Source organism: Danio rerio, chromosome 18 (assembly GCF_049306965.1).
Source record: "Danio rerio strain Tuebingen ecotype United States chromosome 18, GRCz12tu, whole genome shotgun sequence".
In the NCBI taxonomy this organism is placed as follows: Eukaryota; Metazoa; Chordata; class Actinopteri; order Cypriniformes; family Danionidae; genus Danio; species Danio rerio.
The window spans coordinates 29,173,953-29,275,822 of record NC_133193.1 but is presented as its reverse complement, the minus strand read 5'-3'; the positions used below and the strand labels follow the sequence as shown (position 1 = coordinate 29,275,822).

The 101,870-nt window shown below is 37.1% G+C and overlaps 1 protein-coding gene across 3 annotated transcripts; it reads right to left on the bottom strand.

Annotated features, from left to right (window-relative positions):
- Nucleotides 1-19,294: 19,294 nt before the first annotated feature.
- tspan18b (tetraspanin 18b) lies at nt 19,295-100,564 on the bottom strand. Of its 3 annotated transcripts, XM_068214755.2 has the most exons (10): nt 100,165-100,556; nt 67,382-67,436; nt 62,958-63,037; nt 35,934-36,029; nt 29,634-29,828; nt 27,063-27,137; nt 26,874-26,972; nt 22,596-22,772; nt 21,458-21,541; nt 19,295-20,120 (listed from the first exon to the last, which is right to left on the bottom strand). In XM_068214755.2, exons 3-10 carry the CDS (start codon nt 62,958-62,960, stop codon nt 20,073-20,075), a joined length of 777 nt encoding a protein of 258 aa, XP_068070856.1. In that variant the 5' UTR covers nt 62,961-63,037; nt 67,382-67,436; nt 100,165-100,556; the 3' UTR covers nt 19,295-20,072. The 3 variants fall into 3 exon arrangements, with proteins under 3 accessions (XP_068070856.1, NP_001002439.2, XP_017207403.1); NM_001002439.2 differs by lacking the exon at nt 67,382-67,436 and having other exon boundaries at nt 100,165-100,564; XM_017351914.3 differs by lacking the exons at nt 62,958-63,037; nt 67,382-67,436.
- Nucleotides 100,565-101,870: the final 1,306 nt, after the last annotated feature.

Here is a 101,870-nt window from a genome sequence, read left to right as displayed (position 1 = left end):
GGGGTTTCCTGGCTCCGGATGATGGACACGATCACTGCATTACATGTTTGGGGGTCCAGCATGTTAATGTGGTGCTCTGGGGCGGTTCATGTCGTCACTGCGATGCCATGACCGTTGCGCAGTTGAGATCGCGGTTAGCTTTCGTAAGAGAGCGAGCCACCCCAGTTGCCTCCTGCTCTGCAGCGGGCGCTCGGGGCAGATCTGAGGGCTTCAGCGAGAGACAATCCGCCGCCCACGGGCTTGCGGACCTCTCGCTCCTCCAAGCGCTCCATACAAGCTTTGGGTACTGGGAGTGATCCATCTAATCAGATGGTAGCTCTCACGCTCGCTGACACCGGAGATCAGATGTCCTCCACGGCATCGGAGGGTGGGCTTTCATTGTCCGACGATGATCCGGACCCGCTCGCCCCCTCTGGGCAAGCGAGCGGCGTCAAAACGGATCCTGAAGCGCACATGTTGGCCGTGCTTTCTCGGGCTGCTTCGGCTGTCGGGTTGGAGATGGTTTATCCCCCAGCCCCGCGGCCGGACCGACTAGATGGGTGTTACGTAGAGGATCAGAAGGCGAAGCCTTCGAAGCCTCTCGTCCCCTTCTTCCCGGAAGTGCACAGTAGGCTCACGCAGTCCTGGAGGGCACCTTTCTCTGCCCGCGCTGCGTCTGCCTCCGCCCTCACCACCCTGGATGGTGGAGCTGCCAGGGGGTATGAGGCGATCCCGCAGGTGGAGCGCGCCATTGCGGTCAATCTTTGTCCGCGTGGCGCCCCCGCTTTGCGTGGTCCGCCCCATCTCCCGTCCAAAGCCTGTAAGTTTTCTGCCTCCCTCGGAGCTAGAGCTTACAAGGCTGCGGGCCAGGCAGCTTCCGCCTTGCATGCGATGGCCACCTACCAGCGCTACCAAGCGCAGGCGCTGGCCGAGCTGCACGAGGGTGGGTCTAACCCAGGCTTGTTACACGAGCTGCGTACGGCGACCGACTATGCTCTCCGGACCACTAAGTCCGCCGCCTGCGCACTGGGGAGGACGATGTCCACACTTGTGGTCCAGGAACGCCACCTCTGGCTAAACCTGGCAGATATGCGCAATGTCGACAAAGTTCGCTTTCTTGACGCGCCCATATCCCAGGCTGGCCTGTTCGGCGACACCGTCGGTGAATTCACCCAGGAGTTCAAGGCGATGAGCGAGCAGTCGGATGTGATGGGCAAAGTCATCTATCGGCGGGGCCGTAAGCCCGCTCCATCCCCGGCCGAGCCATCCACCTCCGCTGCTCCTCGCCGAGGGCGCCCGCCAACGGCCGATGCCCCGCCCCGCCTCCGGCAAAGCGAGCGCGTCGAGCACGCCGAAAGCCGGTAGCCCCTCCTGCCCAGGGCGCCGCTAAGTCCGGTAAACGGACCGCGAAGCGTCCCTGAGACAGGCCATCCGGAGAAGAGGAGACTTGCTCTTTCCCTGCTGGAGGACGGGGCCCAAAATCCAACGGTACTTTTCAGTGCCACCAAAGTTTCGATCAAAGAGCATTTTCTCCCTTCCCCGGATGTGACAGCTCAAGCCCCGCCAGTCTGGGACGCGCTGCCTCTCAGCTCGCAGGGCTTGCATGCTCCGCCAGCGGCTCTCGGGCGCTGGGGGGACGGTCTCCCTTCTCCCAGCCCCCAAGCCCCCTCTCAGGAGTCAGGGTACGGAGCCAGAGCGAAACGCTCTCCTCCAGCTCTTCTGTGGGACCCTCGCGCTCCCCGGATCAGCACACCCGTTCCTCGCTGCCCCTCCGCGGGTACGTCAACGATTGCTGCGATGACGTCATTAGCGAGGGCTCTGCCTGCCTGGTTAGCGCGGGCCAGCCCCTCGCGGTGGCTCATACGCACGATCAGACTCGGCTACGAACTACAGTTCTCCAAACGGCCTCCCAGGTTTACGGGCGTGTATTTCACCAGGGTCAATCCCCTGTCCGCCCCTGTCTTGCGAGAGGAGATTGCTGCCCTCCTGGCGAAGGGTGCAATCGAGCCGGTACCTCCAGCCGAGATGGAGAGCGGGTTTTACAGCCCGTACTTCATCGTACCCAAAAAGAGCGGTGGGTCACGGCCAATCCTAGATCTACGCGTTTTGAATCGCTGCCTTCACAAGTTGTCGTTCAGAATGCTTACGCAGAGGCGCATCCTCCTATGCGTTCGTCCTCAGGATTGGTTTGCAGCCATAGACCTGAAGGACGCGTATTTTCATGTCTCCATTCTTCCACGCCACCGTCAGTTTCTGCGGTTTGCGTTCGAAGGTCGAGCATGGCAGTACAAGGTCCTCCCCTTCGGGCTCTCTCTGTCTCCGCGGGTCTTCACCAAACTCGCGGAGGGTGCCCTAGCGCCTCTGCGGCTTGCGGGCATCCGCGTACTCAATTATCTCGACGACTGGCTGATTTTAGCCCACTCTCTGGAACAATTGACTACGCACAGAGACGAGGTGCTCCGGCATCTCCGCCTACTGGGGTTGCAGGTCAACTGGGAAAAGAGCAAACTCGCCCCAGTGCAGAGGATCTCTTTTCTCGGGATGGAGCTGGACTCGGTCACCATGGTAGCGTGCCTCTCCGGAGAGCGCGCTCGCCTGCTGCTGAACTGTCTAAGGGAGCTCGACAGCAAGTTAGTGGTCCCACTGAAATATTTTCTGAGGCTCCTGGGGCATATGGCTTCCGCTGCGGCTGTCACGCCGCTCGGATTGCTCCATATGAGACCACTTCAGCACTGGCTTCAAGATCGAGTTCCGAGACGCGCATGGCATGCGGGCACACACCGAGTCTCTGTTACTGCGCTGTGTCACCGCACCCTCAGCCCCTGGAACGACCCCTCGTTCCTGCAGGCCGGTGTGCCTTTGGGACATGCGTCCAGTCATGTTGTTGTTTCAACAGATGCTTCCAGCACAGGCTGGGGAGCCGTGTGTCGCGGGCATGCAGCTGCGGGCCTGTGGGTAGGTGCCCAGCTGCATTGGCACATCAATCGCCTAGAGCTGTTAGCAGTGTTCCTTGCTCTCCGCCGTTTTTCTCCGGCACTGGGGCAGCAACACGTGCTGGTCAGGACGGACAGTACGGCGGCGGCGGCGGCGTATATCAACCGCATGGGGGGTATGCGCTCTCGCCTTATGTCTCAGCTCGCCCGCTCCTCTGGAGTCACCCGTGGCTGAAGTCGCTGCGCGCCATTCACATCTCAGGTATGCTCAACCGTGCAGCCGATGTGCTCTCACGGCAGCAGATTCACTCTGGAGAATGGAGACTCCACCCCGAGTCTGTCCAGCTGATTTGGGCACAATTCAGGGAGGCCCAGATCGATCTGTTTGCTTCCCCCGAGAACGCTCATTGCCAGTTGTTTTATTCCCTGACCGAGGGCTCTCTCGGCACGGATGCACTGGCCCACAGCTGGCCTCGGGGCATACGCAAGTATGCGTTTCCCCCAGTGAGCCTGATCGCGCAGTTAATGTGCAAGGTCAGGGAGGACGAGGAGCAGGTTTTGTTAGTTGCGCCCCTCTGGCCCAATCGAACCTGGATATCAGAGCTCTCCCTCCTCACGACGGCCCTCCCTTGGCAGATCCCTTTGAGAGAGGACCTACTTTCTCAGGGACAAGGCACCGTCTGGCACCCTCGTCCCGATCTCTGGAACCTCCACGTGTGGTCCATAGACGCAAGGAAGACTTAGGTAACCTGCCGCCCGCGGTGGTTGATACCATCACTCAGGCTAGAGCCCCCTCCACGAGGCGCGCCTACACCCTGAAGTGGAGTCTATTCACTGAGTGGTGTGTCTCTCGCAGAGAAGACCCCCGATCCTGCCAGATCAGTGTTGTGCTCTCTTTCCTTCAAGAGAAGCTGGACAGTAGGCTGTCGCCCTCCACTCTTAAGGTTTACGTTGCTGCCATCTCCGCTCACCATGACGCGGTGGCTGGCGGCACCGTGGGAAAGCATAACCTCATCATCCGGTTCCTCAGAGGCGCTAGGCAAATTAATCCAACTCGCCCCCCTCTCACGCTCTCTTGGGATCTCGCCCTCGTTCTCACGAGCCTGCGATTTGATCCCTTCGAGCCACTCGATACAGTATCTTTAAGATTTCTGTCCCTGAAGACAGCTCTGCTGGTCGCGTTGGCCTCCATTAAGAGGGTCGGGGACCTGGAGGCATTTTCGGTCAGTGACTCGTGCCTGGAATTCGGGCCGGGATTTTCTCACGTTATCCTGAGACCCCGCCCGGGTTATGTGCCCAAAGTTCCTACCACTCCCTTTAGAGATCAGGTAGTAACCCTGCAAGCGCTGCCCCCGGAGGAGGCAGACCCAGCCCTGTCCTTACTTTGTCCAGTTCGCGCTCTGCGCATTTATGTGGACCGTACTCAGAACTTTAGATCTTCTGAGCAGCTCTTTGTCTGTTATGGCGGACGGCAGCAGGGAAGTGCCGTGTCTAAACAACGTTTATCCCACTGGATTGTGGAGGCCATTTCATGTGCTTATTTGAGCAGAGGTCAGCCGCGCCCCCCAGGAGTGCATGCGCACTCCACTCGGAGCATTGCATCCTCTTGGGCGTGTGCGCGTGGCGCTTCTTTAACAGACATTTGTAGAGCTGCGGGCTGGGCAACACCCAACACATTTGCAAGATTTTATAATCTGCGTGTGGAGCCGGTTTCCTCAAGGGTGTTAGGTACCTTTGGTGATTGAGGAAACAACTCGGTAGGTGTTGTACACGCTTGCGGTGCCTTTTTTCCCTAACACGGAGAGATGTGCACCCTCCTGTCTGTCAGTAAAGTTCCCCATTCGGTGAGCCCTGCAGATTCCTCCGAGGCCCCCAGCACTGACTCAGAGGAGGAGTCACTTGCTGGCCCATTACGTAGTAGGTCTGCCCGCTGGTCAGCCCGCGTTTTGGGTATAGGTGCCTGCTATGGCCGATCCCCGCTGGTGATCCCCATATGCTTTTCCGCCACGGTTAAGTTCCCCCCCCTGGGCGGACCCGTGCTTTCCCTATCCGCTAACCACCTTTTATGCGCACTCCCCCTTTTCAGGGTTAGTCCATATGTAATTCCATTTGTTTCCCCCCATTGGGTACGGATGGTCTCCGCAGCATCCTCCCTACTGGGATGTCACGCTTCCCAACGTACTGTCGTATTTCCTAGAATTATCTAGACGCTAGCGACTCCCAAAAAAAGATACCTATTCCGTAAAACTTCTTTTTGAAGTGGGATAAGTTAGGGCCAAGGGCACGTTGGAGGACCACGCCTCTCATGATCTGGGTGTGTCACGCTTGCCTGACCTCTCTCTCATAGTGGGTGTTGGTAAGGTGCAGTCATTATGGCGCTTTCAATGGGCTCCCATACGTGGATTTAACATCAATCCACTTATAGTGCTGGAGTTCCTCCCGAAGGGGAACGTTCGAGGTTACTAAAGTAACCCTTCGTTCCCCGAGGAGGGGAACGGAAGCACTATACTCCGTCGCCATAATGACTGTCCCTTAGCTGTTAAAAGTCTCTTCAGCTTAAAAAGGATAGCGTCTGCTGGCGCCAGGCGTGCTTATATACTCAGTTGATTGCATATGCCGCACACCTGCGCAGGCTTGCACTGCCAATTCATTCTTAATTGGCCCGTTCAATACTCTTTCAGACGAGTAGCTTCTGAACCGAACCTCCCATACGTGGATTTAACATCAATCCACTTATAGTGCTTCCGTTCCCCTCCTCGGGGAACGAAGGGTTACTTTAGTAACCTCGAACGTTTTTCCACTTACACTTACGTCATGTAAATAGCAAATGTGCTAAATGCGCAACTGACTCTTAAAGGGAATGGGAGATGAGACTCTGATTGGTTTATTCTCAAAATACACTTATAGCTCATTAAGAAAATAAACTCAACCCTTTTAGACAATGCGCATGTTTTACGTAGCGGATGCCCTTCCAACCACAACCCAACACTGTGAAACACCCATACACACTATTGCACACACTCACACTATGGCCAGTTTAGTTTAACTTAGTTGAATTTAGTTTATTCAATTCCCCTATAGCGAATGTCTTTGGTCTGTGGGGGAAACCGGAGCACCTGGAGGAAACCTTGCTGTGAGGCGATTGTGATACCCACTGTGCCACCGTGCTGCCCTAAAGTAAAAAGTTTAATTCTGCATGGTATCATCAAATATTTGGCAACTAACCATTAGCAGAAAAACACGACCACACCTTGACCCAGTAGTTTGTAGCGTCTCATAAATTGAACTCAATGTCCAGCCCTACTGGGTTTTTGTTCACAAACAAGCTCATGTCTTTGTAAAAAATTGCTGAAAGAAAAAGAGTCACTGTGCAGCACTACAGTAAGAGGACAACAATTTAGAATCACACACACGCACACACATACACACACACACACACACACGCACACACATGCACGCACGCACGCACGCACACACACACACACACACACACACACACACACACACACACACATAAGCCAACTACTCAAAAAAAGTATATAAACTGTACAATTATTTTACATAATAATTAAAAAAATAAAACTAATTTACTGCATACATGTCATGTGTTCACATCTGACAACAAATGAAGCAAGAAAGAGCTGCAAACTGTCTTAGGCTTGATTGAAAACCCAGATGCAGAACCAACATACACTACAAAATCTTGAACATAGTATAGCATATAATACATACCACCAATAGAAGAGGATTCCACGTTGCTTTGCTGTACTTTTAGGTGAATTAGGTAGAAAAACTTTATGCTCTGGAATGCTGAAAGCAACTTAGAACTGGTGACTGAACCTGCACACTGGTAGTAAAGCCCATTGAAAATCCTGAAATTGCACCTGCGCAAAAAAGATCTAGTTATATAAAAAAAGATTTGTATATCCAAAATGATTATAGAGGGAAAAGACAAAAAACAATAGTAATTATTTTCCTTACCATATATCAATGTTTTATGGTCTCTTTTCCTCCAAATCTGCCCACACTGAAAGACAAACACTTTAGTCTTGAGGCCAGGATGTGCAGATAAGGTCAATAAAAAAAACAAGGTCAATAGTTATTAAAGTACAATCAGTACACATTTTTATTCAGTATTAGATTATGAAATTATTAACTAAATTTTGAAGAAAAGGTAGCACAGATTAAAATCACCCAGTAGGTGGCGGTATGACACTAACTTACGGCATTAATCGATCAGTAAATAATGATGAAACTGATTGCATTTATAGATGACTTTCTTACCAGGTAACATGAAAAGATTTAATAAAGATTTTTTTTTTACTTATACTGGAACATTTACAAATAATAGATAATAAAAATGTATATGCATAGCAGCATCAAATTAATTAATAAATTCATTATTGAGGAAAAAAACTGAAATATTAAATGAAAAGGTTAAAAATAAATACTTTGATAAACAATAGTTTACTCATATTCCAAAAAACTTAAACCATACTTTTCAAACTCAGAAATCAGTTCGGTATTAAAAAAATATTTGAACACATGCCCAATAATTTAATAGTCTTAAAGTAACAATATGCATTGTCCATATTTTCAGTTATACATTTTCCCAAGCACCCCATTCATTCAAAGGTAAACTGGAACTAATACGCTGATACTTAACAGTATATTCTTCATTTTCAGAAAAACAATGAAACATCAACATCAGTTACTACCATTGGTAGATAAAAATATCATTTTAGTTTTTTCTTTAAATATACAACATATAAAAAGAGACGCAAGTTATATCTGACACTTATATGATCACTTTAAACTTGGTTTTATGAAATCTTTCATACTGTTCCTGTTTTAAATGTGTACAAATGCATAAATTTAGAGACACTCACTAAATATGTGAACCTCAAAACTCCAACCTCAAGCCAAATTTATGCACATTGATTGAAGTGTGTGTATAGAAAGAAAGAAAGAAAGAAAGAAAGAAAGAAAGAAAGAAAAAAAGAAAGAAAGAAAGAAAGAATGTATGTGCTGGTAAGTCAATGTTCAGGAGTCAGGACCAGCAAACTAGTTGCATTACCAGCCTGTGCTGTTTTTTCAAAGCAAAAATCAAAAGGTTATAAAGATGCAGCACATAATCGATTAAACTTATTATGAAATTAATTTCGCTCAAAAATCAGAGGGTGCCCAAAATAATTTGATTAGGAAGCGTATGGCAGCAGTAGAGATTGGAAAACGCACTTGAATAATCAATTTTACATTGCATACAATAGAGTTTGTAAGTAATACAGGTAGAACACATGGTGTTACATAAATAGCTTTTTTGATAGTATATCGCTGCAATATGCCAATTCAGTAATGCAAATCAAGATTCTTATCATCCCTAATATTAGCATGACATTAAAAATCATGACACGCCATTCTACATGAAGTAGAAATAACCAACTAAACACATAATAGCACTTGTAACATCCATGCCCTTTAAAAAACATATAACAGAACTATAAAAATGCAATTAAAGTTAAAAACAGAGCTTACTTGGAAGAAATTAGCAGGTTAATGCGTTCCTCCCATTCACTTCACCGCATCCATTGTTAGTGTAAATAGCCTCTGCCAACAAGGCGTGCTATTTACACAGTGCAAATAGCCACTCCGTTAATAGTATTAATAAAGTAGGATTTTTTTTCATTCACCCATTCATTTTCTTTTCAGCTTAGTCCCTTTATAAATCTGGGGTCGCCACAGCGGAATGAACCACCAATTTGTCCAGCAAATGTTTTATACAGTGGATGGCCTTCTAGCTTCAACCCATCACTGGGAAACATCTATACACACTCGCGCTCAAACTATGGACAATGTAGCCTACCCAATTCACCTGTACTGCACGTCTTTGGACTTGTGGGGGCAACCGGAGCCCCCGGAGGAAACCCATGCGAACATAGGGAGAACATGCAAACTCCACACAGAAACGCCAACTGACCCAGCCAAGGCTCAAACCAGCGACTTTCTTGCTGTGAGGTGAACATCCTACCCACTGCGCCACCGAGCGGCCCTAGAATTTTTCATTCCCTAATAAATATTAAATGTCATTTCTTAATAAATAGCCTCATTATTTATTTATTTTTAAGATTTATATATGATATTAGAATACGTGTTTGCTTTTGTAAGTGAGTTTATGTTTTAGAATAGAATTTCTAGAATAGAAATAATGTTCTCAATAACATTTGTGATGGAAATATTGGCCCTATATGTGCCATTGACATATATTTCATGTAATATGGAAAACGAGTGCATGTTTTTACCAAAACTAAAATTGGATTTTTTTTAAATGCAAGTGTGTGAAAAACAATATAATTTGCACAAAGAAATTATGGGGTTCTTCTCTAAAGTTGTTACTTCCCCCAGTTTAGAGCATCATTATGGGCGTTTTAGGTTTTAACTAACGTGCTTCAAACAATGAATCTGCGACAGAGAAATTAGGGGTTTTGGGAAACACTTGTTACTACATCGTTCTTTTTCCAAACGATGCATCATACTATGATAGTTTAGCCACAGTTTATGTCGTTGTCTGGGAAAAGCACCCCAGACTGGAGCAGGAAATACATCGGCACTGCAGTCAGACTAAGTTTTTATAACATTATATTACAATATTGCTTGGAACGAGTATAAATTGTTTTCCTTTTTTCTTTTTTTGTCAAAGAACTTTTTAAATGAATAGTTTTATTTAACAAGGATACTTTAAATCAAACAGAAGTGACGATAGTCATTTAAAATGTCTTAAATTTTTATTTCTAATAAATGCAGTTCTTCTGAAATCCTTCCTGTAAGTCTGTCCACTTTCCCCACCAGGATGTAGATGTCTATCTGATGGAATGAAATCCCACCTAAAAGAAACAGAAATGAATTATTGTGCAAAATATTGACTATTGTGACCTCAATTCAAATGAATAGAGTAATTTGCTTTTATTTTATTGTGCATATCATGCAAATGTGTTAACTCGACTGTCATGAACAAGCTAAAAGAATAATTTACCCAAAAATGAAAATCAGCCTGTGGGTGACTTGAGGGTGAGTACATTAATTTATTCAGGTATTTTTTATTTTTGGGTGAACTATTCCTTTAAGCTAATTTTGTCAAAATGGAAACTAAAGAAAAAAGCTATCAGAAAATGAGCAAATGTGATCAATGTAATGTGTTTTGTAACTGCTGTGTAGTCTGTTGTCCAGCGAAGGGCTCCAAAAACTGGAATGGTTTCTTAAGGTTATCTGTCGCTTTCAAGATGGCCGGCCGTTCTGCATCAAGTTTCTCGTAGGATTCACAATCTGCAATGACAAAACAACTGAACCTACTTCTGGATTTCACTACATACAAAAACATGCTGGATGACCGAGCAGCAGGATAATTAGCTGAAGGATTATTTATTAATCTTAGCCTGAAAACACAAACAGCTTATTGCTATTCATTTAAAACTGATATCTACATTTTATTTTTAGCCTTTTTCACACATTTAATGTCTGAAGCCTGTAACTGCAAACGATAGAAAATAAAACCTGAGTTTACCAACTTTACATTGTCATAAATGAAAAATAAACAGGCTTAATTCAAAGTTAACCAGCTTTTATTTGTCAAAAGCACAGAGTGACAGTGAATGAGGACGCACCAGGTGCAGCATCAATGTTGAGTTGAGTGCAGGTGAGCAGGGATCCAGTATCTGGACTGCAGGTGCTCTACAAGCTCAGCAGCAGCAGCAGCAGGGCTTCCCAAAGTACAGCTCTCCACTTCCTGTCTGAGGAACTTCTTCCTGTGCACAAAAGCATTGGTGTCGCTGTACTGATAAATGCCTCATGAACAATCATCCAGCAGGAAGATGTCTTTGGGTATCTACATCTGGAGAAACTCATTTATTCATTCATTTATTTTCTTTTTTGCTTAGTCCCTTTATTAATTAGGAGTCCCCACAGCGGAATGAACTGACAACTTATCCAGCATATTTTTTATGCAGCGAATGCCCTTCCAGCTGCAACCCATCACTGGGAAACATCCAAACACACTCATACAGAAACATACAATACAGACAATGTAGCCTCCCCAATTCACCTAAAGCACGTCTTTGAACTTATGGGGAAATCAGAGCACCCGGAAGAAACTCACGTGAACACGAGGAGAACATGCAAACTCCACACAGAAATGCCAACTGACCCAGTGACCTTCTTGCTGTGAGGCGATCGTGCTACCCACTGTACCACCGTGACGCCCCGGGAGAAACACAGTGAGAATGTTTTTTTGTGTTTGAGGGGAATCTGACGTGTCTTAAACACATTCTAATTCATTTCCAGTTTTTTTTTTTTTTCTAGCAAAACAGTTAATCTGACTGCTTAACATTGAAAACTTTATTTTTAAAATGTATTACATTAATTCTAAAAGACTTGGTGTCATTCACTCTAAAAACTAGGCCAATAGTACTATTTAGTAGTCAACAATAATTCTTAAATTAAAACTCTGAACTCTGATCTTCTGCTAATGGCCACTTGGAGATTTAAGATTCCACATGTTTTAAATTAGGTCAAATTCACTTTATTTAAATGAAAAAAGAACAGACGATTGCATAAAACATTATCTTTGACGACACAACGGATATTTAGTGAGTCTACTTTCTGAATTAATCTGTGTTTTAAACAGTCCAAACTGCAGTTTACTTCTTTGTTGAATGATTCAGTAGTCTGAATTCATCATCTCACTCATTAGACATCACCACCACCTACTGGAAGATTTAGATTCTTATTTTAAGGAGTCTTATTATTTTTTAATCATATTTTCATATTTAAGTGCAATAAAGAAAAATAAACTTAATTCTTTGAAATAAGGGATAATTCAAACACAAAATAAATTATGTCATCAGTTACACACTTCCTTTAAATCCATTTAAATGCAGTTTAAATCTGTATTAATTACTTTGTATTATAGATTATTTTTGTAAATGTTTACTTGCTTACTTTTCACATTTAACACAATAATGGACAGAAATCTTATTGAAAAAATTAAATTACGTTTGATTAAAACATATAACTGAAATTACATGTTTGATTAAATAATCCATTAATTTCATTCATGTGTTTTAGTGAAATTAGACTCACCCATTTAAATATATTTTTAAATTATGGTAATTACTACATATTTTACCAATAAATATTGAATTTATTTATTTTTTGTTTGTTTTGTGTGTGTGTCCAACTGTAATGGTGTCCAGAATCAGGTGGTTTGTCTTGGTCGGGCATCTCAGCTGAGACCTGTCCACTATGGGTGACCCTACCAGTAGCTGTGAAGTACCAGTGGCATAGCTCTCAGCATCACTGATGCACACAAGCCCTCACAGCACGTCAAGCTGCAAACCATGTGAGGGACCCTAACCTAACCTACCCTAACCCAACAGCCAACACTAACAACCCTAACAACCACTAATGTGCCAAAAACCACTCAGAAGAGACCAGCAACACACAAGAAACCGCCTAGAAGTAAGTCAACATACAGCAAACCATCCAAGAGAACCCAACAGCTCAAGAGCCGAATGTCAACAGTACTGACCATCACCAAAACATCCAGCAATGTGATAAAACTTTATTGAAAAGTCAAATTTGATGTATTATAAACTTATTCTATAACTATATACAATATATACAGTATGTACATACGTGCCCTGATCCTTCATCTGGCACTAGGATGTCTCAGTGCCTGGCCTTCTTTCTTCGGGGCTCTCTGGGCAGTGGCTCTTTGCTGATGTCCACCAAGATTTGAGGAGCGACGCTGGACCCGGATCTGATCTCTGTGATGAACACACGTCCATCAGGCTGCTCGGTCTCCAGCAGTGCAGGCCGGTCCAGCTTCTCCCACAGCCGCTGCTTGATCTCCAGGCCCTGCTCTAGGTTGTACCGACCACGCCTCTTCTTGGTGGAGCCCATCACACTGTGGTAGATTTGCTGATAGTCTTGCACGCTCCGGCCATGGATGGAGAGAGGCTCCTCCTTCGGACACTCACCCACTGATGAGACTGAGGCTGACAGACGGAGGTCAGGAATAGCTGCCGCGTTTCTCAGGTGTTTCTCCAGCAGAGAAGTGTCCGACAGGCTGCTGGAGGTGTCCGGCCTGACCGCCACTGCCCGCTCCTCAACGGTAGAGACGCTCTCCAACAGGAAGTCCTTCTTCAGGTGTGCTGGAAGAGTCCTGGTCCTGCTTGAGCGTCGCAGCTGCATCACGAACAACTTTAAAACAACTTCCCAAAGTCGACAAACTTATGAAGCTCAGCCAACAGGAGGTTTGTTCAGAGTAGCGATGATCAGGACTTTATAGACAGTTGTGTGGATTTTTAAACGATCTCAGGTTGCCATAGTGACAGAATGACGAGGGTCATTTAAATGTACACAACAATGGTTATCAGCGTTAAGTCAATTAGAGCAGCACGAGCTGTGTGTTTGTACAGTGCAGTTTTTGTTAAATGGTATTAAATAAAGAAAATATCTTTATAATTATCAGGTATAATAATAGAGCACCCATATACCTAAATAAATGAATATTGTCGCCATTATTCTTTATTATATTTTTTACTTGTGAACTTGAAAATCGTCATACGTTTCATATATAAAAACAAAACGTTTTATTAGACAGATACACCCACAAAATAAGTTTCACCAAACATCTTTAGGATTGATAATATATATAAAATAAATTCAGTTATTGCAAATAAACAAATAAATAAAATACAAACCACAATAATTCTACAAAATGTTTGTTTCTCTTTGTATTTCCTGTTTATTTAAGTTTCATTAAATTGTTTCCCACAACATATTAATTTGAGTGCAGTATTTTGAACTGTCATCTTCAGGGTTGTTTTTTGTTTAAATAGTTGGTTTTGTCTTTGATACAGACTAATCTAATGTATATGCACAAATATTAATATAAAGCATCCTGTAGAAAATATTAATTTAACATTTATGTTTTGTTAATGAAGAAAAGGCCTATTTAAATCATTTAAATATGTAATTTGTTTAGCTGTATGTCAGATTTCAGGCCAGCGTGATCAGCTAAATTTTGGCTCGACTGCACTTTGAAGAACGTTGTTTCTTTTTCAGCCTGTTAACATGCGTATCATGAATGTAATGTGGAGAACGAGTGATTAAGTGCATAAACACTGTTTGACAAATCTAGACGTGATTTATCAATTCATACGTGCGACTCATTTCTGTGATTTGGTGCATTTGTCTTCTGTCAGAGTTTTCATCAATCGAGCAGCCGAACAAGGCTGATTTATACATTCAGCTCCACAGCACGATCCTCCACCATCAGGCCTGCGCTGCGCTCGGTAAAGTTTGCTGGTGACTAGTACTCCATCCGTACACACACAACCTTACTTTTGCTCATGTATTAAGAATGCACATGTATAACTTATAATAATAAAACTGTTAAATAAATAATAATCAGTCAAGGGTTTAAAATGTATTTGTTATAAAAAAAAATGTAAGTTATATATATATATAGTAGTACCTACACATTTGTTTAATCTCTGGGCATTATTACATACACACCGTGGAGAACAAAGCAGTGAAAACTCATCCCATACAGTAAGCACTGAATTCAATTTAGTTGAAGTTTTATTGTCATTTTAACAACAATTATCATTCCAAATAGCTTTAAAAATGGTAAATGCAGGGCCTATCTGCTATGCCACTGACTGTGTGTCTCTCCTCTTCCAAAAGACTGTGGGATCCTGATTTCCAAAGAAAATGCAAAATCTACTTTCATCAGAGAACATACTTTGGAGCATTTAGTAGTAGTACAGTTTTTAGCCCAGGTGAGACTCTTTTGATGCTGTCTGTTGTTCAAGAGTGGCTTGACGGAAGGAATGCAACACCTGAAACCCATGTCTTTTGTACAACTGTCAAATCAGCCATCTTCCTCATGATTGTGTATCATACTAGACTGAGAGACCATTTAAAGGCATTTGCAGATGTTTGAGTTAATTAGCTGATTAGAGGGTGACATCTGGGGCCCGTTTCAGAAAGGAGGTTAAGACTCAGAGTATTTTAACCCTAATATGAGAGGAACTCTGGGCTCTCCGTTTCAAAATGGCAGGTTTGTTAAACTCGAGAAACTAACTCTGTAAACCTAACCTGGTCAGGAGCAGGTTTTATTCTCTAAACTCTGCCAGTCTCCTGCCCTTTTTTAAAGACGAATTGGTATTTCTCACCTAAGTCGTATTTCCACCCACCTATTTTAATGCTCATTTTGGATAAGCGCATAAAAACGATTGATGGAAATGTCATGATGCACATAACTTTTGAAAATATGCATAAAACTGAGTATGGTAAACTTTTATTCGATAGAAAAGATGCGCATAAACTACGATGGAAACACTTTTACTAAACAAATTCCAGTATTCATTCATTTGTTTTCTTGTCGGCTCAGTCCCTTTATTAATCCGGGGTCGCCACAGCAGAATGAACTGCCAACTTATCCAGCAGGTTTTTACGCATTGGATGCCTTTCCAGCCGCAACCCATCTCTGGAAAACATCCTTTGCCGCATGTCTTTGGACTGTGGTGGAAACCGGAGCACCCGGAGGAAACCCACACGAACGCAGGGAGAACATGCAAACTCCACACAGAAACGCCAACTGAGCCGAGGTTAACACACACACACACACACTCATACACTCATGTGATGATGAAATTGTGTGCGAATTGACAAACTCGCTGGCTGAGCACACTGTAAAACATCCTAAATGTTGTTTTGGTCATTTATTTTAAAAAGCCTTAATCGTTTCTGTATTAATGTTATTATTAATGACCTCCAGAGTGTCTGGAGCGTGTCAAGAGCATCTGCACGATGTGTCTCATGGCTTCATACGCCATTACGCGTTCATTGTGCTTCAGCATTGGCCTCTGAGGTGCAAGTACATTTATTAAATAAAGAAAAGATTGACACCTTCTTCTACCGCAGTAAATTCTGTTTTTACTGTTGATATAGTTTAATCAGGAAGTGATGATTTTGTTCACTTTGACTCGTTGGATGGAAACGCTGCTTTATTCCCACATCATTTATGAGTTATTCTAGTTTTGCACATAAATTTAATTAATATTTTTGGATGGAAACAGCTATTGCCTACATTTCAGTCACACAAGAACTAAGTCACATGTGACATGAGAATGTCTTGTCCTTTTTTAATAATTAATTAGCTTAAATTTACTGACCTTCGACAGGGACATGTACTGTAGATTATTGGGATTATTATTCTATCTAAAAACTTGTTTAGTTCTGCTTACATTATAAATGTCAAATCAACCTCTAATAATTGATTAATAAAAAGGCAGACACACGAGTGCATTTTTAAAACTATTAAAACTGATCAACGTGTATAAAAGCGGGAACGTGTGTAAAAAATGTATAAACATCACACATAACATTACTTATTTTATTATACTTTTAATATTTAAATACTTTAAATGTAAAATTCTGCATTAACTTGAGCTGTTTTCCCACGCTGTCTCTGTTTCACTGATGCAGTGGTGTTCCTTTTTAAAATATATGCTCATATTTGCTATAACTTTGCATGAGCACATCAAGTTGTCAAAATTGTCATGGTCACTCGTAATGTTTGCGCTCCATTGATAATGCCTTTTTATAGTCACGGTGTGCACGCTTAACTCTGAGTTGGTCTAATCAAAGTTGATTGACCTAGCTCAGATCAGCTATTCTGAAACTGAAAATTCTGAGTTTTTAATCTCTCAGTAAATCAACTCAGAGTTCAAGTTTAAACTCCGAGTTGGTTGAACCTCCTTAGTGAAACAGGCCCCTGGTGTCTACAATACCAAACCTTTTTACAATATTCTATTTTTCTGAGAAACTGAATTTGGGGTTTTCATTAGCTGTCATCAATCATCAAAATGAAAAGAAATAAACACCTGAAATCTATAATGATTTAATTTAATGATTTAAGATAATAGATAATAAACTATAATTAATGCACAATTGAAGTCAAAATTATTAGCCCCCCTTTTATTAGTATTATTTTAGTATTTCCTAAATGATGTTTAACAGAGCAAGGATATTTTCACAGATAATATATATTTTTTCTTCTAGTGAAAGTCTTATTTGTTTTATTTCATTCATTCATTTTCTTGTCAGCTTAGACCCTTTATTATTCCGGGGTCGCCATAGCGGAATGAACCGCCAACTAGTACGGACAATTTTAGTTTACCCAATTTACCTTTGCCGCATGTCTTTGGACTGTGGTGGAAACCGGAGCACCCGGAGGAAACCCACACGAACGCAGGGAGAACATGCAAACTCCACACAGAAACGCCAACTGAGCCGGGGTTCGAACCAGAGACCTTCTTGCTGTGAGGCGACAGCACTACCTACTGTGCCACTGCATCGCCTTGTTTTATATCAGCTAGCATAAAAGCATTTTTCATTTTTAAACACCATTTTAAGGACAATATTATTAGCCCCTTTAAGCTATATTTTTTGATAGTCTACAGAACAAACCATTGTTATACAATAACTTACCTAATTACGCTAACCTGCCTAATTAACCTAATAAAGCCTTTAAATGTCCCTTTAAGCTGTATTGAAGTGTCTAGCAGAATATTGTGTTCTGTCATCATGGAAAAGAGAAAATAAATCAGTTATTAGAGATGAGTTATTAAAACTATTGTTTAGAAATGTGTTGAAAAAATCTTATTTCTGTAAACAGAAATTGAGGAAAAAAAAACAGGGGGGAGCAATAATTCAGGGGGGCTAATAATTCTGACTTCAACTGTATACATTATACAAGTTTCACTTTATTAATGGAATTAGTGAAATTAATAAACTTTTTGAAGATATTCTAATTATTTTGACCAGCACCTTGATGTTTCTACTCACTTTCACAGATGCAGCAGAGGTTTTTATGTATTTAGTTTAGATTTTATTTTGATTATTTATGGTGGATTTTGTGCATCATTGTCAAAATGTGGCAAATTCTTTTTATAATTTGATTTATGAATTTTGATTTATGAACATCAACTTAAGCACATACAATGAAATGAAATCAAAACAAAAACACACCAAAAAAGGTAAATAATAATGTGGCTTAACAAAAACTACATTTGTACAATCGGCATCACACAATACACTCTACTTTGAACTTAGGAAAAGAAAAAAATCAATTAGCTGAAACAAAAACTTGCTTTATAAAACATGTTCTTTGATAAATTTCCTAAATGGGTCTTCTAATCTTCTTAAACTGATTAGATGGTTAGAATTTTTTCCAACTTTAGGAAGAAGAGGACATCACAGACCCACTGTGTTGTGGTTGGAGGTTTCTGATCCCTCCACCTGAGCAATATTAGTTGTTTGATCGGATTGTACAATCCCATTGTATCTGTAAGAAAAATGTGGCAAATTCTGTTGGAAAATAACATAAAAACAAACACATAGAATAAACTGTAGAATGTGAGTAAAGCACTAAACTAGGCTATAAACAAACAAAAAAAAAAACTCCCATTAATAAAAATCTTGACTGCACAAATCTTTCACACTGCGTCTTTGTTGTGTTTGATCATTTCGATCTTTAGAGTCTGAGATGTACAATTGGTGCTCTATGCCCAAAAAGTGCTTATACAGTTAAAGTCCAAATTATTAGATCTTTGATTTATTTTTTTTCCCAAATTACATTTAACAAAGCAAGAAAATTTCCTAAGTATGTCTGATAATATTTTTTTCTTCTGGAGAAAGTCTTATTTCTTTTTTTTCTACAATTAAAATCTATATAAACGCTATATTTTTTCGACAGTCTACAGAACAAACTATTGTTATACAATAACTTGTCTAATTGCCCTAACCTAAAATAACCAGTTAAGCATTCAAATGTCACTTTAAGCTGAATAGAAGTGCTTTGAAAATATCTAGTAAAATATTATTTACTGTCATCATGGCAAAGATAAAAGAAATGAGTTATTAAAACTATTATGCTTAGAAATGTGTTGAAAAAAAAAAACTTCTCTCTGTTAGAAATTGGGGGGGAAATAAACTGGGGGGCAAATAATTCTGACTGTTTAATTCTGAATTCTTCAACTGTATATACCTGCTCAGACCTTGACTTAGCAAATAGGCTACTTCTCCACAGTGTAAATAAATCTTATAAACAAATCTTAACTTTATAAAGAGACACTTGGAGTTGTGGCCTGTTTAAAAAAAAAAGAAAAAGAAAAAAAAACAATGAACAAAATCGCATAAATTTCAGTTTTTATGTTTACAATTCTATTTCTATTATTTCTCCAAAATATCAAGCATTAAAACATTGAACTTCCAAACGTCTGGTTTCTTTAGAGACAGAAAATCAGAACAAAAGGTTCATCAGATTCCTTTAATGTTAGTCTTCAATACAAATGCATACACATCAATTTCAGCTAAAATCACATAGAATTACTATTGCAATAAACATCACAATACCAAAAAAAAAAAAAGCTGGTCTTCAAGCAGGGAAGAGGAACATTCACCACACACAGAAACACACACACACACACACACACACACACACACACACACACACACACACACACACACACACACGCAAATATCTCCAGCATTCATACAGGAATAGATAAAAATGTCAATTCACATGACTATACAACACTAACATAATGTGCTTGTGAAAGCTTGCATTCGATGACTGTAGAAATGTGTTGGCGAGAAGAAAGTGGTTTGGTCTATGTTTATTTTGTTTTCTTTTTACTAAAAGCACAAATGCCTATACAAACAAGCCAGCATTACTCAGTATAAATATTCTTCATCCAAAATCAGTGCAGCACCTTTTTCATCTGTTTATCAGGCTTTAACTGGTCTGTTTTACACCTGGTCGAAATTATGCATAGGCTTTGTGACAAAAAGCCCATTAAATCTTTGCAGTGTTCAAAGAATGTTCTTTTTTCTTGTCAATGTTGCATTTTTGTTGCCTTGCACCTCAAAGGTCCAGCTGTGAAGTACAGGTCAAAGATTCGTTTTTTGTTGTTGCTGTTGTTCCTTAATACTTTTAGATATATAAAATTGAGTAAAACATTCTTTGACGAGTGGTTCAGTTTTCTTCTATGGTGTTGTCCTTTTTTGAAAAAACAAAAGTCTCTTGGTGAACTACTGAATTCCCCTGAACAGACACATGGCAAACACCATTGCAAAAAGCTGAAGAGAAAGAGAAACACAAAGTCATCAATCATTGATTAATCATTCAAACAAAATCATTTAAACATTTTAGCTAGTTTTAGTTGCGAGCTTTATTCTGTCTCTCTGAATCACTTACGCATTGGTTTTGTAGTTTAAAGTAATGGGTTGTTTTTCTGTACTTCCAGTACTTTACCACATGAGGGCAGCAGCGATTCATATTAAATGTATTAGTCTCCTCAGCTATTTCTCAGTCAGGATCTAGCATTTCATCTTCAGCAGTTTTAACCCTGTAAGACTTGACTAATCAAAAAATAGTCAGAAAATTCAAATTTGGGATGTTTATTAAACCATTGAGCAAAAAAAAAAATAAATAAATAAATAAAATAAATAAAAAAGCCATATACATTTTTATCATGATATTTATTTTGTATCACATTTGATACATCAGGCGTTTGTGCAACTTTTTGCTCAAAACAAAGATAATTTTAATTCCAAAAAAAAAATTGCTTAACTTTTGACAAAAGAAAACATTTCAGGCGGTTTATCCCTTTATTTTTTGTTACATTAAGCATTTGAAAGTGTTTTTTTATTTCACTTTGTGGTAGGCGTACTAGTAGTTTCAGTTCTTGTTCAGGCAATTCTCTGCAGGGTTTCTGCAGGTTTCATCAAGTCAAATTTAAGACTTTTTAAGATCCTTTAAAGACCACTGTAAATCAAATTTTAGATTTATAAAAAGCTAAACAGTTGCGTTTGGCTTGACAAACAAAAAATAAAACAAATAATAGAATCCAAATGTAGTTTACGACAAAGCCACATATTTTAATGTCAATATTTTTTCAACATTTTAACTGAATGCATTTCTGTTATAAAATAAAAAGATTAATGCCTATTCTTAAATATTGTTCACTCGCCCTTACTTCTGTAAATAGTTTGAGTTTAAATGGAAGATCACATAAAGGCATATATTGCCCTGTTATTGTTATGAGGAATTATGTAATTGTTTATAGTTTTCTTTCCCTGAATAGGGAATTTAATTTTGATAATTCTCTTTAAAAATGTCTAAAAACTGCTGTGATTATATCTCTTTGCAATAAAAAAGAAGTTTTATTTAGATGGATTGTTGATAATTGGATGTGTGTTGGCCGACTGGCTAGCTTTAGTTGGACAGAGGAAAATTAAGATCTTTTTTTTTAAAAATGATTTAAGATCTACAACACAATATTTTAGTGAATTTAAGACTTTTAGGGCCTAAAATTTAGTTTTTGAAAGTTAAGACATTTTAAGACTTTTTTAAACTCCATGGACACCCTTTCTGAGATAATAATGAAGAGAATTGATATAATGTAATAGCGTACCTCGATCGTGAGCACAACAATAGCCAGGGCACCAGCAACATAGATGTACATCTCAAAGTAGTCCACAACCGCTGAATAACAGCCCTGCAGATCAACAAAAACACAACATTATTAGTCTGTACAGTAATGTAAAATATACGAAGAGATCAGATGCAAAAACCTCAAAAAGTGCCATCTGAGGTTTGTGCATCTGAACTCTACATTAAATTGTTTTGAAATCTAGAAAAAAACAAGATATACATGTCTTAATTTAACACGATTTGAAGCTTAATTATGAATAACTTTTGAGCTTCAATTATTATTCAGTGAATATCGTTCATTGTATTCTAATTTGTAAACTAATTTGTTTTTGCAGCTTAATATTGTTTCTGTACTGTAATCATGTAGGATTCTTTGATGAATAGAAAGCGTGGTTCTTTTTTTTAATCTTTATAAAATTGTCGGTTTTAAACTGAATGCATCTAAAAGTGAAACAAAAAAGTATTTATTTGTCTTTGATGACTGGTGTGCTTGCTAGTCAACAGCATAAATACAACAAACTAACCGAAAATGAATCCTTGTTAAAGGACTATAGGCAATATAGACATACAGTTACAGCATGACTTTATTTACAGCTGCTTTGAAATGATGGGCAATGAAAAGAAAGAATTGATCTGGACTTAATAATGATCTGCTCTGTATGACAGAGACTTACACAGCTACCAAATACCTCCCGGACTTGGAATAAAGCACTTTTATTATAATCATTTTTGAGTCTAAGCAGCTGTGACCACATTGAACTTTCTAATGAGTCAAAACATCTCATTGTGTATTTTGTAGATGCTACTCATATGGGCTTAGAATTAAATGAGAGTGACGAAATGAACAAATCTAGATTTTTAATGACATGTTATGAGTCTAAATAACAAGAAATGTTTTTTTCAGTTCAGTCGTCCACTACAGGGCTGAAAACCAATGTGAGCCCTTACATAAAATGAACAAGCATCGCTCGCTTTCGCAGAAACACTCACATTCCCCAGACACTGAGAGCATGGAAAAGCACTAGTCAGCACTACTGAAGTTACCTCTTCCTGTTTTTCTGCTCTGCTTGAATCTGAGCTAGCTTTGGAGCAGGCTGAGGGGATGTGACGTACTCTACCTTGTTGTTCCGGTACAGCATGCTGCCCGACAGGCATTCCTCCCGGTTACTGAAGCCTGATTCTCCAACATGATTATTCCTCCGGCAGCAGGCCTCCGGCACCATTTCACTAGGGTTTATGATCCTGAAGATGCTTTCCTCAAAGTCTTCTGGACTGTTCACTCCACAGCAGTCAAACTAGAGAAACGCAAAGAAGGACAAATTTGACTTTAAATGAGACAGATTTCAGCTTGGCTGAATGTTGAAGCTGTGCTTAAAGCTTAGTTTACTCCGAAAAAAAAGTAATGGCATTATTTTTGCTCAAACTTGTGAAGTTCAAAACCTAAGACATCTATTTAGCTTCAGAACATTCAGATCTTCATGGTCTCTTTAAAGAATGTCTACTAAAACTACTTGTTACTACTACTCTTCGACTTACGTCTATGCAAAACAAAAATACATTGCTCCGGGTATGTTTTGTTGCACATTTCAGAAACAAATCCACTAGAGGGCACTGTGTTCATTTTTGTAAAAAAGGCAGGGCTTGATGTACAGATCCTTTAGTGAACAACTTATCTAAACCCTTACTTAAATGCAACCAATAGTGTTTTTAAAACAAATGTAAAAACGTGCTCCATATCCATGTAGCTTTACCTTGATTTTACATTGCTTTTATATGTTTTGGGGAAGCTTGCTTCTTCAGAAACAATCCTGAGTGCTCTGAATCACAAATACAACCCCGTACAAAGTGAGCTACAGGGCAAACTGACCACACCGTAAATGTTGGAAAATGTATTCGATTACAAATCATAAACACTGTTAAGTTGTTTTGTGGTATATATTTGGTGTTACGCCAAATAATCCTTTATTTGTTGATAACGTCCAAGTAACTATCATTAGTGTGAAATGAAACAACATTTGTTGGCATCATACTGGCCAATGGCATTCAATTTTCCTAGAAACTGAAGTCAAATGAATGTTTAAATCACTTTTATAAAAAATATATATGCTAACGTTTGTGAGTTTCTATTGAAAAAGTAAATCAAGGGCTTCAAAACAAGACCACTGTTTTAGAAAATGTAGCTTTTATTAGCATTTGAATATTGATCAGTAAACACAAACAGAAGCTCAATAATACATGTCTGATAGACAAGATCAAATCTGACTGATTGTTTTAGAAGCTCTAACCTGCTGTGTGACTCAGAGGAATGGACTTTGGTGGTTCTTGGCACATTAAATAAACATGCCTGAGCTTATTTGACCTAATTTTATAGCTGTGAACATTGGTAGCAGAAAAATGTTTTAATGCGAATAAAAGTATCATTTAAAACAGCACATTGTTTCTTTTCCGATGACTTGGATTAAATGCGCTATATGAAAGTTTTTAACTCTTCTAAAGCATAAAAATAACATAATGTGTGTGCAGATGTTTAAGAAACATGCTAAGTGATCATTCTTGTTTATCTGATAAACAATGCTGAAGTCAGATATTCTGCTTTGAAAATGTGAGCTGCGTGCCGAAATGTCTTTCTTTGTGTTGGTCCTTTCACCTGGCCCACTGCCAAATTAGCCAATTATATGTCAGCGTCTACATGTGGTGGTTATTAATTAGCAAATAAAATAAATATTACAAACATTGAGCAGGTTACATAGTGTAACCCTGTATCCTAACAACACGCTACGTGATGAGATTTGCAGTGATAAGCAATTTGGCTGTTTGCACCAGATGAAACAAGACAGTAATTTAAATATAGCCATTCAGAAGCATAGAATAGTGCACTTACTGCACTCCAACAAAATAGTAAGGTTTATAATCTAATCTTTAACATTATTAAATGTACGTGCTGAATCATTAATATTTGTTGGCTTTCATTGAGTCACAGTTCTAAAGATCAATTTCAAATGGTTCATTTTATTTCATATTATATATATCATATATTCATTTTAGTTCATATTATTTTTATTTAAGATCTGAGGTGAACTATCTGCTGCTGATATTTTTAGAAGTGTGGCAATAAATGGCATGTAAAATAAATTTATATTATTAGCATTTAACACTAAATAAAAGCACATAAGGTGTACCTAAGGAGATCAGTAGCTATGTTTACATCCAAACATGCTAATGAACTTTATGCACAAAACTAAATTATCGCATAAAAGATGTGCAAATAAAGCAGTGTTTCCATCCAATGAGTCAAAGCGAACAAAATCGTCACTTCCTGATTAACTGGCGCCAAATATCAAAGGTAAAAATGGAATTTTGCAGCAGTAGAAATAGCTGCATCAATCTTTTCTTCATCTAATAAATGACTTGCGCCTCAAAAGGCAATCGTGACACACAGTGAACGCGCAGTGGCCTTAGAAGGTGTCAGGCGCTCTTGATTCTGGAGGTCATTAATAATAAAAGAACACTAATACTGAAATGGTAAGGCGTTTTAGAATGACCAAAACAACCTTTCAGATGTTTTACAGTGTGCTCAGCCTGCTGGTTTGTCCATTCACACACATTTTTATCATCACATTAGGGCTGGGCGATTTTTTCTATTTTTTTCGATTAATTTGAATTTACGTTTTGATGATGATTTCATTCAATATTAAATCAAGAAATTGCGATTTTTAAAAAATATATTTGATACATTTTAATGGCACCAATGCGCTTTGGTTCACTCTCTGTATGAAGCAGGTCACACACTAGAAACGCCACTCGGCGACGCGCCGCGCAGCACCACACAGCATCATGGATTTTACAATTCTAAACAGATTTCTATAAACACATCGGCGCCGCCCAGCCACAATTCAGGACGCAGGTCATATTTCAGCCACGCCACATAGCGCTATCTGATTAGTTTCATGTTAAATATTATGCGAATGTGCGCATCTGGTGTGTGATAGTTTAAACTGTCAAGTGCACGCCGTGTCGCGGCGCTTCTGGTGTGCGACCTGCTTGACTGTCTGTTAAAGCTTGAAGTCATGTAGGATTTTACTTGTTGCATTAGTTTGAATCACGTCTGTTTGGTTTGTTAAGACATATTCCCTCATCAAGTCGATAAACTCGATCTCAACATGTATGAAGGACGTAAAAACCTGCCATGTTAAAAAACTCACTGATCTTAGTTCGAACCGCGCTGATCTTTTGGTTTGAACACGAGCAGAGGTGAGCAGCTGTAACAATGAAAAGTGAAAGTACCCGCCCCCATGACGTCATTTAGCAGACCTAGTTGAAAACGAGACAGATCAGGCAGCATAATACAGAGAGAGCTGCAAAGCGCATCAAATGATCAATATTTAAAAGTGGAAAAAAGAAAAATAGATTAAATATATTATTTTATATTAGACACACATCTGGTGCTTTTATTTGCTCCTGCTATACATCTACAACTTCACGCATTGGGTTAAATTAGGCTTTACAGTTTTCATGTTCAGTCCTTTTCTTCCCTTGTATCTTTTTAAGAAAAAGGCAGCAGCATTACAACCTGTCATTCAATCAGAAGAAGACAAAGTCAAAACCGAGCTGACAGCCAATCTTTCCTAGGCTCTGCAAAACTTGCAAAAAAATACCCCTGTATTCCTGCAACTGCAATATTTACTAATATTTTTTATTCTAATCTTCTGCATTGATATTTAACTCGTGAATTTGTTTATATTTATTTACACCTTGTTGACCAATCTATGTATGGCATTGCCATTAAAAATACAATGTTCATTAACCAGATGGTTTTTCAAGTTACTTATAAAGAGAATGTTACTTCAGTCATGAAGTTGTAATGTTTTAAGTTGACTAGTTACAAAAAAAAAAAAAAAAAAAAACATTTAATCGAAATGGTGAATCGGTCAAACTTTATAAAAAACCTAGATTTATTTTTTTGCCAAATCGCCATGACCTTTTTTAATGCGCACACTGGATTTTGTGGAGTAAAAGGGTTTCCATTGTAGTTTATGCGCATCTTTTCTTATCCAATAAAAGTTTATCCTACTCAGTTATGTGCATATGTTGTTTATGCGCATTTTCAAATTTTAAGCGCATCATGGCATTTCCATCAACCGTTTTTTTATGCGCATATGCAAAAGGTGCATAAAAATAGGTGGATGGAAACATAGCTAGTGTCAGTTTTTTGTTGTTCAGAAACTCATTGGCCAACCAGGTGAAAACGGCAGCAGGAACTGATCAACAGTTCAGCATTGAACAGTGTAAGGACCTCAATATAGCACAGTCTCTCAATATTGAGCGAAATTTAACTGATAGTTCCTCTGCAGTGACCAAACCTTTAATCAGAAGAAAGATGACAAAAAAAGACATACTGTGTTCATAATAGCGTTCCAAGTTGACGTGAAGACATCAGTGTTGTTGTAGCCTTGGTAGTGTTTCTTCAGCTCCTTAGTGAAGTATTCCCTGGTCAGCTACACAGACATCAAAATATTAGAAATATTAGCAGCAAACCAAAATGGAATACAAAAATCTGCCTCAACGTGTTGGAAATGGCCACTCACATGCTCCCGGAAGATGAAGGCGAGAATGGCGGCCGCCAGCTCTGCCAGGAAAATAATGAGGATCAGCATGAAGAACTGCAGAGAGAGAAAGAGGAAGATTGTGTCACACACTCAGTGTTTGGGTCTGACAAGGGTATTTACTAACAGGCCAATTCTGCTTGTCTGTATGAATAACTGCAGATAAATGTGTTCAGCACTACAAAATGGGAGTGAAAATAAGCTATAAATATACCAGCTTATGGGCAAACCAGCTCCATACAAGCTATACCAGCTTTAAGTCAAGGAAAACTTTTAGAAAACAGACAATTGACAGGATTCAACCCTCATCAAATAGGAATCATTTTCAAATAGTGTTAATAATAGCTCTAAAAATGTGTAAGTTCACTCGAACAATTCAGTTTGAGTTCAGTGTTGAATCAGTTCAGATTGTTTTGGTACATAACTGTAAGATTTGAGAGACACATTTTAAACATAAGGTTACTTATTGTTAACAATTATTATTTGTGTGTGTTTTAGATCCAGTGACTGTGAGCATTTCATGTTAGTTTTAAGCATTCAGGCATAATAAAATATATATGTATACAATGAAAACTATATAGTATTTTTTATGTTATTATTCAGTTGGTGTATTTAAATACTGCTAAACTCCTAAAATTATAAATGTGTTTTATTTGTATCATTTCTCTATTGCACTGATCAATGCTTGTTATTGATTTATTACATTTTATGCAGATACACACCATTACGAATGTATCTAAAATTACTATTTTTTTCTAAAAATTTAGAAATTGATTTCATCTGGTAAAATTATATGCAACATTGCAATATATATATATATATATATATATATATATATATATATATATATATATATATATAAATATAACATCCCAATGTCCCTAGTTCCAATATCCCTAATATAATAATATCCCTAATTGTTGCCATCTAAAGATGCTACGATAATAGTTTTTGTTTGTATAATTATAGTCTGAGGAATAATCACGGTTTCACGGTTACTGTGCGTTCACTGATTTTAAAACTACTAGTTTCTAAAATCACATGAAAGCTCCTTATATTTTAAAGTGTTATTTATTGCTGCTCATTAAACAAATAATACTGTACAACACAAAATAATAATGATGAAAAAACAATAGTCCATTTCTCCTGGGACTTAAAAATTGGTGAAAAAAGTTTCTGACATTTAAACAAGTAATAACTTTAAACTGAAAACAAAAAAATGAATAAATAAACAAACAAATAATAAATGAATAACTAAACAAATAAATACAAAAACAAATAACAAATATATAAATAAATAGATGTAGAAATAAACAAATAATAAATAAATAAACAAACAAACAGTATTTGTCTAATGTAAATCTATTATAAGTATTGTTTATGTAAATGTAAGTATTTCCCTTTTAAAGAGAACAAATGTAGTCAAAGACTACACTTTAGATCAACTATATTACAAAAATGTTTGGTATTATTTTGTATTATTTTCCTTTTTGGATGCGAGTAGAAATGTGTATAAAAAGCGCGAGTGTGTTGCAGTGCGCACATGTCGCTTCCAATAGAGGCGCACGGCTTGTGCTCGCATATTAGGAGCGACATGTGTGCGTTGCAACACACTCGTGCTTTTTATACACATTTCTACGCACATTTACATACACATCTACTCGAGTTTGCGCTTGCAAAAAATGCAAAATGTGAACAGCCCTCATCATGGCATCAGCCATCGTTAAACCTTGTGTGCGTGTGTGTTAACCTCGGTGTACAAGCTCAGAACCTTAAACTAGCGCACAGTTGGCATACTGTAACTTTGTTTATTTGCAGAAGTTTTGTTCTGTGCCACGGTATTGAGAAGCCTTTAATTAACCTTGACAAATTAAATAGTGGTTAATAGTGAAATCAGTTAATTGTTGCATCCCTATAGCCATCAGAACAGAAATGAAAGCTGCTGCTCTCTGGAATACTCATGTTTGTATCATAACAAATAATTAATTGGGTTTATAAATAACAGAATAATTAATCCATTAACTATTAATATATAGCCTTTTATGCATTTATCTTCATAGAGCAGCTCTCGTTGGTACATTTCTTTCATGAAATACAGGTTTATGAATGTTTTATTTAATGTATTAATGTGCTGTTAATTATTTGATATTATTGAAAGCAACATACAGAATCAGGATTTTAGTCACAAAAGTAAGTGTAGCATGATCAGACTGTATGAGTGATGAAAACAACTCATTACTAATAATCTACTTTCATTTTACAAATAGATCATACTGTTAAAATGATGTACATTTCTAAAATAAAGAAAAGACAAAATTAGCTGTAACATAAATTTTAAAAAAAAATGTAATCATAGTTATTAAATTGAAACATCAGAAAAAAAAGATATCATACACCAGCCTCATCAGGAATTTGGTTGAAAGTAGAAAAAAAAAAGAGATGGACTGAAACACATGGCACAAACAGTAGTGTATACTTTCAATGTGATCAACCAAATTGCATCTTAAAGCTAGGTGTGAACAGAGCTGAAAACCTCCTGTAAATGCTACTTACAAAGAGCAGCAAACACTTGTTTTCTCGTATGGCTCCACAGCAGCCGAGGAAACCCAGCAGGAACAGCATGCCTCCCATGGCCAGGATGATGTAGACGCCCGTGAAGAGAAGAGGGTTTGCTGCCACAATCTCCCTAAATCCTGTGGGGTCCACAACCACCCAAACCCCCACACCGAGGAGGAACGAGCCACCCAGCTGAGGAGATGGAAAGAGAAAAGTCATTAAATCTTGCTATTTTTGTGTCAGTTTCATTTTGGTACATAAAAACATTGAATCCTTTTCAGTTTTCATTCATTCATTCATTTTCCTTCAGCTTAGTCCCTTTATTAATAGAGGGGTTGCCACAGCGGAATGAACCACCAACTTATCCAGCATATGTTTTACACAGCAGATGCCCTTCCATACACACTCATTCATGCACATACACTAAGGCCAATTTAGTTTATTCAATTCACCTAAAGCTCATGTCTTTGGACTGTTGTGGAAACTGAAGCACCTGGAGGAAACCCACGTCAATGTGGAGAACATGCAAACTCCACACAGACATGTCAACTGAACCAGCCGGGACTTAAACCAGCGACCTTCTTGTTGTGAGGCGACAGTGCTAACTATTGAGCCACGTGTCTCCCTTCAAATATTTATCATTCATTAATGAGAGCAAGGACATTTTCACAGCATGTCAGATAATATTTTTTTCTTCTGGAGAAAGTCTAATTTGTTTTATTTCAGCTAGAATAAAGGCAGTTTTACATTTTTGTAAAAACAATTTTGGGACAAAATTATTAGCACCTATAAGGTCATTTTTCAATTGCTGAGTCAATAGCTCAAAACACTCTATGCGCGCCGCTTCATACAAAAATTTAGACAGTGCCCTCTAGTGGATCTAGTTGATTTCCTACTTGAAATGTGCAATGATGTGTACCCAGAGCAACGTATTTTACTTTTTGCAAAAATATAGGCTGAGACATGTATTTCATCTATTTATATACATGTATATAAACATTATGTACAACATTATGTACACATAATAAACATAAGTTCTGTCATGATAATTATTAGAGAGATTTAACATTGTTATGCATGTATGTATGACTATGTTGATGTGTTTGGTCTTGGCGGCATAAATCTACTAAGCTGCTGTTTTGATTATTGGCGCAGACTAAGTCCACAGACTTGCTAGTAACTCATAGACATGCTGTCTTGCGTACAACACACTGCTGCTGCAAACATAACACACATATAACCCCATAGCAGATCTTTATACAAGTGGAGCTGGGGTGGAGGAGGGATACAATAACACACTGCATATACAGATGTCACCACTTCAAAATGTTCCCTCTGCCGCCATTGTTAAAGCCGCCGCGAAGGTACCTACTTGCACCAGCAGCTTTTGGTGGCTTGGTGGCGCTTAACCATATCTTCAGCTTTGCCTTTTCACAATAGGATGGCACTGTATGAGTTCTGTACCTCATGTGATGTGATGTGTTCAATTAAAATATAATTTTGTTTGGTTGTTTCGGTTTTCTTAGTGATAACTATGTTTTTATACTATACTGTATGTTTTAGAAAAGATACAATAGATAGTGAGAAGTATAGCCTTAGGCTGCAAAAATTAAGCAAATATAAGAATGAAGTTGTTTAGCCTTTATAGTGCCCTAGTAAATTGTGTTGGGGTGAAAAGAATGTTTTGATTTCTTTGACCATCATGGCGCTGTTACTACTTCAAATCTTAAAGGTGCGCACACTGCAAGATATGAAAACCGCGGCACAGCACACACTACAAAATAATATTAAGGTTTCTGAAGCACATCACCTGATTGCAGTATAACTTGCTTTATCAATAATTATTATTGTTTATTATAGGCTAGGTTACACATTTTTGACAATCTGCCACTACATGCAAAACACTCTCATGCACTCAAAATAGGTTCCCTTTTACAAAGCTATTAGTGGCAGTTATGAATTAAATAAATGGGCATTTCCGCAAGCAAGGTGAGCCGCATATTATTTATCCTCTTTATAGCAAGCTCACTGGCTGCTGAAGTGACGGCAACCAATCACCTGTGCCATGTAGTAGGGCTGCATGAATAAACGAAAAAAAAATTATTTTCAATTATTTTCAGCCAATTATATTTTTAAGTTCGGAAAAGTTTAAGTTTCCAAAATATATCAAAATACCTTCTTTTTTTAACAAAAAGAAAATGATACATGTATTCAAAACAACATGACTGAAATGATGACAGAATTCTTTCTCTTCAGGTAAAAATGTACTAATTACTTGATGAGTGATGCTGCAGAAGTTAATGCGTGATGATTGGTGGCACAAAAATAAATACACACATTCAAAACATAATAGAAACCAAATAGGTTTTCCGTATAATAACATCCAAATAGTGTTCTTTAATTAAAAATAATAATAATTAAATCTAGAAAAAAAAAGAAATAACAATTACTGATTTATTTACACTGCACTATTAACGATCGTGATAAATATGAAAAGTGATTGTGCGCCACAAATTGCTGAGCTGTTCACACGTTACTTGCTAAAGTGAACACAAAGGTTAACATGCCACTGAGCCGAGAGAATACTAATGGGCTCTACTGTTGAAAATAAATCATTTCGGAGGTAACGGCTACCGAAAGTGAGAGGAAGGGGGAAGGTGAATGGATAGAAAAGCACAAGGAGTTTTAACAGTGGAGTGGGGGTTGGGAAACACTGCTGTTCCGTTGCAGCTTCCCCACAATCCTCTACCTGTCAAAGTGATACCCTTCCACCATCACACACACACACACACACACACACACAGACTGGTGATTAAGCAGCTCAAGAAGTGTGCGTGTGTATGTGCGTCTGTGTGTGTGGGTTTGTGTGGTGGGTTTTGAGATAAGAGCCTCACACAAAAACATGGTTCTCTCTCCTGTGAGCCAAACCTGGATTTCTTTTCATGGCAGGCATTAGCAATGTGTCTGTCAAGCCGAGTCCTGTCACAGCTGCTATTTTTGTCATAAACAGATTTGATAAACACCTTGACTGTATCACTAAACTGCGGCTTTTAATAGTTTTTAGGGTTGAATGAATGTAAGCAGCTGTTTTCGGCTTAATAAATGAATCCCAGAGAATCATATTAACATTTATTTGAAGGAAAACAAGCTTGTTTACTGTTAGCATCATGCTTACACATGTACATTGTATTGTTCTCGCTGTTGGGAGGTAATTAATTCAGTCAAATGAAATGAGTCCAAATCTTCCTCAGTCTATGCCAAGCCCACAGTGGGCATTTATGTTGTCAACCTAGATGGATGATCAAAGAAGCACTTTCTGTCTCCTCCCTCTTTCTCTGTCTCTTTTTTTTGTTGTTGAAATGTTTAAACGTGTACTTGAATTTGGAAATAAAGTAAGTTCCTTAAGAAATTAAAATATTTATTTATTTATACAACGGTTCTGTCTATTTCTTGATAGCCATGCAATATTCTGCAATAACAGCACTCTTAAAGCCATTTCGACCTTGTGTATTACTCCACCCACATAGAGTGACAGCAGTTAGAATCACTACAGTTTGACAAATATTGCAGCTGTTGGACAACAATGTACTTTTTTAGGCGAGAATGTAGTTGTTGAGATTGCAACCATGCAGTTTATTTATGAGGATAGCGCATATGTTAAAAAGTTCAGAGATTCAGCACGCTGGCGGCCATCAAATTGTCATACTGAGCAGAGCAAAAACAGTTGCACCACAAGATGGCGTCAAAGACCGCATAAGACATCCTTAGAGGTGAAAAAATCTGCCTTTGTATGTTGTAGTTCTGTATTTATTGTACAGACATATCAAGCTGAGAATATTCATTCCCGGGCGAGCGTGGCAGGAATTGCAGGATGTTGCTGGAGTATTGCTAAGTGATGTATGTGAAAGGCGTGTTTTGGGGGTGGTGGGGGGGTGTTTGTGTTTGACAGAGTGTGCGTGACGTGCCTAAACAGCAAGAAGGGATCAGGTGGGGAGGGGTGAGAAGGTAGCGTGACATATTTGAGGACCGGTAGGGACGCACACGATTTCCGGGAGATTATCACTTGTTTGCGAGCATCCGGGAGTCTCTATGCATTTGCGGGAAACTCCCGGAGCTTCCGGGAGACTTGAGATATCTGATAGTAATCTGCTAATGTTTGCTTTGTTTTGGCTTTTTCAGGGTTAACTATTGTGATCTCCCAATTGCAACAGATAAATACTGCGAAATCTTTGTAGACTGATGGCATTTCATGTTATTCAGCCTTATAATTTTAAAATGTGAGCAAAATCACCTGTTTTGTCATCACTTCAGATATTATGCTAGAAAATCATTCAAAGACTAGTTCTAAGGTGATGTTGGTAAAGTAGCAATGGATTCTTCTTTTCTGATGGTCAGCTGCAGATGTGAATGAATGGTGGAAGAAAGTACAAAAGAATTTTTAGACTCTGTTTGATTTTCATTTTTATATACATGATTATGCCATTTATGCATTCATCATCAACTTTTGTATAAATGCAACACTAAGGCACTTGGCCTGTGACCTTGAGCAACACATGCCTCCCACCATTGCTGATATATAGCCATATAGTATAAATGTTTTATGATTTACAATTATTTAAAATTAAGTTTTTAAAAATCTTAAATATTTCTATTGCCTTTTAAATATGTTGAAAGTTATAATGCTTAAATTAACACAATAATTTTAACAATCTACTTAGGCTTACAATTCTTAACTTTTCCTAACTATTGTGATAATCAGGTCACTTCATTGAATATGTATTATACACATAGACGCCACCTTTGTGAAAGTGCACTATATATTGTATAACTGCTGGTTATCTATATACTGTATATTAAACTTAAATATTTGCTTAATTTTAACCACTTTAAATCATTATATGAACCATAATCATAAATAAACAAACAAACAAACAAACAAACAAACAAACAAAAAAACAAACAAATAAATAAATAAATAAATAAATAAATAAATAAATAAATATTCTGGCATACGATCACATTAGGGAGGCTATCAACGCTGGGTTTTTATAAATGAGACTCTTGGTCCATGGTCCAAGCTTGCTTAGCATTTAAACTAATTTTTAAGAATAAATTTAAAAATGCTAAAGAAATTAAATTGCCTTTCATCATGTTTTATTTTAAATAATGTATACTCTGACAAACTAACAGAACATGTAAAACAATATCTCGTGCTTGTATTGGCTGATTGGAAAGTAGATGCTGCACACTGGTGTGGATAGACGCCCTACTCATGGCTGTGAAGTGCTTTGGTGTATGGCCATAGACAATAAATGCTCTACATAAATACAAATTACACTACATTATATCACATTGTATATGCTCATTGTACATGTGCATAACTATTTGCATTTTAGCATTTGAGACACATGATGAGGCGCGTCAGTGCGCTGATCATGTAACATCATTTTTGATCGAAAATGTAAGCCATACCTATTCCCTACCTCCAAACCCAACCATAACTGTAAATTATTATCAAAATCAGAAGGTAATAATAACTCATGAGGATAAGAGGGGATAATATTCATGTAGAGATGCAAAAACCTAACCATGAGCCTAAACTTAACATAAACTTATCCCTTAATTCTGATTGCCTGATTGAAATGTTGTTCCAGGATCGACATAGATGTTGATTCAGTCACATACCCTACTTGGTAAAATCAGTTTAAAGCATGAAGAACTTCTAATTCATGTCGAATCAAAACACAGACAAAGATTTGCTATTAGGAGACACACAGGGCAACATTTTGACTATGGCAAAAAAACAAAACAAATGAAAGAACAAAAAAAAAAACCGGCATGCTTAACTATTCTGTACTTTTATGGTAGCATCATATGACATCATGTCCTGTTTTGAGTTTGTTTAGATGTGCTGAATTCATATTTCATTTGAACTGCTTCAGAGTTCATCTGGAAGTTGTCTGAGACTACTTCAAAAAATAGGTCTTGGTCCACTTCCAGTTTTTTGGTGCACATTTTTGATTTCCATTTATTTAATTAAAAGAACAATCTCACTTGAGTCATTGTCCTTGTTGTGAATAAGCCTCAAGTTGATTCACATCATGGCCATCTTGGTAAAACCCCAGTTAGTGACCAGTCCACCTAATTCACATTCTATAGAGTAAACAAACTCTATCAAAAAGTAGTGTTGCAGAATCCCACAATAATCATTAACGCTTTGAAAATGAGTAGACTTGTCTACTTCTCTGCTAGATCAATCGTGGAATGGATATCAACACCAGACAAATTAATACTCACAAAGATAAGGAAGTTGAAGACAAACATGAGGTACTTGATGCAGCTGAGGCAGTCTCCTTCCATGCTCGTCCCCCTCGCTGAAGCCTCCCCGAGCCCCTTGGAGAAAAAACAAACATCACGTCATCTTTTTTTAATCAGAAACACTCACAATCCAGCCTTTCATCTACATATTGACACTCGCAACAGAAACATGCATACTAAAGCACTCTTTAAAAACTTCACACAGTTTCTCAATGAAGAAACGGCAGGATCAAAAAGCAAAATCTTGTATTCAAACAACGTGAATTCAGGGTTCCCGTGTGCATACTAAAATGCCCATACATTTTTTTAAAGGCACAGCCTCCCTTTTAGTGTAATTAATGATGAGAGGCTCTTGTGTTTTAGCAGACCATCCCTCTACCTGAAAAAGCACTCTCTGGGATGAAGGCCTATTATGGCGCCACTTTCCTTAAATGAAATGGCTCCTTTTTCATTAGTTCTGGGAGAGTGCTAACAGCAAGCACTAGCTCAGCTACCCTACCATTACTCAGACAGCACAGACAGGGTGTATTACATGAGGGTGTCATCCTTAAATACAGTGCTAGCTTATCTCGTTGCGCAGTGTTAATAGCACAAAGTCATGTTGCAACCAAACAATACATGATGGATCTCAAGATTATTAATAGATATAGTAATCATAGCAGTGAGAAGCCTGGCTGGAGAAAATCGCTTGTATGTTGACTTAGAGCCAGAAACAAAATGTGGCTTGATGACAAGTACACTAACCAAGACCTTTCTTTTTGTTACAACCCCCCAACACCCCCTCTCCCCTTCCTTCCTGTTTTCTTAGTATTATGCTATCTTGTCAAAGGCAATCCCATAATGTTCTAGAGGAACTTTCTCAAAAGACCTTTCTGGCTCGGCCAGTGTTGTTTTTTGGCTCACCCAGTACCACTGAGAGTGGTTTACTAGAGCGGATCTATATTGAGAAGATAATTCTAAAAAAAGGAGGTCATTCTCAGCAGGGGTTTCAAACTGAGGACTGGGAATGTTTGTGTGTGTATAAATATCCAGTGGTGTGAAAACATGTTTGCCCTCTTGCTGATATCAGAGTTTTTTTTTTTTTTTTTTTGCATATTTGTCAAACTTTAATGTTTCAGATCATCAAACCAATTTAAATATTAGTCAAAGATAGCACAAGTGAACACATTATGCTGTTTTGAAATTAACCGTTTTTATTACTACAAAACTACATAGCCCTGTGTGGAAAATGTGTCATAGAACTGACTACACTTACTAGGATGAGTCTGTGTTAGCATTTGACATTTTTAAATAAGGCTCCATTAATTAATTTATGTCAATGTATTTAATAACATGAATAAATAATGAACAATACATTTAGCATTAATAATACATGCAGAATTGATAATTTTTTGTCACTGTTAGATAATGAAAATAAAGTTGCTCATTGTCAAGGTTATTGCACACTGAAACCCAAAATTTTGGTGCGTAATTTTTGCACATAAAAAATTATAATAAAATTAAATTAAAATTAAAAATCGACCTCATGTTTTGTGAATCGTATTGACACACTACCTTTGAAACCTTCGTCTGTCATAAAAAATTCTAACCAGGTTAGATTTTTTTCATTTTTTCACATTCGAAAAATGCTTTGAGAGGTGTTTTGACAGTTCAGAGCCACCATACAATCCAAAGGCAAAATACAAAATGCCGTCACTTAAGCTAGAAATAACTTTATGACAAACAAAAGCATAATATAAGAGAGAACGTGGCGGACTGTTGAAATCCCATATGACGGATTCAGTAACTGGCACACTTCTCACCTGCTACTGTTTGGGATTGTGTGTGTGTCCATAAATTTTACATACTGCCCATAGACATTATAATAGAAAGACACCTCATGGACCGTTCCATTAAATTCCACTGATTTCCTGAAATAAACCTTGCATTTTGCAATAATCCAGCAGAGCTCTTAGATAAGGAGAAGAACTCTCCTTCCTCTCTATGCAGTATTGGATGAACACAATATGTAGCATAAACTTGTTTCTTTTTCTACATATACATATTTCTTAAATTGTCTCTGAAATGTTTTGCTTTTTTTCTGAATGGATTAATTAATACACATCGGACACAGAGTACAAGGTTTGTGTACCTCAGTGGTTCCCAACCTGGGGTCCGCGCCCCCCCAGAGTTCACAGGGGGGGGCGCGGGAGAGGATAAGTATTGAGGTAGAAAAAGGCATAAAAATGCTCCACTATTATAAAGGACATTGCAATTAATCGAAAATCCGATTTAGATTTCGGTTTCAAACGATTATAAAAAAGCATTAATCGAGATAAATGGTTATTGCATCATATTTTGCCACGTTCCAGTTGTACACGTGTTGCAAAGCTCGAAAGAGCTTATGTGTGTGTGCAGCACGATCACGCAGTCAGAAGCATGCGGCCGGTCAGCATTCACTCTAATTCACACACTGAGACGAGCAGAGGAGCGCAGACATCTAAAGTCATCTTAACGTGAGCGCTTTAATGGTCAAATAGGTGTCAAAACGCGGTGTTTAGTGATTATTTACATTAACCCTCATTTGTGTAATAAACAAACGAGTTGAGGATCAAAAGACGTGAAAGAGAAACCATTAAAGATACAGCGCGCTATAATCCTTTTGCCGGCTGTTTTTATCATTATTAAACAAACATAACAAGAAAACCCTCGCTGGTCTTGACTGAAGGACTGCTGTAGCTAAAGTGTTTTTGTTACAGTGAAGATGCTTAAAGCACAGTTTGTTTCATATTTTTATTTTATTCTATTGTATTTATTTCTCTTTCCTTTGCAGGGTGGAAAATAACTGTATGTATACAGTTGAAGTCAGAATTATTAGCCCTCTTGAATATTAGCAAACCTTTTCCTGCCCAATTTCTGTTTCATGGAAAGAACATTTTATTAACTTATTTCTGAACATAATAGTTTTGATATCTCATTTCTAATTACTGAGATTTCTTTTTGTCTTTGCTATAATGACAGCACATAATATTTTACTAGATATTTTTCAAAATACAAGCATTTAGATTAAAGTGCAGTTCAAAGGCTTAATTAGAGTAATAAGGCAAGTCATTATAACGGTAGTTTATTCTGCAGACAATCAAAAATATATATTGCTTAAGGGGGCTAATAATATTGACCTTAAATTGGTTTCAAAATATTTAAACCTTTCTTTATTCAAGCTAAAATAAAACAAATAGAAGAAAAAATATTATAGGAAATACTGTTAAATTTCCTTGCTCTGTTAAACATAATTTGGGAAATATTTATATATAAAAAATAAAAAAAAATCTCAGAGGCGCTAATAATTTTGACTTTAACTGGCAATGGTTTTGAATAATCGTGATTACAATTATGACCAAAATAATCGTGATTATGATTTTTCCCAAAATCGAGTAGCCCTACTATTGTATATGTATTTTTAAGTACCAAAAAAAAATATCTAAACACATACTTAAAATTCCAACATAATAGTGAAAATAATTAAAATAAATAACTTTAAATAAATAATTATTTAAATTTTGCTCACTCGCGCAATCTGCTTGTCAACGTGTCGTAAAGGCAAAATCAAAACAAAAATGGCAGACAAACGTAAATGCAGTGATTCTTCAGAGGCGAAGAAAAAGATTAGACAGTATGACAAAGCCTACCTAGATTTTAGTTTTATTGAAGGCCAAGACAAGTTAAAACTGATTAATTAATATTTTCTATACATATTACTATATATTAATATTACACAAACACACACACATACACACATATATATATATATATATATATATATATATATATATATATATATATATATATATATATATATATACACAGTACATATGTGTGTGCGTGCGTGCGTGTGTATTTATATGGTGGGGGGGCTCCAATGTTTGTATATGTTCATGGGGGGGGCCCCAAAGAAAAAGGTTGGGAACCACTGGTGTACCTGACAAATTTTCCAGTTATGAATACAAAAAAAAAAAACTTCAGTGTGCAAAGACCTTTACCCACAAACCCGATTTTAGATTTTAATAATGCATAAATAAATGTAGACCTATAATTCATAAAAGCTCTACAAGTATTGTTTGATCTTAGTTTATGTTAGCAAATACATGAACTAATGGAACTTTATTGTAAAGCAGTGGTTCTCAAACTGTGGTACGCGTACCACTAGTGGTACGCGGGCTTCCTCCTAGTGGTACGCGGAGGAATCGCTGAATAATGAAAGAAACAATTAACACTTTTAATCCTTTAATGCGTAATATAACATTGATGTGATCAGCATTGGCTGTTTTGTGAAGCGTACGATCACAACGCTGTGCTTAGAGTGTTTATTTTAGTGCGTTGTTTCATAAGCTGCTGAAAATCAGTTTCCGAAGTTTAAGAATTGATTCTGAAGCGTGATTTGACTGACATCAAAAGTGGCCAATCACAGTCGACCTTGTCTAGTTGCGTGAAACGTAAGGGCGGGACAAAGGCTTTCTGTGTTGCAGAGACAGAAAAAAACAACTTAAAAACAAATGTTTTGTTGGAATAATGCTTCTTGGATGTTTTCACTACAGAGATGTCTAGCAGAGTAATTAAACCGCGGACTTATTTCCTGCCTATTTGATGATCTTCATACACGTTTCGCTCTCCGACAGCGAGTTGACTCGCCTCTGACCTGTCACTCCTCTAAACACAGTCTGAATGGCGGCGCGGGAATGAAGGTATTGCACAATTACTCATTTCTGCAAATGCGGCGAGTGCTCTATTTTAACACGAGAGCGCATTCATGTACACAAATCGCTAAAACAGATATGCGAGCTCTTAAATAGGCTTTTTTCAAATGAACTGCAAGTGCTCTCATGATCGCGTGTGTGCTCAGATAGAATACAATCGCGATCTCTCCACTATTAAAGTAGACATTATTTATCTTTGCTCAGATAGAATACAATCGCGATCCCTCCACTATTAAAGTAGACATTATTTATCTTTGCTCAGATAGAATACAATCGCGATCCCTCCACTATTAAAGTAGACATTATTTATCTTTGCTCCTTAACTAAATTTAGTCAAAAGTATTCAAAGTTATCAAATATTTAGAAATAGATTGATACATCGATGACAATGCTAATGGTCTTCTTATTTGGCTGTGTTGTGAAGTGAAACGTACTTTTAGCAAAGGTGGAACATTTTTTATTTCTTTACGACAAAATAATTATGCTGGAAATGTTTCTGGATGAGGTATTTGTGTGATTTATACATTTAGCTGTATTCTGATCTGTCCTAAAGCATTACAGGTCAAAGCAATCCATTGTTAGCCTACTTATTGTTTATTTATCACAATTTGCAATAAGGCTCTTAAAGCACTGCTTTGATAAATGTATTGTTGTCACATTTCAAACACCTCAAGTAAAATGAAGTCATTTGTTTTATTTTTTTACTGACAGTGTACTTGTATTTTTTTACGTTTCTATTTTAGATTAAGATCAAGTGTAAAATAAAATCTACATGTGATGTACAGCTATTTAAGAAACAAATTTGCCATATTGTAAAGAAAATAGTGTAAAATATGTAAATAAAAGGCTAAATTTAAATCTTTTTACCATATACTTCAATTAAACCTTTCAAAGCTTAAAAATATATATTTTTAAAAATGGGCAAAAAGTGTCTCTATGGCCTTAAAGATTATTTGATTTTCATTAGGCTGTGCCTGTATGAACCCTGTCATATGTACATTTAACATTTATTTCAAGATTTGTCTGAAAAGTGTATGAATATGACATATAGCCTATATTTATAAGGTCCAAGCACCATTTCCAGCTTTTGATGAATAGGCTACTATGAATACTTTAGATTTAAGTACAGCAGTTTTCTTTTTACTTTTTAAGAACAGCGCCATTTTTTATGAACTTTTAAAAGCACATTTTAACTAAAAGTTTTTTTTTTATCTGCAAGCACAGTTAATGTTCAGACTATTTCAAATGTTTAAAGTGACTGACAATAATACATATTCTTACTAATAGGAAATAATCTGCATCGTTTTAAAACTGTGCACACCTGTAGCTGCTTAATTAGGCTTTTGACGCTATTTTTTAATACTGGTTAAAAAATAGCGTCGTAAGGTGGTACTTGGAGAGACGATTTTTTTCTAAGGTGGTACTTGGTGAAAAAAGTTTGAGAACCACTGTTGTAAAGTGTTACCCTTTTTACCAGTTGTTAACTAGGGATAACAAACCATTGGATGGCATTATTGAATTAAGACTTAAAATGAAACACTTAAAAGTTTTATCACAAAGCTTAAACAACAACAACATACACTACTTGACAAAAGTCTTGTCGCCTATTCAAGTTGTAGGAAACAACAAAACATAACTTGACTTCTAGTTGATCATTTGGTATTAAAAATGGCTTATATGAAAAGAAAAGGCCTCTAGATTATGCTTATTTTTACCTAAATAAAATATGATCATGCCTTGATTTTTATCATTTAATTAGAACAGTAAGGTCTGACTTTGCTTAGACAAAAGTCTTTTCACTTAGCAGAAATAATGTACAGTATAGAATATGAAGTCATGGTGCAGTGTAAAAAAATTATATTGGGTATGAGTCCCATGAGCTTGGAGGACTGGATCCATACATCTATGCATTGACTCAAAAAACTTATTAATAAAGTCTAGAATGGCAAAGAAAGTGTTCTTGCAGGACTCCCAGAGTTCATCTAGATTCTTTGGATTCATCTTCAATGACTTCTCTTTCATCTTACCCCTGACTTGCTCAATAATGTTCATGTCTGGTGACTGGGCTAGCCAATCCTGAAGCACCTTGACCTTTTTTGCTTTCAGGAACTTTAATGCGGAGGCTGAAGTTTGAGCAGTAGCGCTATCCTGCTAAAGAATTTCCCCTTTACTGTGGTTTGTAAAGTAATGGGTGACACAAATGTCTTAATACCTCAGGCTGTTGATGTTGCCATCCACTCTGCAGATCTCTTGCATGCCCCATACCCCAAACAACGATATTTCCTTCACCAAACTTGACGGATTTCTGTGAGAATCTTGGGTTCATGCGGGTTTCAATAAGTCTTCTGCAGTATTTGTGATGATAGGGATGCAGTTCAACAGACGATTATTTGAAAAAAAAATCTATCTTCTGCCACTTTTCCAAACGATAAACTAGAAGTCAAGTTATTATTTGTTGCTATTACAGCTGGAATCGACTACAAGACTTTTATCACATAGTGTATAGCAGGATTTTTGTTCTAATAATATTCTTCTCACAAAGAGGCCATCATTTAAAAAAAAAAAAACCTTCATCTATTAAAAGCAAGCCTTGTTTTTTTAATTATTCTTGTCATGCAGTCCTTCACGACCCAACAAAATAGACAAAGATGCAGCTTGTGATTTTAATGGATCCAGCATTAGAAGTGTCAGAAAATGCTTATTGCACCCTCAGGGCGATTAGTGTTTTAATTACCCTCATTCTTAATAAAGGCCAAACTAGGGGGTTTTAATTAGGGTTTGAATAGATTAAAGCTTTCATTAGCAGCATCTGATGACCTATCTTGCATAATTTGATATGTTCTTTGCAGGTTGGCAAAGCCATTAGCAGCTGGACTTGAGAGCATGGGCTGAGAACAGCATAAAAGCTTTAAAAAATGTTGGCCTGCAAAATTTGGATTCACATCTGAGAAGGCGTTTCTATGCTTATGCTTTAAAACTTCAGCGCGGTGCTTGGCTTGCTGAGTGCAGGAGACCAGCACGCATTCCCAGTTGGAGCGCACTGGTGTAAAGCATATTGGATCCCAGTATAAATCATTCTGCCTGCGGATCGGGACCGGCTCTGGAGAAAGTGCAGAATAAACAGGGTATTTTTCCCAAGACTCCCACAGCACTGCAGTCATCATCAATCAAGCACACATAGCTACATATAACAGAACGGTCTGCAGTGAAACTACATGCTTGTTGCGGCATATTTATTGAGTCCAAAGAGCTTTAGAGGTAATTCACACAAAAGCAACAACGTGATCAAGACTGATTTGAATTCAGCTCATTATTCCAAAGCATGGGGTCTCTGATTATGAGACCAAGTGCACAGTGTGGTAGCCTACAGTTCCAAGAATCCGCTTTGTAGTCTCACACACAACGAAAACAGAAACACATTCATCAAATGTGCAGCAATATCTAAAGCAATGCGAAATGCAGCCAGATCAACCGCATGTGTTTGTATGTGAGAAGAGACTGTTGCTTGCTCTCTCATAGACGTTGGCTGACATGTAAACAGTCAGCACCCACAGAAAACAACAAACACACACTAGCTCCACTTTCATATCAGACTAAACCCATACGACAATCTTCATGTGATGCATTTTTGTTTTATTAAATAAATCCAGTTACTAATACTTTCCTTTTACTTGATGGCTTTATCAGACTGAGGGAAACCGCACACATACTGTACAGTACAATTTGAAATTAAGAGAAAAATGCAGATAAGTAGCCCTCTGGATGGGAATAATTTTCATAAATGTACATATTCACAGCCTTAATAGTGATCATCTCACTGCAGGGTTTCTATCCAAAAAAATGCTGTAGTTACTGTAATGATTCACAAGTAGAGGGCAATGTGCAAGGCTCTCATTAGTGCAATTGTTTTTCGTCTGTGTGAACTTCGCACTTCTGTGATACATGGTTTGAATGGTAATGTAAATGAGTTTCATGTGTTAAGATCTTCTTTGTTTTCATTCTGTGCAAACACTGCACTTCTGTAATGCAGAGATCGAATACTTAAGCAAAAAGTTTATTTCATTTCTACGAATAATATTCACTAAAAATAAACAATGGTGCATTAGAATAATTGTGACTTGTAGTATTTCAATGTTTAATATATGCATATTTCCTGTCTTAAGCAAAACAAACTAAAAATGTAACTGGGATAATGCGTGCTGATAAATATTGTTTACTAAAACTAAAGAGACCAGACAGCTTGAAGTTACAAGAAACAACCCAGAATATCCTAAGACTGGCTCACGCTATGAGATTTTGACTGATCGTTGCAGAATTAACTCCACAACAAATACATCAAATAATCATTGGGAAAGTTCTTACTGTAGTATTTCTCACAAACGTAACGTGAGATCTGCTTCCTTCATGTCTGTCACTGTGCTGTTTATATGACACAGCTGGAGATTGAGGCACACTCTCACAGGCACGTGGGAACGGTGGGCGGGGAGAACTAGCATTAAAGGCACAGGCAACAAAAACACTTACATTGTGTTCAGAGCAGAAAATGACATTTATTAATATATATTATTGTAATATATTGTATATTCTGATAGGTATAATAGATATCTGATCCGGTGTTTTGAGCTGAAACTTTACAGACACATTCTGGAGAGACAAAGACTTATCTTAAATCTTGAAAAATGGGTAAAATAGGTTGCCTTTAAAGTGCGACAGGGGACCTTGTTTGTACAGTCTAAACACTAATAATCATAAAGATTATTAATAAATTGCAGAGTGTGAGTCAGGCTTTAGCAAAGCTACATAAAAGCATCCAAAATACCTTAGCAACATGCTAGAAACAACCCGGAATATCATAGCAACTACAAAGCAAAACTTGTAATAAAAACATTTGTAATTAGGCATGGGACGATAACCGTTTTCAAGGTAAACCGTATTTTGGAAAAGTCAAGGTTTTAAAACTGCCAAAATTTTCTGTAATACCATTCCAAAGGTATGTGTAAGATTTTTTTTACACAAGCTTTTTTTTTGTTAGACTTTTAGGACAACAGTATCTCTAGCAAAAAAGATATGCAACGATGCCGTTTTAAATTGTAAAAAAATCTGTTTTCGAAAGTAATGAACCCAGCAGAAGTCAATTCATTATTTAGCCTAACATGTTTACTGCTCCAAAATATTTTAAAACTTTCAAAAAATATATAATTTTTTTTTAACAGGAAATACTTTTTTACCTCAGACATTTAAAAAAGAATATATTTTGAGAAGTAATTACAATATGGTGATACCGTGAAACTTTTTGAAACTTTTTTTGAAATATACCGTGAAATCTTTTTCCAAGGTTATCATACTGTCAAGGGGGTCACACCAGAAGTGCCACATAGTGACATGCCGCATAGCCGCATGCCGCAATTCTAAACATAGGTTTCTCTCAGTGTACACACACCGGCACCACAAGTCGGCGGCTGTCCACGGCGCCCAGTCACAACAAATGTACCCATCTGGTTTGAGATACTTTCAACTGTCGTGCGCGTCGTGTCATGGCGCTGAGTGGCACATCCAGTGTGTGACATCCTTCAGAACCTTATACCAGCCCATGCCTATTTGTAATAACCGAGAACCACTGAGAACACCTAAAAAACAAACAAAAAGTAACTGTACTAGAAACCACCCATAACATCTTAAAAAGCCAACTTAAAAAATTACCAGCCGAGAAATTATTCAGAACACTTTAAAACAACCCAGAAACTTAGAAATCATCCAGAACACCATTTCAACCATCTGGAAACCACTTGGTCTGTCACCAACTTTCACCCCTAGTTCCTGCATAGAAACCTGTACAGTACCCTAGCAACAACAAAAAAAACACCCAAAACACCTTATGCATATTAATCCCCACAACAACCATGCAGCAACATTAAAAGCACACAAAAAATCTTAGCAATATCAGAGCAACACCCACGGCACCCTAGCGACAACCTAGATGCCATTCAGAAACACCCACAATATCAAAACATTGACCTAGAAACCACCCAGACCATCAAAGCAACTATATAGCAACGGCCTAGCAAGCTTCATTGCTGATAGTCCTGCAAAGGCAAGCACTCCTCTTATGCCTTTGGAATATGAAAGAAGTCACTTATCTTACCAAAGGATATTCATCTTCCATTACACACTTTGAACACGCACTGAAAAGCACATATTTTAAAACAAATAGATTCAAGAGACTCCTTGAGGTTGACACTTTTAACAAGATTAATCCACTGTCTGCTCTAGTATTTCTTACCCAGCTAACTGGGACAAGATCATTAGCTCAAGGACAAGGACACTGTGTGCTGGTCAACCGTCCCCCAACAGCCATGAGCTCGCATGCATAAAGAGCAATATAGCATGAGACACAAGAGCACTGAACTTCTACAACCTCAGAGAATCACATGACTCCTGTATTTGTTCTGTTAATTGCCCAGCCTAAATAGCTTGTAACTGGCTTTGTGAGTGTATACATCAAGTGCACCATGCAAATCCAATTTTCAGTGCAGATATTTTTACAATGCATGTGGAACTGGAAAACATGCTTGCTGGGAGTTAATACAGTGCCAGAAAAGGAGTATGACAGTATGGTCCACCCAACAGGCATACACAGTCCCTTAATGAATCTCCAATTAGGACAGAATAAGTCACATGCTTGTCTGCTTTGAAGTCTGCAAAAGCTAATGCAGTTACAGTATGTTCATGAAGAGGGCAGGTACCTCAAATGTATCAGGGAGCACAGTAATAGCGAACCGCCATATTTGGCTGTATAATTAATGAAATCTTCAGTCTGTAATGAGTCTAAGGCTTTTAGTGGTTCATCAGTGATCATTTGGATGAGACAAGTGATAAGAACCAATGGATTTCTTGTCCTCTGAAGGAGAATGAATTTAAATGTTGAGTTGAAAACAAGAGGACTGCAGTGCCAAAGTTCATTCTCCAGACCAGCTGACTTATGAACAATGACCTGATTTAGACATTTAGAAAAGGCCTCAAGTGAAACCAGAAATATGACTTTGATATTTGGCAAGATTGTGAGTATAAATTTGCTTTCATAAAAGAGTTTCCTTTCTAAAAACAATTATTGTTTGTGCGAGCAGATTATTAAGACTTTAGGAGTTTATTTCAATAAAATGACAAATTTCTTAGCGGAGCTTGGATCTTCTTCCTGTGTTCCTGTGGGTTTACTCCGGGTGCTCTGGTTTCCCTCACAGTCCAAAGACATGTGCTATAGGTGAATTAAATAAGCTAAATTGGCTGTAGCATATGCGTGTGAATGCAAGAGTGTATGGGTGTTTCCCAGTGTTGGGTTGTGGCTGCAAGGGCATCCGCTGCATAAAACACATGCATAAAGATTGCTGCTGCTTTAAAAAAAGCAAACTAAGTAGTTATTTTTAACATAAGCACTGTGGACTCATGGTATAGTAAAGTAAACAATAAATGCACCCCCAGAACATTGCCAAAAGTAGCACATCATCCAGGTACTGTGTAGCTACTGTGTTATGAATACACTGAATTCAGACATTTTCTTGAAACATTACATACAGACATTAGCTTACAATAATATAGGACACTGTGTGCATTTAAATGTATTGTTCCTAATGATATAAATTATAGAACGAATCAGTGTCTACTGTAAAGACAAACCCATGATTACTTCCTGAATGAAGCAGCATTTCTTGAGAAAATAGGTTGATTGAATGAAAGATTAAGTGACTCGTGCAGGACGAGTTGCTTCTTTCTTAAAGGAACCAGCATTTTGGGTCAGTTCAAACTCTCACTGTCACCTTCTGTCACATATTGATGTAACATGAAGAAAAATGCCACTGTAAACCTCTAACAACAACTTATGGCCATTTTCACTAAGTGGTACGGTATGGTACCGTTCGTTATGGTACACTTTTATGGTCGTTTCCACTGTCAATAGGTACATAAAAGCGAACCATACCTTACCACTTTTTGGGTACCCTTTGCAAAGGTTACCTAGCACAACAAAAGAGTAACAAAAGGCGGAGCTAGACGCACAACTGAATGCTATTGGTTTACAGAAATACATAATTCGCTCCTGCAACAAGCCAGAATGAAAACAAAGGAAGTGCCTCCGCGAGTTTGGTGAAGACCCGCGAAGACAGAGAGAGCCCGAAGGGGAAGGACCTTGTACTGCCATGCTCGACCCTCGAACGCAAACCGCAGAAATTGGCGGTGGCGTGGAAGAATGGAGACATGGAAATACGCGTCCTTCAGGTCTATGGCTGCAAACCAATCCCGAGGATGAACGCATTGGAGAATGCGCCTCTGCGTGAGCATTCTGAACGGCAGCTTGTGCAGACAGCGGTTCAAAATGCGCAGATCTAGGATTGATCGTGACCCACCACTCTTTTTGGGTACGATGAAGTATGGGCTGTAAAACCCACTCTCCATCTCGGCTGGAGGAACTGGCTCGATTGCACCCTTCGCCAGGAGGGCAGCAATCTCCTCTCGCAAGACAGGGGCGGACAGGGGGTTGACCCTGGAGAAATACACGCCTGTGAACTTGGGGGGCCGTTTCGCGAACTGAATCGCGTAACCGAGTCTGATTGTGCCTATGAGCCACCGCGAGGGGCCGGCCCGCGCTAACCAGGCAGGCAGAGCCCTCGCTAATGGAGTCATCGCTACAATCGCTGACGTACCAGTGGTGGGGCAGCGCGGAGTGGGTGTGCTGATCCGGGAAGCACGAGGGTCCCGCGGAAGAGCTGGACGAGAGCGACTCGCTCTGGCTCCGCACCCTGACTCTGGAGAGGGGGCTGGAGGGCTGAGGGAAGGGAGACCGTCCCCCCAGCGCTCGTGAGCCACTGGCGAAGCACGTAGAATCTGCGAGCCGGAAGGCAGCGCGTCCCGGACTGGCAGAACTCGTGCAGTCACATCCGGGGAAGGGGAAAAGTGCTCTTTTATTGATGTTTTGGTGGCACTGAAAAGTACCATTGTAATCGGGGCCCCGCCCTCCAGCGGGGAAAGAGCAAGTTTCCTCTTCTCCGGATGGCCTGTCTCAGGGACGCTTCGCGGTCCGTTTACCGGACTTAACGGCGCCCTGGGCAGGGGAGGCTGCCTGCTTTCGAGGTGTACGCCGCGCCCGCTTGGCCGGAGGCGCAGGCGGGGGCGGGGCAGCACTCGTTGGCGGGCGCCCTCGGCGAGGAGCAGCGGAGGTGGATGGCTCGGCGGGCGGAGCGGGCTTACGGCCACGCCGATAGATGACATTGCCCATCGCATCCGACTGCTCTTTCACCGCCTTGAATTCCTGGGTGAATTTACCGACGGTGTCGCTGAACAGGCCAGCCTGGGATATGGGCGAGTCAAGAAAGCGAACTGTCAACATCGCGCATATCACCCAGGTTTAGCCAGAGGTGGCGTTCCTGAACCACAAGTGTGGACATCGTCCTCCCCAGCGCACACGCGGCGGACTTAGTAGTCCGAAGAGCATAGTCGCGGTGCGCAGCTCATGTAATAAGCTTGGGTTGGACCCGCCCTCGTGCAGCTCGGCCAGCGCCTGCGCTTGGTAGCGCTGGTAGGTGGCCATCGCGTGCAAAGCAGAAGCAGCCTGGCCCGCAGCCTTATAAGCTCTGGCTCCGAGGGAGGCAGACAACCTTCAGGCTTTGGATGGGAGGCGGGGCAAACCCCGCCACGTAGAGTCGCCACGCGAACAAAGATTGACCGCGATAGCGCGCTCCACTGACGGGATACCCCCTGGCAGCTCCGCCGTCAAGGGCGGTGAGGGAGGAGGGACACGCAGCAAGGGCAGACAAAGGTGCCCTCCAAGACTGCGTAAGCCTACTGTGCACTTCCGGGAAGAAGGGGACGAGAGGCTTCAAAGGCTTTGCCTTCTGGTCCTCTACGTAGCACCCATCTAGTCGGTCCGGCCGCGGAGCTGGGGGATAAACCAGCTCCAACCCCACGGCCGAAGCAGCCCGGGAAAGCACGGCTAACATGTCCGCTTCAGGATCCGATTTGACGGCGCTCACCTGCCCGGAGGGGGCGAGCGGGTCCGGATCTTCGTCGGACAGTGAAAGCCCACCCTCCGATGCCGCGGAGGACATCTGATCTCCGGTGTCAGCGAGCGTGAGAGCTACCATCTGGTTAGACGGATCACTCCCACTACCCGAAGCTTGGATGGAGCGCCGTGAGGAGCGAGAGGTCCGCGAGCCGGTGGGCGGCGGATTATCTCCCACTGGAACCCTCAGATCTGCCCGAGCGCCCGCTGCTTTTTTAGAACAGGAGGCAACTGGGGTGGCTCGCTCTCTTACGAAAGTTAGCCGCGATCTTAGCTGTGCAACGGTCATGGCATCGCAATGACGACATGAACCACCCGCGAGCACCGCATTAACATGCTGGACCCCCAAACATGCAATGCAGTGATCGTGTCCATCATCCGGAGCCAGGAAACCCCCGCATCCAGAAACGCACAGTCGGAGCGCCATCCTGAAAAGGACTTGCTGCACGACTGTGTTGCTCTTTTAGGAAAGTTGCATCAATACGCACCGCTCTGGTGGACCGGACCCAAAGAACTGCAGGCAAGGGAGAAACCCAGCTCGACCGTCTGCCGCCGCGAAAACCCACTCTGGACCGGGAGACACTCGTTCGCTCTGAAGTGCTGAACAGCAAGAGGAACCCTCATCGACTCACTCAGAAAGGATCTGAAGCAAAAAGAATGGCGTTTGCTCGCTTCAGGTGTGCTTATATGCTGGGATAATTGGCGATGCAGCACACCTGCGCAAGCTTACGCTGCCAATTCATTTTCATTGGCCCGTTCAATACTCTCCAGACAAGCGGCTTCTAATCCGAATCCTCCCATTTCGTGGATTTCAATCAATCCACTCTATGGCACTGAAGTTCCCCAACCAAAGGGGAACCAGAATTTCCACTCACAAGCAAAGGGTAAACAGAGCACCATTAAGTACTATTTTAATGATACTCGTCACCCACCATGAAGGGATTCGCTCATGAAAATACTATGTCAGATAGTCTAATAATCCATTTCATTTGCAAATATTTGAGAAATGTAGCAAAATTACAGCCACCCACTTCTTGACTTTGTTTACTTGCTAGATCACTTCTGTTTTTGTTCTTGTGCTCTAATTTGTTACTGAATAACCAGTCAGAGCGATTCTTCAGCCAATGGCAATACAACATGCTAAATCAGGCAAACAAGCTCTGACGTTTACCCAAAAAGAATTGACGTGTGGAACACACCCCAAACCATTACTGACCAACAGCTCGACAAAGACCAAACAGCAGACCTTTGACTAGTGTGTATCACAGCCTTACTGGTAATCAACTATTAAGGGAACAATACACTATAGTCCAGAAGACCAGCCAGAAAGGAATTGTGGATAGCTGGACCTCTGTTTTTAAAAGATTTTTTTAATTCACAAATACAGAAACAGAACACTAGCATTTACAAACTAAATTTGGTCTTTAGCATTTTCAAAACACTCAGTTTTCTCAGGTCAAAGATGCCGGAGTAGTGTGGATGCTAGTGGAAACCATTCATGTAAATCCTTTATTCATTCCTTTTCTTTTGGGCTTAGTCCCTTTATTAATCTGGAGTCGCCACAGCGGAATGAACCGCCAACTTATCCAGCATATGTTTTACGCAGGGGATGCCCTTTCAGCTGCAACCCACCTCTGGGAAACATCCATACACACTCGTTCACACTCATACACGGCAGACAATTTAGCCTACCTAATTCATCTGTACCGCATGTCTTTGGACTTTGGGGGAAACCAGAGCACCCGAGGAAACCCACACGAACGCAGGGAGAACATGCAAATCCCACACAGAAACGCCAACTGACCCAGTCGAGGCTTGAACCAGCAACCTTCTTGCTGTGAGGCAACAGCACTACCCAGCACTACCCACCGCATCACCCTACATGTAAATCACACTAGTGAAAATGGCACCTGAAAAGTATAAAAACTAACCAGTAGAGCAAAAGAAATGTGATAAAAATTCCCAGAGGTATTGGACTCATTCAAGACTGTGTATAACAGTAATCATTAGTATTCCTAGGAACTACTTTTACAAATGCACTGTTTATTCAACATTTTATGTGAAATTGTGTGTAATAAGCTTTCTGAAATGTACTGTAATGAGAAATGGAAGTTCATTACAGAGATCATTGTTACGATGCAGGTGCAGCTTTCAGATGAATGAGGCCACTTTATCTTTGTCAGTAGGTCAATGAATGCTGCATTCACTGAGGACAGAAACCCAGTGGACTTGGAAAATTGTTAGAGTGGTCAAGTCAAAAAAAAGGAAAGAGAAAATCTATAGAGAATTGCCATGCAGCAACTTCTAGTATGAGTTATGACTGCCTGGCTAGTCAATATAATGAAATTACTACTCAAATGCTGAATGAGGTCAATGCAAAACCCAATAACTTCAGAGAAACACTAAGCGATAAAAAAAAATCTTTGTATTGAGAAATACAACATGCTTTCTGCAAACCATTTACTTGTATCTGCTGTACTGGTGAAGATATCAATTCAAGATGGAGAAGATCATTAGCTTTGAGAGATCAATAACACATTGATCAGTTAAAGTCTTTCTCTTTGTCTTCAGAGCCTCTTTCAGCGGTGTGGATTCCTTATGCCATAGTGAGCGTGATCACATCAACACTAATTTATGAGCACAATACGGATTTCCCATGATACTAGACTTTCCCATTTTTTTATTAACTTAGAATTTAAGTCACTTGTACCGTGTAATTTGTCATTTAGCTAGCACTTTCTTAGCAATTCTCGACAAGATTAAATCTGCCAAGCCATTTATTTTATGTTCTTACATGTGTTACCCTTTAAGGATAACGTCATATTTTTGGTCTTGAAAGAGAGGTTGCACAATCATTTGCTTGGTAAATCAAAAACATCCCACACAAGCATAAGAATCTGATTTATGCTGAGCAATGACCATCCAAAAGTAAAGGAATTTCTGTTGAGGGAATGCTCACCATAAATCTGAATCTTAAAACCTCAGATAAAACCGAAAAAAACACTTTCCTCAACTAAAACAATATTATAATGAATCTTTTCGTCAAGTGTTTCAAGTACATGTTACCAGAAATGACTAAGTTGCCCTTTAACTTTATGCAAATAAAGAGTGACTTTCTTCAGCTCCAATAGGAGCATCAGTAGAGCTCAAGTGATCCTGTCTCAGCTCCTGCAGAGGCTGGTTGTTTTCTCTGCGCTGTTTACCTACACAGACCTGCGTTTGCAACAGAGAAATAGCCAAAATGACAGATAACACTTTTTTTTTTTCTTGATCGTCTTTGTACTTAAGCATTTTATATACTGATTATATTTATATACAGTGTTTTCTCTGAAGAATGTTTACTTTCAGCGACATGTAAACTAATTCGCTCTCTGTGAATATCACCATAAATGTTACCTAAGCAACCTCAAGGTGGGAACGCCCACTAACGGTTTCAATCGCTAATCAGCGACAGGCAGTTGAAGTCAGAATTATAAGCCCCCCATTGAAATTTTTTTCTCTTTTAAATATTTCCCAAATTATGTTTAACAGAGGTGACGCAGTGGCACAGTAGGGAGTACTGTCGCCTCACAGCAAGAAGGTCGCTGGTTCAAGCCTTGGCTGGGTTAGTTGGCGTTTCTGCAAGGAGTTTGCATGTTTTCCCTGTGTTCGCGTGGGTTTCCTCCGGGTGCTCCGGTTTCCCCCACAGTCCAAAGACATTAGGTACAGGTAAATTGCGTAGGTTTAATTGTCCATAGCGTATGAATGTGAATGAGTGTGTATGGATGTTTCCCAGAAAAAGGTTGCAGCTGGAAAGGCATCTGCTATGTAAAACATGCTGGTAAGTTGGCAGTTAATTTTGCTGTGACAACCCCAGATTAATAAAGGGACTAAGCTTAAAAGAAAATGAGTGAATAAATGTTTAACAGAGCAAAGAAATGTTTACAGTATGTCTGACAATATCTTTAAATATTGATATTTTAAAAAACATTTTAAGGTTAAAATTATAAGTCCCTTTAAGCTATATATTCTTCCGATAGTCTACAGAACAAACCACATATAATAACTTGCATAATTACCCTAACCTGCCTAGTTAACCCAATTAACCAATTAACCCAATTAGCCTTTAAATGTAACTTTAAGCTGTATAGAAGTGTCCTGAAAAATATCTAGTCAAATAATATTTACTGTCATCATGGCAAAGATTAAATAAATCGGTTATTATAAATGAGTTATTAAAACTATTATGATGAGAAATGTGTTGAAAAAAATATTCTCTCTGTTAAACAGAAATTGGGGAAAAAATAAACAGGGGAGCTAATAAATCCGGGGGCTAATAATTCTGACTGAATTCTAACTGCTGCTAGTGTGAATGAGGCAGAAGGCAGTAGAGATAGTATAGCTTTCAGGACTAAAACCAGATAAGAGTGCAAGTTATTGAGTCAACTGATCTCATGAATTGCTTCAGTTATTTTATTTGTACTTTGTTCACCCGTGTATATAATTTTATTTTAATTTCAACAATTTTTTTGTGAAGTATTGCTTTTGATACATAAAAACCATTGAACTAATTATTTATTGCTTATAAAAGCATGTTTTCCTCTGCAGTCCAAAAAAATATCTTAAGTTGTTGTTGTTTTAAAAGCCTAACTTCATGTTAGGATGGAAACCTGTGTCATTAAGCGTAGTTATTGATTTGTCACCCGAAACAAAATGCAATTACACACAGCTAGCACCAAACATTAACACAGACGTGGTGACTTCCAGCTTTTTAAATACTACCAGTGTGAACTGGTTCCCGTGTTGATTAGTTTATTTCCCACAAACATTTGTGGTCAAGCTGACCTGGCCTTGTGAGTGAGATTGTTATTAGGGTTGAATTGTTATGTGAAGGCAGAAACACTAACGGACAATTTGACCACGAACACCATGTTTGGTATGTCAACACAAAATAATCAAAAGTCTACATGCTTTCCAACTAGGCAAATATCTTCTCCCCTCTTTCCAAACGTCTCACAAACGTAAAAAGTTCAAACAATCCACTCCTCCGCCCTCCAGCTCTGAAGTTCACGTCTAACATCTTGGCTGATGTTGGAAGCAGGAAAAATGTGTCTTTTTGCCAAGAAGCTAAAAAAAAACAAATGCATAAATATGGAGCCACAAAGCAAAAAAAGTTTGACTTCAAACAGGGAAGTATTTCACCATGTTACGATGAATTCCACAGGCTAAGCTAAAACGGTGGGGGTTGGGATAGGTGGATGGCTCTTTGTTTGTAGACGGGTGTCTGGTGTACCCACTTAACACCAGTTTCTGTCAGAGCAAACACAGAAAGCATAAGCCTTCTGCAGATGGAGCACAGCTTGGACCAGCCTTTGTCTAATGAGTGATCACTCACAGCCCTGTCAAACATGCCATCTGGAGGAGGACCTCTGGTCTGCCATGAAATATGAAGTTTGTTGACGCTCTGTGTTGAAATAGTCCCTTAGCGCACGTGTTTGGTGATGACAGTCATGAACATAAATGTAGTCAGAAGATGACAGTGATATAGCTATTAGAAAATGCCAGCAAATTTAGTCTTTACTCCCATTATGTATGGAATTGAGAAGACAAGTTCCTTCAAGCAGCATTACATTTTTAAAGCATTTGTGCCACAATAAACATATTAACTCAAATCATGTGCTTCTCTGGTGACAAAGAACTCACAGAACAGACTGTTCATTTGTGTAATGTTGAAGGATGTCCTAAATAGGAAATGCTCACTGAACCTCCAGGGTTGCACTCATTATACGACAAAAATGGTAAAAATGTCTTGTTCAGCTTTTAATCCACTTATCTCATCTAAGCAATGTGGGCTAAGACGATGGGGCCAGATGTTGTCCCTCTTTTTATTTACTTTTTTATTATTATTTAACTGACTAAAGGTGTGTTCACACCAATGTTATTTTAGTAAATTAACACCAAAGCTAAAGCCCAATTTGAATGGGACTAGTTTTCTAAAACATGTCTGAGTTATAATTATCTTCTGTCACTTCATGTATGGATTTGGATAGGACTGGGATTATATTTCTCATAGAACCACAGAGTTTGTTGAAAAACAGTAATTAATTTGCTCTGGAATTTTTACAGAGGCCATTTAAAAAAAAGTGTGTTTTTTTTCCAGTTTTATTTCAAATGCATTTAGAGTAGGGCTGCACAAATAATCAAAAAATGATTGCTACCCTACACACAATCTTAATTCAGCCAATTATAAAAAAGGCGGATAAAGGTGCTTAAAGGCGAACACAGGTCTTCAATTGTTGACATAGCCTACGTTCAGCAAAATGGACACCTCCAAATGTTGTTAAAAGTGTCATACTGTATTATATTGTATTGCACATATTGTACGATTTTAAAAAGGAGGCGTGGCACCTAACCCCACCCCTAAACCCAACCGTCATTGAGGGATGAGCAAATCGTACTAAATTGTGCGAATTAGATCGTACGAATTCAACTAAATCAAAATTCAGCCACTAAATCAAAAAGTTATGAATTGCCGTGAGATTGTGTTTTATGCACTGTTTGTTTACAACCAAGAGTACGTGCACGTGCCCGCCAATGATTTCCTTTTTTGTGAACAGAACCTGCATAGGCTAGGAATAATAGCTAATAAAGTTTAAAATAACCTTCAGTATGATTTGCATGTATGTTTATTTTTGGCGGCGGTCATGACCAACGCAGTGTGCACATCATTTAAACGAACATATCGCATTATGATTAAGGCAAGCATTTGATATGTTTTTTTTTTTCCAGAACAAACACAAAGTGTTGTGCATGAAAATAAATGTTTGCTGGGTCAGTTTAACTACACTAGCCTATATAATAAATTGCAAGAGGGAATCTGATAATTACCAGTGAAAAAAGGTCTAATAATGGTGTTAATGACAGATCACAAGCATATGTCTCAAACATAATAATTCATCTTCAAAATTATAAACAGTTGTATTCTGACGTAATCACTTCATGGTGAAGTAACAACCAGGACATATTTAAAGTCAGTTCAAGTCCACCATTCCAAGCCTATACAAAATTTATCATTTCAACCAACAGTAGACCTACACATAGTGTTGTTTAACCATTATATTAGGCCTAATGATAGCCTACTCATTATCTTTTATATACATCTACAGAATCAAAGGAAAATTGTGATCTTGATTTTAAGCAAAGAAATCATTATTCTTACTTTAGTGAGAATCGTGCAGCCCTAGTTTTCGGTTTTGATCAAAAATATTCATTTCGTTGCATCCATAAAATCTAAATGTGGTCCAAATCTTAAAACTTTATCAAAATGTACAAAACAAACTGCAATACTGAGTTTAGAAACACATAGAAAGACAACAGGTTATCCTAGTTTTTTCTCTGTACGCTTTACACAACCAAAGAATGCGCAGTCTTCAAAAGAATAACTGATTTTGACTGTTTTTGACATGTTGACTGTTTAAGATGGCATACACATTGACATTTCTAACAGGGTCAAATGTGGCATATATACAATATAAATTAATGGGTTTATGGTCCCAGGATTCAGAAAGCAGTTCAGCTTACCCAAAAAGTGGGACACATAATTTTCAGCGTCTATATTAGTAAATGTTTCCATTTCCTTGGATGGTTAGAAAATAGGATGCATTATAGATGTGAAATTCATTTTTAAACGTTTCAATATATTTAGCAACTGATGAGGCGCCATCACTCAAGAGCTCCTCTAGCTTTTCAGCCAACATGGGTCTCAGAAAATCGTAAATGAACTAGAAATGAATATTAAAATGTGTTTCGAGCTCCATCAGTCAGACACACAGGCTGTACGATTCCCACATGATTAATGTGAAAATATTGATGTGAAAAATCAGAAATTACAGACACCATTACACAGCATCAGACTCAGTGTTTGAAGTGGCCGCTTGAGAGCTTCAATCTCCAATAAGCAGCGCAATAGATGGATGTCGTGGAAATGATTATTATGGAGAGTTACCATCTGTTATAAAGCACCATCAGTTTAGCTTTAGAAACTGCGTCTGCTGCATCTACAAATGACAGCTTCCACCGGAGAACTGATTTTCATTTCCATTTCTACAGTTACTTTCGAAGAGGCACAAAGGGCAGAAATAAAAGTCAAACCGCAACTCTACATCAGCATAGCATTTTGCTTATTTGGCATTTGAGGGTCGTCTTAACCGAAGCGCTTGATGCATCTCTGTCAGAGAGACCTTTCACTTCCAGCCCCATGTATGTGTATTGCTGCTATGTGTGTGGAATTTAATGCACTGAGTTTTAATGCAAATCAGTTCCCCACAAAGACCGGCTCCCAGCCATGACAGAAAGAAATAATAGATGCTGCTTCAGTATAAGACAATCACCTCCCTGCTGTTGACAGTGTCACAAAGGCTTTGTGCACCAACAGCTCTCCGCCAGCCAAACAACGCTGTCAACAAGATGATTTCACTGCATTTTCACTCAGTCCATTTTTGCGTAGCTTTTCTTTTTTTAATAGAGCTATCTACTATGCCGCAGCGTAGAAGTGCACTGTGCAGAAGAAGTGAAAACGACTTACATGTGCAGAGACTGGATTAATGTGCTATTGACTGATGCATTTACAAAGTAATTAATATGTATAACAAAATCTCTGCCCTCAGTTGAGCAAATCTCATCTACACATGGTAAAATGCAAGGGTTATTGATTTTGATTATCATAGTTGCGAAGCGAATGCAGAATACACAAACAAATATTGCATTTGGAGGTAGTAAAAAGGAACATGAATGTAATCCCAAAGACATATTATTCGCATCTTTTTGTAATGACTGTTTAACTCTAGAAAAAAATAAAAAAGCAGCACAACAAAAGTAATTGAATCCTTTGAAGTCAATGTTCTCAGAAACAGCTGGATTTGTCTTCAGATTTCAAAAGGTACCACAGTACAGCATTGTTTTGTAGATGAACATAAACATGTTTCAAATATACAGAATGATGAATTGAGTCTAAGAGCTGCAGAGAATAAACTTCAGAATAAACTTCAGCTTTAACACAGACCTTTGGAAGGAAGGAATAAATGAATGAATGAATGAATGAATGAATGAATAAATAAATAAATAAATAAATAAATAAATAAATAAATAAATAAATAAATAAAAATATGGCATTTAGTTGTTTACAATGTTTACAGATCTATTTGTTAATATATTTATTCATTAATTTTCCTTCAGCTTAGTCTCTATTTCAGAGGTTGCCAAAGCGAGATGAACTGCCAGCTATTCCAACATATGTTTTATGCAGCGGATGCCGATCCAGCCGCAACCCAAGATTTGGAAACCCCCCTACACACTTATTCACATGCACACTTACACACTACGGGCAATTTAGTTTATTCTATTCGCCTGTAGCACATGTCTGTAGACTCGTAATGAACCAGAGCATCCGGAGGAAACCCACGCCAACACGGGAAGAATATGCAAACTCCACACAGAAAAGTCAACTGTCCCAGCTGGGACTTGAATCAGTGACCATCTTTCTGTGAGGCTGAGACACTGTGCTGCCCTTCTTTGTTAATATACTATTTAACTATTTAATTTTTTTTTTTTTTTTGAAGGAGAGGGAAGGTTTGGCTAAAAAAGTTTTCCAAATACAGATATTGCAACAGATTTAAACAGACATTTGATTTGCTGCAACAGAAAGCTGATGTGTCTTAATCATTAAAACATTTGAAATAGCCAAACTGCACTTATAAACCACTGCTAATCATTGGTTGCTAAAAAGGTTTGAAAATGTTATGTTGTTCAATCATTCATTCATTCATTTTCCTTCGGCTTAGCCCCTTAATTCATCAGGGGTCGCCACAGTGGAATGAACCGCCAACTTGCCCAGCAGTTGATATCCTTGGCACCAAACGCTATTGTGTTACAGATTAACAGAATGAAGTATGGAGGGCTGCCATAAATTGTGTGTGTGTGTGTGTGTGTGTGTGTGTGTGTGTGTGTGTGTGTGTGTATATATATATATATATATATATATATATATATATATATATATATATATATATATATTTTTTTTTTTTTTTTTTTTTTTTTAATATATATATGTATATAAAACAGTAAATCTAAGTAAAATAATAGTACCTGTAATAGTAAAACAAGTTTGTTGTTAAAGTGATAACTAAAAGAAAAAAAATTGTGTTCAAATATTAGGCTGTTCTGATGAGTCTAAGGGGCCGATTACAACTAATGAGCTTTTTGCATTGAGAGATGGCTTTTTTGAATGATTTAGTAACGGCCGTGAGCATCGAGCGCGCTGCTTATGCACCCTGCAGTGCGTTCGCAGTTGAAAAAACGTTATGTCAGTCACATTTGTTTCATTCTCCAATCAAATGAAAGAACAATAGGCTAATGGATGTCTGTGAGTACAACACGTTTCCCTATCCACGGAAGTGAAAGTGAAAGTAAACAATGAGGAGGCTCGTTTCTCATTCTCGGGCTGCAGATGCTGTTTAACTGTTTTCTCTCTAGTGAAGCATTCAGCTTTTCCACTTACAAAGTCCGCCATGTAAATGCCAAATGCACTATGGCGTGATGCAACTGACATTTAAAGGGAATGGGAGATGATACTCTAATTGGTTTATTCTCAAAACACACCTATAACTCATTAAGTGAATAAGCTCAACCCTGTATGATCATGCGCTATAGTACAGAGCGGATTTTTCCGTCCTTAAAATAGCAAAAGTGGACTTGAACACGCCCTTAATACTTTTGCAACCTGCGCTTTGGACTTTGCGCCTGGATCGTCAAAATAGAGCCCAATGAAGGGATGATATATTTATATATTAATGTAGGATAGAAAATAATAATTTTTGTAATATTTCAATCCTTTAATTATTTTTCATTTGTGAAGATATTTGTATTGCTGTACATCCTGTGTGCATTAAGCAATGTTTAAGCAAGGCGCACAACAAATACGCTCTGTGCTAGACTAGCTTTGATCTGGTCTATTGTGCAGTCTATTATAGTTCCCTGAAACGCGCCAGAAATGCGCCTAAACACACCTCCTTTTTTAGACCAGAACGCCTATGGTCGCACATATAAGCACAAATGCATTTGTTACTTAAACAGCGTGGTGCAATAAGACAAAAAGACTTTTGTGCCGAGCTGAAAGTAGCAAACAACAATTGCGTTGTGCATTGCGCCGGGTGTATGATAGGGCCCAGTGATACATTTTAACTTGTACGTATTTGCCAAAAATACAAAAATTTACTCACCAAATCTTTATGTATTTGCCTGTTATGTCTTATTTTTTTTTACAGAAAACTAAAGAGGATACTTTAAAGAAAGCTAAAGTTTGCTAAATGTTTGAAACCAATCGAGGGTAAGAAAAAAGTAAGTACATGTTAACTTTTGAGTAAACTATCTCTTCAAAAGCACAGTTACAGTCTTGTTCTACAATATTCATAATACACAATGGATTTTTTTGCCCATACAATTTTTGCTGAAATTTTGTAACCACACTGTAAAAAAAAAAAGTGTGATGCAAGTATAAAGTGAAATGATTTAAATAAACAATCTCGTTGTACTAAAAATAAAATATTTGAGTGATAGTGGGCAGACTAAATGCAAATAGCCTTGGTGAGAAAAGGCAACTACTGTATTTGCACAAGATGTTTACAGGTTTAAAACTGAATTTTGAACAAAATGAGTGAACATGATTGGATTTTCATTTTTCCTTGAACTCATTTCATTGTTTGACCCTTATACAAGTCTTCTGAAGTTATGTTGCCTTTCCTTCACCTGTTTGAGGCTGTTATTGCAAAGCTTCCTTGAAATGCTGTCTGAATTTGCATTCAGATTAAAAAAAGATTTGATGTCTTTGACACCAAATGCCACTGTGTGACAGCCGAACATGACAAAACCTTGAATATGGAGAATAAAGTATGAAAAACTGCAAAGAATTGGAAATGTTTTTATCAAATAAAAATACAACTTAAATCAGAGCAATGGATTGATTTCAAAATACATTTGCTAGTCACTTGCAAACAGTTATTTACAATGTTCTCAAAATAATTAAAATATGACATTGATGAACAATGTTGTTTGCCAAAAAGTAAAACCATTGAGGTATAAAATTAGAATAAAATGGGGTTAAATAAACAACGGTGTCCATTTTTTGCGTGACTATTCCTTTAAGAACACACAGATGCTCTGTTTATGTTAATAATCAAAAGCTCCTACCATGAGTTCTTTGATGTAGTTCAGGATTGAGGTCAAAAGATGCTGCGGCTCTGCTCTCTGCTTCCGTCTGCTCTTATTAGCTGTGAAAAGAAACACAACCAGAGGTCATGGCACATATTTAAATGTACCAAACAAACAGCTAGGCAAATTCGAATCCAAAAAAGCATAACAACACATGCAAGATGGAGGAAAAACAGTCCTCCTCCACACTGAAGGCTCAGAGAAAAGCATGGCACAGGGCAGGTAGTACAGTAAAGTACGACTCTTGGAGTGCGGCGAGACTGAGGATTCATTATTGATGACATTCCCTGTGGTGCAGTAGTCTGAAACAGCATGAGCGTGAATTTTTCACTTTGCAGCTCGCAGTAAAGAAATGAACTGGGACAGACTGAGTATGGCAAGCCATTTGTTTGTTTTTAGGTACTCAATCTTTTGTAAAAGATAATACTTATTTATTAGATGCTACTACTTTATTCATTCATTCATTTTCCTTCAGCTTAGTCTCTATTTCAGAGGTTGCCACAGCGAAATGAACTGCCAACTATTCTGACATATGTTTTACGCGGGGGATGCCCTCCAGCTGCAACCCAGTATTGGCAAACACCCATAGACACTCATTCACGCACACACTCAGACACTACAGTCATTTTTAGTTTATTCAATTCACCTATAGCGCATGTCTTTGGAGCATCCAGAGGAAACCCACACCAACACAGAAAGAACATGCAAACTCTACACAGAAATTTTAACTGGGCTTGCCGGGACTCGAACCAGCGACCTTCTTGCTGTGAGGCGACAATGCGAACCACTGAGCCACCGTGTCGCTACAATAATACTTATAGTTACTAGTATTTATTAGATACTAAGATACTTATTCAGTACTAGTATTTATTTAGGTGCTTTTTCACTGGTTTGATTTGGTATAGCTCACTTTAGGGGTCTTCTGTACCTAGTACACTCATCTGGTGAGATTCCAAGCAAGCCATATCATTGCCAAAACATGACGCATACACACTTCTGCTCACTGATTAGTCTGAGACAATCATCACTACAAGGAAAACTATGGATTTTAGACACAAGACACTAAACCTATTATCATAAAACAGTCTGCAGCAGCCACTGCTGTATTGTAGGTTGGCCAGGCTCTATCATTTTTTTTAATCACCATAAGAAAAAATACACATAAAAAGGCAGCAGCTTTAGATACCAAGGCTTATTACTAGATACTAATGTTATTTCTGTAATATGTATTTAATAGATACTTATTAAGGAATAAGTGGAAGGAAAGTAAGGCAAAACTTTTTAGTACTTATAGTAAATATTTTGTAATTATCATTTGCCACAATAATTCACAACTAGTTGGCCACAGAAAAAAACAAACTTACAAGTAAAATAACAGAAATCATAATAGTAACATTTTTAAAAAGTATGAGTAACATTTTGTAAGAAATCAATAAGTACTATCTATTTAAGTTTTTTATGAATATGTACTACTTAATATATAAGATCTAGAATCTAATGAATAAATACTAGTATAAAAAATAAATTATCATATTTATTAGGTTTGTACAGGTATTAAATTAATATGTATACTTGTCTAAAGACCAAAAAGGCTATACTAGTAACTAATAATAGGCAAGTAAAAAATAAGTATCTACAAAATATTAAACGGTGCATAAAACATATTTTATAGTCACAGATTAAATCTTTACTAGTGAAATCTAAACAGTTTATATCAGGTCCCTAAAAAAAAAGGCAAACTTGTGAAATTTGTACTATTAACTATAAAAACTATAGTCATTACTGATTACACAAGTACAAGTATCTAATAATAAGAACTAGTTTTTAATATGTAATATAATTTTTATAATCAACGTATGCTTAATATATTTCAAAGAAAAAAAGGCATTATTAAACATTCGGAAATTGAACAGACATTTTTTTTTAAATCGCTGCATAAACCAATAATAATTTAATTTAACAAATGTAAACAAACAAAAAGAAATATTCTCCAGCACATTAACTTAATAAATATTAAAACACTACTGATTTATCAACCAAAAAACTTCAAGTTTAATAATTAATAATTGAGTTACTTTTTAGTTGCCTTATATCCTTCTTTACAATATGGCTTACACATTTGCGATGTTTGCAATATTTCGATATACTGCACAGGCCTAGTATATCATAAACAAGAACTAATGGCTTTAAAAGCACATTTATTGGAAAAGCATCTAAAAAAAAAAAATAAAACAAGTAGTAGTATGGAAAAAGATACAATGACATTATGTAAATTGAATGTTAAATTGGCTTGCCATAGTATTATAATCACAACAGCTTTAATCAAACTAAACCCATGACTGAAGCAGGTGAAATATTAATGGCTGCTTTTACTTATCAGATTTGTTGCTTGGTTAATTGCTCTTTATTGTTCAACGCCAAACTGATTGCATTTGGCCTGTTATGCTCTGTGCTACTAATCTTGATTAGTGTCTAAGGTCATGAATAATTTATTGGAAACAGCATTCCAGGCTAATTACCTGTAGCTGATTCTCGCTGTAGGAGACGATTGGCAACCGTGTGCAGCTAACAAGCTTAAATGCTTTAACTTTCTGCTTTCCCTATTGTTTTGCCACAAGAGTCTAGCAGTTTCAATATATGCTATACTAGCATTAAAATGGTGATGTTCATGGCAAAGCCACAGAAGCATCCTGCATGATAGCACTGTTAGCTTTCTGAAAACTGCAGGAGACTTTTCCTAAATAAGTATGGATGAATGTAGCAAGAGGAATGACACAAAAAGTGGAGTAATAAAAGTCCAGATGTTTGTGTTTTAAATCAAGAAAACACTGAAACCATTTCTTGAGAAACACAAATATGGCATGGTGGACAATACTTTCCTAAAAAACAATCCATGTTCAGAATATTATTAGGTTATACAACAAGTATTGCGGTAAGGAAAATCATTACTGTTTGGTTTCGAGTCCACAGGAGAAAAGTAAAGCCACAAAAACAGTGCAACAGTCCAAGTCTGAGAAATAAAAATCCTCTTTATATTGTCCTATGGAAATTATTTCACCAAATACACCTTTCAAAACAGACTCGCATTGAGCTCTGAGATTACTAAAGTGATTTCCAGTGAGAATACCCATGATCCTGAAGCAAAATTGGACTTGGAATGCAAAGAAAAAAAGGCATTTATGCAGTCCAAAATTCTGTGTCAGCAGGTAAAAGTCAGTAAAGACTTGTGAAAATGTATCTTTCAAAAATTTTTTATTTATTAATGCACACCTTTTTATATATATATATATATATATATATATATATATATATATATATATATATATATATATATATATATATATATACATATATATATATATATATATACTGTAAATTTTCTAAATTTTCTTTTTTTCTTAAACTCTACTATTTTTTATATATATATTTTATATTAATGTTAAGCACCTTGGGTCTGAGAGTAACGCAATTTCGATTCTCTGTATGTCTTGTACATGTGGCTGAATTGACAATAAAGCTGACTTTGACTTTGACTTTGATATATATATATATATATATATATATATATATATATATATATATATATATATATATATATATATATATATATATATATATATATATATATATATATATATATATATATATACACACACACATTTGAAGTCAGAATAATTAGCCCATTTTGAATTTTTCTTCTTTTTAAAATAGTTTTCAAATGATGTTTACCAGAGCAAGAACATTTTCACAGTATGTCTGATAATATTCTTTCTCCCAGAAAAAGACTTATTTGTTTTATTTTGGCTAGAATAAAAGCAGTTTTAAATTTTTTTAAACAACATTTTAGGGACAATATTATTAGCGCCTTTAAACTATATTTTTTCTCAACTGTCTACCGAACAAACCACTGTTATACAATAACTTGCCTAATTATCCTAACCTGCCTAGGTAACCTAATTAACCTAGTTTAGCATTTAAATGTCACTTTAAGCTGTATAAAAGTGTCTTGATAAATATCTGGTCAAATATTATTTACTGTCACCATGACAAAGATAAAATAAATCCAGAAATGAGTTATTAAAACTATTATGTTTAGAAATGTGTAAAAAAAAAATCTCTCCGTTAAACAGAAATTAGGGAAAAAATAAACAAGCAGTCTAATAATTCATGGGGGCTAATAATTCTGACTTCAACTGTGTGTATATTTATATATATATATATATATATATATATATATATATATATATATATATATATATATATATATATATATATATTATAATTGACCCTTCGCTAAGCCACACCCAAAAACTAGCAACTGCTACGAGCAGTGGCTCTGTCAAGCTATTAAGCAAGGGAAACAAGCCAAAGCATTGTGAATATGAATTGTACAAATCTCATACCTGGTATCCTTAAAGTTTGGACAGGGCGGTGGAATTTTTTTTCCCTTTCCAAAACCTAAAACCCAAGAGGAGAAATGCCAGGGTGAATCAAGCTCTGTGAGGGGCACTAAAGGAGCGGAGTTAAGTTGGTTTTGTTTTCGATATTCCTGACACATTCAGTGATAGACCGACGGCAATAACTCACACACCTCTTACCCTAAACAGATCTAAACTGTGTTTCCTACAAAAATACAAAAGCAGGTTATGTTTCACAGCTGTCTTATTCTCTTTTATAGCTACGAATATTTGAAACTACATATCAACAGAACATAACAGAGATGTCATCAAAAACTGAGCACTTGTGATCAATATACTTTTAAATTAGAATAGAAACTAGATAATGAGCACACAAACACACTGCCAGTTATAGCTGCTGTACATTAGTATAGGTCAATATACTAATAATAAGCACAAATCCATCAATTTCCCTTTTTGGCTGTTCTTTCTATAAGTGAATGATGTAGAAGCACTGTCTATGCGTGTTTCCTTGTCAGTTGGTATCGCAATAATTCATTGCACAACAATAGTTTATCAGGCTTTTTGGCTAAAAAAGAGAAATCACGGTTTAATTTGTTATTATAAGGTTATTTTTAAATGTCACTTATCCTGCTGTGTATGAACTAAGCTGTTGAATGGTCAGCATATGAAGCGGCTACGCTAACCTAGCTTCAATTTTAATAAAATTATTTTCTAATCTGTTGTGTATTATGTGGTGAATATACCCATGTAATGCATAGTGCAGTCCTTTTTTGTCTAGCTTTCTCAGATATCTTACCAAAAATGACTTATTATATCCCTGGGAATGTCTGACACCAGCGCATACACATTGTAATAGATGTGGCAGGCACAAAAGCTTAATAGGCGTAGCAACAGTAACTAAGGAGGGTGGGGCTTAGCGAAGGATCAATTGCATGCACATGAATGTTCAAATAAATGACCTATAATTTTATATACAAGTTTATATATGGCCATAAAATAACGAATATTTATTTATATATAATATATTTGAACATATATATATATATACATATATACATACATACATACTAGAGCTGCACAATTAATCGTTAAAAGATCGCGATCTCGATTCGACCCCTTAGACGATCTTAATCCAGCATTTCTACGATTCTGCCAATCATATTTTCAAGTTCAGGAGAGAAGAAAAGGGGGCTGCACGAGTCTGTTTATTGTTTCACATACGTTGCTCAGTGACACTGACACCTCCAAGTGATGTTGAAAGAGTCACATAATGTATTTAAAAGGTATAATTCACCTATAAATGTGATTTTTGTCTTCATATAATGATGTTTTCGCGGCCCGGAAATCACACATGACGTGAGCTGCTGGCCGTGAGCTGTTATCACAGAGAGGGCGCGCGCGCGATTACGTTATGATTACGTCAAGCATTTGATGTTTTTTTTTCTTTCATAGCGAACCCACTGTTGTACATGAAAATAAATGTTTACAATGTCAGTATAACTACTCTAGCCTATATATTGTTGTTGAATATAATCTGATAATGGCAAATGTCAGATTGCAAGCATATATCTCAAACATAATAATTCAACATCATAATTATTATAAGTAGAATAGAATTATTTATAAAAAACCAGTAGAGCACATAATATTATTATCGATGTTGTGCCATATGTTTGTTTTTACCATACCTTTATTTTACATCTACAGAATCGTGAGAAAATCGTGATCTTTATTTTAAGCAAAAAAAAATGTGATTCTCATTTTTAGCCAGAATCGTGCAGCTCTAATACATACATTTAATTCTAATGTTTGAAAAAAAATGTGAATGTTTTCAATATTTTGAAATATATTTAGCAAATATATGACATGTTCTGGCTCATTCTGAAAATGTATCTCTATATACAGTACAATTCTGGAGACCGCCAAATACGTCCCAGGAGCTACGTTTTTTGCCGTATTTGTTTTCACGAATCCATCAGAGACCACTGTGTACACTTTTCGAGATCTCAAATTTCTCTCACAAGTGCCGCTTACTGCTCTTGCGTAAACCCACCAGACGCTGCTGTCGACTGACTGTTTGACTGACTGAATGACTGACTAATGACTGACTGACCCACCCTCCTTCTTCCCGTAACCCAACCAATTGTATTGATTTACCCACCCACCAACTTCCCTAAACCCAACCAACAAATTTTAAAAGCAATCCTGAAAAACAAAAGGCCCTCGTCTGAATTTTTACCAGGTTTTCAGATTTTACAACATTCTCATGCAGTTATTTACTTGTTTTTTTTTTCTTTTTTGTCTTACCTGTTTTCTGAAACCGTTCTTCACTGGACTCGAACCCCGTCGTCGTGGTCAACTTCTCTCTGTGTCTCAAGTCCAGTGACATACATGGCAAGCTAACTAGACAAACTGGTAACGATGAGAAAGCCATCCACACTGTCAGAAGGTACACTGTCAGCTTGAAAGCGCGAAAAGGAACGGCATCAAACTGCCCCGTAGCGCACATTTTAAAGACGGAATGCAGATATGTACTTCTGGCTACGAAATCCGCGATCTCCAGAAACGTATATAGGGCTATATATTGGACATATTTTATATTTTATAATACAAATACGACTTTGTGTGTCTTGGTTAATTTGCAAATATTTTCATAGATTAGATTTCTATATGGGTTCATCTAAGGATCCAGTATCAAAGTTCTGAAGTTGAAGCATTGATAATTATAGATAGAATGTTAAATGTCACTTTTTATCTCACATTTCTGAGAATTATTTCACAATTTCTCAGAAACGTGGCTTTAAATATTGCTATTTTGAGTAATAACCTCACCATTTTGTCCTTTTCTCCCGTCAAAATTCAAAGGAAAAATACAAGTTGTGCAGATTTGCTTTTAATCTATTATGTACACATTTGAATATTTTTCCAATGTTTTCAAAATGGTGTTTCTTTTTGTTGCAAATGAGGTTCATTGTGTCTGCCATATATCAATTGAACAATATGAATGAGAACTTCAAAAACAATACGTCTAATTTGCATCTACTCCAGAGGCTTCCTTTAAACAAACCTCTTTGACTCTCAAATCAATGGCATTCAATGGCATTTAAGATCGACCACAGTGTCCACCAATGGGTCTTTCCCTGCTAAATTGATTTGTTTTTTTAAAGTCTAAAGCTCTTTAATTGTGTTCTCTACACATGCAAACATTGTTTTTCTCCATCTAGAATCAACAAGGGGTTTAAACAATAGATCTCAAAGGGCATCGGCATTATGTTTATCTGCCTCCAAACTAAAGGTCCCTCTTCAGTCTGCAGTACATCTGAACAATGCAGGACGGCCTAAAGTTCAATGCTAATGGATTGCCAGAGAGGACTGGGTAATAAAGGATGTGCTTGTTGTTATTTGTCATTATACAGTCTTACTGGCCTACTTCTTCCCCTCTGTTTATGATCATGACATGATATTCATATACACAATGAGTGACATATCCTACAGGATGTCTGTCCTTCTGGAAGGATGTGATGGTCAGGATTGCCAACTGTCTAGTTATTGGAGGAATATGCCAGTTTTTCTCACATTAAAGTCTGTTCAGCTGAACAAAGTCAAAAATTAGATTAATAATAAAATATTATTCATTCATCAAAAGCAAAGTTTAATTTTCTGCATTAGAAATTGAGTGTTTAGTGTCACGTGATCCTTCAGAAATCATTTGAATATTCTGATTTGGTGATCAATGTTGATTTTCAATCAGTTATTATAAAAATAAAGGTCATTCATATTTTTGTGGAAAATTATTTGGTGGTTTGAAACTTCCAAAGAACTAAATTTATTTTAAAAACACATTTTGATAACATTATAAATTGTCCCTTTTAATGAATTTAATACAAGGTTCAAAAATAAAAAAGAGTTTTAAACATAAAAAATGTCATTAGCTTTAAATGGTTTATTTTCCCCATTCCTTTTTCATTGGCTTTCAAACATTTCATTTTAAATAATTTAACTAAAACACAAAAATATTCTTTAAAAATAAAAGTTCATATAATATATTTTTTTACCTTAATACATAGAACATAATTTCACATTATTTTACTTATTTTACTTTCACAAAAGATTTCCATTCATTTAATATGCTTTTTATATATACAGTTGAAGTTAGAATTACTAGCCCCCCTTTGATTTTTTCTTCTTTAAGTATTTCCCAAATTATATTTAACAGAGCAAGGAAATTTTAATAATATCTGATAATATTTTTTCTTCTGGAGAAAGTCTTATTTAGACTTTTTATTTTAGATTTTTTTAAAAATATTACAAGGTCAAAATTATTACCCCATTTAAGCTATATTTTTTCGATAGTCTACAGAACAAACCATTGTTATACAGTAATTTTCCTAATTACCCTATCCTGTCTAGTTAACCTATTTAACCTAGTTAGGCCTTCAAATGTCACTTTAAGCTGTATGGAAGTATCTTGAAAAATATCTAGTCAAATTTTATTTACTGTCATCATGGCAAAGATAAAATAAATCAGTTATTAGAGATAAATTATTAAAACTATTATGTTCAGAAATGTGTTGAAGAAATCTTCTCGTCTTTAAACAGAAATTGGGAAAAAAAATAAACCGGGGGGTTAATAATTCTGACTTTCTCAACTGTATACTTTTTGTTATTAACTTTTGTTGATTTAATTCCATGTGGACACCAACATTTAACCTACATCCTTGTTGAATAAAAATTATTTTAAAAATTATTGTACTGACCTCACAAATTTAAACAGTAGAGCATGTTATTTGCCACAGAAATTAAATCTGCATGCTAAGTTTGTGGTTGAAGACATTTTAGGCACACATTAGGGTAAAACAACATAATAATCCTCAAAATTATTTCTCAGGACAAAATGTATACACTGTATAGATAATGCCTTTTAAAAAGTGAGTAAACCCACTGATTTAAAATTCTGCATAATTATGAAAATTTGTTAAATCGAAAAAGTTAAATCAACTTGAAAGTTCTGTTCCAATGGATTTACTCTTTTTTTTTTTTTCCAAAGTCAACTTGTTGCTTTTAAGGCAATGCGTCTACTCACTTAAGTAAAGCAAATCCTCACTTTTTACAGTGCAGACAATTATAAAATTAAGAGTTGTTACAACTTTTACAACAGTATATAAAGTGTCAGCAAATTTAAATCAAAATGTTAACTTTTTGATGTTGTTGTTGGATTAAGGTATAGTTAGTACTTCAGGATTGTGTTTTCCCCTCATTTAATCTAAATGTTTTCATTTAATTTATAGTTTTGCAACTTCAATCTTTTGTTAGATTTTCATGAACATTTTTGGGCTTCAAATCAAAACATTTAACAATTTGAATCACCTCATAGCTGATTTTTTCTATGGATATAGAAACACATTGACAAACACTTTTAAAAACCCTAATGGAAAAAACATCCTCTGAATCTATACTAAATTTTTATATGTTGTGTATATATACTTAATGCAGATGATTTCAGCACGATTTAGGCATGATTTGACAGGTTTGGGATGCTTGACAATGACCCTAACCAAACTGACTGTTTTCTCCTGCGAACATGCACGACAGTCACATATCTGACATTGACCAGCAGCACAAAAGCTCCTCCATACACAGCTTTCAAACATGAAAATGGAATTTAAGAAACGATAGAAATGCAATAGCATTGTTGCAAATAGGTGGAATTATGCTAAAAGAAAGTCAGTGGGGATTTACTGGGATGTAGATTACATATCATTTGACTTATTTATTTTTTGATAGTTGACGATTTGTATTATGGCAGGTTTAGCTTATTTGATTTGTTTCTGAGGGTACAGTTGTCTCGTGTTCTCCTGTTCAAAAATAAATGTTTTTAAATGTTTTTAACTTTGTGAATCTATGACAACAATATTCATACCTTTAAATTTCCTAAACACAAGTTTACACTCATAAGTCAGCCACTAATTTTACTTTACACATAACATTAAAGACAGCAGCAAGGTTTGGTCATAAAGCAACAGATTTAGGAGCTGAAATTGTATCTATATCGCGATAGACAAAAGTAATATTCGTAAGTCTGAGACTAGGTGTGTGGTCTTTTTAAAGTTTTGGGGTTTTTTTGGGAAAACTTCATTGTTTTATGTTCAATCCACTGAAATTTGTAAAAACTAATATGTTAACTTATTTCCTTCATGTTGTCCCAACACAAATTGATTGTGTGAAACCCAGCATTTTTTACAGTGACTGTTCACAAATGTCTGAACTGCCTTAAACACTCCCTGACACTCGATATTATCTCTGAATTACTCTGAACAAAATCAGCTATCAGATCAGCACAAATTTCACCTCCGTCTCTTCTTCAGACACTTGATCAATGCATCTGATTGAAACGTGCCTGGTTTTGCTTCTCCTAGGTGTCCTTTGACCTCGTGGCAGGTGTCTGCGAGAGGAAAACACAATCCCTTGAGGAAACGGAGGCTGTCAGAGCGTTGAGAGAGCTGTATGCTTCAGCTTCTGGCACAACACTTGGTGTGCTGTGATAATGACCAGCTCTGTACACACTTACTCACTGTTTTCTCTACGCAGTCTGTTCTTGTCTTTCATTAAAACCTCTTTCTCCCTTTCCAGGCCCCAAGGCCGAACAGACCTCCGTCTCCGGGGAAAAGACGAGGTTCAGGGCATCAAAACAAGCCTTTGAAGGCGGGCGATTAAAAAGAGAGAGACCTGTTGGAATGGGCTGAAAGGACTTAAAGGTGCGGGGGAGTGGAATTCTCCAATTAGACACGAGAAAGGCTGTTAGCATGCAAGCCAAGAGGTTCATGAACTGCTGTTTTCCCTCAGAAAGGGTTATGCTAACAGCATGCAGACTGGATATACTACTGTATCTGATCATGTTGATTAGGAAATAGTTATTGATGGTATTGATTATAATAAAAGTCATAGTATTCAAAGTTTGCACTTTTCTGCACCATTTAATAAGACTGTAGTCAGAAAGAATTGTTATAGATTTAAAAACTGATATGTAATACGTGATAATTAATTACAGCCAAACAGAAATTATTTGAAGCTTAATGTTTGGTTATAACATTTTGGACCAATGAGATTGCATAGTTAAATTCAACATGTTCTACTGCAAGTCTTAAGGCTGATTTATACTTCTGCATCAAGCGCAAAGGTATGGTCCAGAGCAGCCTTTGCTCGGTCACATAGCCCGCGCCGTGGCTGATGTTGACGCTGACACGCTGAAAAATTTAACTACATGATGCAACAATGCATAACACAAGCTCTGTGATTGGTCGGCTTGGTAGCTGTGCCAAGTGTGGACAGTGTTGAGAGCGGTGAGCCTGATGGAGCGAGTGTTTACAAGTGCCGAGTCCCATGAAGGAGCTCCAGATGTTTTGTTTTTACCTTTTGATTAATGTTGCTGCATGTCTGCTGGTTCACACCTCTGAATGAGTAAGTTTTAGTTACTTGTACATTAAGGAAGCATAAAAAAAAACACCTGCGAAGAAAATCGACAGAGGAATATAGCACAACCTACAGCCAGCTAGCGTTTCAGAAGTGTTATTGTAGAGCAACACAAACAGCACGCAGAAGTATAAATGCATGGCTACATGCAAGGCATGTGCCATGGGTTGAAAGCGGTTGCTAGACACAGAAGTATAAACCAGCATTTAAAGGGATAGTACACCTCAGAAATGTCACCATTAATCACATTAAATTCGTTCCAAATATTTGTTATGAATACAAACCAAGATATTCAGAAGAATGTTAGGGAAAAAAGCAGCCACTATTATCCATAATAGGAGCAAAAATACCATAAAACTCAGTGGCTGATAGTTTCTTAAACTGGTTTTGAAACATGTGGATCATGTGTGAAGGATATGGATTTTCTTTTGAGAACTATCCCATTAATAGAATAATAATGTCAAAGCAAGATTATAAAAAAATGCTGTCAAGGACTGTCAAAACACCCAAATTATACAATTGCTCAAAAGTTTGTCAAAACAATATAGGGTTTTTTAAATATTAATTTTACTTTTTTAATAAGTCTCTCTTGTAGACCATGACTGCAATTCATGCAATAAATTCTTTAATATTGTAACATGTATGTTTTCTTTATAATAATTGTTTCTATATTCAAATATAATAGAATTATTCAAATATGTCAATTATAATAATTTTCAGAATTAGTACATACTCAAAAAGATACTTCAAAACAATACCAGCTCAAAAACAATTATAAATGGTTTAATGTTTAATGGTTTAGTGAAATGTTACTGTTAAATAGTATGATATTTATGTTTAAGAACTGTATCCTAACGTACAGTGAAAACGTTCCCAGTTTATGCTACAAACTTTTTAATATTATTTTTTGCTATAACTTTTTCTTGTACTTGAACTTGAGTTTTTTTACAGCGGTTATTGATACACTTAGATACGATGCAGATTTTGTTTATTCAAATAGATATGTATATTAACAACATATCATTTGGTGAAATAATTCATCCTGTAATACCAGAAGCATTATTGGTACAGTAAATATCATCTATAGCTACCAAATAACTAAGCAAACTTACTGTAATGAGATTCAAAAGTTGTCCATTGTTATCAAGACAGCCAAGAAACAATCCACTATTGATCGTCTACGACCTTTAATCATCAGATATCTACTGCAGACCACCTTTGACGACCGACACTATTTAGCCAGCTCTGTTAGCAAACTACTCCTTGTTCTGAACTAACCAATTATTTGAATCACTCTCCTTCACAATTATTCAGCTCGGCATCACACAAGCTTCTTAAATGTGTGTCTACATCTGTTGTCAATTTCAGGTCCTCATTAAAAGACGTGCCAAACATCACAGCAGTTGTGAAAGTTGCATCTACTTCACCTTCATTCCACCTTCTTTCATTATAAGTCGCCAAAATATATGTTGACACTAAAAAAGCAGCAGTGTGTGTCCCCTGTGAGAATATGTAGTCTCATGCTAACTGTTGTCTTGTTGAATAGTTGTTTATTTAGTTGTGCTGACACAACCTGTCGTAAAACTCAAAGCATAATCTATCGGACAGGAAGCACTTGAGTTCGTTCTTAATTAAAACCAGAGGAAGAGCTACTTAGTCCCAAACACAAACATGGGACCTTCCTCTCACCAGTTCGTATTCCCAAGGCAATTGGTTTGAAAAATGGGCAGATTTTTGCTGTTTGGACTCAGGAACAGCAGGGGATTTGGAGGACTAACTAAACTGCATGCTGTGTCAACACTAAACATTCTCCACTGTCAGTGTAATCCATTCACCAGAGTAAAAACAGCACGGCAGTTCAGCACTACTGACTGAGAGTACGACATGCTCAAAAAATGGTCAAATATCTCAAATAAAAACCATTAGCTTAAGGTTTCCCTTGTTAGTTTAATTAAAAATAATAATAATAATAATAATAATTAGTAATTTAGGCATCAAAATAAAATTTCTAAAAGCATCACAATGCTAACATTGTAAACTAATATTCATGTTGAGTTTGGCAAAAGATTGCTATTAACAACAATGTAATGTTAATGTTTTACTAGTGTCAATAAATCAAACCATTAATCAAGATTAATCGCATCCAAAATAAAACTTCATATTCACAATATATATTTGACATTTTATGTTAACTTTTAGGAGGATTTCTACAGAAAGTTTTTAAAAAGAGACCCCAGGTAATTTACATTGTTTACTGCAAAAGGCATATATAATACAGTATAATGCAATGTAAATGTTTCTTAATCATGTAGTGGTAAAAAGGAGATGAATGTACAGTATTAAAACTGTATTCATGTTGACTTTTGCAACAAACTAACAATATAAAATGCCCTTTACTGTATTCACCATAAATTATATTTAATAACATTTAAAGATCTTGAGTAGTAAAATAATAAAACTTCATATATATATATATATATATATATATATATATATATATATATATATATATATATATATATATATATATATATATATATATATATATATTCATTTAAATTATAGTATTTACATTTATTTTACAATATTTTAAAAGTACTTAAATGCATAACTACGTATAATGTAAAGTAATAATGAGTTACAATACAAAGTTACAATTACACTAATATTTGGGTTTAGTTTATGGCAGGAGGTGATTTATTTCACAGAAATCATTATAATTTGTTAATTAAATACGATATTAGGGGTCAACGATAAGGACTGCCCAATGGCCCAGTGACAACATGTGAGAAGCTCGGGACAGTAGACAGGATCATTACAGGTTCGATTGGGCCATTGCTGCCTTGTCACTAAAGTTTCATTTGCGTTCGACTATATTTGTCAATTGTGTGCAAGTATACAGTCTTTGAATCGAGAAACAGTTTGAGTTTTTAAGCCTTCAAATGCTACCTTCATGTTATGTCCAAAACACCATATTGCTTTTCCTATTCCTATTATCTAATTGGATGTAGTGAGCATGTTCTTTTTTTTTCCTGTAACAACCAGTACAGCAAAGAGACTGCAACATAGCGGCAACATCAAATGAAGATGCTAAAAGAAAACGTTTGTTTCTAACGTCTTGGAAGCAGACATTTGCGAGGGTACACCACAACTAACTAAATGAAGTCATGTTTTATACAGTTTGCCCTCAGTTTGGCAGGTCAGCCACTTTTGTTTTGCTTTGAAGTTTGCTTATTACACATTTATTAACATTTTTTAAATATTTAAGTTCTAGATTCACAAACATTTTTTTTATTATTTGTGGCTAAGAAATAGCTATTAACTTTTTTTGGTGGGGCCAGTAAAAATACTTGCAGGGCAAGTAAAAATCTGAACCACTGGTCCGATCGGGCCAGTAGAAAAAATTATTAGTGTTAAACCCTTAATATCATCACAAATGAATAATGTAGTGCTCTTTAATATTTAGTAGAAATCATAATAATTGGCTCATATTTTTTGGCTCATTATATTTATCACATTTATTTAATAGAACATAAAAATGTCTTTACTGACACTTTTGATTCATTTAAAATAAATAATGCTTAAAAATAAAAACTTGCACACATGCTGTATCCTAAATGTCCCTATATCCTTATTTACTATTCCTTTAAATTACCGACTAATGCAGTCCACTTAAAGAGTCAATGAAAGTGAATTTGAGCGCTGGGTGCACCAGATGGAATGCCATTGTGTTTGTGCTTTGCTAGTTAATAAAATATAAATGTTTACAGCTTTTGTTATTATTTTGTCATGTGATACCTCAGAAGAATTTTCAACTTCTTAATCAGACCCTGTGATAGCTATTTAAGGGTGCTTTCACATCTGTAGTTCGGTTCATTTGGTCCGGACCAAGAGCAATAAATGGTACATTTTTGCATTTTCTGCCGTCTTTGGGTCATTTTCACGACACACTGCTGGCATTGGCGCAGTCAACTAATATTTTTCCTCAATATCCCATAATGTACAGCACATCGGCCTATGGCAGCTAGATTAGCCCTGACACTGTACGAAAGGGTCTATATCAATGAATGCATTTTGATTTCTGCCATGTATGCAAACATCAATTTAACAATTGCATAGCAAATTTATTTAGAAACTTACACTGATAGGAATTTGCTGTAGATGACTTCTTGTAGTCAGACATGGAAATTTATTAATTGTGGGAACTTTCACAGTGCATTATGAATATTCTCTAGCTGTTGTGTGTAGATCGATTCCACACTCATTATTGTGGTGCATTGTGGGATTGACTGAGTGCACTTCAAAATGTCCTCTACAGTTTTAGACACCACTAAAATTGGCTGCTCTCTCAAAAAGTGCACTATTTATGCTTATAGGGGTGACGTCAGATAAAGCCCCTCATATTACATGATTTCTACAGTATATCTATCCGTTCACTTCAAAATACCTAATAAATGCCAGTGTCACAACCCCCTCTCAAGACACTTAATCAGTGGGTTTCACATGTATGAGTATGAGATTTCGATACATGCATATGAAACTGCAGCATCTGTCAGACAGAGATTCTGAAGAGAAGCTGGATGTTATAATTGATCTAGACTGAGATTTGACATAGCTGGAGGCTTGAATGCTAATGCTGCACTGCACTGATTTCACAGGCACAAGCAGAGGAGCAAAGAGAGCAGAAGTAATGCTGGGAAATAAGCACATCGAGACTTAGGATCATTTGCCTCATCAGGAAGACGTTCAATAGTGAGACTTCCTCATAAAAGGGCTTGTTTTATTTAACCTCTACATCTCTTGTCACTCTGGCTGTGATCGCAAGCTGATAAACACTTGTCATTGTTAGCATCTGCATTCTTACTCGAAATTTGCTAGTGAGTAGGTAAAAAAAAACTATAGGTATCATAATACTTACCTATATAGACTTTTTTGTCAAATATTAGGTTTAAGTAAGGAAATGAGACATTAATTAATTTAATATGCCATAATTTGAATACATTAATGCAAAAAATAACATATTAGAGTCAAAGATGTTTTGTCATTCAGAGAAAATACTGTAAATTTTCAGAATTTGTTACAAAAATTAAATAAAATTATGTAAGAACATCTCCCCCAATAAATCTTAGAAATTTAGATATTAATAAAATGGTAAAAATTCTCTTATATGCAAGTTCTTTTGATGCAATTTTTAAGAAAACACTCTATAAAAATATGTATTGTAATTTTGAAATTGTATATGTAAAGAAATTGCACGTTGGATGTTTTCTTTATATTAGACTGAAACAAAAACTGAACAAATGAAGGCCAAAAAGTTAAAAATCTCAAAACTGACTGTCTCAACTTAATATTCAAGATAAACATAATTTTGAAATATTAGCCATTAATAAAATAAATGTAAATAAAATAAAGGTTAATCAGGATTCATTTGCGCACTTCAGACAATCAGTAATGTATATTTTCCCATACTATGTTCATAAAACGTTTTTGCTCTGTGACTTCCTAAAATCCTGTTACCCTCAGGAAGTAAAAAACGAGACATCCTAGGGTAGATATCCTGCTTTTTACAGGATCTCAGGAGGAGACTATCCGGGAGGGGTAGGTGGCAAAACGACCAGACATTTTTCCACAGTAAGGGCCCATAAAAAATCTCACAGAGCTTTTAGAAACATTCCTCCCCCTGGCCATGAGAGCAGAAGCATGGAGACATCAGGACGGATCACACTCAAAACTAACACAAATACTCTCTGAAAACCAATGTAATCTTCAGGCCCAAACTCAAATACCAAATATAAACACTTCCAGAGATTTTAAGATTCTCAAAATGTGTTCTTACTTATTTGCCTAGATAAACTATGGCACATTGTTTATCCCACTAAATTTATTTTTTTGTGTGTGTGAGATCAAACTATTTTAAGTAGAGCTGTGATGAAAAAAAATAGCAAGAAAACAATTATGCTTCATTCTGAGATTTTTTTAATGAATTTAACAGTAAATGGAGCTCTACACCAGTGTTTCTTAACCATGTTCCTGGAGGACTACCAGCTCTGCAAATTTTCTATAGCTGCATCTGAAAACACATACTTCCATATTATATGGAATGCTAAAAACAGTATGCCAGCTGAGAAGAAAAAAAAACAGTATGTGAGCAGTACCCGGATGACCTACTACTTCCAATGAGATTCTGAAGTGCGCAACGGATAGACCCTAGGCTATCCCACGATCCTTAACGAGAATCATGAATGGGAGTGAAGCAATGCAACTGACAAGAGTAGGTTATGTGATGATGACAAAATGGCGAATTTAGTACCTTCGAGTTCAATTCATACTAATGACATTCTTACTGCAGAGAACATAATTTTCTAATGACAGAGTAGTACATTTAAACTCAAATTCAGTACCCACTGAGTAGTAGGTGATTTCAGACGGAGCCCTGTCACCTTAAGCAAACACACCTGATTCAGATCATCAGCTCATTAGCAGAGACTGAAAGACCTGTAATGGGTGTGACAAAGGAGATATCCAAATCATGTGTTGGTGGTCCTCTAGAAATGTGGTTGAGAAACACTGCTCTGGACTATTGTTTTAACCATCCACTCATGTGAGCAACATCAGATTCCTTAAAAAAAGCTTCTTACAATCTAAACACTCAAGTCATGCCAAAGTTAAATCCGTAAACCCTGCCCATTAAAAAAAATATGATTATCATGATAAAAATATGATCAATCATGCAGCCCTATTATCATAATTGTGAGAGGAAAAAAGTGAGATTTACCTTATTTAGCAAGTAATAAAAACATAAATTGCAAGAAAGCAGACAAACCTCACTTAATACTAACTCAGAATTATAAGGAAAATGGTCAAGATTGTGAGATTTTGATTCTCTTAAAAAAAGGTTAGATCTGTGAAATTGTAACTTTTATGAGAAACTTCTAGGGAAACTTATATAGTTATAGGGCAAAAAAAAATTGGCAACTAAAAATTTATAGGGGGAAAAAAAAATTTACATTTAAATAAAAAATCGGTTCAGGATCGGAAAGGACAAAAATCGATTTATTAGTGATTTTGAAATATGAGCGTACAATTTAAAGAAGCCTACATTTTAAAATATCAGTATATATAGATATAAATTCAGAGTTCTTATGGAGAATTTTGATTCATGAGATGTCGATTCTGAATTCTGTGAGAAAAGGATGGAATTGCACAACGCTAACTTTGAGTTTACAGCTTACAATTCCAAGAAAAAAGTCAGGGTTTTTCTTATTCCACGGTGGAAACAAGCTTCCATAATAAACACTCCACAAACAGGCCGTAACCTTAAAGTCCCCAGGCAGAATAAATGGAAATTTCAGAAATAAAGTCAGTGAATGTGCATCACCAGAATACAAAAGGTCAACGTGGTCGCCTCTGCTCTGGGATGTAAAACCTTGAGGTTAACTGGGCACTAGACAACATTCGAGCACTTGAGCTCACCAGCTGTGGGAACGGCAGTGTGAAAGATTACATCACAATGATTTATGGCACATGAGGAGGAGTCCGAGAAACTATGGAACATGAGATCATTTGGAGGGCATCCAAGTAGAGCTCTCAGTAGGAACACAAGTCAATTGGTTTCCACTACAAAAGATGATGGATAAGCAGCGAGACAACAAACGAATATGCTGAGAAAGTACACATCTCGGTCTTACATGTAGTTTACAGTATCACAATAATTTTTTGTACAAAAATGGCATCTGTAGATGTATAACAGAGAAGCAAATGTTTTAGAAAGGGTCGTCAGCTATTGTCAAAACAATGAATCAAGTTTCATAAAAAAAAAAAAAAAGACTCAAACAGTATTCAAGAGGCATGCCTTGAAACCAAAGGGACATGTTACAGTCAATTAACTCCTAATCCTATCTGTATTTAACACAGATTTGTTTTAAAGCTGGTTTTGTACTGAAGCATATCCCTAGGTGGTACAGTTCTGCAGTTGTTCATTAGATGAAAGGTAAAACATGCCGTTTACAACTGATCTTGTAGGCTGATGCTTGTTCCATGTGTCTTCAATTGCCTCTGAAGGCCTCTAGCCAGCTCTCGAAATTCAGTTTCTGCCCTCCAAAACAAGCTTAAACAAGGCAACACAGATAATATGAATCCTTTTGACTCAGTCCAGATCTGCTTTTGCACTGCATTGTTCTAAATGACACTTTGTTTTTGTTGAGTTTAAGTTTATTGACCTGCTTGCAGAGAAAAATGCAGACAATACAGAAAATGTCAAATTTGGCTTGCTTCTTAGTCTTGAAATTGCACAAAATTACACAAAACATACCAAAATGTTTGATTAAAGGTTTACACATAACCATTTGGAGAATTGTTACTAGAAAGTTAAAACAAAAGGTGAATAAATGGGGACAAGAAATATATATTAAAAATGGTGCATAAATTTTCCAATATTTTCTGTCAATGCCTGTTATTTTGACATAACTATTGAGGTATTTTTGACAGGGTAAAATTGTGTTTATTTAAATATTAAAGTAAGTTACAGACTTTTCATTAAGACCTATATAATCATACCAAAATGTGTAAAATGTTCACCCGATGTCACAGTTAAGGAGTGAACAGAAACATTATGTCATGTATGACTGATGAATGAAGGTTCCACTCATGAGTGCCCATTCATTGGTCATATATGTCATAATGTAGTGCCTGACTGAAAATAAACTTTTCATTTATTTTCACAATGCACTTGAATTGTGAGAGCCATTCCACATTTACTTTAATTGTGCATAGCCATTTTTTTATTATTTGTTAATTTGTATGGCCCTCAATCTTGACTTTGTTAAGCATTTTTGTTGATGTTAATTTCTTAAACTGGTCCTTGGATCTCATTCTACAGATTTCAAATCAAGTCAATATGCAATGAAATATATACGCAATGAAATATATGTGCCCTGTGCTGCAGCTCCCTGGCCTGCCACACACTTCAGCAGGATATTCTTTCAAAGTGAGATTAAGAATGCTTAAAAGATAACAAGACTTTCATTTTTGAGTTAACTGTGCTTTTAAAAGCTGCAAATCACATTTCATAAGCTATTTAAAAAGACACAGAATCGGATCTAACTTCAAAGGCCAGGTAAGTAAGTGAGGCACAATATTAAGGGCTTATGGGAACTCAAAGGGTCTTTATCATTGCATCAACTTCAAACTAAAAATCTGAGCTTTGATCAGTGTGGTGTGACAAAAACAGTGAATAATGAGATGTGTGCACCATTTTACTCGTTTAACAGTACCTTATTAAAATAAATCAAATGTTGATGACTGTGTTTTACAATTAAAGTCATCCAAAGTTAGAGGAAAATAATAAAGTATGAGAATGAAAATGTTCAGTTTTATAATAATGTTTTGACATGCACTGAAAATGAAAGACAATATTTGGTTGGTTAAAGAAAATACATTTATGTCAGCTTTACAAAGAAAGGTTTTTACAGCTAAACAAACTGACAATTATTCAAGACAAACAATGGAAAATTCCGGCTTTCCCCCCACAAATAAATTAAGAATTTGGCATGCAGCAAATAACTCTAGTTTACTTTCTCAATAATTAATCTCAACTGTTTATTTGCTGTTCATTTTTCCGAATGCTAGAAAAACAATGAAGCCACTGAGTTCCATTTCGATTGTTCTATGTTAATGGAGTTTTATTTGACAAGGGCACATCTCATATATTTCTCTAAAAGCTGTTGGCAGGCAAAGTCGCAGCAGTGAAATATCTTTTTTCGGTTGATTTACACCATCTCATATACCATGGTCTCGCATGACCTAAGAAAAACATTGCAACTTGCCAATCATAAGATTATCGCGAAAGAGCAAACAGCTGGAGACTCGCCTCAACTGCTGGGCCTGATGTTTTCAGTCTTACCGTCTCAAGCAGGTGGTTGTAATTAAATCCACGTAATATGGCCACTTGCTGGCACAAGGACATGTGACTAATTATTGGGACACAAGCCCGGGTTTATTATTTCCTGATGCTCTCTGCCTTCGACCTGGACGAGGATTTAAGTTGCCAATCACAGACCCCCCCCCAAAAAATGTGGTGCCGAATCAAAATAAACATCTTATAACCTTCTGTCCTGCGCAATCCCGTTTTCTCCGCCATCAAAAAACGCAAGCTGGCAGATTCAATTTATGTTAAAATAATCAGTAACATGCAAATGACGCTCACACAAAGCGTTTGCTACCTTTGAAGAGTGCTCAGTCTTTTCCTCGGGCAGTTTCCAAATACGAGCAGAGATTAGGAAAGGAAGAGATTAGACTTCATGGTCTATTTCATCTATTCTCCAGCCTAATCAGTAGGGAATGATATCATTGCCCTAAATATTTCCTCAGCAGCTTGAATTGAGAAACGTGTCATTTCCTCATTAATGACCACACAATGTGACAATACACCACCTAACTGTGATTGCGTTATCTCATGATTAAAGAAGACGTTTTCAGCATTGAACTTTAAGCGAGCAGACTTCCAATTTCTCAATGCACTCCTAAAAGCCACAGGACGACTATAGTGACCCACCAAATCTGCTGAAAGCCACATATGGGTAAGGAAGCCCGGCTGAAAAATTTATTGCAGCTCATAAAAAAATCACGAGGAGTAAAACTAAAAAGTACAGAACATGTCAACTTAATCTGCTGTTAAACACCAGGCCTAAAGTGGCATCTGATGTGGTGGGAGGAAGTTGTCAAATACATTACGAGCACACTGGGGACGTGTTGAGGAGGATCGGACATGTATTGTAGCTGACACGAACACTGCTATACAAATGTTTTTATGTCAATTCAATTATGGCTTTGTCAGTTATAATGTTTGAAAGCTTTGTGGTTCTTCATCAATCTGATGGGAATGTTGTACACACGACCAGTCTTAAGTTTGAACAGTTTCTAAAATATTTATGCTTAAATGCTTCAAATTATGTTTAAAACACAGATAAACAAAGCTGAAATTATACTTAAAATGGTATTAAATGGAGTGTGAAGGAAAAGCATGTAGCATATCTCAGGCATGCATGATGTGAACTGCTTCAAGAATGTTTACAAAGAGTCCACGGAAGCACTTCTTGAGGGTATGTAGGAGAATATCCAGAGTGCATTGAACTACTACTGTTCTGTCCAAGAGTTTGAGGTCAGTAAGTTTTGTTTTTTAAAGAAATCATTATCTTTATACAGCAAAGATCTATTCATTCTATTAGGAGTGACAGCAGAAGCATATATATATATATATATATATATATATATATATATATATATATATATATATATATATATATATATATATATATATATATATATATATATATATATATATATATTGTTACAAAAGATTTCTGTTTCAATTAAGTGCTGTCCTTTTGAGCTTTTATACCAGGGAGAATATATATATACACACACACACACACACACACACACACACACACACACACACACACACACACACACACACACACATATATATATATATATATATATATATATATATATATATATATATATATATATATATATATATACATATATATGTTTAACGGAGAGAAGATTTTTTTCAACACATTTCTGAGCATAATTGTTTTAATAACTCATTTATAATAACTGGTGTAATTTATCTTTGCCATGATGACAGTAAATAATAATTTACTAGATTTTTTAAGGCATTTCTATACAGCTTAAAGTGACATTAAAAGGCTTAACTAGGTTAATTAGGCAGGTTAGGATAATTAAGCATTGTTTAATGTTGGTAAACGGTGGTTTGTTCTGTAGACTATTTAAAAAATTTAGCTTAAAGGGGCTAATATTTTAGTCCTTAAAATGGTGTTTAAAAAAATGAATAACTGCTTTTATTCAAGCTGAAATAAAACAAATGGACTTTTTCCATAAGAAAAAATATTATGAGACCCTGTTAAACATAATTTGGGAAGTATTTAAAAAAAAGAAAAAAATTCAAAGGGAGGCTAATAATTCCGACATTAACTCATATATATTAGGGTTGGGCGATGTCGAACAATTTGGCATCGTTAGACATCTAATCGTCGTCATAGGCGGAGGTTAATTAATTATTTATGAACAATTAATTAATAATAATTCATAACGAATTAATTATTTGTGGCTTACCCTTTCAACTACCTGACTCGCATGGTCTTTGTTTTACCCATAAACAAATCATAAATAAATAAAGATAAGTTGCACACAAACTACCACCTGTCAATCACTTTTTCTGCGGGAGGTTGTTCGGTAAAAAGGGTGCACAACCAACAGTGTCTGAGGTTTTCACTAAAATTACTAGTGTGAAAGTGAAAAATTAAAGCAGTGTACTGATGCTGTGACGCATTACCTGATAGATATAAAAGAACGAAGAGTTTTTAGTTAGAGACAAGATTAATTAAATATCAGGTTTAACAAGTGAGATGCGATCCAGCAGTACATCCTTGATAAACCCTCCGACGTGCACTGCTCAGACGAGCACATGACAGTGTGTGGCTGTGTTTGTGTGGTCATGTGATGTTATTATTTGTGACATCACAAATAATGATAAAAAAACTATCATTTGTATTAGTATTATTTTGTTGGAAATCAAACAAACATATTTATACACACATATATATACACATACACACATATAAATATGTTCTTAATGTTATTTGTGTTACTATTATTTTGGTGTAAATCAAACACACACACACACACACACACACACACACACACACACACACACATCTATCTATCTATCTATCTATCTATCTATCTATCTATCTATCTATCTATCTATCTATCTATCTATCTATCTGTATATATATATATATATATATGTTTGATTTACACCAAAATAATAGTAACACAAATAATAAGAAATGTTTCTTTAACATTGCAGTCTGCTTTTTGACAGTGAAGGGTGAAGTAAAGTCTGCAGAACAATCAGCTTTACAATCAGAGATAGAAAAGAGTTTACATATTATTCACTATAAATTCTTTTTGTTGTACGGATAATGTTTGCAAATAAATACAACCTTGAAGGGCATACACGATTAAAAAAAAGCTTCTCTATTTTCCTTAATTGTTCTATAAAGATATTTGAACATGGAGTCTTTGCTTGGCATAATATTTTTTACAGTGGGAAAGGTGGTTTAAGATCAATAAAACATTCCTCATACTAAGAAAAAAGTTATTTTAAGATCTTATCACTAAAAGGTTCATTGAAGAACAAAAAATAGGTAAACTACTTAGTGAGTGCAATTTTGACTGGTAATGTGTATATTTAACGCAGTTCACATTGTCTGACTTTAATCATTTTACCCTTTTCTTGTTTAAAGCCTTCTAATGTTCTGTGAAATTACAGGCTAAATTGATAAAAATATGATTCATTTGTAATGCAGGAGCATTGTTATTATCCTGAAGCACTCCAATATGATGCACTAATGCATTATTCATGAAGCATAATGGTGATGAAATCTAGCAAAAACAACATATAACCTGTTTATGTCTAAGTGTTTCTCACTGTAGTACTCATGATTTCTGAATTTTAATAGCAGCTTGTCTAAACAGATAAAAATCAAATCCGACAAATAATTGCTTCGTTTTAGCGCCTGGCCCAAAATATCATGCCATTTCTGTTATTCCGACATGATCTTACGGCAGTTTGTATCTTTACTTGGTGTTATATTCGTATAAATTCGTTCGATTTCATTCATACAATTTTGTTTGATTTGCTCATCACCCAAGGACGGTTAAGGGGTGGGGTTGGGTGCCACGCCCCCTTTTTTAAATTTAAAGCTGTATAAGATTCTGACGTATAACCTTGCATACAAATATATCAGGGTTTCAAGATATTGGGATTACTGCTCTAAAATATATTTTCTTTTTAAATGTTTGGGTAAAAAACAAAAAACTTTTTCCCCTTTATACAGAATATATATTTTATTTTGAGAAACATTAAAAATATTTTAAAACAGTAAACATGAAGTCACTGTCACACATTGAGGACAAGGAAGGTTCTCTCTTTTCATCAATTTATTCAAACAAGTAGTGGATTAATAAGCAGGAGAAGCAGGTAAATTAGCCCATGCTTAAAACTGATGGAACGCAAAATAGTTATGTTCCCTCATAAGATAAGGCTGCTTATTCAAACTCACAAAACAAAAACTGAAATATTCATGACCATTTACTCCAGGGATTACCAAACTTGTTCCTAGAGGGCCGGTGTCCTGCAGATTTTAGCTCCAACCCTAATCAAACACACCTGAACAAGCTAATCAAGGTCTTATATGCATAGTCAAAACACTCGGGCAGGTGTGTTGAAGCAAGTTGGAACTAAACCCTGCAGGGACACCGGCCCTCCAGAACTGAGACTGGTGACCCCTGATTTACTCAACCTTAGACCATTCGATATGTAAGTTTTTTTCATTTAGTCTTAAATAAATTAAAATTTCAGATTACAACTTTCCTTCATTTAATGCAAGTAAATAAGGCTCAACTGACTTTTTTACAAGCCTAAATCCATATTTATGCTTCGTGGTCCCAATCTGCAGTTCACATTTGCAACACTATTTAGTTCATGACCTCTCTCATGACATAAGCATGTTGGGAAAGTCGTGAACATGCATTCCAGAGCTGAACCGAGGCAAGAATATGTTGTTAAAAGGTATAGGTAAAGGTATAGACTGAATAACAATAAAAATGTGCCAAAAAGTTTGATGTCATCCATTTTCACTATCCCACATTCTGAAATGATTCCTAACAGCAAAGATAAATTGTAGTGACAATTTTGCACACAGCGTGCTTTAATAATAAAATAGGGAAGAAAAAAAATGTTTTGATGTTTTTCCGCGGTGGTTTGAAGTTGCGTCATCAAATTCAGCTCTCCTATTGGATCTTGGGTTGACGCTCATCACAGCTATGTCACACTGCAGGAAAGTGTCAGAACATTTCATACACAGAACTCAGTCGAAAGGAAAATCTAATTGCAAGGGCCATTAAGCGGTTGTTGGTGAGAGTATCAAACCAACGATTAAAGATCACAGATTACAGCTTAGGATTTTAGAAATCTTTTAGAATTTTCCAAATTTGTCTCAAAAGACCAAATCCTAGCTGAAATCCCAGTGTGAGCAGAGCTTTATTTTTTTATAATAAAGGTAATGTGAATTACTTTGAATCTGTAATAACACGTAAATCTAGTTCGAAACTAAATAATAAACATAAATAACTTATGTTGCATGAGTTTATTTTTGCCAATAGCCAAAAAAATACACTGAATGGGTTAAAATTAGGGCTGTCGAAATTAGCGCGTTAACGCATGTGATTAATTTAAAATATTTAATGCGTTAAAAAAATAACGCAAATAACGCAGTTGCAGTTGTTTTTATTTCCTGTTGTGGTCAATGTGTGTTCAGGGACGGTGCGTGCACATAGAGGCAACCTAGGCAGCTACCTCGGGCAGCAGAATAGTGAGCGAACCCCCCGGTCTTTACTTTCATCAGCTACACCCACCCTCTCTCTCACGGTCCTTGCTTTCATCAGCAAACCAGTCACTTTCTTTTTCACTTTTGGGTTGAGGGTGGCGTGATTGTCGCTTGCCTAGAGCACCAGGTTAGCTTGCTCCAGCCCTGCGTGTGTTTAACGTGCAAAGAAGTTTGGATAAGACTAAGGACACACTTTTAGAAGGAAAGTTTCAGTATAAAACAATTAATGTTGCATTAGCAGGCTTTTCTGCTTTTCCTCCAGAGTTTCATGCAATTTCGGGTGTTTCATTTTTAATCTTTAGACTTTAACTGCAGTTCAGCAGTTCACCTTTAGTCAGCATATTTTCATTCAGGATGTTTTAATGGAATTTGATACCACATGACGAACGGAAAGAAAAACCTCTGCATTTCGGGACTTGTGTGATCCTTTAAGGTAATCAAAATAGCTGCTTACATGGTAGACTCATAATCAGTATTATCTAAGTCATAAAAGCGGAGTATTGGTGTCCATGGAAATGTACTTAAGTGAAAGTGGCAGATGAAGCCCTATTCTCTGCCTTTAAGCTGCATCTATGAGCCCTCACATTTCATAAGTTTTACGTAGCTGTGTCAAAATCCTTGCTTGTAAAATACAGCCATACTTTATAACGCTTAGTTTAAGCTAATTTGATGAACGCGATCATGCGTGTTGATGAATCTGAAGGACTCACTTCAGATAGGAAATCTACACCAAATATGCCCCTGTCCTAACAAACCATACATACCATAAAAATATTATTTATTCAGCTTTCAGTGGATGTAAAAATTTCAATGTCAATAAATTGACAGTTATGGTTTAATCAAAGGTTATTGTTAATCTTATAGTTCATCAAATGTATTGGTTATGGCTAATGGTTAAACAAAGGTTCTGTGGTCCTGCATCAATTTTTGGATTATAAATAATGGTCTAAGTTGAGCCCTGTTCACTCAGATTAGATAAAGAAAATTCTTGGGAGTTTTACCAAAACCATAATTCTTTCTTTCTTTGCTAAATAAAGCAGGCCATTTACATATTGGATGGCCTGGGGGTGAGTAATGAAACACCGAACAATTCCTTCAAACCATCATCTCCATCTCTACTAAATATCAGCAAGCTTCATTCAGCTTCAGATATATCAATTGCAAAATGATCATTGGTTCAATGTCCAGAATGCAATGCATGAACCTAAACAGAACATCCCTTTAATTAATTGGAGAATCAAAGACCTTAAACACACTCAGACCAGCTGTGCTCATCCACTTTGCTGTGAGCGTGTGTTTGCGTGAATGCATGCTAATGTCCTTGTGTGGGTGGCATTCAAAGACAGAACAGTGTGTTTCTTGATCATCTCTAAAGAGCACAAAACAGTAGTGAGCATCTAAACACAGAAACAGGATAAAACCTAGCAAACGCTTCCCACAAAGCAATGTCTGTCTGTGGAGTAATGGCTTCTCAGTTTGCTATGTGCAGTTGAATACACAGGAGCAACCGCAGAACTGTTACCAAAACCAAAACCCAGAGGAGGGGGGGGAAATCTGGGGAATAAACGTCTGCTGGAATGAGAATGGAAAAAAAGAGAAAGATCAGAAGCACACCAAATATGCCTGAGTCAGGAGTAGAGAGGAGTTTAACTGTGTCAAAGGGAGGAACAGAAATCAGGACATTTCTTTACACAATGTGAGCCTATATCGAGAGAATCAACTCACTGTGTCATGAAACACAAATGTCATGAAAAAAACAAGACATATCAACAGAGCCATTTTACTCAGCCCAGGAAGCTCATGGATTTCTGTGTGTTGATATCTTAAATGGTCTACAAGTAATTTAACCAAAATCTTCAGCATTATTATCCCTGTAAAATTTTTCATACTGTAAAAAAGATATAAAATATTACAATGAATAAATAAATATAGTAATCATTAGCAGTAAGACCATATTTTCACAAATCACCTTAAACAAAACATAATTTAACTGTAACAGTAAAAAGACATGCAGTATAGGTGAATTGGGTGTATGATCGCAAATGTGGGGTGTTTCCCAGTGTTGAATTGTGGCTGGACAGGCATCCGCTGCGTAAAACATACATATGCTGGATACGTTGGTGGTTTATTCCACTGTGGCGACACCTGAGTAATAAATCGACTAAGCCGAAAAGAAAATGAATGAATATTAAATTATATAATATTTTGTCAGAAAAATTGCCCTTTTAATTCTTAATTTTTTTTTTTCAACAAATTGTGCTGATACCATTGAACTTAAAAATGTTTTTATTATTAAAAACAGTTTTTAGCTCAGCCAAACTAAAGAAAACAAGACTTGCCCCAGAAGACATTAAGATCCAGCATAATAGGAAATAATGTGAAACTTTTCCTGCTCTGTTAAACATAAACTTAATATTTTAAATATTGTGAAAAAGAATAAACATTTCGTATAAGTGCTAATTTTGCCTTTATGTATGAATACTCCAACATATTCCAGCTAAAACTCAAGCTTTATACCAGCCGCCTACTGCTTCAGCTAATCATTATGCGGACTCTTCAAATGAAAGTCTTAATCTCTACATTTAATAAGCATCTAAATGAGGTCTTGACTCCAGTCTGTTCCATCTATTATTCTTTATACTTGCTTAATCACCAGACCTGTAGCAGGATTTATATCTGCAATTAAATGCTGATATTTAATAAAATAACATTTTTGAACAGATGCACCAGCAACACCAACTCCCTCCATCTAAATCATAAGAAATCAATACGCTTCTAAAATCTGTATTTCATTGTGCATAAAGACTAAATAATGACTGTGAGAGCCTTGGCTATCAGTAGGACCAGCTTGTTTTATGCATACTTTCACCTTATTACATCTCTGGCACACTAATATTGAAGAAAATTGCCTGAATAATAGATAAGCATTAGTTCTACTTATGCTAAACACAAACAAGCAGTCTGTTTCCTCTTGATAAAGAGGTCCTGTTATTCACCAGGGTCACTGGACATCCTTGGACCCCTGAATGAACTCTGAGGACCTCAGCTGCATCCTCTAAAGTTTCTCAAAGCCTTCAAAAGCACAAGGAAACAACTTAAAGGTCTACACTTTCACAACTGAAGGTCTGCAGCAACAGGTCACACTTGCAACATGCTTACTTACTAGTATTCCAAGTATGCCAAATATGCCAACATTACTAGTATTCGAAAGTAGATTTAGTTTGTTTTAAATCATAATATGTTTAAATATGTATTCCACAGTTACCCGGGTGGTTTATTAAAAAATAAGTTGAAGTGCAGATACATGGGTACTCTAATAGATAATAATACTTAATATTACCCCCAATGCATTGCGAATTAAATGTCAATTTGATCAGAACTACAAACAAAAGTAAACAAACTGTAAAGGTGGTGGACACGTGAGAGGGAGAAACTTTGTTAAAGATGTTTGAATGATTCTTAAATAATATCTTACCTTCTGGAATATATTTATTATACATTTTCAGTATTATATTTCATCTTAAACAACAATAGGAACTTTTATAAAGACATGTTTGGTCATTAACGTAAGAATGTTTAATTATGCAAACGCCTGAGATTTCTCTGCATAAAACACCAGTAAGTGGCAGATTACTGCTGCATCTCCAATATATGGTAATAAATCTAATATGAAAGTAAGGTGGATGATGTGACAAGATGATTGACAGGGCAAGTAACTAAGCAACATAAAGGTCTGTTAAAGCTTGCATATTCCTCTGTCACTCTCAAAAGTATATACTTTTTCTTCCCAAAAAAAGTACACACTTCTAGGATGTAGTATAAGTAAATAAATTGGTATGTAGCATATGACTAAAGAACATATATTCTTCTTGGTAATTAATCTACACAGCTCCTTTGCAAATTTCATGTCTCAGAGGCAACGAGGCCCCAAAACCCATTACCGGGTGAAGCACCCCATGTCACACGCATTAGATGAGAGTCCTCCAGCAAATGGGGGGGAAAAGCAATTTTCTTTTCAAGGCAATAGATACTCTATCTCATTCCAGATCCTCTGCAGACTACAAACTGCCAGCTCGTGTAGCTCTGATGCCTGAAACTTGGAAGAAAGTGATGACTTGACCTCCTTTCCTCGCAGGGCCTTCGCTCGGCTGTCAATAAGGGCATTTCACTGGAGGCGGGATAAGAGCTCAGGGTGGAATGAATCACCTGCGCCGATTAGAGATCTGGGAACTGCAGTGGAGATCAAACCAGCCCTGTCGACCAGTTCATTTGCCGCCATGTCAACTGATATTAATATTACAGCCAGGAGACATGCCTCTTGCTCTCAACGGGGACTTCCCACTATGAAGAACCAAAGATTCATTTCCAGTAGCTCAATGCTTGGCGACTGAATGATTTTGTGTCTATTGAAGCAGAACAACACAGACTCCCTTCTTCCATATCTGAATCAATCAACCACTTTCCTTCCTGCTCGACTGTAGAAATGCTTTTTTTAAGTTGTGAAAGAAAAAAAGGTTATTGAAATATGTTTTTCAAGAAAATACTGTTTCAGTCTTTTCAATTTCACATCTGCTTCAGTGTATTCAGCTTTGTTTTACTGTAGGTTAGTCTAATGCAAATAGCCAACAAAATGATTTATTTTTTTTAATTATTTGGAAAATTACTAATTAATGACAAATAAATCTAAACCAAAAAAAAATCATGTTTATAATAACAAATACTATTTTAGTCTTTATTTTCAAATGTTGATGTTTTCAAGTGTATTTTTCTATTCCTTACATTTATTTAGCGCTTTTTCTGGACACTCAGAGCACTTTACACATTTCGGGGGGAACCTCCTCATCCACCACCAGTGTGCAGCATCAACCTGGATGACACGACAGCAGCCATATTGCATCAGACCCCACACGACACACCAGCTGATTGGTAAGGAGGAGACAGAGTGATGAAGCTAATTTACACATGGAGATGGTTAGGAGACCATGACGAACAATTAGGCCAGGGTTAAAGCTCAACTCTTTTTATTTATTGGTTAATATACTGATTATTATCACTGAAATAAGTTACAGTCACACTAGAGTTTGAGTTTGCGAAATTCTGTCGTGCGGCACTGCAAAAAGGGGCAGGGTTAAACAAGATTATTAGACATTAAAAAAAGGAAGCGATTGCTCCATGTTTTAAATTTCTTGTTTATGTTTTAAATTGTTTAAAATTCATGTTTTGAAACTCGACTGGTCTCACGCAGTCAAGTGATGCGATTTTGCAGGTAAGAGTTCACTAAGCTTAAACTTTGCACTGCAGCAACCTGCAAAACTTAAGGCATGACCCTGCGTTTTCAGTCTGACGCATTCGCGTGCGTATGAATGGAAGTCTATGGGGAGAAAAGTCCAGTATGACCGCAGCTATATACTGAGGCATTAGCACTTACACAGACCACAGTGATGAGCGCCCCATGCTGGTCTCACTAACACCACTTCTGGCAGCAACCTACAGTAGCTTTCCCATGTGGTCTCCCATCCAGGTACTGACTGGACACAGCCCTGCTTAGCTTTAGTGGGCTACCATGTGAGAATTGCAGAGAGCTAGCTGCTGGCAAGTGTAGAGCTCTAGCTATTGATTTATTTTTAGTAATCAAGTATTCTACTTATGATTCCTTAAATTATTTGAGTAATCTGAGAAACTTTTGTTTTTCTTTATTAAAGAGCAATAGTAAATATACAGGAGAAAATAAGACATGTCTCTTAAAAGAAACAACTTATTTGTAATCATACAAAAACTTTAAAAATAAAAATTAATTAATTAATTAATTACTTAGGCATTTTTCCCACTGTGGTGACCCCTGATAGATCAGGGACTACACCAAAGGAAAATGAATGAATGATAATCATTCATTCATTCATTTTCTTTTTCGCATAGTCATTTTGAATGATAATCAATAAATTAATTTTAAAATTATTATTACATTGAAAAAATTCATGCATTGATTAATTTTCCTTTGATTCAGTCTCTATTTCAGAGGTCGCCACATGAATGAACCGCCAACTAGCGTTAGGCTGATAGATGATGCCATCGTCCATCGCCGCTGGCCGATACACTTCACGGTGCTGAGCCGGCATTGCGATCCATCACCCCGCCCCACATTTATATTGATAAATGACCTATTTTTTGCATGTCATCGTAATAGCAATAACGGTCTTTTCATGAGCCATGTTAAATTTTAAATATAGCTGCCACTTGCACGGCTGACAGCATCGTGAGGATTAAATGAAGGATTATACAATACCTCTTGCATTTAAAATGTGTAGATTCAGTGGCAAATGCTGTTACCTTCAAACTCCTTCCCACAGACTTTACAGTGAATGCTTTAGTTATTTTCATAGCGAGCTTGAAGCCACTGGAAGTCTCTTGGAAAAGTGTAAATAAGGGATTAACATTCAGCGCATGATCATTAACAGGATGTGTCATTATTGGTAACTGTAGGTGGTTTCTAAAACAAAATCTGTTATTTTCATTCTCTCATCTTCAGCACTTCACATTTTTGTGGTTGTGGCTCCTGTCATTTGAAGGCAGAAGGCATTGACTGAGTGATTGACAGCTGATATTAACCAATCCATTCACTTTCAGTTCTAGAGTCAATAAGAAGAGTACAAAGGCGGGGCAAGCATTGTGGGCTTTTTTTACTTCAGAAAGTTCACATAACATCTATTTTAATTTGTTCCTGTTTGGAGTTTTTAGGTGCAAAGATGCATTCTGCAAAAATGTCTCCTAAATCTGTGCACGCGTTGAAGATTTTGCCATGAAAACAGTGAAACTTTATGCACTAGCACAAATGCTTCCAAATATATCTTTAGGTCGCATAGATAAAATTTTGGGCGCATATGCGACCAAAACGGTCGAGCCCTAGCATCTTTACTTGTAATTATTTTCTCATAATAATGATAAAATAAGAAAGTTATCATCAATCACAATACAAATTACAGTGAACTCAAACCAAACTCTCATCTCCTCCACCAGCTGTGGGAAAAGCCATTATAACGACACAGATCACTTTGCCTTTTTTTGCCAGAGTCACGCGGAAAAAAAGGTGATTGACAGGTGGTCATTTGTTTGTAACTTTATTTATTTATGGTTTGGTTATGGGTAAAGCAAAGACCATATGGGTCAGGGAGGGAAAATGGTACGCTACAATTAATTAATTTGTTATGAATTAATTGATATTTAACAAGCATCTCCAGCCCCCACCTACGACGATGATGGCATCGTCCATCCTGATGTTTCACATTAGACATCGTACAATGCCAAATTGGTCAACATCGCCCAACCCTATTGTGGTGGAAACCGGAACACCCAAGGAAAGGGACATGGGGAGAACATACAAACTCCACACAGAAACTTCTTGGAAACACCTATACATATTCATTCCCACACACACACATACAAACACGCACGCACACACACGCACACACACGCACACACACACACACACACACACACACACACACACACACACACACTACGGCAAATTTAATATATTCAGTTCACCTATACTGCATGTCTTTCGACTTTGGGAGAAACCGGAGCACCAGAGGAAAAAGATGTAAACTCTGCACAGAAATGCTAACTAGTCCAGCCAGCCTAATATGTAAAAAAAAAAAAAATAAATAAGCAAATATTACCAGAGTATGATTTTTCAAGAACAACAATTTCTAGTGTGAGATTCCTTATTTCATTCACTGTACTTGGGTTTCTTTAAAACTACTTGTAAAAAATGTATTTAGTGTATGTAGTGCTAATTTTTTGACAATTATGCAAATTACAGTAACAAAGAGTATTGGTGGGTGTACAAGGTGTTACATTACTCTGTCATTGAACAGAGAAAAGCTTGCATTATTAAATAAACACTTTATTTCTAGGTCTCTGATGTCCTCATTTTAAGGTTTTACCTTGCAAAAGATCAAGAGAATGTAAAGGTTAACGCTCCAGTCTTACTTTTGAGCCCATGTTGAGTTGTGTGAGTGTGAGTGAAGTCTTTGAGTGCTTCTGACATCAGCATTTAGCTAAACTACAAAGCCACCAGAGGCCGGAATTAATGGATCCCCCAGAGCCAATATCTTCATGCACAAGTGCCTGACTAATTGAAAACTGGTCCGATTCTGCTTTGTGGAACAAGTGCAGCAAACCTTTATGTCAGACTATAAAAATAGGGTCCAGAAAAAGGTGGACAAATTCACTGAAACCCTCTAATGGATATAGAGTTACAGCACACATGAAGTTAGACAGTCGGAATGCAAGATTTAAAGCCAGTGCACTTGCAAATCTTTCAATAACCAGGTTTGAGAATTTATGGCAGGGCTTTGTTTGAAATAATATCCTCTTTCTTAAAGAAATGGATTCAGGAACATGAAAGTATTCAATAGGCATTCTAGTTCTTCTCAGTAACACCTGATTAGATAAGATCTAACTGCATGGCATCTTATCTGTTATAGTATACCACCACATATCATGTGGTTTGACAGGATGTCAAGTCATTTATTTAAAAAAAAAAGAAAGTTAAAAATGATGTAGCCTGGAGTGACAATCTTCTGAAGGCATACAGGCAAACAATTAACTTTGCTGCCTAAGTGCATTTAAAGATTAGTCGATTTTGGCTATATTGTACAGGATGCATTAACCTAGCCCTGCACTGTTTTTGTTGCTTTTGGAATGTGGCCAAAGATAATACTCATACATGGGTTAAGTTTTCAGGAAAATCCCTATAACTCATCTAAGGGTGATGCATTGTTTCAAAGCCTGGAGAATTTTAGTCTTTGTTCACAGAAACTTAAAGGGTTAAATTATGAATTTCTATGCAGACAGACAGACAGACAGACAGACAGACAGACAGACAGACAGACAGACAGACAGACAGACAGACAGACAGACAGATAGATAGATAGATAGATAGATAGATAGATAGATAGATAGATAGATAGATAGATAGATAGATAGACAGATAGATAGATAGATAGATAACTTACTCTCAAAATAAAGGTGCTATAGGTCTATAAGCTTAATTTTTGTTCCTCTAACGTTTTTGTGAAAAGTTCTATAATAACCTTTTTTTTTATAATGTGAGGAACAATTTCAAAATCAAAAAGGGAAATAATGTAATTAGCCTACATAACCTGCAATATTATTTTATCTATTTCACACAATGAAGACATGAACGAGGTATAAGACGCGCGGGTTTGATTGATTTAGACTGGCACTGAACTCATGCCCGTCGGCACAGCTGCCTCCATCTGCTGACCTGCGTGTCTGGAGGGGGATAAACTACAGTTTTGACTGGACCTCCTGGACAACACACGCTGCCTGATGTCACACCCCGTGGGAAAACCGCCAGCTTGATGCCTCTTCATCCCACCCAGACTTTCCCCGAGCTTTACTCAACTAATTAGATTTAACAGAAACCGCCGGATGGTGACACGCGCCGTCATCGCCGAAACAAGAGCGAGAGGAAATGTTTGTTTGTGGCTGACAGAAGAGAAATATTTAAGCGTCAAATTTATTTTTTAGATTCAAATCTTCAAAGTCTTTCAAACATTGTTAGGTTATACACTTAAATAAAAATAAACAGTGAACACAGAGTAAACGCATCGCTATTACAAAACAGCAGTTATTTGAGTGTTTATGTGTAGTTCTGTCCATCTGAAGTGATACCCAGGCACGATCCCAGAAAGAAACGCGCAAATCTTGCACTAAAATGAACCCATAATGTACTGAGCAGCTATCACAAGTAAACACCAGCAGAGTTTAGTTTATCGAGAATCTCACCTCAAAACACGGGTCCTTCTGTCCGGAGCTCCAGAGATGAAACGAGGTAAAATATGTAGGTTGTAAGTTAGCGTGGATGAATGCCCGACTGAAGAACTGTCGGACCTGTAGATCTACTACGAATCCAGAAGAAATATACAACAAAAGCGAGCTTGAAGCGTCTGCTAATAAATTCCAGAGACCCCCAAACTGCTGCCCTAATCTCACGTCCCTCTCGCTGGTAGTAGCGCTTCTATAGTTAAGGCTGGAGGAGGGAGGGACACACTCCGCTACAACTTCAACGCCCAGTTTACTTATTTCACTCTCTTCGCCTCCTGCTGCTGTCGATCAATAGATATACTATTATTAATGATAGATCTGTGGTGTCGGTACATTGAGGGACTCTCGCTGACTCCTCCCCGAACACCAATTTAACGCTTTGCTCGTTCAACTTGTGGGCGGAGATTTAATGGTCAAATTGTTTTCACTTCCCTAGCTAGCCCCCCTCAACACCACCACAGATGGCGAGTCAGATAAGAAAAGTATCACGATCCCTTTGTCTGCATGCCCTCAGAGGTCATGACACTGACATTCCCTGTGGCATACATGATATCCCGCCGCAATTCACATCTAGACCACAACTTCTGTCATAACACAACTCTCTATAGGGTCATACAGGAATTATTTAGTGCTTTAAACAGTCTAATTGTCCATGTGAAAGAGTGGAAATTAAGTCTGATTTTGATGCCAGGATTTTAAAATTAATTTTAGAGCAAAATGTGAAAAAATGCAATTGTTGTCTTATTTTACAAATAAGATTAGCAACATGCATTCATAAAAAAGATTGGATGAATTTCATGTCAATCTGCTGCATAACACAGTATGCTAGAGTAATTTGGCAGTTCATTTCGCTGTGGCGACCCCTAATAAACCAGGGACAAAGCCGAAAGAAGATCAGTGAGTGGATTTCCATTTCATGCTGGATATTTTATTTTATTTTTTAAAATAATTTTACTTTGAAAAGTCAAACTGAGTAAATAAATCAAGACAACACTGTCCCCAGCCACCCCTATCAGTATTCTGTCCATACTTGTTGTGACAGTGAGTTGGTACACACTCAGAATTTCGTCAAAGTGAAGGCACCTCTTAAAGTCTGCGTTGTTTAACTACAAGTCCTGTGACATGTGACAGTTCATCTCTGAGATGTCTGTGAGCGTGAGGAGACGTCTCTTTGTGTGAGTGCATATGTCGTCTGCATGTTATTGAAATGTCAGCTCTCTGGTGCTGGTGTCGTGATTTGAGCAGCACAAGTAGGGAGGGGGTCTATCATGGCTGGTGGGGGTGGACAGAAAGGGTACTTCAGGGTCATTTGTGCTTTCTTAAGAGAAGACGTGAGACACACTCTCCCACTTAAGCAGTCCATAAAAAGGAATAATTTACTTTAGCTTGCAGATGAGTGAAAGGAGAATGTTTGTGCTGTTGTATACTGGTAAGACTTGATTTCTTAAGAAATGTCAAATTTTAAATAATGTTGTGGTCACTCTCACTGTAAAAAAATGCTGGGTTCCATTAGTGATTTTTGATTTGTGTTTGGGACAAAATGAGGGAATTTTGAAAGTTAGCTCATTGCAAATTTAAGTGGATTGAAGATAAAACAATTAGGATGTCCCAAAAACTCTTAATAAGTGTGCCTTTTCAGCTCATTTTAAATAAGTTGTTTAAACAAG

Coding starts and splice junctions, on each gene's coding strand:
- tspan18b (NM_001002439.2), bottom strand. Junction 29,829..35,933: donor TCTTCAACTTCCTTATCTTT/GTGAGTATTAAT, acceptor CCATCTCCTCAG/CTGGGTGGCTCGTTCCTCCT. Junction 20,121..21,457: donor TTGTTGTGCTCACGATCGAG/GTACGCTATTAC, acceptor CTTTCTCTTCAG/CTTTTTGCAATGGTGTTTGC.